The sequence below is a fragment of the Symphalangus syndactylus genome, chromosome 3 (assembly GCF_028878055.3).
Source record: "Symphalangus syndactylus isolate Jambi chromosome 3, NHGRI_mSymSyn1-v2.1_pri, whole genome shotgun sequence".
Taxonomy (NCBI): Eukaryota; Metazoa; Chordata; class Mammalia; order Primates; family Hylobatidae; genus Symphalangus; species Symphalangus syndactylus.
The window spans coordinates 12,505,288-12,647,039 of NC_072425.2; the positions used below are offsets into that span (position 1 = coordinate 12,505,288).

General features: G+C 52.6%; 1 protein-coding gene across 5 annotated transcripts; it reads right to left on the bottom strand.

Moving 5' to 3' along the window:
- Window positions 1–5,179: 5,179 nt before the first annotated feature.
- NTNG2 (netrin G2) lies at window positions 5,180–84,930 on the bottom strand. 5 transcript variants are annotated; one of them, XM_063635739.1, is made up of 14 exons: window positions 84,363–84,930; window positions 84,149–84,284; window positions 81,051–81,140; window positions 80,558–80,688; window positions 79,627–80,322; window positions 49,298–49,941; window positions 20,906–21,078; window positions 17,380–17,403; window positions 16,177–16,323; window positions 12,243–12,311; window positions 10,434–10,535; window positions 8,690–8,857; window positions 6,943–7,077; window positions 5,180–6,140 (listed from the first exon to the last, which is right to left on the bottom strand). In XM_063635739.1, the coding sequence occupies exons 5-14, from the start codon at window positions 79,837–79,839 to the stop codon at window positions 5,905–5,907; spliced, it is 1,911 nt and encodes a 636-aa protein (XP_063491809.1). In that variant the 5' UTR covers window positions 79,840–80,322; window positions 80,558–80,688; window positions 81,051–81,140; window positions 84,149–84,284; window positions 84,363–84,930; the 3' UTR covers window positions 5,180–5,904. The 5 variants fall into 5 exon arrangements, with proteins under 5 accessions (XP_063491809.1, XP_055126590.1, XP_055126588.1 ...); XM_055270615.2 differs by lacking the exons at window positions 80,558–80,688; window positions 84,149–84,284; XM_055270613.2 differs by lacking the exons at window positions 80,558–80,688; window positions 81,051–81,140; window positions 84,149–84,284.
- Between the last annotated feature and the right edge of the window lie 56,822 nt (window positions 84,931–141,752).

Sequence of the window (141,752 nt, forward strand, 5' to 3'; positions counted from 1 at the left end):
GTTGGTCAGGCTGGTCTCGAACTCCTAACCTCAGGTGATCTGCCCACCTCAGCCTCTCAAAGTGCTGGGATTAGAGGCATGAGCCACCGAGCTCAGCTGTTTGTTTTTTTGAGACGGAGTCTTGCTCTGTTGCCCAGGCTGGAGTATATTGCATGATCTTGGCTCACTGCAACCTCCATCTCCTGGGTTCAAGGGATTCTCCTGCCTCAGCCTCCCGAGTGGGGGGGACTATAGGCGTCTGCCACCACACCCAGCTAGTTTTTATTTTTTTATTTTTTTTATTTTTTTTTATTTTTTTTTTTTTGAGACGGAGTCTCGCTCTGTCCCCCAGGCTGGAGTGCAGTGGCGCGATCTCGGCTCACTGCAAGCTCCGCCTCCCGGGTTCACGCCATTCTCCTGCCTCAGCCTCTCCGAGTAGCTGGGACTACAGGCGCCCGCCACCACGGCCGGCTAATTTTTTGTATTTTTAGTAGAGACGGGGTTTCACCGTGGTCTCGATCTCCTGACCTCGCGATCCGCCCGCCTCGGCCTCCCAAAGTGCTGGGATTACTTTATTTTTATTTTTATTATTTTTTTGAGACGGAATCTTGCTTTGTCGCCCAGATTGGAGTGCAGTGGCATGATCTTGGCTCACTGTAAACTCTGCCTCTCAGGTTCAAGGGATTCTCCTGCCTCAGCCGCCCAAGTATCTGGGATTACAGGTGCCCACCACCATGCCTGGCTAATTTTTGTATTTTTAGTGGAGACAAGTTTTTGCCATGTTGGCCAGGCTGGTCTCAAAGTCCTGACCTCAGGTAATCCGCCTGCCTTGGCCTCCCAAAGTGCTGGGATTACAGGTGTGAGCCACCGTGCGGCCCACTTTCCCTACTCTTACCTTGTTCTCCTGACATGTGTCTGAGGGGTCTGTGATCCTTCAAATAATCTCCTCTGCCTCTTAAATCACCTGGTGTTTTCTTTTGGTGCTTGCGGCTAAGGTCCCTGGCCAGGACGCTTTCAGAGCCCTGGTGTGTGGAGCCGTAAGACGACCATATTATATTAATCGATCCCACGCTCAGCATCACTGTAGGGACCCTTGAAATAAGGCATGTCCAGCCTCAGTGCTAGGGCTTAGGAAATGCAGGGGTGGGGGGCGATGTCTGATTGTGGGTTTTATTTTATGGAAAAACACTAGAAGTATCTATGAGAAAACATTTACAGGTGGTGGCTCACACCTGTAATCCTAGCACTTTGGAAGGCTGAGGAGTGAGGATGGCTTGAGCCCAGGGATTTCAGACTAGCCTGGAAAACATAGCAAAACTCCGTCTCTACCAAAAATACGAAAAATTAGCTGGACGTGGTGGTGCACAGCTGTAGTTCCCGCTACTCCGGAGGCTGAGGTGGGATGATGGTTTGAGCCCAGGAGGTGGAGGTTGCGGTGAACCGAGATCGTGCCACTGCACTCCAGCCAGGGCAACAGAGTGAGACTCCGTCTCAAAAAAAAAAAAAAAAAAAAAAAAGAAAGTATTAATAGTTATTAGCTCTGGATGAAGAATTGTGGGTGAGTTTAATACAAAAATTATTACGATTTTGCTTTTCTGTATCTTCGAACTTTCCTACAAGTTGTGACATGTGATTTAAACAGAAAAATAAATAAGTAATGTTTTTCTTCCTGGGGCCTTTCCCTTAACTCTTCTGGCTGGGATGTCTCCCCAGGGGAGACAGGGAGGCAGGCTCAGGTCTGCCAGGAGATGCTGCTGGCTGCTCCCCAGGCTCCCATAAATGCCTCGTAACCGTAAGGCATGATCTGGGCAGGAAATGCCGACGCAGCAATTCTGCTTATTTAGGGGAGTGGGTGGGGGCAGGGGACAGGCCACGCTGCCGCAGAGGGCCAGGGGAGGGGTTTCCCCGACAGCAGAGCGGTTCAGATGAAGCTGGGCCCCCCAGGGTTCCTTGCTCAGCCTGACCTGGCTGTGGGAGCCAAAGGAGGCAGGCAGCTGGAGGCACGGAGGTGGGGGGCAGCTGCGGCCGCCTGCCGGGGATTGGATGCCCGATGCCTGCCCAGGGCTGCCTGGCCTGGGGGTGAAACACTGGGCTCTGGAGTCAGGCAGCCCTGGGTTCAATTCTCCCCTCTGCTCCTTATAAACTGTGACCCCAGGCAAGTGACTTTGCCTCTCCCAGCCTCCACTTACCCTCTATAAAATGGGCATGACGATCCTTGCCTCCTGAGGCAGTGCGTCTCAATCTAGGACGATTTTGCTCCCAATTTGGCAATTACTGGAGGCACTTTGAGTTGCAACAACTGGGGATGGGGCACACTGAAGTGCCACACGGAAGCCAGTGATACTGCCACACATCCCACGTGCACAGGGCAGCCCCCACCCCCTGCCATGGAGAATTACCCAGCCCCCAAGGTCAATGGTGCCAAGGTTGAAAACCTTGCCCTAGGGTGCAGGTGAGGGTTAATGCAATACCCCAGGGGATGCGGTGATGATGATCCAAGCTGCACAATGGGAGCCTTTTCCTCCTCACCTCCCAGAACCAGATGTCAAAATATGAGCTCTGGGGACAAGGGTGTGCCATTTGAAGGGGATGGTCTAGGACTTTGGGCTCCGCTGACCTTGTTTTCTCCTTCTCCTGCTGCCTGGAAGATGTCAGAGTTTTTCCAAATGGCCACTGGCAACATTCCCTCCACCCTCCGGGGAGGTCAGGGCCTGAGTGTCCCCGGGGACTGGGGCTGCCACTCTGATTTACAACAAGCTCCACCTCCCCGGCCCTGGATGCACAGGCTGGTGCCAGAAAAGCTGACACAGCGTGGACCCAGCTGACGGAGGTCAAGGAGGACACAGTGAGTGCCCACAGAGGCCCCCCACCTCCCAGACCCCTCGAGGGTGTTCGGGGACACACCCAGGGTGACATAAAGAGGCATGCCCTCTGCACCACCGTGTGGGCCTCTTCACAGCCCTCAGCCGCCCACCTTCTGCACCAGGGGCTTCTACTGCAGCCCCCATGCCAGCCTGGCACTGGTGCCTGACAGAGGGTAGCCCACTTGCCTCCAGACAAGAACAGTGCTGGGATGTCATTGACGCTCCAGGGCCCCCAGCCTCATGGATCTGGCCAGGGCTGGCCATTGGGGCTGGGCCCTGCTGTCCCTGTCTCAAGTTCTGCTTCTAGGTGATATTTTTATCATCTTGATGACTAGGAGGAAGCACCTGCTGTTTACTGACTTCGGCCAGCGCTGCTGTTTCTCTGGGGTGAGTCCTGCTCGGCTGCCCTGTGCTCACTGGAAGGCAGGGGCAGTCCTGTTCTGGACAGAGGTGGACTTCTCGGCCTGAGTCAGGGACAGTCCTCTTCCTGGTGACTTGAGGGTCACCACAGGGGGCTGTGGCCAAGGAAGGGTGGGTTTCAGTCTCTCTCTGGCCTTAGAGGACTCAGGGGGCCTGGATGCCAATCAGGGAGGGCCAAGAACTTGGAAAGTGTGCATGGAACAGAAAACCCAAATTCTAGTGTTTTAATCACATCAACGTTTATTTTTTTTCTCACACAGTAAGACAGGCAGGCGGTGCGGTGACTCACGCCTGTAATCTCAGCACTTTGGGAGGCCGAGGCCGGAGGATCACTTGAGCCTAGGAGTTTGAGACCAGCCTGGGCAACACAGTGAGACCTCAACTCTATAAAAATAAGTAGATAAATAAAAGCAGTGCAGAGGTTGCAGCCAAGGCAGGTGTCCCAGGCTCTGCAACTTCCACCCCCAGCTCCACCCTTCACTGTCCTGAGGGTGACACTCTTATGCTCAGTGTCTCAGGAAGGCTCCTTCCCCATCCTGCTGACTGAAGAGCAGAGGGAGGGATGAGAGAGAAAAACCAGAGCCACAAACTTGGACAGCCGAGGCTTTGTGGGGCGTGGAGGAAGGGATGACTTTTAAGAACTTTCTGGAAGCCCACCCATCACTCCTGCTTACATCTCACTGCCCAGAGCTGCGTCCCCTGGCCACTCCTATCCACAAGAAGCCCCACAGAGGTGTTTTATTTTATCTGGGCGCTTTGGGTCCCAGGCAGTGGGGTTCTGTGCATAAGGAAGAACGTGAGGGTAGAGATGGGCCAGCTGCAGGAGGATGCAGGGCCTGGCAGAAGGCACTTCCGGGTCAGCAGGGTGCTGGGGGTGGGAGCAGAGAGAGGAGGCCAGGAGGGGCTGGTGTGTGGGCTCGGGACGCTGTGAGTCCTATGCAGTGTCCCGTTGTACCTCTCCCTCCTTTTCTGTGTTGTAATCTCCTGCTGTCCCCAAAGCCAAGTTTGTTCCACTTGGTCTTAGCTTAGCTTTGGTGACTCAAGGGAAGGACCCAGGTCTAAACCTCGCAGCCAGGAAAGAACAGGTGTGGTGGCAGAAGCCAGTGCTGGGAGCACCTGCAGGTGGAGCAGTGGGAGCAGTTAGCAACCAGGACCGGACCCCCGGGACTGCTCTGAAATAAACATAGGTGGACAGTAGGCTGGACCGAGGGGGAAGTGTGGCCCCAGGGCTGGAGACACCAATCGGGGCTGGGAGAACTGCTGGATCCTCCGAAGCAGAGGCCCCAGTGGATGAGCCCCGAATCTAGGAGCTTCCTCTCATCACTCCCAAGCTGCCCCGTCCCCTCCAGCATCCCTCCCTAATCTTGAGAAGGTAGGGAGGACAGGGCCGGCACGCCTGGGGTCTCTGCACTTCCCGCCTCTGCCCACCTGGCCATCTGAAACTCTGGAGGGAGGTGGTGGCCGAATTGTGGGTTCACCTTCATCTGATACTGGACTTGAGGCTCCGGCTGCAACAGGTCTGAGATGACACATCCATCGGAGGTGGCCACCGAGACAGAGTATAAATCAGAGCATTGGATTCAATCTCTACTAGGATTCTCCCTGAGTCATTTCCCTTGGACTTCTGTAGAAAACGGCCAATACACTCCGGATTTCTTTTTTGGGAAAGGAGAAAGACAGCCTCTCAGTGTGGGGAGGCTCCTAACAGGTGGGGCACCTGCAGCCTGGCCGCGGGGTGGAGAACTCTGCCAGCCAAGCCTGCAGGGAGGGGGGACTGCCTGTTGGAATCCACAGAAAGGCCCAGGGAAATGGTGGCCCCAATGGGGAAACCGTTTCTTTAAGGCTCTGTTGTGGATTCCTCTCTACGCCCCAAACCTGCCCAGCGTCCCCAACACAGAAAGAAAACAGGCCGTGGAGGCAGCAGTGAGCAAACTCTTTACTCCTCAGATTCTCCACCATCGGCCCCCGCGGTGACCAGCGCTCCCGCCCCGTCCCCCCTACAGGGGACAGTGAATACAAACAAAAATAGTTCTCTACAGAACGAAGTTTCCAGGACCCCCACCCTTCCTTCTCTCCTCCTCCCCCAGACGGTGAGTTCCGCGGTCACCGGGCCTCTGGTGAGGCCTGAGGTCTGGTGGGTTGCAGGAAAAATAAACGATAGAAAAAAGGACCAAGTCAGCGACTGGAACTGTAGGCAACTGGAGGTCGGGGTCCGCCGCCGCCCGTGAGCCTGGCACAGGCCAGGGGCCGTCGACCACAGTCCCGTGTGTGCAAGTGTGGTGGGAGGCAGGACGGGGTGTGGGGCGAGCAGCGTTTCTCCCGACCCTCTGGCTCACCGCCAGAAAAAAAAAAAAAAAAGAGACAGAAAGACAAAAAAGGGACTGGGCGGCGGATAATACAAAAGAAAAACGAAACCAAATCGCAGGCGCCGGGACCGGAGTCCCAAGGCGCCCCTGCTGCGGGGGGAGGGCAGTGCGGGCAGGAGCGCGGGCCGGGCGGGGGGGCCCTGCTAAGTAGCACCTGGGAGCAGCTCGGGCCGCACCCTTCTCGCCGCCCGGCCTCGGACGCCGGCCCCGCCCCGGGATCCCGGGACCCCGGGACCTCCGGCCTCCGGGTGCAGGCAGCGTCCCCCGGGCGGGGCTCAGCGGTCCAGGCAGGCGGCCAGCCCCAGCAGCAGCAGGCAGCCGAGCAGGGTGGCGGGGCGCGGGGCGGCCCCGGGTGCGCGGTCGCAGTCCAGACCGCCGTCATCGTCGGCGGGGTCGCAGCGGGGCTGCTCGCAGCGCACGCCGGTGTAGCCGCGCGGGCAGGCGCAGCGCTGGTTCTGCAGGCAGGTGCCTCCGTTCTGGCACAGCAGCTGGTCGTCGTCGCACACGTTGGCTGCGGGCGGAGGGGGCGGTCAGCACGGGGCGTAGCCTGGTCACCTCCCCCAACCTCTGAGCTCCTGCGAAGCGGGGTGTGCGAGCTCCCGGGGGCGCCGTCTGGGCCGGGGGTGTAGGAGGCTCCGGGCGCGCTGGGTGCGAAACGTCCCCGCTCTGAGGGTGACGGCGCCCGGGCGAGATCTGGCCCCCAGCTGCCTCCCACCGCTGCCCCTCTCTCCCCGCCCCACTGGCCTCGGTGCGGTTCTTCAGACGCGCCTGCAGTCTCCAGAGCTGTGTACGTGCTGTTCCATGCGCCTGGCGCCTCCTTTCACCCTGTGCCCCCGGCTAACGCCGATTCGGGCAGCCTCCCTCCCTCTGCTCGGTCTTTCTCGTAGTTCCCACCAGGCACCACCGTGCCCCAGGTCGCATCAGGCCCCGCCCCGAGCTCTTGGACCCGCCCCTCGGCCCGACCCCGGGCCCCAGCGGCATCCTGTCCCCGCCCACCTGCCAGCTCCGTCTCGCTAGGCCCCGTCCACCGCCCCCGGCTCTGCCCCATCTCACCAGGCCCCCGCCAACTTTCCCAACCCTGCCCTGCTCTCACTAGGCCCCACCCACTGCCCCGGCCCTGCCCCGTCTCGCGAGGCCCCGCCCACCGCCACTTCCCCGTCCCACTAGGCCCCGCCCACTTCCCCGGCCCTGCCCCGTCTTGCTAGGCCCAGTCCACAGCTCCTGCCCGGTCCCACTAGGCCCCGCCCACTGCCTCGGGCCGGCCCCGCCCCCTTTCTGCAGGCCCCGCCCACGGGGGACCGGCGCGCACTCACGGTAGCAGCCTTGGCGCCAGTAGTGCGTGGGGAGGCAGTCGTCGCACTTGGGGCCCGCCGCGCCCTCGCGGCACTCGCAGAAGCCGGTCTCGTTGCACCGGTCGTGCACGGAGCCTATCTGGTTGCAGTTACACTCTGGACGGACACGGGCACGGGCACGCGGTCAGGGCTACCTGTGGGCGCCGTCTGCTCTGACCCCCACTCTTCCGGCCTCGCAGGGAGCATCTCCACACTCCCCAGGGGATGCTCCCCACACTGGGTCCACGTGAGCCCGCGGCTGGACGGCGGGTGGGGACTGCCCAGGGTGTCCAGGCCTGGAGAGAAGACTCCGGCTTCCTTCCTTGGGATCAAACATGTCCCAGCCCCACCTTCCCCGCCCTGGCACTGGTGTGGCCTGGGTCAGCCCCTTCCCCTCTCTGGGCAACTAGAGAGGTCGCTGACCCTTCCCATCTCCAAAGAACTATGACTCCGACACTGAGCATGTCTGGGGCTGCTGTGTTGTGGGGGTGGCCCCCCTCCACAGCTCCTTTCCAGGGGAGTGGAGGAACAGCCTATTCCTGCTCCCGGGGTGGGCCCAGTTGGTTGCCTTGGGGCTCTGTGGGAGAGGGTGAATATCCTCCACCCTGAGAAACCTTGCAGCTCAGTGCTGGGTCTGGGGGTGGAGGCAGGGAGAGCCAGGGAGAGGAGGAGGGTGCCAGGGTGGGAGAACCTCTAATTGGATCCAAAGGCCCTGCCCTGTCCCTGCAGCTGGCCCCCTGTGACGTCAGCGGCTTTGATCGCTTAGAGTTGATGGAATTATCTGAAAGCTGCCGCCATAATTCAGACCGACAGCTCCAGCTCTGCAGGAGCCCCTCCTCTGTGCAGCCAGAGCCTCCTGCTGGGTGGGGGATGGGTGATGGTGTCCCAGGGGGCCTGGCTGGGCAGGGTTGGGGGACAGCCCCTGGGGCCAAGACCTGGCCTCTACTGATGACAGGGGCAACCATTCCAGGCTGGTGCGTTTTGGTTGGCGGTCATGGCTTTGGTCTTTGCCCAGGCCCAGGGCCCTGATGGACTTCCTTCTCTACCCCAAAGCCAGTCCTTGAGTAGAACTTGGAAGAAAGCAGACCGCGTGCCCACCAGGGGTGAAGAGCAGCTTTATAGCTGGACCTGGTCTAGTAAAGCGTTTGAAGAAAAGTTTCAGCCACAAAAAAGAGCTGAAAACCTTTGATCTGATCCGCCTCCCGATTTGATGAATGAGGAAGCTGAGGCCCAGGGAGGGGAAGGGACTTGCCCAAATGCACACAGCAAGGCCATCTTTTGGCGCCCAACTGGGCCCCCCCCAGGAGGAGGGATAGGCTGCTCCTCCACCTTTCTGGAAAGGAGCTGTGGAGGGGGACCGCCACCCCCGCCCCAGCAGCCCCAGCAGCCCCAGACAGATGCTCAGTGGCCTCTGCCACCTGCCAGAGTCACAGCTCTTTGGAACCAGGAAGGGTCAGTGTCCCCTCCAGTTGCCCAGAGAGGGAAAGGCCACTGGTAAGTTTTGCAACTCCAGTGCCTGCCGGAGAACCGCAAGGGGAGGTTCCTAATAGAGCAGCTTCTGGAGCTTTCTGTCCTTAGAGATGCTTAGCTGGAGTGGGCCCTGGAGTGAGAATTCCCACAGCCTCCCCAGGTGATTCTGATGCAGGGGGGCCCCAGAGGCCACCTCGCAGTGCAGTGCACCCTGCACGCATTCCAGCAAGTTCCCTGTACCATGTCCGCTCCCTCTCACCAATGCAGACGTTCTCATCGTCCAGCTCTGCCGAGCCGTTGCGGTAGTAGCCCAGCCGGCAGTGTTGGCAGTGCTGACCTCGCGTGTTGTGCTTGCAGCTGACACAGGTCACCACATTCAGGAAGTCAATGTAGCTGCAGCGGTTGGAGTGACCGTAGCATTCGCAGTCTGGGCCGGCCAAGTGGGAGAAATACCAATGGTCAGCGAGCATTCAGGGAAACTGAGGCACAGGGCGAGGAAGGACTCACCCCAGGTCATGCATGGAGGGAGGAAGGCATCTTTGGAAAAGGTACCGGAAGGTGCCCTAGGCCTCCGACCCTCTTCAGGAAGAGACAGGCCTCCCTGCTTTGAGCCCGGAGGAGAACCTGGGTAGGCTGAGCCCAGGGATTCCCACCTGGCCCTGTGGGCAGGGAACCAGGGAAGGCCAGTGGGCAGCACCTGCTAACGCCTGGCTGGGCACCAGGGCCAAGCGCTCGCTGAAGGATGCCCACGTGCCAGGGTGATTAGAAAGTGATTCATGCAAGGAGGGCAGGGTCATGCCACCTGGCTGTGCACTGGGGGAGGGCGGCGCCTGGGTTCACGGCGCTCACCGTGGTATCCTCTGATGGATGAATGCATGGATGGACGCTGGACAAGATGCAATGGGCCAGGAGCTCCTGCCCATGCTGCTTTGGAAGATGGTTGGGAGGAAAACGCCCATCTGCCAGACCCTTTCTTATTAGCCTGAGCTTTCTGCAAGTTTGGTTGTTTTGCAGGATGCTAAGAGTGAGTGCCACTTTAAAGCAGGAGCCCTGGGAACCTGCAAGCCTCCCCCTGGTCCTGGCCCAGCTTCTGACTTGCTGCTCCTGGAAGCACATGGTTTCATACCAAGGACCACCACCACCATGTCCTGCCGCCTCCTGCACCCCACCCCTACGTGGTTCTCAGGCTGACCCCTGCCTAATCAGCTGCGCTCCGAGGACCAGACAAGCACGTGACTGCCTGGTTCAAGGCTCTCAGGGATTGGAGGTGAACCCCACATTGTCAGTGGAGGATTTGGTGAGGAAGGTCACCATCCCTAAGAATGGGGGGGCATCCCTTGATGTTCCTACGAAGGGACACAGTACTCACCCACCCACCCACCCTCCAGCAAGAAAGCCAACGTGGCTGCCCCCGAACAAGGAAGGACACCAGCCACCCTCTTGAAACACCATCTGTGTGTCTCTAGAGGACCCAGCTTCTCTTTTGTGATGGGATAAGGAGGGACTGACCCAGTGGTCAAGGGCATGGGAGACCCTGGAGAAGCTGCCTGTGCCCAGGAGAGACGGTGGGCATTCCCACCTGTGGGCCACCTGGTCCTGCCCCCTTCACTTTGTCCCTCCAGAGACAATGAAGAGGTGAGGCATCCTCTAAGTGTCCCAAAGAGCAGCATCGGTGACCCACGTGTCCCAGATTCTGCTTCACCAAGGCGAGGCCCTGGGTCACACCTCCCAGGGGAGCCAGGACAGGCTATTTCTGGCATCTGCTCTGCCTGCTGTGTGGCCTGCCCACTGTGCCCAGGTTGGCTTCTGACTCATACCTGCTCCTAGCTCCCTTGGGGAGGGAGGCCTGTAGGGAAGAGAGACTCAGTTTAACCTTGACCCAGCTACTCCAGGAGGGTTTTCTGAGTCAAGCGTCGGTCCTCTGTCCTGCACCGTCTTTTTCCAGTGGCGGTTGGGGAACAGGTGTCAGGGGGGCTGATGGAGTCCCAGGTCCATCCTCTTACCTTGGAATTCTTCAATAGGCATCACTTGAGGAGATTTGGGCTTGAGCTGGAAAAGTCTGTAGCCCTTGGCAGGGGCAGGGGCAGCGGCAGGGGTGCCCACAGCTTGGAGAGATGAGAAACAGGTTCTTTCGTCTGTCATGGTCCCGCTGCCCAGGGAAGAGCCCAGCAAAGGCTTCCAAGCCGCCCTGGGCCAGCTCTAGGGCAGGCAGCCTTGTCGCCTGCTCAGATGTGAGGGAGGGAGAGGCCCCTCTGGCCTCAAATCACACAGCCCCTCTCCTCGAAGAGCCCAGGGAGGTGGGGCCCCTTCCTGAAGGAAACAGCACGTCCCGAGCTCGCAAATCAGCCCTGCCCTTGGTCCCCTCTCTGAGACCATGGACACATCTGGCTGGATTAATCCTCCAAATGACTTCTGTAACCCCTGACACCCCCCGCGCCCTGCTAAGGCCTTCTTGGAAGCCAAACTGTTTTTAGATGGATTGACATCGCGTTGCACACCACACCAGTCTCTTGCTCTCCCCACCTCCTCTCCAAACTTCCTGGAGCATCAAACCCAGAGACTAAACCTGGCACTTAAGGACTTTGGCATCTCCCTTCCTTTCTGAAACAGTCTTCCTGCTCCAGCCAAAGTGAATCCTTCGCTGTCCCTGGAGTCCCACTCGCAAGTGCTGTCAAGCCAGGAACACGGACGTCACCTGCCTTCCACTGCCCAGAATCCCACCGGGACCCCGGCGCCCTATCTGTGGGTGAGCAGGCAGGCCACTGTCCCGGGAGGGTCACTGCCTTGGCTTCCCTCTGGGGGTCTGTGGTGCCCTGGTTGGCCCAGGGTAGGGAAGCGTTGGCTCCCGCCAGCTCTGTCTCCATCACCACAGAGGACACCAGGCCCAGGTCCTCCAGGTTTCTAGGAACCGAACCTCGGACCCTCTCTAAACATGCTTCCGGCGCCAGAGCTTCCTGCCAGTAGAGGGCGCTCAAAGCCCTGCTCACTGCTCAGAGCTGGGGCTGGAGGAAATTTGAACACGTACGTGAGCTGGAAGGAACAGCTCACCTGTTCCCTAGACCTCAGGCCCTAATTCCCCACCCAGGCTTGGTGAGCTGGGGCCAGGGACAATTTCCCTTCTGGAGAGTCGGGCAGGCCTGCGCGTTTTCTTGGCAGGTCTGCCTATGGCTACAGATGAGCCCTGTGTCTCCACCCATGTAGCAGGAGGATGTCAGTGTCTCCCAGGACCCCGCCCTCCCTCCTTTAACCCACACATTTTCCACTTTGTCAGGCTCCCTGCCATCCCACTGCCCCTTTGCCCCGGCTAGCCCTGCGGCCTGGAATGTGCCGCCTTCCCCCTTCACCCGCCACAGTCCACCCTCCGAGGTCTCCTGGCCCCCGCTCCTGCAGGAAGCCGCCTCTGACTCTCTGTGATCCAGCAACTGCCCAGGTGTCCTGTGAGCAAGGGCGGCTGGAGAGGGGGGTTCCTGTCGTGGGAGGCAGGGCCTCTACCAGACTCCGAAGCCCTCGGAGGGAGTGCTGGTGGAAGGGCTTGGTGTGGGGGTGCCACATGAAACTTCTCGAAGCAGGTGAGGTTTGGGGGCAGAGCTGGTAGACCTGCTCTACCAGGCCACTCCCTCACCACTGTACCCTAGAGCTCCCCAGGCACCGACATTCTACACCCGTGCCCTCGGTTGGTTCCTGCGGCCCCCCTCCAACCTCAGGTCCCCACCATGCACACCTCCTACTTCCACTACAGAGGGAGGGGCCTATGAGTCTAAGAGGGCACTTCCCCGGGGTCTCAGGCCCATCACAGGCCTTGCCCCCCATACCTTCTGCACGGGCGGCCACCTGGGACCACCTGCTCGAGAGAGGGGCAGCCGTAGATGGCCTGGTCCACTCTTGGGGGGGAAGAAGAGAAGAAACCAAGTTATGCGAGGGGGTGGTGCTGAGGGAAGCTGGGTACATACTGAGGCATCACAGCCCCGCACCCCACAGGCCCCTTAGAAGCAGCAGCACTATAAGGAGAGGCTCTGTCTACACTGGCCAAAGGAACTGGGTCCAAATCTACTACAGAGGCAGCATCTACACTATTGCAGCCTGTGGAGGGCACATGCAGACTTAAAGCCAGACAGATGAGAGGTGGCCCCATGCCTGAGAATCTGCATATTCTTCAGTGAGACCCTTCTACACTCCCTGTGTGGTCCCCGTTCTGACTGAAGGACAGAGCTAGACCACGTTCCGCCTCTGGGCCCAGACCTCTCTGAGCTGATGTCTCTGGCTAATGGCTGCAAAGTGGGACAGGGGTTCGGGCCGAGATCTTAGATGTGTCCAGAAGTGTCCTGGAAGGCCTCCTTCCTGTCCAGCCCCAGTCCAGGGACCGGAACCTCCCCCAGCATCTGACCTGCTTCCCTGATCACTGCCCTTCTACCTTCCTGACCCCTGGCCTGGGCCCGTTTTCACCAGGGACCCCAGCATGAACCAATGCCACAATGCTCAGCCCCTAGACTAACGGGACACACAGCCAGGAAGGCAGGCAGGGCTGACAAAGAACGGCCCTGTGCCCAAATTTCAAAGGAGAAACCCAGAGGGACAGGGGAGTGCTGCTGTTTTCGGCTTCTTGAAGGGATTATACACAACGGTGGCTGCGGGGAAAGAAAACGAAAAGCTACCAGTTAACAAGTGTGGAAGACTTTCCAGCTGGGGGCGGGGAGCTTCGGACATCAATTGACTTTAATAGGATGTTCAGTGGGAAGATGAGGCCGCCAGGCCCAAATTGGCAAGGGCTTAATTAGAGCCACGAGAAAGCCAGCCCTGAAGGCATTTGCTTCAGAGCCTGTCTCCCTCCACCCTCCATGGCCCAGCCCAGGAAAGGATTAGTGTCTCCAGCAGCATTTTCCGCCCGCAGCGCTGTCCTCCAGGCAGCTTGACACTGGCAGGCGGGAGAAACATCTGGCCCAGGAGTTCAGAGGCCCAGCTGGACTCTGGTAAAAGAACCCGAAGCACCTGTTGGGAGGCACTCGGGGATATTCAGGATCTTTCAGGGACTAGGGTCTTGGGGAGGGAGAGAGTCCTGGTTGGGCTGCCCAGGGACGCACTCAGGTGTGTGGGAAGCAAGTTCTTGCCATGGCCTGTGTGCTGTGCCAAGGCCCCATGGAAGCCCGGTCTGCTCCTTGGGAACTGGGAAGCCCTGCAAACCAGGCTTTAGAGATAGCAGTACCTGGTCGGGTGCGGCGGCTCATGCCTGGAATCCCAGCACTTTGGGAGGCTGAGGCGGGTGGATCACTTGAGGTCAGGAGTTCGACACCAGCCTGACCAACATGGTGAAACCCCGTCTCTATTAAAAAGACAAAAATCAGCTGGACATGGTGACGGATGCCTGTAATCCTAGCTACTCAGGAGGCTGAGGCAGGAGAATTGCTTGAACCTGGGGGGCGGAGGTTGCAGTGAGCTGAGATCGCTCCATTGCACTCCAGCCTTGGTGACAAGAGCGGAACTCCATCTCAAAAAAAAAAAAAAAAAAAAAAAAGATAGCTCTACCTCATAGCCCCTGGAGGCCTCAGGACAATAGCTTTGGGTGGCTGAGTTGGCGCACCCTGAGTTCAAATCCTGCCCGTGCCTCTCCATAATCCTGGGACCTTGAGCAGCTGCCTCCCTTTTTCTTCTGAAACAGCTTGATTGAGGTGTAATTTACATATCATAAAATCCAGCTGCTTCTTCCTAAGCCTTGATCCCTTCACCTGTGGGACTAGGAAGATAACAGCCTCCATCTCACAGAGCTGTGAGCCCAGAATACAATGATATGATGATACGAGCACAGCCCAGGAGAACTCACCCTCAGCTACTGCAATGGTCGTTTTTATTAATAGGGGCTACTGGAGAGGGGTTTCAGTTGCTGAAGAGGAGGGAGGAGCTCCTAGATGTGGGCTGTGGGGGCCACTGGCTGTCACATTGGAGCCACCTCCTCCCCTAATGTCCCGCTTCTTGACACAGGGCTGAGGGTGCAGAGCAACACTGTCTTGCCGAGAGGGAGGGTGTGCCTTCTGCTCACTGAGGGGGTCCTGGGGACCCTCACCTCCCCCACGTTTACCACTCCGGCCTCTGACTTTTCCTCTTTAATTCCCAACTTTGCACAATGTGCCCAGCCTCCCACAGCTGCCCTGGCACCAAGTCAGAAGCAGCTCCGCAAATGGATTCAAAGTTCCTCTGTGTGTGTGTGTGTGTATACACGTGTGCATGTGCATGCGTGTGTGTGCATGCATGTGTGTGTGCACATGTGCACTTGCACATGTGATATGGAGAGTATCTTGCCTCCCAGCCAGACCACTGTTTGGAGGCAGGCACAGCACCCACCACCACTGTTTTTGCTTCTGTCTGCCCACCACAGGCTCAGCAGCAAAGCACAGGTCCCTTGTGGCTGGGCCAACCTATGTCTGAAGTCCAGAATTCTCAGAGTGACCCATGTCTTCCACCCCAAGGAGGATTCCTGGGCCAGGAGGCTTCCCTGAAATCCTCCAATCTTTTGGCTAGCCCCTGCCTCCTGTAAATGCCTCCCGCGGAAAAAGAAGGATGTAGAAAGAGGTGGGGTGTGCTGCCCCCAGGGAAGCCGCTCTGGATGGCCTAGAAGGAGGAGGTCTTTCTCTCAGTGTTTGCCCCTGTCTGGGGAGCCTGAGTGTCCACCCAGCAACAGGCGGAGGCAGGAGCTGATGGAGGGGACTCTGCCCTTTAGAAATGCCACCCCTCCAGGGGGAAGGATCAGTGGGGCAGGTCTCCTTGGATCAGAGAGATGGAGGGCCAGGGCATTACCCAAGGGGCCAGGAGTCCCCACCAGGTCCTCCCTGCAGGGTGGTGGGGGACAGGGTGTGGCAGGCTATTGGAGTACCCCTGCCTGGCTGGGACCAGGAAGAATTCTCCTTGGTCATCGTCTTCCTGGTGCCCTCTGGGAAGGATAAATCCTTTCAGACCCCTGGCACCTGCAGTGCACAGAGTCCCGGGACACTCCCCAGGTGAGTCCAGGTGAGAGCAGAGACCCACCCCAGCACCCCCAGCCTTGAATACACACGAATCCTCCTTTGAAAGGAAGTGAGAATCAGGTTTCCATGCTTGTCTGTGGCAGACCCCTGAGGGGGCAGGACGTCTGGCCGTGGCCTGGCCTCGCGCTACACACACAGCCCCCACATTCCCAGCAGCCCACGGTGTCCAGACCCAGCTCCAGAGGCTCCCTCTGCCCTGCTGATCAGAGACATTTGCTTTCTGGGCTAACCCTGCTCCATCCATCCCACCGGTGCGCTGCTGAGGGGTTAAGGACAGAGAGGCCCTGGGGGCCAGGTGGGGACAGGGTGTGGGCGGGGCTCCAGGGACCATGGAGGCAGAAGCACCATTGGGAGAAAAGGCCGGTCTTTGGCTGCATGTCAGGATGGCCTCGCTGCCCCCAGCACCTTTCCTCCCAGTTCCTGCAGCTGTCTGGCCACACTGGTCTGGGAGCCCTTCCAAGCAATGGCTTGAAGGGCAGGAGGAAGACGATTTTGGAAGCTGAACTGACCCTTGAATCCCCTGGCTGGGCTCAGGAACAGGTTGACCCAGGTGACCTGGAAGCCCCTTTGGCCTGTGGCCTCCCAGCTCTAGGGTTCTAGCGTCTCTATTCTAAGAGCCAAGCCCCTGCTCTCCGCCCAGGGCTGCTGACCCTCCCACCCCAAGAGAGGCAGGAACCCAGGCTAGAAGCAGGAGAGGGTGGGATGACAGGGGTCACTGTACCCTGGCACCCACCTGTGGGCTGTGGGGTGCTGGGAGCCGTGGGGGCCCAGGCAGTGGACGTGGAGGGGACAGGAGTAGTAGGGGCCCCTGTCATGGCTGTGGTGGCCGCAGTGGCCACAGGGCCTTTGGGGTTGGGGTCTTTCTGGGACCTGCTGATGCCTGGTGAGAGATGGGAAAAGCAAGAGAGGGTTGGGGGGTTGCCGGGGTGGGGACACCACAGAGAAGCAACTTACGACGGCTGTGCAGACCAGCATCCCTGCAGGGTCCGGCTTCCTTCTGGCGCCCTCTCGGCTCACTGGCTTCCCAGCCAGGGGCCCTCTGGGTCCAGGAGGGACAACTTGGGTGGGATGTGGGGCCCCACAGAGCCCTGGTGGAGGGTGACGGTGCACCCCAGAAGCATTTCTGAGATTTGGGGTCTGCTCCCGGCTGGCTCTTTGACATTGGCCAGTTCTTTCCTGCTGCCTCTCAGAGCAGACGGTGACCTCCCAGGGGAAGGGGTTTGCAAGGCTGAAATGAGAGACTGTGCCTGGCACCTTGTGAGTGGGGACAGTCTCGATGACATTTACTGATAATCTGTGGGCACCGTGTCGCCCTTGCCCTCCTGGGGAACTCTCAGGACCCCCACCTCCTGCAGATGCCCCTCCCTGGTCCGACTCCCCTGGGACCTGAGCTGACTTGAACGAGCAGAGCCCTGGGCCAAGCTGGCTGCAGAGGCTGCCCAGAGGGAGGCTGCCCCCACGGTTAGGCTAGGGGGTGGATTCTGCCCCTGGTGGGGGAAGGTCACCCCACTCTTGCCTGGCAGGAGAGACTGCTCTCCCAGAGCCAGGTGAGAGAAGAGGTTTGGGTGGCAGGAGGAGCAGGGAACCCACCCAGGGGCCAAGGGACCTGCAAAAAGTCCTGTCCCGTTTTCCAAAGCAGCACCGATGGAGCTCCTGGGAGAGCCTGAGAGTTGCTGGGCCGCGGGCCACAGCAAAATGACACATGACACGTGGCATATGATGTGAAGTGGGGACGGGTGGGGGGGGGAGATGGAGGGGGGACAGGTGGAGGGGGAGAGGTGGAGAAGCAGATGGGGCATAATTAGAGGAGTGAGTGAACAGGCCCAAGTCCCAGAGGAGACACTGAAGCCCCTTTTTTCTCTCCTGCTTTTTCCAGGACATGCAAAGAGGCTCGTGCAGTGGGGGCCCTGGCCGCCCTCCCCGGGCGTGTACTTACTGCCAAAGGAACCTGCAGCGGCACCTGCGGGAGAGAGAGGGGCGTGAGCTGGCTGCCCCAGGGGAAGGGGCCAGCAGGGCAGGGGAGCACCTGGAGGTGTCCCTCCCTCAAGAGCACCTGCTCCACCACACAACTGCTAGCAATGATGATGACCTGCAGGGTGTGGGGACGGGGGTGGATTATCCCGTTTCATCCTCACTGCAGCCCTGGGAGGGAGGAACCACTATTGGCCCATTTTGCAGATGGAGACACTGAATCTCAGAGCCATGACTTGCCCTTGGGGACATGCTGACAGGTGCCAAACGCTCCACTGGGAGCTTCACACGCGCTCCTCCTCTTATTTTAGATTTTTGGGCCCTCCAGTTCAGGACAAGGACATTGTATGGAGTGTTCCTAAAAAGTGCGGCATGGCTGGAAAACTCGCTGAGAAGCCACGGGAGCGGCTGCCACAGGTGGAGTGTGTCCCACGTGTCAGGCATGGTGTCAGCATCCCCTACACGAACCGTGCCGTCCTCATAAGAACCCTATTAGGGAATTTCCTTACGGTCCTGATTCTACAGCTGAGGACACACGGCCTGGGGAGAAACACAGCTGGGAGTGGGCGAGGCCTGACCTGAATCCAGGTGTGTCTCTGTGTGTCCAGGGGATGGGGGAGGCCTATGATCCTGGTGTGACCAGGGGCCTTGAAATCCCTGGGTGAGATTCATCACAGTTGCAAAAGGAAGGAGCTGGTGCCACCGCTTTCCCCACGGTGTTCCCGAGAAAGGACGCTGTGGGATTGGCAGTGGAATGTGTGGCCCATGGGCTTCTCCTGGGCAAGCCAAGGCTGTGGCCAGCAGCACGGGCGGGGAGGCCTGGGAGGACCAGCCCATCCCCACCCACTCCTTCCTCCACCTCCGTGTCTGGGCAGGCACCTCAGGGTGCAGCCACAGTAAGCAAGGGCCAGGACTGGGCGGTGACCAAGTGAGGCTCTGTGGGGACAGGTGGGACATCAGGCAGGGCACAGGGAGGTCCTGGGGGCTCCAAGTTGGGCCCTGGAGGGTGATGGGCCGGCCAGGTGGGGGCAGAGGGGTGAGGAGGTGGGAAGACATTGGGAGTGAGGGCTGCTGCAGGGCTGAGGGTGGCATTGGGAGAGACTTGGGGGGATGGAGGGAAGTTCGAAGAACATGGCGGGAGGAGGGTCTCCAGTCAAGGTGACCCCAGGCCTTGCAGCTTGGCCCCATGGGTGTCGGTGCCACTTACTGCGGAGGGGTCACGGCAGGGGCAGGGTGAGGGCAAAATTAGCCTCTGTATGTCCTTGAGCTGTTTCTTGCTGGCGCCCCAGAGAAAGCAGGAGACTCGGGTGCTGAGGACAGCGGCGCCTCCAGCCTCACTGCTGACCCTGCAAATGCCAGAAGAAACTTCTCCTTCCTGGGGCTTGGGGGCCTCAAAGGCAATTCCTGGGGACTCCCAGGGAAGCAGGAGGTGGGGCCAGCTCAGGAATCTCCCCTAAATAAGGAAGACCCAGCTGCCCAGCCCCTACAAGCCTGTCTATCCATTGCTGGCTAGACTGGAGGTGGTGACTGGGGGGTGAGGGTGGGGACAGTGGATCCTCCTAGGTGTGACTTGCAGGTAAGAGTCTCAGGTGGCCAGAGACGGGCAGAACCCTCCAGGCGCAGGGGGCAAGTGGAAGAAAAAAGGCAGACCTGGCCAGATGTGGTGGCTCATGCCTGTAATCCCAGCACTTTGGGAGGCCAAGGCAGGAGGGTTACTAGAGCTCGGGAGCTCGAGACCAGGCTAGGCAACATGGCAAAACCTTTTCCCTGCAAAAAAACATAAAAATTAGCTGGGCCTGGTGGCATGCACCTGTGGTCCCAGCTACTTGGGAGGCTGAAGTGGGAGGATCGCTTAAGCCCAGGAGGTTGAGGTTACAGTGAGCCATGACTGCGCCACTGCACTCCAGCCCGGGCGACAGAGTGAGAGACCTATCTCTAAGAAAAAAGAAAAAAAAAAAAAAGGGCGTGATGATGGAGAGAATGGAGGCAGATAGGAGGGAAGAGAGAGAGGCCTTCAGGACAGATGAAGGGGCAGCAAATTTGTGAGTCAGGGAGAGGGTGATGGCCACTAAAGAGAGACCTCAGGAAAGGGTTTAGACCACAAAGAGATGGGGACAGGAAGCTGGGAGGAGGCAGCGGCTGGAGTGGGCTGTCAGCCCCTGGAGTGCTCTTTGTGCCTTTGAAGACCTGAGAGTGCTGTTTGGTGCCTGCCAAGTCACTCCTTCAAAGGCCTGTCTCACTGCCTGCTGCAGCACACGTGTGCCATGCCTGTCATGGCCTCTGCACATGGCTCTCAGCTTTGATCAGCCTAAAGTACATAAATCTTTCACCCATCCAGGGAGGATGCTCAGATGGGGTGCAGGAGCCCACTGCCCAGGCCTGGTCTGGGCATCAGATCCAGTAGCTGCCCTAAGCCCTGGCGTTGGCATGCAACTCAGTGTGAAACCTGGGAGGGCCCTGAGGTTCGCTGGGCTTCGGTCTGCTCGTCTGGAAAATGGACAGTAATAAGGACTCCACCCTGCGGGGCTGTGTGAGGGCAAAGCGAGATGCACAAAGTGCCTAGAGGGCCTCGGGCACCAAGCACACACTTGAGAACGGCCGGCATCCGTAAAGTGGCAATGGTGGGGATCAGGGAGAGCCCGCCCCAGGGGCAGTCTGGGGCCTTCTCCACTTGCAGCCCAGGGGCTTCCTGGCATTGAGATTTCATGGAGACAGTGTGGACTACGCTGGGGCCCCCCCGAGTGGGTGGTCCTCAGAAGGGGGTCTATGATGCAGATGTGAGTGGGCAGGCCCTGAGGATGGCTCCCTGGCATGGCTGGGCAGGGGTGGGCAGAGAGCATGTGTGGGAGACTCTGGTGCAGGCCATAGAGGACACATCTGTAAAATGGGATAACAGAAGCTCAGCTCCCAGGGGTTGCTCTGAGGATGGAGGTGAGTGCTGAACACACAGAACTTGGCCTTGGTGGCTCGCTTCAAACACCCCAGAGATGCTCCTGATCAGGGATGATGCTACTGATCCCCTCACCTGAAGTGGGGGTCCCACCCCATCACTCCCTGCCATCCCATGGGGGCCGCCTGCCAGCCTTCAGGGTCAAGAAGGGGAAGGGTTGCAGAAGTGCGGCTGAGCAGCTCATCTCGGGTTTCCCTGCGGACCAGGGCTGGAAGGGCAGCTTAGCATTCAGCAGGATGCAGGTGTGCTGGAGGGACTTGTTACAAGACCTGGCGTTTGGGAGCTGTAGAACAAGGTGTGTGTGTAGGGGGGGCATGCATGCACGTGTGTTTCTGTGCATGCACGTGTTTGTGCATTTATATGTGTGCCCATGCCTGTGCATGCATGCTCATATGTTTCTGTGTGCATGTTTGCATGCATGTGCACACGTATGTGCCTGTGTGCAGGTATGTGTGCGTGTGTATGATCCACAGCTCCTGGGATTGACGGGCGGGGAAGATTATAGCCATGTGGGCTCGTGGCCCCGGGGCATGGCACGTACAGGCGTTGGGAGAGCCATGGGGCAGTGGCAGGTAGGAGCCGGCCCGCCAGGACCGGGTGCGGAAATTCTTCTTGCACTTGCCGCAGTCGGGGCCGGTGGTGTTGTGCTCACACTCGCACTGCAGGCTGCCCTCGCGCATGGAGCACAGGTTGGCATGCAGGTTGCACTTGCACCTGGGGAGACACCGAGAGGGCAGAGATGTCAGAGAGCTTATGGGCAGCCTGGCCTGGCCTCTGGGGAAAAGAGCGCCTCCCAGGAGGGGCCCAGGAGGGTGTTGGGCTGCCCAGGAAGAAACCCTGGAGGCCACCAGCCCAACCTTTAGGCCAGAAACTCCTTGATTTCCCTTCCTGCAGAGAGATCAACGCCGTGTTCCGAAGGCCACACCTGCACTCACCGCGCGGCTCTCCTCTCTGTTCTGATGCTGGTTTCAAGGATTCCTCACATCTCACTTGGGGAGAGTGATGATACTGCCTTGTCCCAGATGCTAGATTCTTAGTAATACAGCTTCTGATCACCCTAGCATTTGACTGATGTGGGTTGATGGGTGACAGAGGCTGCTGCCAGCACCTGGTGTAGACAGGGACCTGGCCATGGGCTGCACCTCATTGTGTAGAAAGGCACTTGGCTTTAGGCTGGACCTCTGCTGTCAGCTTGTGGCCCACGGCCATGCCCTTGAAGGCAACAGATAGAACCCCCAACTCCCACACCCCCGTCAGTTCATTCACACGTGTATTATTCATCCATTCATTCAAATATTTATAGGCGACTCATTATTCTGAAAACTGGTAAATAAAGGGAAAGAATCAAGCATTTATCCTGCCTGTCCTATATAAACTGTACCTCGGGGTAACCGAAAGTTGATGAGGGGAAGCTTCTTTTTATAGAAGCATTTCACGAGAGAATTCGCAGTCCCTGATGAATGAATGGCTCCAGGCACTGAGCCGCACCAGCCCAGAACTTCCCACTGAGAGGCCAGCAGACAGTGAGTGTCGCTAGAAGAACACACCCCCACCCGAAGCCAAAGCAACTGAACCTGAATCAGATCAAGCCTCTAGACCCAGCTGTGAGCGCACAGGAGAGGCAGAGGACAGAGCATCACCCTGAACGACACCAGGGGATGCCATTCGCAAGATCCGGACTGGAGGAAACTCCAACAGTAATGACCCAGTTTTTCCAATGGATGAGTTGCGTGGAGAAAAAATTGATACGGAAAAAGGATGGACCTAGAGCAAGAGAAACCTCAAAAGCATACCAATTAATGGCAGACGTGCAGCTCCTCTGGCCCTTGGTTCAAACATCCTGTAAAATCAAACATGCAAACAAATGGAACGTATATTTATGAGATAACTGGAAATTTGGACATTGCCTATGTTAGATGATATTAAATTAATGTTTAGTAGGTGTGATGATGATATTGTGGTTACGTTTTTTAAAGTCCTTATCTTTTAGAGAACCACACAGGCCAGGCGTGGTGGTGCACACCTAGAATCCCAGCACTTTAGGAGGCTGAGGCAGGAGGATCAATTGAGCCCAGGAATTTGAGGCCAGCCTGGGTAACATCGTGAGATCCTATTTCTACAAAAAATAAAAAAATTAGCCAGTGTGGTGGCACATGCCTGCAGTCCTAGCTACTCAAGAGGCTAGAGCAGGAGGATCCCTTGAACCCAGGAGTTCGAGGCTGTAGCAAGCCATGTTTGCACCACTGTACTCCAGCCTGGGAGACAGAGCAAGACTCTGTCTCAAAAAACAAACAAACAAAAAAGGGCCGGGCGTGGTGGTTTATGCCTGTAATCCTTGCACTTTGGGAGGCCAAGGCAGGCAGATCACTTGAGGTCAGGAGTTCAAGACCAGCCTGGCCAACATGGTGAAACCCCGTCTCTACTAAAAATACAAAATTAGCCAAGTGTGGTGGTGCATCTGGTAATCCCAGCTACTGGGGAGGCTGAGGCAGGAGAATCGCTTGAACGCAGGAGGCAGAGGTTGCAGTGAGCCATTGCACCACTGCACTCCAGCCTGGGAGACAGAGCGAGACTACATCTCAAAAGAAAAAAAAAAAGCAGAGAGAGATACACAGAAATATTTACAGATGAAATTATCTGATGGGCAGAGGTACAGATGAAACAAGAAGGTTCACTAGTTGGTAACTGCAGTCGGGTGAGAGGTACACAGAGGTTCATCATAGCAGACTCTGTCTTCCTTTGTGTTGGAAATTCTCCATAATAAAAAGTGAAAGAGAGAGAGAGTGTGCTCTATATTCTGATATGAGAAGACTTCCAAGTTATATTGTCAATATTTGGAAAAAGCAAATTGCAGAACAATGGGTTTAGTAGAATCCTATTTTTATTAAAATATGCAAAGAAAAATATTTATCAGGCACCTGTTATGTGGCAGGGGCTCTGAGCTGGGAACAGTGAGTATAATGTCAACAAAGCAGATGGCTCCCTGCCCTGATGGTGCTTCGGGTCTAGCAGGGAGACAATGAACAAAGTCAGTGATTGGAGGGGACAGGGAGGGAGGATAAATAGGTGGCACACAGGGATTTTTAGGGCGGTGAAACCATTCTTTATGATGCCACAATGGTAGATACGTGGCATTATGCATATGGCAAAACTCACCGAAGTGTCTAACACAGAGTGAGTCCTAATGTAAACAACAGGCTCTAGTGAATGACACTGTATCAGTGTTAGCTCATCACTGTAACAAATATACTCCAAAATAGGGGGAACTGTGCAGGGCTGGTGGGGAAATGGGAACTTTCTGTACTATCTGCTCAATTTTCTGTAAACTTAAAACTGCTCTAAAAATAAAGTCTATTAATTATAAAAATAAGAATCACACACCTCTTCCAGTGTTCATTTCAACTGTTAAACGAGCCCACGGGTTGTGCAAAGAAGAAGGCATCACGGGAGTCCAGGGTTTCCAGGAAGAACAGTTTTAAACTAAGACCTGAAGGAGGATCAAGAGTTGCCGGGCCAGAAGGGGAGAACCTTCTAGAAAGAGGCAAGAGCAGGAGGAAAGCCCTGGGGCTGAAAGGAGTTCCACCCGTGAGGTCTGCAATGAGGCTGAGGGGTGGAGGAGGCCAGACCAGGAGACGGAGGTGGGATTTTACTCTGCAAGCCTTTGCCTGGTTAGGCGTGTCCTGCTCTGGGCCATATTTTATATCGCTGTAGCTGCTTCATGGAGACTGGTTTGTCTGGGAGACAAAAGCCTGGGCAGGGAGAGACCAGTGAGACCCTGCGAATAGAGGCCTGGACCAGGGCAGGGCACCTGGGCCCACCCGTCCCGCCTGGGGTGTGTGACACCTTTTGTATTTTGAGACAGAGTCTCACTCTGTCACCCAGGCTGGAGTGCCGTGGCACAGTCTTGGCTCACTGCAACTTCCGTTTCCCCCTGACTGGCTCTCGTCCATTCAGAGATTGTTTGGAGGATGTGTAACTGGCATTTGCTTCTCTCTTCATGCTCCCCTTCCACTGGGCGGGGTGAGGCTTTTTGTTTTCTCACCTCACACTCCCCAAATCCTGCCGGACACCACAGGCTGCAGAGCTCCCTCCTCGCGTCCGGCCTCCCTCATATATCAGTCCTGCCAGGCGCTTCATCTGAGCCCTCCTCCCTCGGCTCTGCCCCGCCTCTGTCCCCGTCTGACTGGGAATGAAGGGTCCCCTGGGGGCCGCCTTCCAGAGCAAGGATCTGGGTGGGGAAACAGTGGCCCCTGCGTCCACCAGCCCTGGGGCTTCCAGCTAACCCCTATCTGCCAGCTCTGGTAACCAGGGCTGCCTTCCTCCTTGGGGTCTTCTCTCTGTCCTCGAATTATCCTGCAGAATGGCTAGGGAAATTATGGTAAATCCAGGCAATGGAGTCTTTTTGTTTTTTGAGACAGAGTCTCACTCTGTCATCCAGGCTGGAGTGCCGTGGCACGATCTTGGCTCACTGCAACTTCCGCCTCTCGGGCTCAAGCAATCCTCCCTCCTCAGCCTCCTGAGTAGCTGGGGCCTCAGTCACGTGCCACCACGCCTGGCTAGTTTCATTTTTATTTTTTGTGGAGATAGAGTCTCCCTGTGTTGCCCAGGATGGTCTCAAACTCCGGGTTGAAGTTCAAGCAATCTGCCCACCTCAGCCTCCCAAAGTGCTGGGATTACAGGTGTGGGCCACTGTGCCCGGCCTAAAGTCCATGTTTTAGAAATGTTACTTAGAAACATGAGGTCAGGCCAGGGTGGAGAAGGCAGTGGGTTTCTGAGCTGACGCCTTTCCTCCCAGGAGGAGGAGAGAATCCTGCAGGCCCTGGGTGGGCCGTGGGAGGGCGGGTACTCAGGAACCCACCGCTTTGGGTTACATGTATCCACTGTGCTGTGATGCTCAGTTCCCAGAACAAAGGACGTCTCTGGAATTCTCTGGAACAGAATTCCGAGGCAGAGCGAGAGCCCTGGCCAGCAGCGCTAGTCACTGCTGAAGTCTGTGTTATTTTAACTCCATCTTCCCCTGACAGCCTGGACACTAACCCTGCTGAGGTCTTACTGTAACACCAAGCTGAAATAAATAGAGCATTAAAAAGCCTGTTCACTCTTTCCCTGGCATTCCCATCCCTCCATTGCCACATGCGTGCTGCAGGACTGCTATGTGCTTAGCTCTGGGAAAGGCACAGAGGAGGACAGCAGACACCTATTGGTACGGGTGGCCCTTCTTTCTGGAGATGCCAGATCCCAGAGATGGTCCTTGGCACAGAAAGTTCCTGTGCTTAAACCTTTTGGTCAAGCATATGATGCTCTCCAAATCCCCTGACATCTGCTCCTTGATCCTACCTCACTCCACTGAGGGTCATAATACATCTCAGCAGATTAAAGGCTCTGACAAGACCTGCAGGGAAGAAACGTGTCTGACTTTGTCTAACAAGAGTTTGTCTGCAAAATCTGACCTGGGGAGGTTTTAATTCGCAACTTCTGAATTCCCATCTAATCCCCCCCGAGCTGGCTGGAGAGGAACACCTCAGCTGTACGGAACCAGGGATGTGCTCTGCACTGCTGGCCTGAGGAAGGGATATTTTTAGATATCAGCTTAGATATCAAAAAGAAACGATTGCCATCAACTTTGGAGGATAACATTGACCTTGGCTTAGTAAAGATGCACAGAAGACCGGCTGAGTCCAAGAAGCATATTGTAACAGTGATAATAGGTAGCCATTGGGTGTCAGAGCTGGACAGGCTGGGTGGTGCAGGTGGGGAGAAGCCGCCCAAGGTCACACAGTTGGTTTCTCCCGACCCAAATCCAGACGTCCCTCCCCAGCTGGCTCTGCCCAGGCTCCATCCTGGCCAGCCCCTCCTATCAGTCCTGTCTTCCTCGGGAACAGGAGAAGATGTCCTGGCCTCTTCAACTCCCTGGCTGAGCCCCAGAACGAGCACAGTGCCTCTTCTTTCAAAGGAGAGAATTGCTCTGTCTAGCGGAGCTGCAGGGAGGAGCTGGCACAGTGTGGGGAAAGGCTGGCAAGGCCAGCACAGACATGGCACCTGGTCAGTGTGGGTGCTTCTGGTCTCTCTGACTTTTGCAGGTCACCGTGGTGGCACTGCCTGTGTGTGTGTGTGTGTGTGTGTGTGTGGACATGGTGTTTGTGTATGACCTCTTGGCCTCTCTGATTCTCTCGGTGCCCCTCTATCCATGTCTCCGTCTTCTCCTGTCTCTTTGTCTCTCTCTCCATGTCTCTGTCCAGCAGATGTTCTGATCTTGCTTTCCTCTGGGCCTTTGCACATGCCGTTCCCTCTGCCTGGAATGTACTACAGGCTCTGCCCCTCCTCCTAGAGCTAATATTTAGAGGTGGTGTCAGATTCTAGGCCAAATGCCACTTCTTCGGGGAGGTCTTTCACAACCCCTACCTCAAATCGGCCCCTGCTACACTCTCCCTCCCTATAAACTCATCATGATCAGCACTGGCTCCCAAAGTGGGATGTGCCAGATGACTGGGGGAGACGGGCGCACGGACTGTAAGACAGCTCCACAGGCTATTATTTGTTTTTGAATACACAGTATGTTTTTTTTAAATGTCAAACTCATAAGACCCGGGATCACAAAAATACTGCCTAAGTGAGGCCAAATTTTTGAAGTATATTAATTCAAAGAAATTATTAGATAAACAAATAAATAATATGGGAGACCCACATAAAAAGAATGAAGTTGGACCCTTCACATCACATATAAAAATTAACTCAAAATGGATCAAAGACCTGCAAACTAGAAAACTCTTAGATGGAAACATAGGGAGCCAGGTGCGGTGGCTCACGCCTGTAATCTGAGCACTTTGGGAGGCTGAGGCAGGCAGGTTACCTGAGGTCAAGAGTTGAAGTTGGTCAACATAGTGAAACCCCGTCTCTACTAAAAACACAAAAATTAGCCAGGTGTGGTGGTGGGTGCCTGTAATCCCAACTACTTGGGAGGTCTTGAGGCATGAGAATCACTTGAACCCAGGAGGCAGAGGTTGCAGTGAGCTGAGATTGCACTCTGGCCTGAGCACGGAGTGAGACTCTGTCTCAAAAAAAAAAAAAAAAAAAGAAGGAAACATAGCAGCAAATCTTCATGACCTTGAATTAAGCAATGGTTTCTTAGACAGGATGCCAAAAGCAAAAGCAGCAGAAGAAAAAAAATAGATAAATTAGACTTCATCAAAACTAAATATTTTTGTACTTCAGAGGACACTGTCAGCAAAGCGAAAAGACAACCCACATAATGGGAGAAAAATTTGCAAGTCATGACATAGCTAAAAAGGAACTTATATCCAGAACATCTAATGAACACTTAAAACTCAATAATAAAATGACAAATAATCCAGTTTTTAAAATGAGGAAAGGATCTGCACAGACATTTCTCCGAAGAAGGCACACAAATGGCCAAGCAGCAGATGAAAAGATGTTCAATGTCACAGCCATCAGGGAAATGCACACCAAAGCCATAATAAGATACCACTTCACACTCGCCGGGATAGGCAGAGTCAAAAAGACAGATAATCACCTGCCGGTGAGGATGCAGAGAAATCAGAACCCTCATAGGCTGCTGGTGGGAATGTAAAATTGTGCAGCTGCTTTGGAAAGTGGTCTGGAAGTTCTGCAAAAGGTGAACTTAGAGTTACCCAGTAAATCTACCTAGGTATATAACCAAGAGAAACGAAAACATGTCCACACAAAATGTGTACCTGAATGTTGATAGCAACATTGCTACTAATAGTCAAAAGGTGGGCACAACCCAAAGTCCATCAACAGAAAAACAAAATATGGTGTAAGCAGGCAATGGAATACTCTACAGCCAGAAAAAGAAATGAAATACTGATCCACACTATGACATGGATGAGCCTTGAAAACATTATGCCAAGTGAAAGTGGTCAGCGATGAAAGACTACATATTGTATAATTTGTTTCTTTCTTTCTTTTCTTTTCTTTTTTTTTGAGATGGAGTCTTGCTCTGTCACCCAGGCTGGAGTACAGTGGTATGATCTTGGCTCACTGCAACCTCCGCCTCCTGGGTTCAAGTGATTCTCCTGCCTCAGCCTCCTAAGTAGCTGGGATTACAGGTGCCCACCACCACATCTAGCTAATTTTTATATTTTTAGTAGAGATAGGGTTTTGCCATGTTGGCCAGGCTAGTCTTGAACTCCTGACCTCAAGTGATCCTCCCAGTTGGGCCTCCCAAAGTGCTGGGATTATAGGCATGAAGCACTGTGCCTAGCCATATCGTATAATTTCATTTACACAAAATATCTAGGATAGGTAGATGACTTTTGTTTTTTTTTTTGTGACAGTCTTGCTCTGTCACCTACGCTGAGTGCAGTGTCACGATCACAGCTCACAGCAAACTCTGCCTCTTGGGTTCAAGTGATTCTCCTGCCTCAGCCTCCCAAGTAGTTGGGATTACAGGTGTGTGCCACCACACCTGGCCAGAGTGTCTTTTTAGGTTGATGGAAATGTTCTAAAATCTGCTATGGTGATGGTCGCACAACTCTGTGAATAACCTAAAAGCAACTGAATTGTAAGCTTTAAATGTGTGGATTGAACAACGTGTGAATCACATCTGGGTAAAGCTGTGAGTGAATGAATGAATGGGGTGTGTGGAAACAGTGAAGGGCTTATAGCTTCCAGGCTTTTCTTGCAGTATCTCTTCTAAAAATCTTCAGAGATTTGTTTTCCTATTTGTATAAACCTATCACATTGTGGCCGGGCACGGTGACTCACGCCTGTAATCCCAGCACTTTGGGAAGCCGAGGCGGGTGGATCACCTGAGGTCAGGAGTTCGAGACCAGCCTGGCCAACGTGGTGAAATCCAGTCTCTACTAAAAATACAAAAATTAGCCGGGTGTGGTGGCATGCGCCTGTAATCCCAGCTACTTGGGAGGCTGAGGCAGGAGGATCGCTTGAACCCAAGAGGTAGAGGTTGCAGTAGGCTGAGATCATGCCATTGCTCTCCAGCCTGGGTGACAAGAGCAACACTTGGTCTCAAAAAATCAAAAAAACCCCAAAAAAACCAAAACGCTATCACATTGTGCCTCAAAGGAAGGCTCCTGGGTAGACAGCTGATGCGTGAGTGCTCACTTTGCATGGGGAACTGTTCTGAGAGTGCCACCCGAATTAGCACATTAGCCCTTCACAGCAATCCTCTGAATGATATGTCATTTTTATCTCCGTGGTGCAGATGGGGAAACTGAGACCTGGGGTGGTGAAGTGAGCTGCCTGAGGTTCCACAGCTGGTAAGGGGCAGACGCAGGACTTGAATCCAGGCAGCTCGATTCAGAGCCACGCTTAGTGTCTGCACTCCCGGGTGGCCCATGTGGCAGGAGCCGGGAGCCCCCGTGGTGCTGATGGGCAGGGCTTCTGCCCAGCTCATGGTGCACACAGCTGTGTGGCCTGTGCAAATTCTTAGCCAACTTGAGCCTCGCTTTTCTCACCTGAAGAGCGGGAAACAATATCTTGCGTACGCCACAGGCTGCCACGCACACCAGTGACATTGGCCTTGAGGAGAAATATGGACCGCACCGGCCACATCACCCGCACTCATCATGGTTGGGGTGAAACAAAAGCCCTGGCACAGAGCGGTGACCACTGGGGTTTGTGTGCCTTCCTTTTGTCTTTCTGGGTGACTAAGAGATGGTAGCCCCATCCCCTGGGCCCCACTGGCCTGGGATGTTCTGCCAACGACTGTGCGACCTCAGGAAAGTTGCTGAATTTCTCTTGGCCTGTTTTCTAATCTGTAAAGTAAGGATGGCAGTAACGCCTGCCTCATGGAGTTGTTGGAAGGATCAACTGTGAGACAGTCTATGAAGCTCTTGCATGAGACAAGCAGGTGCCTAGGACATGACAGTTTTCCATTTCTTATACTCAGGAGCTCCTAGAGCCAGGGATCCTCAGGGATTTCAATGAGTGAAGTTATCACCTCTTCACAGGAAACTTATGCAGAGTATACTACGACTATCTCTATTTCACAGACAAGGAAATGAGGCAAGAGAAGTTAAGCAACTTGCCTAAGGCCACACAGCTGGTGAACGCCACTTTAGGAAGTGGGCAGGCAGTGGGCAGAGCCTGAAGAGTCTCAGTGTGCTGGCTCCTGGATATACTCAGGCTCCTGGAACTGCAGCCACCCCACAGCTCCCCCAGACACAGGCACACCCTTCCCCTCCCTGCCTCAGGCTGCTGGCCTTCTGTGATTTCTCTGCCCTATTCTGGAAGGCCCTCGGGAGATGAAGTAAATGAAATAAATAAGCAAGCACATAGAAATAATTTGCTGAGTGCTCCTACGTGGACAGACGCCATGCGTTATTAAACAAATCCTCGTGAAAACCCAGAAAGCACTGTCCTTCCCACTTGACAAGTGAGAATGTGAGGCTCAGATGGGTCAAGGGCCAGGGCTCTGGGTGGAAGAAGCAGGCCTGGCACCCGGGGCTGCATGGCACTAGAGCTGGATCTCACAGCCACCTGCCCCCTGCATCTCTCTCAGTGCTGGCTTCGCGTCCATTCCATGGGGACAAAGAAGGCCAGGAAAGGGGCCACTAAGCCAGATGCCCCCATGCCTGCCGCCCGTGGCCCTGCTTACCAATTCTGTGGCCCAGCCACGGCCAAGGAAATACAGCTACAGAAGAAGAAAGAAGCCCCCTTTGCCACATGCTCTCCCGGCACCAGCCTCTGCCTGGATCTGGACCTGGGTGGGCAGTCTGGGCTCCTGCTATACTCCAGCCCAGATTTTCCCCTTCTTCTGTGGGATCAATTTTCCCAAGGGATTGCTCTCTGAATTTGACCCTCAGGAACCATCAATCTCACCAGAAAACCATCACCTGGGCCACCTGATCCCCCGACACAGCACTTTTCAGCTCATCCATCAGAAAGGATGATTTAATAACGAACACAGAGATAGGGCAAGATGGCCGGCCTGTGAGGCCAGCAGACCCCTCCCAGGTCACCAGGGCTGTTCCCTCTCCACCCCTGCCCCATTGCAGAATCCCACGGCTTTAGCTCTTCAGACGGCAGCAGGAAGGCTCCATGGGACACACACACACACACACACACACACACACACACACACACACACACACACAGAGAGAGAGACAGACAGAGAGAGAGAGAGAGAGAGAGAGAGACAGAGAGAGGCTGAGTCAGCAGCCAGATTCTTACCCAGGTTTTGCTACTGATTTGCTAGGTGACCTTGAGCAAGTCACTTCTCTGGGTTTAATTTTTGGTAAATGTCTAACACACTGCCTGGCACACAGTAGGTGCTCAATGTTTGCAGAAAGAAGCAAGGGAGGAAGGCGGTAATGTGTGGCAGCTCTGTGTGCAGCATCCGGCACGGAGCACCTGCTGGGTTAAAGGCTGGTGAGTGTCACGGCTGGGCTGTAGCACCAGGTTGTGCGGTGGCCAGACAGTTGGGTTCAAACCTCTGACCCCTAAAGCTGGACAAAGGTAGGAAGGTGACCAGCCTTGGGGAATCAGTCGGTGTCCTGTAACCCTAGGAAGTGGCTGTTTCCATGTGGCAGGACTGTCAGGGGTCAGGGAAGGGCAAGCTGAGCTGGTACCCTTGAGGGCTCAGCACTGGGTCTGGCACAGAGCATGCCCTCCGGAAATGTCAGCTCTTATTATTGTTGCTATTGTCAACAGCCAACAGGTGACAGAGGGAGGGATGGAGACGAGAGTACAGGGGCTCCCAGGTGCCAAGATCGGCCTTACCTGGCAGCCCTGAGGTGCCTGGCCCCAAGGGCGGGGCCCCTTATTCATGCTGTCCCGTCCAACACCCACCCCAGAGCCTCTTTCAGAGCCTGCAGCTCCCCAAAATAGAGAAAATCAACCTATTCTCCAGGCCCCTGGGGCCGCCCACAGGGGGTGACACACCCCCTGGCCTCTTGGAGGATTCGGTAATATATTGCCAGATATTTATAGTTTATTTATTTACTTACTTTGAGATGGAATCTCGCTTTGTCATCTAGACCGGAGTGCAGCGGTTCGATCTTGGCTCACTTCAACCTCCACCTCCTGGGTTCAAGCAATTATCCTGCCTCAGCCTTCTGAATAGCTGGGATTACAGGCGACCACCACCACACCGGGCTAATTTTAGTATTTTAGTAGAGATGGGGTTTCATCACATTGGCCAGGCTGGTCTCAAACTCCTGACCTCAAATGATCCGCTCACCTTGGCCTCTGAAAGTGCTGGGATTACAGGTATAAGCCACCACGCCTGGCCCCCACTGGCCTCTTGGAGTCATTTCCCCACAGAGCCCCATGCCACAATGGTTGCCAGATTTCCCAAATAGAAATACACGACACTAAGTTACATTTGAATTTTAGGCCTGGTGCAGTGGCTCATGCTTGTAATCTGAGCACTCTGGGAGGCCAGGCAGGAGGATTACCTGAGAACAGGAGTTCGAGACCAGCCTGGGAAACATAGTGAGCCATCCCCCATCTCTACAAAAAATAAAAAAAACACAAAATTTATGAGGGCATGGTGGTGAGCACCTGTCATCTTAGCTACTTAGGAGGCTGAGGCAGGAGGATCGCTTGAGTCCAGGAGGTTGAGGCTGCAGTGAGCCGTGATTGTGCCACTGCACTGCCCTTCAGCCTGGGTGACAGAGCAAGACCCTGTCTCTAAAAAAAAACAAAACAAAACTTTTTTTGAATTTTAGATAAATAACTAATGATTTTGTTGGTACAAGTATATTCCATGAAATATTTGGGACATACTTACCCTAAAAACGATGATTCCCTTGTTTATCTGAAATTCAGGTTTAACTGGGTATCCCATATTTCATCTGGCAGGTCCACCTGTTACCCTGCTCACCCATGTGGCTGTCTGGCCCCTCTGCTCAGACCCTGACTTCTCTCACGGCCTGACATGGGGTGCACTCACTCGCTTGCTGGAAGCTGGCCCTGCTGCCAGCAAGGACAGAGCCACAGCCACCTTCTCAGCTAAGTTTCCCTTTTTCTTGAATTGATGAGTCCCTAGTAAGCCCCCGGAGATCACACTGTTAGTAGGCAGCACTGGGCCTCACCTCCAGGGGAAAGCCCAGCCCAGATAACACCAGTTCTCTGGGAAACGTGGCAGGCCCAGCTGGGGGCCCGACAGCCACACGAAGGATGACAGGGGCCCTGGCCCGTGCCAGGCAGGAGCGTGCCCTGCCCTGCAGGGAGGGGCAGGCAGTGCCTGGGAGCTGCTGCGGGGGCACCATCTGGACCTGGGCCTGGCACCGTCACTCCACAAAAATCGTGAGCGGGGCCCTTCCCTCCTCCTAGGGAGAGAGGAGCGGGGGATTTGGAGAGTCTCCCAGACAGGAGGGCGGGTGGAATGTAGGTCAACTCCTGGCTGCCGGAAAGAGTGATGTCATCCACTCCTTGGGGGGAACGACAGAGGAAGCGGTGAGTTTGGGTGAGCGAGCCGGGGATGGTGCCGGGGCTGGGCAGGGAGGAGGAGTCCCCAGGGCTGGCTCCCTGCACGGGCAAAGCCCCACGGGGATTTCAGAGTGTTCACAGCAATGGCTCTGAACTGGGGTGGGCAGGTGCTGGGCTGGGAGAGGTAGTCCCCAACTTCTCTCAAAGCACCTCCTTGCAGGACCATGGGGGTTCCTGGCCATTAATCACATAGCCTGGTCCTTCTTTCCTGGTATGTTACCACCCATCCCCACATTATTACATGTTGTGTATACTGAGACCGGCCTCACAGAGCTCTGGTACCTTGGAGGCTAAAGTTAGACTACTATTTTAAAGCAGCCAGCAACGTTTTCCAATTTCTCTTGCCAGGTAGCGCATTTATCTTTGAGTGAAGAGTATTCTTTTGTTTTGGGAAAAACATTTTTCATGAGCCTCTGGGTTACGGGCAAAATAACCTAAAGCAAATCCCAGGTCTTACACTGGCCTGGAGATGCTCGCACGGGAGGCTGGCATGTTCTGCAGGATGAAGGGGGAGGCTGAAGCAACAAGGGCGCTCCCTTCCTGAGGACTCACAGAGCTGGGGTTGGGGGCTGGACCGCAGTGAGGGAGGATGCCGCCCTGGGAGGGGGCTGGGGGCTTACATGGCCAAGGGGTTTCTCCTCCCCAGCCAGTGGGTGGCCGTGGCCAGCGGATGGGCGGCCTCAAGGTTGGTGATGGCTAATGGAAATCCTCTCAGGTCCTTCTTTTTTTTTTTGAGATGGAGTCTCACTCTGTCATCGACCAGGCTGGAGGCTGGAGTGCAGTGGCACGATCTCAGCTCACTGCAACCTCCGCCTCCCAAGTTCAAGTGATTCTCCTGCCTCAGCCTCTTGAGTTTCCAGGATTATAGGCATGCACCACTATGCTTGGCTAATTTTTATTTTTATTTTTTTATTTTTGTATTTTTAGTAGAGACGAGGGTTTCACCATGTTGGCCAGGCTGGTCTCGAGCTCCCGCCCTCAGGTGATCTGCCCTCCCAAAGTGTTGAGGTTACAGGCATGAGCCACCGTACCTGGCCTCAAGTCCTTCTTTTCTACATGGTAATTCCCATCTGCTATGCCCAGGCCTGAGTCAAGATGTCATGAAACACTGTGGCCTGGGGATCTTGGTCTTCTCTGGGGGGTCGGGAGAGATGTGTCCTTGGCTCGGGCAAGCAGTGTGGGGAGACGGGCAGCAGCCGGAGAAGAAACAAATGGTCAGGAGGGAAGCCTGCAGAGGCCAGCTTGATTAATAGGTGACAAGTGACCAGAGGACACACGGATTTGAGGATCATGGTGAAAGGAACATGGTAGCAAACTGGACTTCTAGCTAATTCATGGAATGGGGAAGCCTTGGGCACTAGAGGGAAGGAGGCTGTTGGATGCTGGAGAACTTGGGACTGTTTGGGTCAAAGGACTGCCATTCAAACCTGAGACCCTGAGAAAGCGGGGAACCAACAACAGAGCCGTGGGGACAGAGGGGAGGTCTGGGTGGTCTGGGTTGGTCGCCTGGCGCAGCCTGGCTTTTCCAGGGTAGCGTGGACAAATGCTGGCTGCTGCGCCTCCTGGAACACAATCAGGCTGGCAATTGAGTTCATTGGCTAAATCAAATTTGGGCTTCTGTGCGAAGCCCTTTTCTATTAAGTGCTTTAACATACCTCACCTCCTCAGTCTATTGATAAATCCTATTACCCGTTACAAAGCCAGAGGCAGCTTCCTTGCATACAACACAGAGGCTGACAGGCGGGTGCTGGGAGGCTTGGGTGTGCGGCTTAGGGGTGACACGGTGGGTATGGTCAGGGCCTGCGGAGGCACCCCAGCCTGAGAAGCCTAGCTGACTTCAGTGAGGTTGCTTCTTCCCCCGTAGGAAGGCCCAACACCCCTGAGGGAAGGACCAGGCCCAGGTGGTAGCCCAGAGAGGCCCATTTCTCACACAAGGAAAACAGGAGAAGGAGCAGGGTGTGATGGTGGAAGGGTGGGAGGCGACAAGGTGGGAGGCGACAACCACCCCCAAGGGTGGGTGCTAGCAAGCCCAGCTGGTCCTGCCTCTCTGCCTCCTAGCGCCTATATTCCAGTCTCTTTCTTCTCTGGACAGAGTTCCAGATAGTAAGACTTCTTTGTTCATGTAAGTTCATTTGTTCATGAATGAATAAATGAATGACTGACTGACTGACTGAATGAATGAATGAATGAATTCCACACATTTACAGCACGCCTACCTGGTTCTGGGTGCTGGTGCTAAGGTGAGAACAAGCCAGACCCCATCCCTGCTCCCTTGGAGCTCAGTGCCTATGGGGGCGGGTGTCAGACGTGTACGTGCATAGCTGTGGTAGCTATGGCAAGGCTGTGGGATTGCTGCAAGCCGCCAAGGCTGGAGAAGGGGACCGAGGGGCCGGTTGCACAGGTCTCCAGCCTTCAGGAGCTCCAGAGAGGTGCTCTCTGAGCCAAGTCCTGAGGGGTGAGGAGTTTGCCAGACAAGAAGGCTGGGGAGGGCCAGGTCATGTTCCAGGCAGAAGGACTAGCCCCTAGGCCAGCCCGAGAGACCCAACCTTTGGGGTGGCTGATCTTGGGTGTCTCGAGCCCAGGCTGCAGGAGGTGAGAGGGAAAGTCTGTGGTCACAGAGCACGGACTTGAGTCTACGGTCAGTAGAAGACCACTAGAGATATTGTGCAGAGAAGTGACTGGGTTTGTGTTTAGGGACAAAAAACTACAGAAAGGGCAAGACTGAAGGGAGGGAGGGAGGCCAGTCATGTCCCGAAACCAAATCCTGACGCCAGCCTGCACCTCTCTTCTAGGGGGCAGGGCTGCTGATAGGGGGTCCACCTTGGGACCTAGTTCAGGCTGAGAGTGGGATGGAGGGATGGTTAGAAGCCCAGAGGGGGCTTTGCCCCACAGAGTGGGAACAGGCCTCCAGGAACCCAAGCATGAAGTGGGTGCCTCAACATGGGGGAGAAGCACAGAGAAGCCCCGAGCCCAGGGCAGTCAAGCCAAGGCCTCTGGTGAACCCCGGGCTCCTGCGGAGGCCTCCGCTCACCTTGTGGGTCCGCGTCTGTGAGCAGGGGTGCAAGGCAGCCGTGTGGAGTGTGATGTGTCTATGACTGGGTGCTTCTGGAAGCAGATTCACGTGTGTGGGTGGGGCAGGTGTGTGTTTATGTGTGAGTCAGGGGCACGTTACAGATGAGTGAATGGCTGCATGTGTGTGTGACTTGGCGGGTACATCTAAGGGAGCATCTGTGAGTCTAAAACAGGCTTCACATGGGATGAAGGGCCAGGGATCCTCTACAATGACCCACCCCATGCTCCCTCTGCTGAGATGTGGAGGGAGGCAGCCCAGCCCTGGGGCAGAACAAGGCCTGAGGATGAGCCTGGATGTGGCCTGTCCTCTCCCCACCCAACTTCCCCTCTCCAGCCCCGTCTGTCCTGCCTCGTCGCAGCTGGTGAGGCCCAGCAAGCCACAGAGCTGGGGTTGGGGGGACAGGAGCCTGCCAGTTGTCATGGCCACAGACCCAGAGGGAGTGGCCCAGGCGGAACTGGGTGGGGCTCAGTCCCCCGTCTGCTGTTGGTGGCAGCACTCTCCTCCGAAGTCCCTTTGGCTACACCTACTATGAACTGAGCTTCTTATTCCTGCATGACTGTTGACTGATGAAGGGACAGAGGACAGAGCTGGAGATGAAGCCAAGGAATTCCACTCGGCCCCCAGGCGAGTGACGGAGGAATATGGTCTGTGTGTTCAGGTGACAAAATACTGACTTCTTCAAGGGATCAACGGCTCCCCTTCCTCAGGCACCTCCTGAGTGTTGGGACTTGAGCCGGCAAGTCTCAGACAATCTTTACAAGAGCGAGATCCCATTTTACAGGTGGGGAAACTGAGGCCTGGAGCAATGGAAGAGACTTGCCAGAAGAGAGCAAATGGAAAGAGCTGGAATCTCAGGCAGGCTGCTCGCTGGCACCGTGATGTGCCACTCTTTACTCAGGACAAAGGAACTTCTGTGAGCCACCAGGGTGGGCCACCCTGGGTTGTCAGGATGGAGATGGAGTCTCTAGAAGGTGTTAGAAGCAGGGTTTCTGACCCAAATATGAAATCAGTCAGCCTTTCCTCCTTACGCATGCTGGTGGGCCCTCTGTCCTGTCAGCTCTCCGCCCACCCCGATCACTTCCTCGGCTCCTGTCCCCAGCGTCCCTCCCGCCCTCCCCACAGCTATCTTCAGTCCTGGTGGATTCTTCCCATCCCAACGCCAACGCTGAGGCGCCTTTCAGGAAGAGCCCTCTCCCCTCCCTATCCCCCCAGCAGCTCACACCCCATCTCCCTGCTCCCCTTCCGAGCAAAACGTTTTCAAAAGCTTGCCTACACCCCCTCTTTTTCACCCCTATTTCACTCTTTTAAAAGTGTTGGCATTCACCCCTGAAACCACCCCACAACGGCCTTCATCCCGGACTCCCGGGCTCTGCTCTGGGTGCATCTGCTGTGACCTCCATCTTCCCAGGTCCATGGGCCCAAGCTGGCCTCCTCCACTTGGATCCTCGGCAGCACGGACACAGGTGGCCGCTTCCCTGGAAGCACCGCTCCCGCGTGGCTTTGGGGCACCGCCCTGCCAGATTCCCCCTCTCTCTGATCTCAGGGCTGCAGCCCGCCCGGCTCCCCGGCTCTCCTCTCGGAAGTCTCGCACGCCCCCACGGCGGGCGTCATCGTCAACGCGGAGCTCAGGACTCCCCGCGCCCAGTCTCGCCTGCGCTTCACACTCAGAGGCCCAAATGCTCCGGATGCCTCCAAAACGCTCACAACCAACAGGTCCAAAATAGAAGTCAGGCTTCCTCCAGTGCACAGCCGTGCTGGAAGACGGCCTGGCAGTTTCTCCTGGAGTTAAACACGCTCACCAGACGACCCAGCCGTCCACACCTGGGTGTTTACCCAAGAGAAGCGAAAACTTATGTTCACCCAAAAACCTTTCCACGAATGTTTATGGCAGCTCTACTCATAATCGCCCCAGACTGGGAGCCACCGAAACGTCCTTCCACGGAGAATGGGTAAACAGACCGCGGTGTGCCGGGCACACGGTGCAGTCCTACTCAGGAGTGAGGAGCCTGAGCCACACAGGCGGGCACGCCATAAGCCTCAGAGGCACGGCGAGGACGAAGGAGACCCCTTGAAAAAGCCACCTGCCGCACGATTCCACTTACAGCAGATTTTCAGGGAGCAGATTGGGGGCTTCCAGGGGTCTGGGGACGGGGGCAGTGGTTGGCTCCAAAGATTAGCACAGGGGGTTTTTGGAGAGATGGGCTGTTGTGGACCCAGGCTGTGGTGGCGGTTGCATGACTCTATCCAAGTGCTAAAATTCCTAGAACTGTACCCCCAAAAGGTCCATTTTGCTGTATGAAAATATAAAAATAAAAAATTAAGAAATTAAAAAAAAAATTCCCCTCCAGAAAATGCCCTCACCTCTGTCCCCATTTGACAAGGCAAAATTTCCATCCACCCAGTGTCTCAAAGCCAGACGCCTGGGAGTCCTCCATGATGCCTCCCACCGCCTGCTCCCACTAGCCACTCAGCAACACTGCCACCAAAGGCCACCTCCAGGCAGCCCACGTCACAGCCCCTGTCCCCGCCAGAACCCGGCCAGGCTGCTGTCAGTCTTGGTAGGACCCGCCTGGTCTCCTGCGGGCCTCCAGCACCACCACCCCCAACTCAGATTTCCAAACACCGGAAATCAGATCACACCTCTCCCCTGCCTGTAGCCCTCCCACCAAACTTCAACCAAAACCAACTTCCTCCCGCGGCTGCAGGGCTGGCGTGATCTGGCCCTGCCTGCTCTTCTTTGGAATCTTACTCACCCACCACAGCCGCATCACATTGAGTCCTTAGAAGGCACCGCGCCTGTCCCGCCTGCTGTCCCCCTGCCACAAACACTGTGCCCCCGTTCCCCCTTCAGGTTTCTCCTTCAAAGCCCCCTCCCTGGAGGGCCTTCCCTGACTGACCCCTGGGTCCAGGTCTCAGGTTGGTTCCCAGCTCCACTCCCATATTGCCCTGGGTTTTGAGATAGGGTCTCGCTCTGTTTCCCAGGCTGGAGTGCAGTAGCACAGTCATAACTCACTGCGGGCTTGACCTCCTGGCCTCAAGCAATCCTCCCACCTCAGCCTCCCAAGTAGCTGGGACCACAGGCACACACCACCGTGCCTGGCTAATTGTTGTATTTTTTGTAGAGAAGGGGTTTCACCATGTGGCCCAGGCTGGTCTTGAACTCCTGCGCTCAAGCAATCCGCCAGCCTCAGCCTCCCAAAGTGCTGGCGTTACAGGCGTGAGCCACCATGCCTGGCCTTGCCCTGGTTTCTTTCTCATCGTGCGCCTGTGGGCACTTGGGGGTACTGGGTTTGTTGATTCCTGCTCTCCCACTACGGGAGTGTCAGCCCTTCCATGCTCTTGGACCCTGGCACCCTGCTGTGTCCAGCATGTCATAGGTGCCTGCTGTGGGCCAAATCGTGTCTCCTGAAAAGATATGTCGACATCCTGACCCCCGGTGCCTATGAATGTGACCTTACATGGAAATGGGGTTTTGTGGATGTGATGAGGATGTAAGTTAAACTGAGGTCATGTTGGAGGAGGGCGGGCCCTTATCCGACGTGATTGGTGTCCCTGTAGGAAGAGACACGGGGAGACAGCGTGTAAGACAGACGCTCAGGGAGTGGACAGCTGCAAGACAAGGCAGAGACTGGAGTGACGGAGCTGCAAGCCCAGGAATGCCAGAGGCTGCCGGCCCCGCCAGGAGCGAGTGGAGGGCGGAGGGTGTGGGACAGGTTCCCCCTGCAGGTTCCACAGCGAGCCCAGCTGCACCCTGATTTCAGACTCCTGACCCCCACTTGGTTTGTGGTACTTTGTTATGGAGGCTCCAAGAAACCAAAGCAGTGCCCATTAGAAATATGTGTTAATTCATCTCTGCAAGGTCTGAGAAAAAACATCTGTTGAGTGAATTAATATGATGGCAAGAAAGCTCGCAGAGGAAATGCCTTCTCAGGTAAGAGAAGAGGGAACCAACCCCGATTCTGCCCAGGGCCGCTGGGAAGGCGTTGCTGTGCGTGACTCTCTCCCGAGCACCTGCAGGGCTCCCCGCGCCTCCTGTGACCCTGGCCAAGGCCGAGATGCCCCTCCTGCCCTCTCCGCCCCACCCAGCAGTGGAGCAGAGCCAAAGACCAGAGGAGACCCCAGGCCCAGGGGCCAACTACCTGCCTTGGCAGAGGACCCCCCCAACTCTTTAGCACAGTCTGGCCCCTTCCCAACACCGGCACTTCTCGGTGGAGGCTGACATGGTCTTGAATCATGCATGACTGCTTTTTGGTGGGAAGCAGTAGCTCAGGGGGCCTGCGAGGTGCAGCTGAAGGTGTGTGAACTGTACCTAACAAAATGTCTATCCCCAAAGAGCTAGGTGTCCCCAGAGAGTTGGGTTTATTTTTTAAATTTTTATTTATTTATTTATTTATTTATTTATTTATTTATTTATTTATTGAGATGGAGTCTCGCTCTGTCGCCCAGGCTGGAGTGCAGTAGCACGATCTCGGCTCACTGCAACCTCCGCCTTCTGGGTTCAAGTGATTCTCCTGCCTCAGCCTCCTGAGTAGCTAGGATTACTGGCGCGCGCCACCACGCCTGGATAATTTTGTATTTTTAGTAGAAACGGGGTTTCACCGTGTTGGTCAGGCTGGTCTTGAACTCCTGACCTCAGGTGAATCCGCCCACCTCGGCCTCCCAAAGTGTTGGGATTACAGGCGTGAGCCACCACACCTGGCCAAGAGTTGGGTTTAAAAAATGAAAAGCAGAACACAAAGTTGCCTTTCCAGGGACTCCCCAAATATTTTGGGATCATGGACCCCCTTTGAGAATGGAACAAAAACTAGGGGCTCTCACCAACTGACTGCACACACACGACACTTAGCATATATTTCAGGGAGTCCATGGATCATTGAGGCCCACCCTTTACCCTCCTAAGAGCCCATAAGCCCCAGTAGAAGAACCCCCAGGCCCTCTGTGATCTGCTGTTCTTTCTCCGTAACCCTGACAGTCACGGCTCCTCTCCCTGGATGGTCTTACTTAAACCCCAGGGTGATTGTCTCCATTTTGTGGAGGTGAGAAGGAGGCAAAGACAGGTTAGACAACTTGCCCAGGGTCACACCTAATCCAGAATTTGTACTTGGACAGTCTGACATGGAGACCACTCACCCATCTATTTCCTTTATTTTAGTGTGCTAAAATATACATATATATTTCTCACCTTATCATTCTTTTTTCTTTTGAGATGGAGTCTCTCTCTGTTGCCCAGGCTGGAGTGCAGTGGTGTGATCTCAGCTCACTGCAACCTCCACTTCCCTGGTTCAAGTGATTCTCCTGCCTCAGCCTCCTGAGTAGCTGGGATTACAGGTGCCCGCTACCACACCTGGTTAATTTTTATATTTTTAGTAGAGACAGGGTTTCGCCATGTTGGCCAGGCTGGGTCGAGCTTCTGACCTCAAGTGATCCACCCGCCTCGGCCTCCCAAAGTGCTGAGATTACAGGCATGAGCCACCGCACCCGGCCACCCTACCATTGTTAAGTGTATGGTCTGGTGACATTAGCACATCCACAGTGCTGTGCAAGCACTGTTACCATCCCTCTCCAGAACTTTAAATCACCCCAAACTGAAGCTGTCTCCCATTCCACCTTCCCCCAGCCCCTGGCAGCCACCATTCTACTTTCTGTCTCTATGAATTTGATGACTCTGGGGACATCAGGTAAGCAGAATCATATGGTACTTGTCCTTTTGTGTCTGGCTTATTTCACTTAGTATCATGTCCTCAGGGTTCATTTGTGTTGCAGCGTGTGTCAGGTTCTCCCTCCTTTTTAAGGATGAATCATATTCCATTGTATGGATGGGCCACATTTTGTGTCTTCATTTGTTGTTGAACAGTTGTGTTGTTTCTACCTTTTGACTGCTCTGAATAAAGCTGCTATAAACATGGATGTACAAGTATCTGTTCAAGTCCCTTCTTTCAATTCTGTTGGGTCTATACCTAGGAGCGGAATTGCTAAATCTATGTTTAACTTGTTCAGGAGCCACCATACTGTTCTCCACTGTGGTTGCACTGTTTTTGTTCCCACCAGCAATGCATGAAGGTTCCGATTTTTCCACATCCTTGCCAACACTTGTTATTTTTTGCTTTTCCAATAATAGCCATCCTCATGGGTACCTCCATCTATTTTGTTTTCATTGAGATGGGGGTCTCACTATATTGCTCAGGCTGGTCTTGAACTCCTGGACTCAAGTGATCCTCTTGCTTCAGCCTCCCAAAGTGCTAGGATTACAGGCACGAGCCACCCCACCCAGCCCTTCCATCTATATCTCAACCTCCTGGCCTCAGTTTCCTCATCTGTGTCATGAGGACAATGATCCTCACAGGATAGGACTTAATGAGGAAACGCACATAAAGGACTCAGGATGCTACCTGGGCTATGGGAATTCTCAGTGAATGACAGTTAATATTGCTGAGGGAGGAGTCTCTGCCTTCCCAGAGTTTCAAGGAGTCAGTGCAGGCAGAATAACATCACAGAATTCCCTTCTTGCCCCTGTTTTTCCTATAGAGCAGCTGAGAAAGAGATGCAGGGAGGGTGGGTACGGGAATAGGGTGGCTGAAATCGCCTGTCTCTGCACTCCCCTCCCTGCGCCTACCTGCCCACCCTCCATGGTTTTCTTCCCTCTGCTGTTTCTATTCTAGTCCAGTGTCCATCCATCTCCAGTTACGGGGCAATCAATAGGGACAGGACATTTATGGAAGAAAACAAGAAGGCAAGAAAGAGGGGAGGGTGTCAAGGGGGGAAGAACCAGGTTGGGGGAGGCCCAGGGGCATAGAGCAGCTAGACCCCCACAGGGTCTGGGGAAGCTGGGTCTGCAGGAGCCGGGCTTGGCCAATCTGGAGCTCAGATCTGCCCATCCAGGCCCAGCTCAGCCTCTTGGAACCCAGGGGTTTCCTCTCGCTCAAGGACTTCAGCCTCCTCCTGGGCAGAAAGGAGGCGAGGATGCAATGCCTGGCACGTAACCCATAGGTTCCCAATAAATGGTACCTGCCTTTCCTGTTCCCTTAATCCACATTTATTCCTGTTGAACAGAATGGGCACACAAGAACTTAATTTGGTGCAAAGGACCTCCCTTCATCATCTCCCACAAACACCACCCACTGGGCTTGAATACCTCCAGGAATGGGGAACTCTTTCCTCCTTTCCTGTTCCTGCTGGCAAAGGACCCGCTGGGCTGCCTCCCTGGAGCTTCCTGGGTTTTCTGGGCAGAGGAACTTGTGTGGGATGATGCCCGCTTCCCTCTGACTCCCAGGTCTGGAGTGGGCAGGGCTGGCTGGGCTGTTTTGCTGTCTTGCCCCTGCCCTGGCTTCAGTGTGTTGGCCCTGCCTTGGGCCCGTCGAATGCCGCTGCTACCACAGCTGCAAGAGGACACAGTATTTCAGAGCAGGGGTGCTCCCTGGCAGCTCGTGAGCTGCCCTGGGCTGCAGGGGTATTTTGTTTTCCTTGCACAGAGTTTAAACAACTTTTTGAAGTAGGTGCCGATATTTTTGAAAGCAAGAGACTTTACATAGATACTTCTGTGCACCTTCCTTTGTAACCGCAGAAGATCTGGAATGTTTGGTCCACTGTCTGGTGAGGAGCCTGCTGTCTCCATTTCTCCCCAGGCCACACCCTTCCCTATCGCTTCTGCTGGTACCATAGGTACCCATATACATTATCTTCTTCTCATTATTTTTATTATTCATTTGAATTTATTATTATTATTTTTTTAGAGACAGGATCTCTCTCTGTCACCCAGGCTGGAGTGCTGTGGCACCATCCTAGCTCACTGCAGCCTCAACCTCCCAGGCTCAAGTAATCCTTCTGCCTCAGCCTCCCAAGTAGCTAGGGCTACAGGCGCACACCACCATGCCTGGCTTCCACGTAAGTTGTGTTCCCAGGCTCTACAGACATTTGGGATTGCAACCCCTGTGAACCCAGAGGCATACTTCCACACTCCTTCTAGTACCTGGGGTGGGTGCAGGAATGGCCTCGTATCTAGGCAGCCCTGACCCCAAGCCTCCCCCACTTCCCTCTCCCACCATCTAACCAGAGGAATGAGACACTGGGATAAGCTCTTTGAATATAGCATTTCATCGACTCCTCACAACAGGCAGTTGAAGTCATTACTATTTCTCCATTTTGCAGATGAGAAAACTGAGGTTCCAACAGGTTACGGTCATCCATCTCCACGGATGCAGCAGCTTCCACCTCTCCAGCTCGCTTGAGGAGCTTTGCAAAGACACAGCCTTGTGGATCTCACCCCAAGCCTCCCGGTCCCAAAGCTCTCAGTGGTGGGGCTGGGGAACCCTGTCTTAAATGGCTCTCCTGTGAGATGCTGGGTCAGGTTTGGGCCCCACTTCTCTTAATGGTTGTGTGGAGGGTGGGGGTGGAGGCCTCTCCCGCTCCAAGCACCATAAAGGGATGATCTCATTCCTCCTCAAATCCAGAGTCTGCCCCAGATTTGCTGCACAGTCTGAAGCCAGCCACTCTCCAGGCTCCGCACCTGAGTTTCCCCATGTGTGGAAGGAGAAAATAGCTCCCACCCCCTGCCTGCCTTCCAGGAATGGGCACGTGGAGCAGGCTCCGCGGGAGGCAGGGAGGGGGCGTGGCTGGGACTTGAGGGTGCCTGTGCTTCTCTCAGAGCCACCGGCACCCCACCTGCCCCCCGTGGGGCTGCAGCTCAGTCTGTCCCCACCTCTTGTCCCCCTCACCATTTGTACCAGTCCCTCCTTCCCAGGGCCCTGGGCTGGCTGCAGCTGCTCCAGCTCCTCCTCCGCAGCCAGGTGCTTCTGTCCTCCCCCTCCTGCCTACATCGCTGCCTGCCATTGGGGCCCCCCTTGGAGGTGGAAATTGCTGACTTGAGTGGCAGAGCAGGGAGCCACCACCCATCAAAGAACCGTCAATTCAAAGGGGAGTCCCCTGGGGTCACCCCATCATACAGGCTACCTGAGTTCCAGGTGGGCTCAAGACAGAGCTGGGACCAGAAATGAGGCAGCCACCGGGCCAGGGCTAGGGACAGCTTGGCGGCTGAGTCTGTCTTGAGTCCGGACATGCTTGTGTCTCTGGATGTTAGCTGTCTGCCATGTAGTGGCGCTGTGCAATCTCCTTCTATTCCCTGACCTCACAGTCCTCGGCTTCTTCATCTGAAAACATGAGGTTAAGCGAGCGCTGCCCCCACAGGGAGAGCTCCAGGGGGCAGGGATCAGGTCTGGCATGCTCAGTGCCATGTCCTTGGCTTGTGGGATCTGAGCCATTCAATAACCATCGGGGAATTAAACGGCTATTGATTAAACAAGAAAATACACATGAAGCCGCTAATAACTGCGCTCAACAGCAAATGAGCCCATAGCAAATGCTCAATAAACGTTTGCTGTTCTTGTTAGTGGGCCACAGCGGAGCCACTGCGCAACATGGCGGTCATGAAATTCTGAGGGAATCCCCAGAACAGGTTCAGTGTAAAATCCCAGAGCCTGGGAACCCCCAGGGGTCCCTGGTGCCCACTCAGGAACTTCGGGTCCCACATCCCCCTTTGCCACCGGTCCTGCATCTCTGGCTTCTCAGCACGGCTGGACTTTCCCAGGGGAACTGAAGAGGGAAAAGGAGAGGTAACCTCAGTCCTTCGCTGAATCGTCTAACCCGACCCAATTCAACAAGAAGCCAAGCTGCCACCTGAAGAGTGTTTACTCCGCCTCTGAATTGATTGCACACTCTCGCCACCACCTCGGCTCCTCCCCACCGCCCGCAGAGGCTGGGGCCAAGGGGAACCACCTCCAGGGAGACATGGGATCCAGGCAACCTCAGGCCTCTTGTCACAGATGGGAAATCGAGGCAGGATGCAGAGGGTCAGGGTTTGAACCGCAGGTCACCCTGCTGGGGTTGAAGGGGCACTACCAGGCCCTGACCATCACAGTCCCAGTGTGGACCCTACAGCTGGCCCAGACATGAGGGCCCCACATGAGCTGCCTTATGAAAGGTAAGGCAGGGTCCTTGAACAGTTGCCTGAAGATGAGGGTTTCCCTGAGCAGTCCAAGGTCAGAAGACAAGCCAGGAGCCTGCAGGGCCTGGGGAGCTGGTTCCCAGCCCTGAGCTGCTAAGCCCAGTGGGACTGCGGGGATTGGCGGGTGTCTAGTAACAACCAGACAATTGCATCCCGAGGGCAGAGGTCACAGAGATGCCCGGAGGCTGAAAGTCTGGACACCAGTTCCACAACAGTGCCTATACATGCAGTGGTTTCCAGAACATTCCTGATTTTGAATATCCTGTCCCAATTGGAGGTGGGTTAGAGATCACGGGTGTCAGAACCACAGGCCCCTGTCTGCACCTGCTTCACTCCCATCTGCCAGACTCGAAGCTGACTCCAGCTTCATGAACGACCTGCCTTTGCCCACCTGGAATCCACACACACCGTCAAAGTGAAACAAAATGCAAATACAAGCTGGAAACAGCAGCACCACAGCGGCCTGCCGAGCCTCATGGCGCAGGCATCACCACAGCACATTGCTGGCAAACGGGCTTCCAGCCTTTCTCCCCAACCCATGATGTTTCTCCCGGTCCTGTTCACACAGCCAGTGTCTGTTCAAGACACAGAAATGATACGCAAGGCATATTATATATTTTACAAAAACAGGATTATGCTCTACATGCCATATGGCAAATCACTTTTTCCACTTGTCAGGAATTACAGATTTGGGTGGGCATTGAGAGCCTGCAGTGGAGAGATGCCCACAGTGATCATCCCAGCTGGGCACCCCAGGTGCAGCCCCTGCCTGCACCTGCCTAAGCCAGGCTCCTGGCCCGGACTGCCCCAGTATGCTTGGGTCTCAACTCTCTCCTCCCTCAGCCCGCCCCAGCCCTCTCACTTCATTATTTTGTCCAATTTTTTTATTAAACACTTTTTTTAGTGCATATTATGTGCCAGGCACTGTTCTGAGTGCTTCATCAACTTTAACTCATTTAACCCTCACTACAGTCCAGCAAGAGAAGTATGCTTGTTACCATCCCCATTCTATAGATGGCCCAGGGAAGATGGCATTGCCCCCACAGACTGGCATATTATCTGCCAAAAGAACAAATCACCCAGGACAGCACAGAACCATTTAATCATCCACAGTCTAAACAGTTTTTGGGAGGTAAAGGCTGCTTTCATCTCCTATGACAGTCTTTTGCCTTCCTCAAAGTTTCCTCAAAACACATTCCTCTCCAGAGCTGGGCAAGAAAGAGCTGCCTCAGCAGGCCTGGGTTGTCCACACCCTGCACATTCCAAAGAAAGATCTGACTCCGGCCTGGTTTCTGCGAGGTGACCTCTAATCCACAAGCCATTGGAGTGTCCTGTCTAGGAAGAATGTCCATGTTTGCCTGCCAGTCTTGGGCCACATCAGGGAGCCTATGCTAATGATGAGAATTATTGGGGGGCCTTGGGCCATGTAGTATCAGCTCGAGCTCTGGAGGGACTGGAACCAAAGGGCAGCCAGATCATCAGCAATGCCTATACCGTCAACTCCCAGTAAAAACTCTGGACACTGAGGCTTCAGTAAGCATCCCTGCCTGGCAATAGTTCACAAGTGTTGTCCCATGTCACTGCCGGGAGAATCAAGTGCTGCCTGCACAACCCCACTGGGAGAGGACAACGAGAAGCTCGCACCTGGTATCTCCTGGACCCAGCCCTGTGCACCTTTTCCTGTTGCTGATTTTAATCTCTATCCTTCATTGTAATAAACCATAATTGTGAATACAGCAGCTTTGCTGAGTTCTGTGAGATTTTCTAGTGAATCATGGAGACTGAGGGCGGTCTCAGAAACCCCTGAAAGTGAGAGCCCATTCACTGAGTCAGTGGACAGCCTCAGAGCACTTCTCACAGTCAGCACCAGGACTTAGCCCAGCTCTGCCCAGACAGGCTCCACGCCTGCCCTCCACACCTCCAACACATGCACTTCCTTCCTCCAACACGTGCACCTTCTTCCGTGGAAAAGCTCAGGCATTGGGTCTGTGCAGCCCCAGCCATCCTAGGCAGTCCCTATGATGTAATATCAGGTAATGTCCTGGGAACCAGGTAATGTCCCAGGTGCTAGGTAACCTCCTGGAAACCAAGTAACATCTCAAGAACTAGATAATGACCCAGGTACCAGTTAACATCCCAAGAACCAGGTCATGTCCCAGGTACCAGGTAACATCCCAAGAACCAGGGGATGTGTCACATACCAGGTAACCCCCAGGGAACCAGGTAATGATGTATCACATACCAGGTAACCCCCGGGGAACCAGGTAACGATGTATCACATACCAGGTAACGCCCAGGGAACCAGGTAACATCCCAAGAACCCGGTCATGTTCCACATACCAGGTAACATCCCAGGTATCCAATAACGTCCCAGGTAACAGATAGCATCCCAGGTTGCAGGTGACATCCAGGGCTTCCCCTGGCCTTACCTGCCAATGACCTCGATGTTGGAGATGGCGTAGAAGTACTTGTAGAGGTTCTCCCGCTGCACATAGGTGCCGCCCAGTGCCGGGCGCAGCAGCCGCATGCGCAGATCGGTGAGGGTGAAGAACTCCTTGAGGCCCTTGGCGCTCTCCAGCCGCGTGTAGAGGTTGTCCATGTTGCGCAGGTCGGGGCCGGCAAAGATGGCGAAGCGGTCCCGCACCTCGAAGCGCACGTGCTTCTCCTTCTTGGAGCCCGCCCAGCGCGAGTACTCCTCGGTGCAGAGCACGCGGTGCGCGCTGGAGGATGACATGTCACGCGCCCGGCGGGCGGACATGCCGAAGGCCTCCATGCAGTCCTCGGCGTAGAACTGGTAGGGCTGCCACGTGCGCCCGTTGTCCAGGGACTTCTCCAGGACCATGACCGTGGGCCGGCCGTACTCGAAGGTCATCACCACGTCGTCGGTCAGCTCCACGGTCTTGTTCCACGAAAGGGTGATGTTGGCTTCCAGCGGGCTGGGGTAGCGGCTCCAGGTGATGCTCTGCCAGTAGGTGGCCAGGCCCTCCTCCTCCTTGTCGAACATGAGCCTGGGCGGGTGGGCCAGGTCCGGGTTGGAGGCGTCGCACTCGTTGCTGCATAGGTAGGGATTCTCCTGCAGCGGGGAGAGGAGAAGGGAAGGGTGGGTGCTGGATGCTCGGGGCGGCCTGGGAAGCCTCTGCCTGGCCTGGCCCCTGCCTGCGAGCCGAGACACCTGCTCTGTGGCTACAGGGCCTGTGCTCCGGTGCCCAGACACAGCTGGGGGATTTGTGCCCATTTCCTCAATGCGTGCAGAGGTGTGCAATCCCACAGCTTCCCAAGAAAATGCATACTTGTTCCTGCTCTAAATACAGACAACCAAGAAGGCTAGGTGTTAGTCCCCTGCTCTGAAGCCCGCCATGGCTCCCCGTTGCCTGGAATACACTGTCCTGACTCTGTAATATACCGACCCCGACCTGCCCTCCCACACCTGGCGACACTGTGCCTGGGCCTCCCCAGGACAGCTGTCCTCCTGCCCCTGCCTGGTTGTACCTCTGAGCCTTTGCAGATGGCATTCTTTCTCCTTCATGTGCCCTTCCACTCTCTGTCTGCCTCAAAAATTCCCATTCACATTCTCGACTCCCTAAACATCTCCTTAGCTGAGTCACCTTCCTGAGCCTTTTATTTTTTTAATTTTAATTTTATTTTTTTATTGAGATGGAGTCTTGCTATGTTGCCCAGGATGGAGTGCAGTGGGGCGATCTTGGCTCACTGCAACCTCCACCTCCCAGGTTCCAGCGATTCTCCTGCCTCAATCTCCCAAGTAGCTGGGATTGCAGGCATGCACCACCACGCCTGGCTAATTTTTGTATTTTTAGTAGAGACAGGGTTTCTCCATGTTGGTCAGGCTGGTCTCGAACTCCTGACCTCAGTTGATCCACCCGGCTTGCCCTCCCAAAGTGCTGGGATTACAGACGTGAGCCACTGCGCCTGGTCCCTGAGCCTTTTTACCTGTACCCTTAGGATTGGTGAACACATTGAGGTGCTCAGAGGGCTTGGAAGCTCTGGGTCCCTCCCCGATCCCTGATCCCTTACTCTGTGAGTCTCTTCTATCTGGCTGTTCCTGAATTTGATAAATGGGTAAAGGTAGGGAAAATGCCTTTCTGAGTTCCGTGAGCCGTTCTAGCAAACTATCAAATCTGAGGGAGAGGTCGTGGGAACCCCCAATTTACAGCCAATCGGGCAGAAGTACAGGAGGCAGGAACTTGCAATTGCATCAGAGGTGGGGGCAGTGTGGTGCGACTGAGCCCTTCACCTGAGGGTTCTGACACCAGCTCTGGGCAGTGTCAGAATTGAATGGAATCATCGGACACCCAGTGGTGTCCAGAGAGCTAGAGAATAGGGTGCTGGTGTGGAAAACGCACACATTTGGTGTGAGAAGTGTCATTGATGGAAACAGGCCAGAGGGAGCTGAAAATGTCACTAATGTAGTGGTTCCCAGGGTCAGAGAGATAACTAGGCCGAGCACAGGGCATTTTTAGGACAGTGAGGCTATGCCGTGTAATACTATAGTGGTGGGTGCATGCTATTATGCATGAGTCAAAACCCGTAGACCAGGGCCGGGTGCGGTGGCTCACACCTATAATCCAACACTTTGGGAGGCCAAGGTAGGCAGATCACCTGAGGTCAGGAGTTCGAGACCAGCCTGACCAACATGGAGAAACCCTGTCTCTACTAAAAATACAAAAAAATTACCTGGGTGTGGTGGCACATGCCTGTAATCCCAGTTACTGGGGAGGCTGAGGCAAGAGAATCACTTGAACCTGGGAGGCGGAGGTTGCAGTGAGCCGACATCATGCCATTGCACACCAGCCTGGGCAACAGGAGTGAAACTCCGTATCAAACAAAAACAAAAACAAAACAAACAAAAAAACCCATAGACCTGTACAACACAGTAAGTGAACTTTCATGTAAATTATGGACTTTAGTTAATAATAATGTATCAACAATGGTTCATCAGACATGACTAATATGGTGGCTCACACCTGGAATCCCAACACTCCGGGAGGCTGAGGCAGGAGGCCACTTAAGCTCAGGAGTTTGAGACCAGCCCAGGCAACATAGAGAGACCCTGTCTCTACAAACAATAAAAAATAAACTGGGTGCGGTGTGGTGGCATGCGCCTCTAGTTCCAGCTACTCAGGGGGCAGAAGTGGGAGGATCACTTGAGGCCAGGAGTTCAAGATCATCCTGGGCAACACAGCAAGACCCTGTATCTACAAAAAAAATTTAAAAATTAGCTGGGCATAGTGATGCACACCTGTGGTCCTAGCTACTTGGGAGGCTGGGGCTGGAGGATTGCTTCAGCCCAGGAGTTTGAGGCTGCAGTGAGCTTTGCAGCACCACTGCACTGTAGCCTGGATGACAGAGAGAGACCCTGTCTCTAAAGAAATCCCCCAAAACAAAGGCCAGGCGCAGTGGCTCACGCCTGTAATCCCAGCACTTTGGGAGGCTGAGGCAGGTGGATCACGAGGTCAGGAGATTGAGACCATCCTGGCTAACATGGTGAAACCCCATCTCTACTAAAAATACAAAAAAAAAAAAAAAAAAAAATAGCTGGGCGTGGTGGCGGGCACCTGTAGTCCCAGCTACTCGGGAGGCTGAGGCGGGAGAATGGCGTGAACCTGGGAGGTGGAGCTTGCAGTGAGCCGAGATTGCACCACTGCACTCCAGCCTGGGCGACAGAGCAAGACTTCACCTCAAAAAAAAAAAAAAAAGAAATCCCCCAAAACCCCAAATATCCCCCACTAATGCAAGATGTGGATAACAGGCAGGGAAAGATGGTGGGTGGGGGAGGGTGGCATGGGGTTTTAGGTACTTTCTGTACTATCTGCTCAATTTTCTGTAAATCTAAAACTGCTTTAAAATATAAAGTCTATTAATTAAAGAAAGAAACGAAAAAAGGAACACTGTCAGTAACAACCACCCAGTGCTCCGGACCACTTGTGGCCCTTTTTGATGAATATTTCAGACGTCTGGTTTGCTCAGAGACAAAATGGCTTGGATCTAAGTTAAAACCTCTCACTCTCAAATGAGCTGTTTGGCCCCCATGGGGGAAATGGGGCCCACTGCCTTCTGAGGGGCTGAGCCACACCCCCGTGGCCCCCACCAGGCGCCACTGCAGCAGCCTTAGCCTGTGGGCTTCGATCCTCCAGGGTGGAGGAGAGATCCCCCGGCTGCCTGGGGCTCCTCGGGGGCAGGGCTGACCCTCGGTTCATTGAGGCAGGTTCCACAAATCCCTCTTTGACCCGAATAGCTCTGTCCTCAGGCCCCCATGCAACCTCAGAGTGGCAGGAGCGCACCATAGAGTCCAATATCTCCTTAAGCGGATGGGGGGACTGAGGCCCGGGCCAGGGCAGGGCTGGCCCCAGCCTTCTCCAGAGCGGACGGCACCTCTGAGGAGGAGTCTGCTGTTGCCATCAGAGATACCCACACCACCGGCAAGCCCACTGAGCCAGGATAGCAGAGGGACATGGGGCGGGGGCGTTCCCAGCTTCCTCACTCACTGGCCAGGTGACTCGGGGCAAGACACACCCTGTCCTGTGCTGTTGCCTGGAATGGTGAGGGGCTGAGAGGCTGTGGGGATGGCCCTACCCAGGGAGCAGGTGCTGGACTGGAAAAGGCAGGCTTGACCCGTGAGGGAGCCGGCAGCCGGGAAGGGTGCTGTGAGCCTGGACGCAGAATGGGCTCTGTCTGTGCCGCTAGGGAGGAGGAGTGATGGGCAGGAGGAGTGGTGGGCAGGAGGAGTGATGGGCAGGAGGAGTGGTGGGCAGGCGCTCCAAGAACTTGCACCTGGGCTCTGGCACCCAGGCACATCCCCCCCTTCCCCCAGCCCAGCCATTACCCCCTTCCCAAAGTCCCAGTGCTGCTTCTGCTGCCCCTGGGGCCTTCCTTGGGGCTGAATGGTATCCCCCAGATTTCTATGTTGAAGCCCTAACCCTAGTATCTGAGAATGGGACTGTATTTGGAGATAGATTCTCTTTCAAGAGGTGATTGAGGTTAAATGGGACCCTCAGGTTGGCCCTAGTGCAATCTGACTGGTGGCCTTGGAAGAAGAAGTTTGGCTGCCGGATGAGACCCTGGGGCCCATGTGCACAGAGAAAAGGCCGTTCGAAGGCACAGTGAGAAGGCGGCGGCCGGCTCCAAGCCAGGGAGAGAGGCCTCTGCAGAAACCAAACCTGCCAACAACTTCGTCTTGGACTTTCAGCCTCCAGAACAAGGAAAGACATTTTTATTGTTTAAGCTACCGGGGTCTCGTGTGGTACTTTGTTATGGTGGCGGGAGCTGGCTAAGACAAGCCTCATGCCAGGTGAGCAAAGAGGGAACAGGCCGGGAGGAACGGCTCAGAGGGGTAGAGACGAATTGGAAGTTTTTGATGATTTCCCCAGAGGCTGTCTCTGGGGTCTCCTCCACCAGCCTGGTTTCTCAGTACGCTGGCACCAAGTGGCGTCACACTGCGTCACCTACCCAGAAAGTGCTTATCAACCCAGCACTGAAGCTGTGCCATTTCCCAGGCCACTTCATCCCCTCCCACCTCAGAGTTTGTGCTCCTTTGGCCCCTCTCTGTCCTCCTGGTTTTCAGAGCCCTCCCGCATGTGCCTCCTCCAGGAGGCCCTCCTGACTTGAATCAATCTTTGAACCCAGTTCTCTCATCATCCATCATAGAGTTGTTAATGTGCTATTGGGGACAGTGTAGTGAGGCCTGCATATTGGGCCTGGACCTCAGTAACCACTCACTCAATTATACTTATTATTATTATCATCATATTAATAAGCTATTAATAAAATGACAGTGATATCGACATATCTCCTATTGAGTGTTGGTAGTATTCCTGTCAACCCCAACTGCTGAGCCACCCACATTTCACCTTTTACCTGGTCTCTCTTCGTCTTCCTGCCTTACTTAGCCCTACCCTGCCCAGGCCCCTGATGGGTTCTGTGGGGTGGGGGCTTTGGAGGGGGGACAGGGTAGCCCTCAGAGCCCCCAGTTGCACCCGGCTTGTCTGTCACTGGGAAGACTGACACAGCTGGCTCTGGCTGGAGATGAGGGCTCCAAGCTGGCTGCTCCAACCTATGGGGCCCTCCGGCCCCCGCCCCGGCCCGGGAAGCAGATGGTCAGAAACTAATGAATCAGCTTGTGTGTTTACAGGCCCCTCGCCTGCTGCGGAGTGGGCTCAGTCAACAGCAAGTACAATAAATAAATCCCTAGCCGCGGCCAACACAATTCTCTCTCTCCCTCTTTCTCTTTCTGTCTCTCTCCTTTTCCCCCTCTGATTTCTCTCCCCAAGGTCTCAGAATTCCACTGAGCTGGTCAGGAGTGTGGAGCATCCCAGCAAAGGCACTGCTGGCGCTGACCTGACCTTCCTTTTCCTCTACACACACAGTATTGCTTCCTCTCACTTTCCTTCTATTCTTGTTTTGTTTTGTTTTGAGACAGAATCTTGCTCCATGGCCCAGGCTGGAATGCAGCGGCACAATCTCGGCTCACTGCAACCTCCGCTTCCTGGGTTCAAGCGATACTCCTGCCTCAGTCTCCCAGGTAGCTGGGACTACAGGCGTGTGCCACCACGCCTGGCTAATTTTTGTATTTTTAGTAGAGACAGGGTTTCGCCATGTTGGCCAGGCTGGTCTCGAACTCCTGACCTCAGGTGATCTGCCTGCCTCGACCTCCCAAAGTGCTGAGATTACAGGCATGAGCCACTGCACCTGGACCTTCTATTCTTCACTGGGGGAATTCTGGGGACCCACCGGGGTATTAGAAGCCCAGTTTACCCCAGTTCCCCCTACCCCAGTCCTCAGTCAGCATCTGACAGCTGATAATGTCGTGGGGGTGGGGCCGAGACTGGGAGTGTCTCCTCTGAGCCGGGGTGAAGGTTTACCAGCCTCCTCCGGGTCTGTGCGTTTCCACCCATCTCCAGGACAGCAGATCAACTAATCACAAAAACAGCAGTCAGAACAAAGTGGCCTCATACAGGGAGAGACTGTTAGGCACACCTCTAGCCTTTCAGGATGGCTCCAAAGCCGCCCTTTGATAGTATCAAAAGTAGTAGCTGCCTCTTTAAATATTTCATGAAAATTAAAACAACAACAAAAATCATACCCCTGATTTTTAAAAACAGCCTTGGGATTTTCTCTAGAAAGATGCAGTAACATACCCATTTTCCATACAGTTTTGGACCCTGGGGTCTGAAAGCCCTGAGTTCCCTCTCAGCTCTCTCCTTTGAGGCTATGTGATCTTGACAAAGTCACTTGACTTCTCTGAGTCTCTATTTTCTCATTGATTGCCATGCGAGATGGTCTGTGTCTCATACTACCTAGAATCCCTAGGAAATGTCTCCAAATGGGAGCGATTCTTTTGAAACAGCAGCTTTGTATTAACTCAGGGACACTCCACTCCCAGCAACCTTCCACAGGAGGAAGGGGTGAGGCTGAGACCACCAGCCTTGTGCATGAGAAACCCCAGAACTTCATGGCATGGACCGTCCCGGGAACAGCTGACTCAGAAGAGTGTGATGATTGTAACATTCACTGAGTGCCAGCCCTGTGCCCGGGCTGGGTTGGGCACTTCACAGCCGCTCCTCCCTGCATCCTCTCAGCAACCCCCAGGGAGGTAGGTGCTACAGTCAGCTCCGCGTCTCAGAGAAGACACCAAGTACCCATGACCGCACATCACTTACCCATCCCCTGGACTCCCCTTGAGGAATCTTGGGGAAACCAAGCCCGTCACGTCTACAGCTTTCCTATCTCTCTGGACACACACAGGCAACTCACCTGAAAGTTCAGGCAGTGTGGCTAGACGTCAAAGGAGGGTGGCAGAGGGAAGGGAAGGCAGCCAGCCAGGCCCATAGCACCAGAGAACCGGGTGAGGAAGAGCCTCCTACACAGATGCCAAGCCTGAGCTCCTGGCATGAAATATTCTATGGAGAAACCATTTCATGCCATGCTTTTCAAGCCTCGTGATGGGCGCTTAAATGCTTTTCCTTTTATGTTATTTTCTGTGCAAAGGGTATAGTCAAAGTCAGAGGCCAGGTTGTAAACATCATAGACAAGCTGCAGGCAAAAAACATAATTGAATGGGAAAGTGAACTGTTAGCAAGAATGGAGGTAAATGTGCCCGTGGGAAGCCCAGCCATTTGAACCTCCAGGCCCCTGACTAAGGACCCGTGGAGGGGCGGTCCCTGGAACGGTCACCAAGTCTCAGGAAGAAGAACAGACAACGTCGTGCAGCTGGCCTTGCGCTGGGACAAAATCTCACCGTTGGGACGAAGTCACCAGGGTGTCCCGGGCAGGGCTCTGTGGTTTGTGGTGGGATGCACTGGCTCACTCCCTCAGCTGCTCACCAGCTCCACAGGCTTGGGCGAGTCCCCCAGTTTCCTTGAGCCTGATGAGGCCCAGGACATGCTACCCTAAAACCTTCTTAAAATATTTTAGGCTGGGCGCAGTCGCTCACGCCTGTAATCCCAGCACTTTGGGAGGCCGGGGCGGGCCGACCACCTGAGGTCAGGAGTTCGAGACCAGTCTGGCCAACATGGTGCAACCCTGTCTCTACTAAAAAGAAAACAAAATAAAAAATTAGTTGGGCATAGCGTTTCGTGCCTGTAGTCCCAGCTACTCAGGAGGCTGAGGCACGAGAATCACTTGAACCTGGGAGGCAGAGGTTGCAGTGAGCTGAGATCACACCACTGCACTCCAGCCTGGGTGACAGAGTGAGACTCCGTCTCAAAAAAAAAATTTTTTTTTAAGCTGAAGGGATTTGAGAAAACCACAGAAGCGGAAGGTCACTCTTTGACCTTCCCCCGCGCTTCTTCCCTGAAGCAGGACATGAGGCTCATTTGAGAGGTTCCCTCCCAATGCCCGGACAAAGGAACATTCTCATCTCCAAAGATGCAAAGTCACAAACAGGGACCTGGACACACAGGCCTTGCAAAGTTCCCGCCAGTTTATCACCAGAAGATGATTTTTGTAAGCCAATCATACTTCTCCATGACTATTTCTCCATTAAACCTAGCATAAAACATAGATGTTCACCAATTTTTTGGGTCTTCATTCCTTATGAAAGCTCCCATGAGGCCAGGCAACACAAGGAGATACCATCTCTACAGAAAAAACCCTCAAAAAACAAAAAATAAAACTAGCCGGGCATGGTGGCACATACTAGTGGTCCCACAGCTACTTGGGTGGCTGAGATAGGAGGATCCCTTGGGCCCAGGAGGCCGAGGCTGTAGTGAGCCATAACTGTGCCACTGCACTCCAGCCTGAGTGACAGAGCGAGACCCTGTCTAAAAAAAAAAAAAAAAAGAAAGCCTGAAAGCCTTTTTCACATAAAACTTATATTAAATCCACTCGTATACTTTGGTTGTGTTAATCTGTCTGTTATGATGGGCCCTCAGCCACTAACATAGAATGGGTGAGGAAAAGATCTTTCTCCTCGCCGAGAGCCTCAGCCTCTCAGTTGGAGGGGAGGCTTCATGCGGGCAGCGACCACATCTGATCCTGTCCCCACTCCAGCCCCAGCCCCCAGCCCCCTCAGAGACTCGGGAAATCTTCGGAGAATGAATGAACACTCAATGAGGTTACTAGCACTGGCTCCACAGGGTTGTCATAGGAATGACGCTAGATGCACAATGGCAAATGCCTCGGTGGTGCCGGCTCACGGCTGATGGATGCTGGGAGAACATTCATGGCCACTGTCTGGCCTGGTGCTTCAGCAAACAGAAGGCCTCGCCATTAGGGGGCATGTCTTCCACCTCCGCCCTGTGCTGGGTGTCCTGTGTGTGTCAACCCCATCTCCCACGCTCCCAGGGATCCTGGAGAGTGCGATCCTTAGGAAACCGAGACCCGGAGAGGCTGAACAATGTCCCAGGGTCTAGTGGCTCGGCAGCAGCTGAGGTGGGACAAGAAGCCAGGGGATGGCCCGCTGAGCCGGGCCCTGAGACAAATTGGGAAATGGTGCCCTTCACCCAAAAGGGAAAGGACGTTGCTGCCTGGGCCGCACTGTGCTCCCGCAGACTCGGGTTCCACAGGGAGGCAGGCAGCATGTCTCTTGACACCAAGGTGCATGGGCAGGCCCGGGGAACAGTTTAGCAGCTGACAGATTGTTTTGAACCTGTCTGCTGATTTGCCAGCGAAATCCTTCTCATCCTCAGCCCCTCAGCCTCACCGGATGGGAGGCTGCTGCCGCATCCAAGGTGGAAGGCTGGAGGCTGCCCAGGAGAGGCCCTGGGTGTGGGTGCCCAGGTAGAGGGCCAGGACTCGAGCACGGGGGAAGCAGTCGTGGGGGAAGGCAAGGAAAGGCAGCCGAGCTAGCCCCACCCTCCTCCTTGGACGTGGCCTCTGCCATTTCAGGGGAAACCCTATGGCTTGGGCAGGTGCTTAAATCAATAGGTGCCCTGACCCGTGGGGCCATGGAAATAGGACTCAGAGGACTGCCCCTAACACCATGTGTGAACTTGGTCAGGGCCTTGCCCTATCTGTGCCTTGGTTTTCCCATTCACAAAATGACCGGGCAGGAGTGGGCTGTCCCCCTCTGACCCTGACATCCTAAAGTCTCAAGTTCTGCGTGTTCCTCAGGCCCCCGTGCTGCTAGGGAGGAAGGGCACAGAGACGCCTCCTCCTTCCCTGACTCCAGGGAGAAAGCCGGGGTGCTGGGGGAATTCTCCTTAACAGATTACTTCCTATTTATTGGTAAGAAAAGTTGCAGAGGGGATAAATTATTAACAAAGCGGAAACAGAGATTCTGTTCAGAGCTGATTCTAATTCTAGCGGCCCTGACGGCCTCTAACTCTCTGAGCTCTCCCTCCCTCCCTCCTTCCCTCTCTCTTTCTGTCCGTCTGTCTCTCTCTCTTGCTCCCTCTCGCTCTGTGTGTGTGTGTTTCTCATTCTCCTTCTGTGGTTTCATTGATCGCTGTCCCTCTTGCTGTCTGTGCTGCTAACTCCTTCCCCAGTGTGCAGGCTTCTCTCTCCTTCTCTTTCCGGATTCTCTTCGTGCACAGGCCCTGGACGACAGACAACAAGGTCACCCTCCCCGCTCGTGAATCAGCGTAAACCCACCTGGCATTTTAGGGCTGGAGCTGCAGCTGGCCAAGGTGGCTTTTCTGTTTTGTTTTCTGGTTGGAGCAATTTTCCTCCCAGCTCCAAGCAATTACTCAGGCAGGGGCAGGCAAGCGAGCCTCCGAGCCTCCGTGCGCTGCCTCCCCAGGGACTCGCTCGTCCCAGCAATGAGCCTCCTGAAGCCACGGCGACCGCCCCCACTCCTCCCCCAGGCGGGCCACAGTGGGCATCGCCTGGGCACAGGTCCCCCTTGAACCCAGTCTTTGGCCGACTCTCGAACCTGCCTTGGCTCAAAAGCAGACCCAGAAAATGCATCTCAGTTCCTTGGTTGCTCAGAGCGGCTCTCCTCGCCGCCCCTCTCCCCGCATTATTTAGGAGGAAAGGGAGCACTTTAGGCCTTTCAACCCTGCCCACAGTGTTCCTCCTTCCAGAACCTTCTGTGAGTGTGAACTCTGGGAGAGCAAGGGCCTCGCCCACCTTTGTGCCACACTCCCAACAGCTGTTTGCACGCAGTGGTATTTGACAAACATTCCCTAACCCAGCGAGGACCCTCTGCAGTGGCTCCAGGCAGTTCCACCCAGGGAGGGTGCTGCCTGGGGGAGAGGCGGTGGGCACCCTCGGGCCTCACTCCGCTTTGGGGATGCTGTTCCAGCAGAACGACTGCTTAGTCTTCTTACCCCAATTCGGGTTGCTCCTCACAGAACACCCTGAAATCCTTTCGGAGGACCTGAGGGCATTGGGCTGCCCTGATGGACGAGCTGCCGGGGAGAGGGTTCTACTGGGAAGCCAATATCAGAAAGCAAGGATGAAATGCCAGGCCTGGCATGGGCACCCACTGCTCATCAGGACCGCAGACCCCTGAATGACTGATCTCCTCCGTCAGCTGAACCGCCAGAGTGTGGCGGGCGGGGAGGCATTGCCATGGCTCTGGCTAGACAAGGGTTAATCTCTCCAGGAACTTAAAAATGTATTATTGTTTTTTTAAAGGACACATTCTGCTTTGCCCTGGGCATATGTGGATTCTTCCCACAGCCAGATTTCCAGGAATGTTTGGGGCAGGAAATTCTATCCCAGCTGAAGACTGCCCGTGCATCCCTGGGGCGCCCCACAGGCGACTGACAAAACGGACCAGACACATGGGCATCTGTCTCAGACAGGGCAAGGCTCCCCTTCTCTTGCATACCTCTAGCTGCAGGGGTTTCATTACTGCAGAAGGCAGATAGATCAAACCCTACTGCTCCCTCCTTCGAGTGTGGGGCTGTAATTTGGCGGGTGCTTTGCATCTTTTCTTCGTCCCAGGTTCCCTATTTTTCTCTGGCTATGCTGTAAACATTTTCTAATTGATTAGAAAAAGGAGAGAGGGAGGCTGGGTGAGGCTAAGCCCACCTCCTTCCCCACACCAGGAGCTTAGTGATCCTCAAACACTTCCCCGCCAGGGCCAGCGGGAGTGCTCAGCCGCTGCTGCTCCTCCTCCGTTCCCTCCTCCCCCTCCTCCCGCTCCTCCTCCTCCTCCCTGCATACACAGGGGCTCAATCTGGCGCCTCCCTTTCTGCCCACTCCCTACTCAGGGCTTCACTGGCCACCCAAACAGCCCGACACTTTCATACTTTTTTAAAAAAGTAAATAAAAGGAAAGGAGAGATGGAAGGACAAAAGAACGGGAGAGAAGAAAAGGGAAAGAAAGATAAGGGGGCTGGTGGGGGAAGGGCACCGAGAGGAAGAGGGCTACATCCGGAGAAGCCCAGGAAAGTGCATTATTGATTCAGGACTTAGAAAATGCTTAGAGAGTAGGAACAGCGCCCTGCTCTTTAAAAGCTTGTGCAAAGCATAAGCTAGACCCAGGCAGCCTTCCCAAAGAGGGCCCACTCTGCCGCCATGAATATTTTATCACGGAGGGAGGAAAAAAGTGGCTGTGAGGGTTTCAGTGCCGGGGTGGGGTGAGGGGCAGGCCCCCCTGGCTGGGGCGCTTGGTAGCTGCCTCTCCTCGGATCCCCTCCCCGGATCCTGGGGGCCTTTTCTGGGCCCCCTCTCCTCTCCTCTGAGAGCTGTCCTGGGCTTTCTTGCTGATCAACAGGGCCTCAGCCAGGTTCCAACAGAGGCCCAGGCTGGGGAAGGGGGTGTTGGAGAAGCATCAGCTGAAAGAGGTTTCCAGATGGGCTGAGAGTGAAGCCTGCTCCCCAGCAGTGGTTTCTCCTAAAGGCTCACTCTGTTCTCCCCTGCCCTGCCTTGGTTGGGGCCTCTACCTACCCCTCCAGCCTCCCCACCCCCAGCCCATTCTCAGCCTGCAGCCAGACGCCCTTCCCTTTGTAAAACACCCACGTTGTCTCCAGCTCCCCCTCAGAGCCCCAGCGCCTTCCCCTTCTTAAGTCCAAACCCTGGGCCTGGCTCTGCCACCAGCTCTGCCTCTCTCTCGTGTCTTTCCAGCCTTGTTTTCGTTGAGACAGAGTTTCGCTCTTGTCCAGGCTGGAGTGCACTGGTACGATCCTGGCTCACTGCAACCTGTCTCCCGGGTTCAAGTGATTCTCCTGCCTCAGCCTCCCAAGTAGGGATTACCGTATGTGCCTCCATGCCTGGTTAATTTTATATTTTTAGTAGAGACAGGGTTTCACCATGTTGGCTAGGCTGGTCTCAAACGCCTGACCTCAGGTGATCCACCCGCCTCGGCCTCCCAAAGTGCTGGGATTACAGGCGTGAGCCACCATGCCTGGCTTCTGGCCTCATTTTCTACTGGCCAGTCTCTCCCGCCTTTTGGACGCCCCCCTCCACCCCCCTGAGCTTTCAGGCTGAGCCACCTTCTGTCTGCAGCTCTCCCTTCAGCCTTTTGCAGGTGTCTGCTTAAATTTCTCTTCCTCAGGGAAAACACCCCTGGCCACTGCCCCCTAGTCCCAGGGGAGCACTGGGTCACAGTTTTCCCCAGTGGCTTCTTCGGTTAATGACGGGTGTGTCCCCTCCCCACTGTGCACTCCAGGAAGGCAGGGGCAGAGCCTGACACAGCCGAGTGACTACCCCTCCTCGGCCCCTTCCCTCTCCAGGTGTTCCATACTCAGGACGAGGTCTTAGGAGTAGACACAGCACCCGATGGACGGGGCCTGCCCCTGAGAACAGCCAGAAGCTGCGACCTCCGAGGGTTTCTTCCTGCTGGTTTCTGAGGAATTAAGAGGCGGCGGGGCCGAGGAAAGAGTAAAGTTACTGGGTCTGCCCACACCTGGGGACACCTGGACAGGTACACCCCTCTGTGAATGAACCCTGGCCAGCGGTGGGGGGGGTGGGTGCGAGTAGTGAGGCTGGGCTGGTAAGTTTCATTGATTCATTCATTCACTTATTCATCAACTATTTGTGAACATCCTTCATGCACCAAGTAGCCCCAGAGAAGCAGCTCTTAGATTTGGCCACCCATGAAAACATGACAATACTTGGGGACGGGAGGGGTGTGGCAACATTCCTGGGCCCTAAGGTCAGAAATTCTCCTCCAAATTGAAAGCTAACAAACAAACCAACAAACTAACCAATCGAGTAATTAACCAACCAACTAACCAAAACCCTCAGCAGGTGACTCAGATGTGCGGCCAGGTTTGAGAGGCTGGTCCAGGTGGCCCAGGGAAGGGCACCCACATGATGACACTGTTCCTGTTATTTCACCTACAGGTGGGGAAGCCAAGGGCCCCCGAGCCAGGCGCTTGCTCAAGGTCACATTTCTGGTGACTCGGGCACTTTTCTCCCTTTTGGGAATGTCGACCGTTCTGCTGTGTCCACCAGAGAAGTCACCTGTGCTCTGGTCCCCATGAGTGGCACAGATGACAAGCCCTGGAGGTGATGGGCTGGGGCAGTCAGAAGGCTTCCTGGGGGAGGTGGTATTTCATCCGGACTCAGGACAGGTGGAGGGAGACTCCACTAGTCTGGGAGGATGGTGCTCTAGGTCGACTGAGCAAAGGGCCAGGCCGGACGCACAAAACGCTGAGGGGAGCAATGGGTTAACATGTGCACGCTGCTGAGCCAGGAGCGTGGTGGGGAGCACAGGACAGAAGGCCAAAGGGAGGCCAGGAGCCAGATGGGCAGCTTGACATTAAGCAGCGCCAGGGAGAGCCCTGATGCTGGCTGCCCCGCCTCCTTCCAGAAGACAGGTGAAGAGCCTGGGAACAAAGTGTGAGGGCTCAGGTGGCCCTCTCCCAAGCCTGGAGAGCCGGCACCCCTTGGCACCCAGGAAGCCAGAAGGAAGATGGAGCACCTGCAGCTCAGATGGGAGAGAGGCTCCGAGAGAGCCGAGGCAGGCCATGGAATTCTCTCCTCCTGGTCTTTCAGTTTTAAGACGACAAGATGCTTCAGGCTGGAAGGGCTCCAGGGCAGGCCTGGGAGAGGTTTCAGTCGGTGCTTCTCAAACTTGGCTGTGCACTGGGACCACCTGGGGAGGTTTAATGCCTCCTCCTGCTGGGCCACCCAGAGAGGCTGCTGAAGCTGGTCTGGGGGGTAGCTGAGGCAGGGGGGGAATGAAAGCTCCCAGGCAAGTCCAGTGTGCACCCGGGCCGGCTGAGAGCCATCCAAGTGGCTCGGAGGGCAGCCTGGTACCTGCCCAGTCTGCTGCTGGTGGGGTCATAGCTGCCCGCTGGGCTTGAGGCCTTCGAGAAGACTGCCCCAAGTGTTGGGAGATGGAAAAGAGCCACAAAACCCAAAACCTCCCTTTCCTGCTGGGAGACAACCCGTACCCTGTACCCAAGGCTGCAGTTCTCAGCTGATGCCTGAGACCCTTGGGGGAAGGTCCTGGGCATCACGGCTAGTCAGGGCTGATGAGGCGCAGCGTCCACCCGAGGTCGTGGCTGCTGCCTCCAGGACCCCCTGGGTGGGACAATTTTCCATTTTGGAGCGGGCATAGACAGCAAGGAAGGCCACCCAACCCTCCACCCGCTTGGGCCTCCTCCTTTCCGTGCCACTCCTCTAGGCTGAGAGGCAGCCAACCCAGCGCAGGGGAGGGGAACTGGGCAGGAGGGTAGGGCTGCCCCGTTCCAAGCAGACAGGCCTGGAGTCCTCCCTTGGCAGACACCACACTCCTCCACCCCCTGCACCCTCCACCCTCTATTTTTAGGCCCATTATTGTCCATTGTTGGGTGCAATTTTTTCCCCCACTCCTTCCCCAGAAAAACAGATCAGGTTCCTCCAGGCAAAGCCATCTCGCCTTCCCCAGAGCTGGTGCGTGGGAGCACGCTCGCTGCCAAATAGACATGAAATAAGTGAATTATCAAGTAACTGGATTAGCAGACTCCATTGTGTCTCAAAGGGCAGGGGGTGGGGAACACCACCGTCACTCCTCTGGGCCCTCCCTTCTCTGGACTGCCAGGGTGTGCTGGGGGAGGAGAGGCTGACAGGGACAGTATGCTCACCAGCACACATGGCTGCACGCGCACACACACACAGATGACAGCCGCCTCCGGCTATCAGGCGCTTTCTGAGATCCAGAGGGACTCGTGTCAGCTGAGCACCCTGTTTAGGAACCCGGACGCCGGACCGGGCGGCCCAGGCTGGAGGTGCCAGGCTCCTCTACTTAGAAGCTGTGTGGCCTTGGGCAAGTGGCTTAAATTCTCTGAACCTGAGATTCCTCATATTCAAAACAGGTCCAAATACAAGCTCTACCTTAAGTCTTCTGTGAGAGTTCAGTGAGCTATAGCTTAGGTTAAGGGCTTGGTATACATGAAGCACTCAACAAATGTTCGATGCTTCTGCTCTGAGGAGGAGAAGGATATAGAATCAAGAAAGTCTGGCTATGGCGGGGCACGGTGCTCACACCTGTAATCCCGACACTTCGGGAGGCTGAAGTAGGCAGATCACTTAAGGTCAGGAGATCAGCCTGGCCAACACGGTGAAACTTTGTCTCTACTAAAAATATAAAAACTAGCCAGGCATGGTGGCAGGGGCCTGTAATCCCAGCTACTTGGGAGGCTGAGGAAGGAGGATTGCTTGAACTTGGGAAGTGGAGGTTGCAGTGAGCCAAAATCATGCCGCTGCACCCCAGCCTGGGTGACAGAGCAAGACCCCGTCTCAAAAAAAAAAAAAAAAAGAAAGTGAGCCCAGGAGTTTAAGACCAGGCTGGGCAACATGGCAAAACCCCATCTCTACAAAAATACAAAAATTAGCCAGGCATGGTGGTGCATGCCTGTGATCCCAGGTGCTCAGGAGGCTGAGGTGGGAGGATCGCTGGAGCCCAGGAGATCAAGGCTGCAGTGAGCCAAGACTGCCTCACTACACTCCAGCCTGGGTGCCAGAGTGAGACCCTGTCTCAAAAAAAAGAGAAAGTCCTCAGACAATTGGACCAGACAATTACAGGAAACCAAACCCTGATTTCCCTGAGGGTAAAAGAGCCCCCAGAGGGCAGAACCTGCTCAGGCCAGGTAGTGGACCGAAAGTGACCATGGATGGACTCAGAGTAATCTGGGAAGTCCCTGAAAGTGTTTGCAACCTTATGTGTGTGTGTGTGTGTGTGTGTGTGTGTGTGCACCTGTGCATGAGCCCAGTGTTTGCACACACGTGTGCACATGCGTGATTCTAGGAAGAGCACCATGGATTCTCAAGTGGGGTCATGACCATTAAAACTGAGAAGCTCCCGCTCCAGGGTTTTCTGGGTTGGTTCCCTGCATTTCTCCCCTCTGGGTCTTCCTGGATGCTGGGAGGTTATTGCATCTCTCTCTCTCTTTCTTCCTCTCTCTCTCTCTCTCAATCTCCCTCCTGAAGCAGAATCTGGGGGTACAGTGGGACTCTGAGGTTGACCTGCAGACTCCCTCATTTTACAGGCAGGAAGTCTATACCCCGAAATGGGAAGAGACTTGCCTGGGGCCACCCAGCTCCTGGCAGCCAGTGCCCGGGGGAGCCCCGCCCCTAGGAGCTGAGCCCCAGGACAGTGCCAGCCCCAGAACTGTGGGCAAAGGTTTTGGATGGTGCCTGGGTGGGGACAGGGGCAGAGACAAGGTGCGCTCTGGATAACAGGCTTCTCCACGTGCTGCCACCTGCTTTTGGCCGTCTCTTGATCCCCTAGAGGGAGGGACACCTCCCAGAAGGACACAGTCCCTGCTGCAGGCTGGCAGCAGAGGACGGCCTGCCTTGGCGGAGGGCAGGAGCACTGTGGGCTCATCTCTCATTGGTCTCTTCTTCACCTTTTGCCCGACAGCAGACTTCTGCTCCAGCCAAGGGAAAATGCCTGGTCGTCTTTCATTTCCTTTTATTTCCCCAGCCGACTCTTGGAGTCAAGTGGACGAATGACTTGGGCAGCAGAAGGGAGGTGGAATGAGGGGCTGAGGAGGCCCAAACGGTCCCTGAGGGACCCAAGACAAACTGCACTGGGAGAGAAGGATGCCAGGTCCTTGAAGACAGGCCTGAGTCCCTTTCCACAGGGTGAGCAGTTCTGGAACACTCCAGGGTTAGATTCATAGGGATCCATACACCTGGATATTCCAATACAATTCCCTCCTGCCAACGAGACCCCAAGAGGTCAGGGGACCCCTCTGTGGCCGCCCAGTGAGATCCTAGCCCCGCTAGCTCTCAATTTCAGAACGACCATTCAGACTCCTGTGTGACAGAAGGCAGGACCGAACCGTGACAGAGGCCCTGGAGACCGATCCTAGTTTTGGCTGTGCAAACTTGGGTCAGCGTCTCCACCTCTCTGCACCTCCCTCTCCTCATCTACACTCTGACCTGGCTCTGTCCTGTTGAGAGCAGGCAAAAAGCCGCACACATGGGGCTGCGCTTTGCACAGTGCCTTTCTCTGAATTGCCACCGGTGCGTGGCACTACGGAAGCACGTGTGCCCCAGAGTCTCACTCATGAGGCTCTCAGGCGTCCAGCACACCACCGAAACCCAGCGCCATGATAGCTGGCATTGCTGCGATCGCCAGCGTTCCCGCCACCATCCTACCCGGCCTTGCCCTCCTGGCACAGAGCACTCTTTCTGTCCACTTTCTGTGATGCTGCCACCACAGAGAGGACCATGGCTGGCAGGTGGGCTTGGGGGGGCGCTCTCGATCCCCTCAGGGCCCCCAAGATCTGGCTCTGAGCCATGCCAGAGTCACCAGTAGTGATGCATAGGTGGGAGCTCGCCTAAGCAGGCTGGGAAGTGGATGTATCACCCTCACTGACCCTGAAGAGGCAGCTCTGGCCCTCGCTGGCTGCAGGTGGCATACGGGCAGGCATCCCATGTCCCCCATCAGACGCCATCACGTGAAGTCAGATCCAGGGCATGTGTAGATGGACAGAGACCTGGTTGGGGAGGGCCCCTGCCCTCATGGCTCCAGTCTACCTCTAGGAGAGCCCTTGGCCTGGGGTGGAGCCTCCAGGGTCTGAAGTTCCTCATGGGGGGCTCAAGGAAGTCACTCCAACCCTCTGGGCCTCAGTTTCCCCTTCAAAGGAAATGAGAGGGGATGGGCCTCATCAGTGGTTTTCTTTTGGAGATGGAGTCTCGCTCTGTCACCCAGGCTGGAGTGCAGTGGCACAATCTCAGCTCACCGCAACCTCTGCCTCCTGGGTTCAAGCAATTCTTCTGCCTCAGCCTCCCGAGCTGCATACCACCACACCCAGCTAATTTTTTTTTTTTTTTTTGTATTTTTAGTAGAGACGGGGTTTTACTGTGTCGCCCAGGCTGGTTTCGGACTCCTGAGCTCAGACAATCCACCCACCTTGGCCTCCCAGAGTGCTAGGATTTACAGGCGTGAGCCACCACACTTGGCCTCATTGGTGGTTTTATATTGTCTTCACAGAAGCCCAGGACTTCCTAGTGGTGGACTGGGGAGCTCAGGGGCCTGGGCCGGGCAGGGGGACACCAGCCACCTGCTTCTGGGGTCCCCTGTCCCGGGAGCAGTCAGTTTCACTGTAACATGCTTATCGATGTTGGGGTTTTTCTGGCCTTAGACAATCTCCAGCATGCCTTCTAAGTTGTGTGTCTCTATTTGAAATGATGGATAATTATCTTCAGCATTTATTAAGTACCTGCTACATGCAAGCACTGACTGTGGGACAAAGAAGAGGACAGAACAGTGCCTGGCTGCGTGGGAGAGGGACAGAGGTGGAGTGGAGGCTGAGGAGGTATTTGGAGGCCAGAGAGAAGTCACAGCATCTCCTTCCAAGGACCCTGCTCTGAGAATCCAAGCCCACATCCCAGCCTGAAAGAGGGAGAAGAAAATGGGGGAGGGGAGGGTAACTGGGTTTTTCCCCTCCTCCGGCCTCACTGTGGCCTAGTCATTAAATGACTGGGATCTGCGTTTGAGCCTTGACTTCACTCAGTCTTGGAGTCTCAGTTTCCTCATCTATAAAATGGGCACAACAGGAGAGTAATCGTTTCTACTGTGCAGAATATCCAGGAGGGTTTCATGAAGTAGTGCACATGGAATGCTCGATGCTTCAGAGGAACAGATTTGAGGCCGGGTGCGGTGGCTCACGCCTGTAATCCCAGCACTTTGGGAGGCCGAAGTGGGCAGATCACTTGAGTCCAGGAGTTCAAGATCAGCCTGGCCAAATAGTGAAACCCCGTCTCTATTAAAAATACAAAAATTAGCTGGGCATGGTGGCTGGTGCATGTAATCCCAGCTGCTTGGGAGGCTGAGGCAGGAGAATTGCTTGAACCCGGGAGGGAGAGGTTGCAGTGAGCTGAGATCGCACCACTGCACTCCAGCCTGGGTGACAGAACAAGATTCTGACTCAAAAAAAAAAAAAAAAAAACCCCAAAAAAACAAACAACAAAAAAAACCAGAAGTAAGTGCATAGATTATGCTCAATTGATTTTCAACGAGGTTGCCAAGAACATTTAATGGGGGAAGAATAGGCTCTTCAACAAATAGTGTTGGGGAAACTGGATCTCCACATGTAAAAGAATAAAGATAGACCTTTTCTCTTATACCAGATACAAAAATTAACTCAAAATGGATCAAAGACCTAGATATAAGAGCTAAAATTATAAAAGTCTTAGAAGAAAATATGGGGGTAAACACTGCTTACCTTGGATTTAGCAATGGTTTCTTAGATAGGACACCAAAAGCGTAAGCAACAAAAGGAAAAAATACATACATTGGAGTTTATTAAACTTGAAATAGGCTGGGCGTGGTGGCTCACGCCTGTGGTCCCAGCACTTCGGGAGGCCCAGGCGGGCAGATCGTTTGAGGCCAGGAGTTCAAGACCAGCCTGGTCAACATGGTGAAACCCTGTCTCTACTAAAAACACAAAAACTAGGTGGGTGTGGTGGTGTGTACCTGTAATCCCAGCTACTTGGGAGCTGAGGCAGGAGAATTATTTGAACCCGGGAGGTGAAGTTTGCAGTGAGCCAAGATCACAACACTGCACTCCAGCCTGGGTGACAGAATGAGACTCTGTCTCAAAACAACACAAAACAAAAACAAAAACAAGACTAATAAGCACATGATGGCTTAACATCATTAGCCATCAGGGAAATGCGAATCAAGACCATAATGAGATACTGCCCCACACCCACTAGGCTCATCCTAATAATACAAAACAAAACCAGAAAATAACGAGTGTTGACAAGGATTTGGAGAAACTGGAACTCTTGTACATTGCTGGTGGGAATGTAAGAGGTGCAGCACCTGTAGAAAACAGTTTGGTGGCTCCCCAAAAAGTTAAACACAGAATTACCTTGTGACCCAGAAACTCCACTTTTAGGTAGACACCCAAGAGAAATGAAAACATACACACATGCAAAAATTGGGACCCAAATGTCCACAGCAGTATGACTCCTAATAGCCAGAAAGTGGAAGCAGCTCAAATGTCCATCAGTTAGGAAACGGATACACCAAATATGGTGTGTCCACACGATGGCATATTATGCAGCCATAAACAGGAATGAAGCACTGATTCATGCAACAATGTGGACAAACCTTGGAAACATTATGCCAGTGAAGGAAGGCCGTCACAAAGAGCCTCATATTGTCTGATTCCATTTGTATGAAATGTCTAGCATAGGTGAATTCATGGAGACAAAAAGTAGACTCGTGGTTTTCAGGGGCAGGGGAAGGAGATGGGGAGTAATTAACAGGTGCAGGATTTTCTATTGGGGCGATGGAAACATGTTGGGACTAGGTAGAGATGCTGGTTGCACAACATTGTGAATGTACTGAATTGTATATTGTAAAATAGTTTAAAAGGCAAGTTTTATGTTAGACACAATAAGACTTTTTTTTAAGAGATAGGGTCTCACTACATTGCCCAGGCTGGTCTCAAACTCTTGGCCTCAAGTGATCCTCCTCCCTCAGCCTCCCAAATTGCTGGGGTTATAGGTGTGAGCCACTGCACCCGCCAAAACGTTGTTTAACTGGTTAATTTTATGTTATGTGAATTTTACCTGAGTTTAAAACATGTTTTAAAATCTTTTTTAAAATGCTTATTGCTATGCTGAGCCTGGGGTATACATCTAGGACACCTCTGTCTGCACTGGAGTCCACCGTTATGTGTGGTTTTGTCTCTGACCAATCTGGATTTCCCTAAACTCCCAGAATGTACCTGGCAATCAGCAGGGAACACTGAATGAACTGGTTAATCTAGCCAAACCCCCTGCTGCTCAGTTGGGAAAACTGAGGCTAGGGGCGTATCCTTGGTCTCTCAGCAGCCAGGGCCTAGAACTCTGGCTCCCGGTGGCATTCACTCTGCTCCTATGCACTACTCCCTCCCCTGCCAGCAGTTGGTGTGTGCTCGGGGAATTAGAAACACATTTTCATATATTTAAGCAAATCTGCTGCTGATGAAAAACAAATCGGATCCTGCAAACCAAAGCCGAACAGAACCGGTTCCCGCATCATCTGCTGTTTCTCCCGTTCCTCATCGCCCAGCCCCTCTAGGAAGGAGCACTGCATCAGTGCTGGCCACAGGGACTCTGGCCAGGTCAGCCCCGGTCAGGGGCCACGGCTCAGCATCCATGTGGTCCAGCCTGGTGAGCTCTGGACCAGCCCCATGGCACAGGGCTTCCATGTTCTGGGTTCCTCTCAATTGCCCCTCAATTGCCCTCCTGCCCCTCTTGCTCCTTCAGAGCCTGTGGCCTAATCCTTCCTAACCCTAGCGAGCGGTCAGGAGCCAGACACAGGAAGGCTGAACTCCAGCTCCTACACTCAGTGGACTCTGAGAAGTCTCAGAATATTCACCGGTCAGATGCACAGTAACAGACTTACAGGGGCTTGGATGAGGTGGGCAGGGGGAGTGGACTATCTCCTCTCTGTCACCCACGCACTTTCCCCTCGAATCACCCGGCCCCCTTCCCTGTGTCTCTGCACAAACCATTCCTTCTGTCTACATCCTCACTCTCCTGACCTTTCCCATCCTGCAAGGCCCACCTCTGAGCCCACGGCCTGTGCCTCTGGCTGTGGGTTTGGCCTATGGGGTCCTCTTCTGTCCCTCAAGCTAAATTCTAGAATTAAAAAGGATAAAAATAAAACTACACTTTTTTTTTTTTGTTTTTGAGACGGAGTCTTGCTCTGTCGCCCAGGCTGGAGTGCAATGGCACGATCTCGGTTCACTACAACCCCCACCTCCCAAGTTCAAGTGATTCTCTTGCCTCAGCCTCCCAAGTAGCTAGGATTACAGGCGTGCACCACCACGCCCGGCTAATTTTTGTATTTTTAGTAGAGACAGGGTTTCACCGTGTTGGCCAGGCTGTTCTTGAACTCCTGACCTCAGGTGATCCACCCACCTCGGCCTCCCACAGTGCTGGGATTACAGGCTTGAGCCACTGCACGCCCGGCCCTTTTTTTGAGCATTCCTTTTGTGCTGGCACCCAGCTGAGGGCATCACAAGCCTGGTCTCATCTTATTTGTACACACTTTCTTCGAGGTTGTGTCCAGCGCCATGCCCAGTTTCAGATGAGAAAACCACGGCTCAGGGTGACCAGGCACTTATCCCAAGTCCCACATCCCAGAAGTGCGGGATGCGCCCGGGCCCCATCTGCTCCCTCCAGAAGCCGAAGTTCTCATTCGCAGCATGGTGCGGCCTGCTTTTCTGTCCGTCCGTCCATCTGTCCGTTCCATTCGCAGCATGGTTCGACCTGCCTGCCTGTCCGTCCATCCGTCCGTTTGTCTCATCTGCAGCATGGTTCGACCTGCCTGCCTGTCCGTTCATCCGTCCATCCATCTCATCCGCAGCATGGTGCGGCCTGCCTGTCTGTCCGTTCGTCCGTCTGTCCATTCACTGCCTGCCCCATCGCAGGTGGGATTGGAGGCAGCTTGTCATCATACCCACAGTAAATGAGAAAAAGGGAAATGGATTAAACATCAGGATTAGGAAGCATAGAGGAAGACAGCCTGGGAAGGTGGGGATGCACAAACCGGAAAGGTCTGGGGTCTCTAAGTCTCTGACATTCTTTGGAAAGATGTCCCATCTGGGTCCTTTCACACAGCTGCCTGCCTTCCATGGGGTGTCTAGACACAACCCCATTCCCTCAAGGGAAGTCAGAAGCAAGGATCTCACTCCGCGGGCCCCGGGCCTCCGTCTTCTCATTGTCTGCTGCCCAGGAGGGAGACTTCACTGTGCAACAAGATGTCATTTCACGGAACTATTCTTGTCCTAGGCTGGGCCCTGCCTTGGGCATTTCAAGAGACTGACTGGCTTTAATGGCGGGTGCAGCTCAGGCGCCAAAGTCACTCGCAACTGACTTAAGGACAGAGTTGCGCAAACCTCCCGGCTTCATCCAATCGCAAATCCCACAGAACAGAGACTGCAGTGGAGCGGAGCAGGGGCTTTCAGGGTCTCCTCTGCCTGACCCAAACCCCAGTTTTTCCTTCAAGACTCAGCTCTGGCCGAGTGCGGTGGCTCACGCCTGTAATCCCAGCACTTTGGGAGGCTGAGGCAGGTGGATCACGAGGTCAGGAGATCGAGACCATCCTGGCTAACACGGTGAAACCCCATCTCTACTAAAAATACAAAAAATTAGCCTGGCGTGGTGGTGGGCGCCTGTAGTCCCAGCTACTCAGGAGGCTGAGGCAGGAGAATGGTGTGAACCCGGGAGGCGGAGCTTGTAGTGAGCCAAGATTGCGCCACTGCACTCCAGCCTGGGCGACAGAGCGAGACTCTGACTCCAAAAAAAAAAAAAAAAAAAAATACAGCCCTGATCCTGCCTCCTCTGAGAAGCGTTCCTGGATCACACTATGCTTCCTCCCATGCATCCATTCATTCAGGAAATGCTTACTGGGCACTGATCAAGCCCAGAGGGAGGTGCTGGGGATGCAAAGATAGCGAGACAGCCCTGCCTTTGAGGAGCTCACAGTCCAAGGGGAAAGCAGACATCTAAAGTTACAGAATTGGTCCCAACAGCCAGCACGCAGTGAGCACCTACTATGTGCCAAGCGCCGTGCTCATGACAGTCTCCTATGCATGTTCTATTAATAGCTCCCATTGAGAAACTAAGGTTCAGAGAGGTTAGGTCTACATCAGAGATCACACAGCACGGGATTCTAAACTCTCCATTCCTAAGGCCAGAGCTCTTCACTGATAGGCCAGTCAGTAATCAGAATGATGACCAAATGAGGGCCTCCTCACCCCACTGGGCAAAAGAGTCAGAGAAGGCCTCCTGGAGGAGGAGGTAGGGTCCAACCTGAACCTTGAAAAAGGAGCCGGGGTTATCCAGGTAGAAGCGGAAGCCTTGAAAACAAAGGAAGGAGGGGGCAGGCATTCGGGTGGAGGAGACAGCACAGGCCAAGGCTGGAGCGCCGGGAGAGTTCATGGGGAGGGGCACGCCCTCCTCCTTCCCCAGCTCCTATCATATCAGGCCCCAGTGTCACCATTTGTTGTTAGCTGCGTATTGTCTTCAATGTCTGTTGTGTTTTTCTCTTGTTTTTCACTTAATTTCTCTCTAGTCATCTCACTTTCCCATCACAACTGTGCCTGGCATGAGGTCAGACCTGGAAACATCTGCCGACTGGAGGGGTGTGATGGCGAGAGGAGGGAGGCTGGGGCCAGAAACACAGAGGGGGAAGGAGGCCAGAGCCATCGGGCTGGTCAGCTCTGCATTGTTGGATGGAAACATTTCATGATCCTCGAGGTCTGGCAGGAGGCAGAGCATCTGTGACCTTGATTCTGCATGTGGTGTTCAATGTCACAGTGGGGAGTGGCTCGAGGACTCCAGGACCTGCCTGCCCTCTGCATTCAATAGCCCAGCAGACCCCCTGGGGGAAGAATAGAACCATTTGCTCTGTAGCTGGGTAAACTGAGGCACAGAGAAGCTAAAGCAGGTTCTAACTGAGTAAAATGTGTGTTCAAAGATGCACGTTCACAGCCCGCCCTTGGCTTTCCTGTCTACCAAAGCCAAGGTGCCTCTGTATGCTGGAGACTCCAACATGGCTGAAATTTGAATGTTCACCCATGTCAATGTAGAAACGTCAAGCTTATCAAGATTGGATAAACAATAATATTCAAGCCTCACACTAGAACAGAACTTACAGTCTCTGCCAAGCACCTTCCATTATGTTGTGAGAGGCATTTCCTCTCCCAGGAAGTCGGTGAGATGGGCAAGGCAGTCACGATCATACCCCTTTTACAGATAGGGAAACTGAGGCTTGGAGAATTTGAATGACTCACCTCAGACCACCCAGCCCCCAAGTGACAACACTGGGATGTGAGCTCAGGGCTTCAGATTCCAGGCCTGTAGCTCTTGTCAGGAGGTAGTGCTGCCTCTCTCTGGAACCTTCCACCGGCTCCTGCTCAGAAGCACAGACCCCCCGCCTTGGCAAGCAAGGCCCGCATCTGGGAATCTCGGCTCCCAGCTCCATCCCCCCATTCCCAGGACCCCCTGCTGCTCTCCTGTTGGCTCCTGTCTCCCCTCAGCAATGTCTCTCCCCTTAACCTGCACAGACCCCATGGGACCCACAGACCTCTGGCCCCTTCGTCAACGACAGGCTTCATCCACCACCCTGGACCAACCCTACCCCAGCGCTCCAGAGACTTCCTGTTAAAAGGCAGAGTCTGGCTCAGCAGGTGTGGGGCAGGGTCTGGGATTCTGCACCTCTATCAAGGTGAGGCTAGTGCTCCTGCACTGAGGCGATTGCTCTGAGTGGGAGTGGCAGGATTCCCTTGGCACCCCGCTGCCTGGGCAGTAGTTCTCTCCGTCTCTCTCTCCTGCTCGTCAGCTCACCCCTGAGTCTCGGGTGGCTAGCTTTTGTCTCCAAGGCACAAAGGAAGGGTTTCCCCCTTCCTCTCACGGGGAGCACAGGTGGCCGGCGGGAGACCTGTCTTGCAGAGCACTAAGGGGCACCTCCCAATGCCAGTCAAGCCCTCCCCATCTCCAAGGGTCCCGCAAGCACCAGTTGCCCTCTGAGGGGCTGAGACGTCTTTGCTCGCTCGCCGCCCTTCCTGCCTCCTCCCTGGCCCGCAGCCTTGCCGGGCTGACCTCAGGGGCAGGCCCTGGGAATTTGGGTGGGGGCCGCCTCTCTTCTCCCACAGCCCTCATTGCAGTTTTGTCCTTGCCCAAGAATCCTCGGTTGAGAGCTCATCCCTATTAATTCTCATTGTGCATTTAGAGCCAATAGGTTTTTATTTATTCATTTATCTTGTCTTTCAGCCTCCTCCCCTTCCTCGCAAGGCTGGAATTTACAATTCAGTTCTCAGGTGGCCTTGCTGAAGGACAGGAAGCCTGGGAAAGAGAGAGGGTCTGTACTCCGCATCTGAAAAGGCCGTCCACCCCTGGGTCCCTCTTGTACCCTCGGAGTGCAGCCGGGCTTGCGCTCCCGTGGGCTGGATGTTGGGACACACCTAGCACCTGCCACAGAAGGGGCGAAGGGAAGCAAGGACCCATGGGCGATGGCAAGGCTAAGGGGGCAGTGGGCATCTGGCCGCCATTAGGGCGCCCCCTGGTGGCTGGTTAACAACAGCTGCTGGGGCTGCAGGCGAGGAAGCTCCCCCAGCCTGCATCTTCCACCTGCTGCCAGAGACTAGCAATACGAGGCGTGGCGTCCCCAAGGCTGGGGAGAGGCAAAGGACCCCAGGGAAGAACAGAAGCCAGGAAAATCACCGAGGCCATAATCACAACAGTAATAAACCGGTGACTAGTATTGCACACTGAGTACCTACTATGTGTCCGTATGCACCCCGGCAGCATGGCCGGGCTGTGCCGTCCTGCCAGCACCGTGACACTCCTACATTATGGTTTCTACTGGGCAGAGGAAGACAGTGAAACTCAGAGAGGTCAGAAGTTGAGAGAGGGGAGGCTGTGCCACCTGGTGGGTGGGCATGGGCCTTGGCTACAGGCAGTTCCCAGGCTGCCTTCTCAACGGAGTGACGCTGCCAGGATTTAGGCAGCACTTCCTAATCCCTAAAATGAGATCAGAATAGGACCCAACTCAGAGCATCCTACTGCCCGGACCCTCCCAGGGGAAGCCGCAATAAACTGTGGCATCAGGGTTTGAACCCAGATCTATCTAGAAGTAACCACCCCCTCCAAAAACCACCCCTCCAAAAGCCAGCCCTGCAAAAGGCTGTTGTCCACCTGCCACGGCGGCCCCCCCATCCTCATCGGACACACATTTGTAATCACAGCAGAGCCGGATGGCAGCCCATGATGAAATATTTAAGTCCATCAAACAGGTGGCGAGACGCCGAGGACTCGCCCATGTGGGAGATTGTGGAGGGACTGTTCTTTCTCCCCTGCCTTCCCCACCTGTCTGCCCAGGAGAGGAGCAGGGGATGGGGATGGGAGAGAGCACTCTTCTAGACCCAAAAGCTTGAGGATGGCTGCCTGGGATGAGGCTCTGCCAGCATTGGGACTGGGAGGGGTGACCACCTCCCCAGGGCAGCCACCCACTGCACCGGGTTCTCTGTCTGATGGTGGGGGCAGGGCAGAGGTCCAGGGCCAATGACATCCTAGACAGCTTTGGCCAGGAGAGGGCCTCGGACTTGCCTCTGAGGGTCATCTCCCCACCTCAAGCCCTCGATCCAAAGCTGGTCCTAGAATTATGATTTAGCTGCTCCCCCAAGCACGTTAAGGCAGTGATTAATATTTAAGAGAAAAAATACAGTCGAGACTCTAATATGAGAGACAGAGGTTGACCGTTCCCGGGAGTGTGTGGAGAACCCTCCCACTGGCTCTGAGATGTGGACTGAGCACTGGCCCCCATCCTGGCCTTCCTCCTGGCTTCCAGAGCCCAGTCCCCTTGCTCGGCCCTGTGGTCCCTAGGGCAGTTATGGCCACAGACTATCCAGCCCCAGCTCCTGGCTTCGTGCTGCCTTCTCCTTCCCTCCCTTCCTCCCTCTCTCCCCAGCTGGCCCTGGCCCAGCCACCACCCACAGTGACAGCCTCATCACCACTGACAAGCCTGAGTAAGAAGCTCCCTTCTCGGGCTGACTGCCCTGTGATGTGAGCAAAGCCGGCCCATGAGATCAAGTCCTCAGGACTCTGAGGTGGGGGCACCGGGTCAGCCCCACCATAAACCCAGAGACCTGGAGGCTCCTCCAAGGACACGCAGAGGTAGCAGCTGCCTGGGGGATGGCATCAATCCCCTCCTGTGCGCTCCTGCCTCCTGGCTGCCCTACCCGGCTCTGCCCTGCCCCGCCAGGGACGGCCTCCAGAGCACTGCCCAGTGGGAAGCAGCTTAGCTCAGAGACATCAGAGCCACTCTAAGCTGGAATCACAGCTTCGCCACCTCCTGGAGTGTGACCTTGGCCAGACGCCTTTACCCGTCACCCCTGGGCTGCCTCAGTTACCCCACCTGTATGACCGGAATGACAACGGCTAACATCTGCGTGCACTTACTCTGTGCCGGGTCCTATTCCGAACACTTTACCTACATTAATTAAACCACAAACTCCTCACAATGACCCTAGGAGTGTGTGCTCTTAGTGTGCCCATTTTGCAGATGACAGAATAGAAGCCCACAGACGTCACTGGGCCAGAGCCCTCCCCTGACACTCCTGCTTTATACAACATAGAATCCACCTGGCTAGCTGAGGGGAGGACTCCTCGCAATGGCATCAGCCTTGGCCCACACACTCAGGCAGCTCGCATGCAACCATCTCTGCTGTTGTTGTTGCCGTTAACATTACTTGAGTACTGAAGCACTCCGTGCCCCTAGGACCCTTCCTTCTCTAACTAGGGAGGCAAGGGACAATGCCTGAATGTCTGCCTTCCCCTGACTTACCCAGGGGCTGCCATCACTGCGTGTAGGAATGGAACTGGAAGGGGACCCAAGCTGCACTGTCTGTCCCAGCCTGACCCCCAACTTCATCCTGCGTGAATCCCCTCTGAGCCTCCGTCAAACCTCCCCATGCAAAGGGCCAGCTCAGTGCTTGGCATGCTCTAGCTTCACAGTACTGTCTGCTGGATTGGATTGAGTGGGCTAAGAGGTTGCACCGCAGAAAAGATGAACAGAGGGAGCTTAGAGTATCATGTTGCAGGTAGCATCTTGCGCACTCGCCCAGGATGCTGACTTCCTACGCAGGAGGTGGGGCTTAGCCTCCAGGCTGCGGAGCTGAATACTATGGGCTTACCCGAGGGAACTGATCTAGTGGCCAGCTGGCCGAGAATGCCGCTACCCCAGAAAACAATGTCACATGACCCCAGTGTCCTCAGGGTGGCCTCTGTTTTGACACATTTCCAAGGTGGGACAAAGACCTCGTCCAGGTCTGGTCCAGACCTGGTCAAGAGGCAGGAAAGTCAGCCTTGCATCTCGGTACCCCGGCTCTGCTCATCCACCCCAAGGATCTACTCCAGACCTCCTCCCACTTGGCCTGGGCAAACAAAACAGCAGTAAGCGGACTTACATGGGAGCAGAACCTCTCCGGGGGGTCTCCACACGTGATGCCTGAGGGCTCCACCTTCACCTTGACGTAGTCCTTCAGGCGCATCACCTTGGGCTGGCAGGCGTAGAACTCCCAGGTGGGGCCCTCATCTGTGGTCACCCAGGATTTGCAGATGTCGTAGTCCCCAGAGGCCAGAGGGAGGCAGTGCAGGAAGAGCGCCAGCAGGTGCAGCATGGCTGCGCAGTCTGCAGGGGCGCGGCCCAGAGAAGCCCTGGAGAGGCAGCGACGGGGTCAGGCGGGACTCGCGGCCTCAGCATGGAAATGCCACATCTACCAGGCGAGGGTGGCCGGGGTGTCCCAGGGACCCGAGCACTGAAGCTTTGCAAACAGCGAGGAACTTGTTGTTTCCAAAAGGCCGGCACGGAAAATTCAGAGCCAGCGTTTCTCAGACTGCTGATGGACAGCTCAGAAAGTTGCCCATAACTTCACGTCCTCCTAACCTTGACATCACACCTCCCCCGGAGGTGAAGCTGATCAAATCAGGCAGACTCTCAAATTGTGACAGTGGATGGAAATGGGATAAGGAGAAAATCCACAGGGATCCTGCATGAGGCCAGATCAGATTGCTTTTAATTTTTGTCCTTCCAATCAATCCAGGTCTTTAAAGGGCTCTTAATGGGTGACGTGTGCAACACCACTGCAAAACAACCCTCCAGCCTGCATTGTAAAGATAAAATAAAATCAGGAGGTGGACATGTTAGCTGGAAACATGTTCCCTCTTTGGGACTGGACTTGGGTTCTCAGACCAATAAAAGAGATTTCTTTCATATGAGCTTAAGGTGGCAACAGCTGTGTGACTGGACTAGCATAAAAAGCTACTGAGGTGTTAACTGGGGAGAAGGCTATTTGGTTCTGCTTTGCTGGGGGCCAGCACTAATGGGGCCCAGCTGACCTTGGCTGGTAGCCATCGTCAACTTATTATGAAGTTTCTGAGATCTCAGCTCTCAATCCATCCAGGTACCTGGGGTCTGACGTCTTTCATTGTAAGAGGGGAGGAGAGAGAGAGCTCATTAGCAACAACACCTGCAACAAATTAAAGAGGGGGAGAATAGAGACGTGTAAGAACAAAAGCTCTCCGGCAAAATGTGCAAAAAATGAGGCTGCATTAGCAAAGTCTCCCGAGAAAACTGGGTTATTTTTATTAATATCAGAGTTGCACATTTGGAGATCGGGCATGCTATTTAAAAGGTGATGCGTTTTTCTCTCATTTATGGGAGTGTTAGTTCAGCAGAAGTGCCCCTGCTTGGGGGTCAGAGACTTTTGAAAGCATGCCCAGGAGCCAAGATTTAATGGTTGCTTTAAAATACCATGACTGTCAAGTCAGAATGTCAAAGTTGTTAAAGGCAAAGATGAGAATGTAACTATAGGTGCAGATGAGCCCATACCTATATGTACAGATGAACAGAGTGCTCCACATGCTGGCCAGCCATGAAGAGCCAGGCACTGAGAAACGGCTCCCCAATCATAGGCACAATCTGAAATGGCAAATTTAATTTTTTTTTTAACTGTAAGAAACTAGGGATATTGAAGACTGCCAAAGAGGTGACAATGCTTTGTGAGTTCAGATTTTTCTGATCAAGTCCAGCATTTTGCAAATCCTTCTTAGAGGGTATGTCTATAAATGGGTTACTATTACGATTATTGCTGTGCTATTTTAAGCTTCTGTTAATTATTTAAAATCAAAATAGATATAATTAATATGTTACATCAAAATAGATACCAGTTACATGAATGTTACATTGGGAAATAACACAATTGCAGTACTGTGGTGTGTTCCAGACACTGGATACATCACCCGGAGAATCCAAGTCCAGCCAGCGTGGGATTCTGGCCAAAAATATTGGCCAATAGGGCAAAGGTTACTGCAATAAGTTACAGCAGAAGTGCCTGCATGATTAATTATTCTGGTTACTATGTCTCCGATGATTGCATTTGACTTCCCAAACCGCCCCAAATGTCCAGTCTAGGCCTGGCTCTCCCCTGACATCCTCTTTACCTCCTGTACGTGCAATGCCCCTGAAGAGTTAACTGTGTTTCCATGAAACTCTATTCTCCACCCAGACAGAAAAACGCTCCTGCCAAAAATGACAAACCGAAGTGGCAGACACTTGCTGCCCTGAGCACCTCAGGCTGGGAGCAGCCCCCAGCCAGGGCCCCAGGGCTCCGGGCATGGGACTCACTCATCTGCGTTAGGGCGACCCCTGCCCCTCTCTCTGGGTGAAGAGCTGCTGATGGAGATGAATGAGAACCCAGCCAGGACCATTTTTCCCTTCTCACCTCTGGCTGTTTAAAGGAGAACCTGTTATAGAGCCTGCCCGGCCTTGAAGGCGCTCCTTGATAGAAAACTCTAAGAAAGAACGTGCCCGGTGTCTATTTTTGCAACCTGAGAAAATGTAGTAAAAATAAAATAGCGCGGCCGGCAAAGGTTTGGATGCCTCTACCCGAGAGCTCGCGCTGCCCAGAGCACAGCACGTTCCTAATTAATTCTTCCAGCAGTCGACTCCCAACTGTTCACTAACAGGTAGGGAGCTCCTGGCTGCTGGGACAACCAGGACGCCGGGCTGCGGCTTGCAAGGAGGGCGCAGCTGCAACCTTCCTTCAGCGGCAGGACCCGCGGCTGCTCGGGGCTTGCAGGGCGCTGGAAGCCACCGGGCGCGGGGAGGCAGCGAGGCCCGGAGGCCGGGAGGCTGGGGCGAGCGGCTCGTGCGGCGCAACTCGCAAATCTATTAATTGCAGTCCTGTTGGTTTAAATGCCACGCATTCCCTGGAAAATAAATAAATTTTAAAAACCCTAACAACAACAAAATCTGCCAGGGGAAAAATGTGTTTACAACTAGTCAGTCAATTGGGCGTTGCTGGCATCGCAGGGGGAATCATGAGCTCAGCACACGAATATTACAGGCGGGTTCTGCCAAAAAGAAAAAAGAGAAGGGGGAAGAGAGGCAGGAGTCCCCGGATAACGAGGAGGAGCGCAGAGAGTGAGGAGTCGGCAGGGAAATTTTCAGAGTAAGAGGCTGCATCCCGGCGGATCGTTTTCTCCGTGGAAAATTTATCTTCACCTGATATTATTAAGAAACTGCAGCTCCCAGAAACAAATAGAATCACTGTGCTTTATTTTCTTTTAAGAGTCCTCAGGAACCGAGGGGGGCTGATAGCCAGGGTATTAAAACCCGAAAATTAGATTTTATCAGGATTTCTGAACTCAGATTTCTCTGTCTTATTGAATTAGCGCCTCCCGAGCTGGCTGGGCTAGCCAGCAGGTTCCTCTTGGAGTTGCCGGCTGCGCCCTCGCCGTGGGGGAAACTTGCCGCGGCGGGCGCGGGGCCCCCGGGGGCACGGGAGGGAGGGCGCTGGGGGCTCCTGGGGCTAGGGGGGACTCAGCCCACCCCGGGGTCCCCTCTCCCTCCTCAGCAGGGGCGGCGGAGGGGGGTGAAATCTGCCTTCAGGGGAGGGTGGGGGTTGCCGGGAGGGAAAGGGAGCTTGGCCGGCGGGGTCACCTTCCCGTCCTCTGCCCCGGGCGGGGTCCAGCGGGCGCCCCGCGCTCACTGCAGCCTCGGCGGGCGTCCTAATTCCGGCGGCCCCGGTGTCCCCCTGCTCCGGAGCGGGCCCTTTATCCGGCCCCTGGGTCCCCGCCCGCGGGAGCCCTGGAAAGTTGGGCGCGGGAGGCGGGGCGCGAGCAGCAGGCCCCGGGTGGGTCCCGGCGGGCGGCGGGCGGGGTCGAGGCAGGGGCCAGGGTCGAGCCAGTGCTTCGGGCCGGCTGCGAGCCCTGTGCCTGGGACACCGACGACCCGGCAGCCCCACAGCTGCTTTTCGTCTTCCCAAAGTTGTGTGCAAGCCACGGGAGCAATTAATAATTAAGCCTGTAATAAAGGCCCGGCCGGGACTGAGGTGCCCCTTTTTTCGCCACTGCCTCCCTTAATTAAAAGACACAGAGCAGGGCGCCCAGGAACTTGTTGGATCCTTTGCCCCGGCGCTGCCGCCCCCAGCCCAAACGGCCAACTTACTCCGGAGCCGGCGGACCCCGCGAGCCCGCGGTCCTCTCTTCCCGCCTTCCCGCCGCCTCTGCTCCCCCCACCTGCTCGCCTCTCAGTTCCAGGTTCGACTCCACGCCGGCCCCAAACCAGTGCCTGCGCCCCCTCACCTCCCGACCCCCTCCCGGCGCCAGGAGAAGTTTCCAGCCGCGGCCGGGCTGGCCGGGAGTTTCTCTGTGCAACTCACAGGCTCCCAGTTTGCAGAGAGATGGGAGGGCACGGGATGGGGGTGGCTCTAAGCGGTGGCGGTGGAATTGGGGGGTGGGGGAGAGGCGCGGGAGCAGGGTTAGTTTCCTTTTCCGAGACACATTCGAGCATCCTTGCAACGTCCCTCCCCGACACACACACACACACACACACACACACACACACACACACACACGACGGAAAGGACCCGGGGGAAGCCGGCCAGAAAGACAAGCTACCCCTTTAAGATGCTGCTAAGAACGCACCCTCACACACCCCTCTGGGGCGACTCCAGTCCTCAGCTCGTAGCAGCCGCCACCAAACAACTTTTGCATCCGAGCCTTTGCCGGGCCGCTGTAAGTGGCTCCCGGGCCCGGGCAAGGCTGCATGGTCACCGAAGCCCTTTAAAAATGAAACCAGCCTGGCCAAGCTGCAGCCTCTCCCCCCGCCCGCCTCCCGGGCTCTCCCCGCCCGCCTTACCCCGGCTCGGAGCGGCTTCCCGGCGCGGAGACCCGGGAGGGCCGAGGACCGCCACCCTCCGGCGCTGCGCCTCCCCCCTCGGGCTGGCGCTGGGTGGGGGCGCGGGCCGAGGGCTGCGAGCCGCTGCTCCTTCCCCGCGCCGCTCCCGCCGCTGTGGCCGCCGCCGCCGCCGCCGTCAGATCGGGGCCGGGGAGCCCTCCGGCCGCCGGGGGGGCCGCCCGCAGCCGTCCCGGAGACGCGGGCCGGGGGAGGGGGCCGCCCGCGCCGCCCGCATCGCCCGCCCGGGCCGAGCGGGAGGTCGCCGCTAACAAGTGCAAACTTTTTGGCCCCCCTGGGCGGCCCGGGGAGGACCCGCGCTCGGGCGCCGGGTAGCCCCCGGCCCGGGTGGGCTTCGCGGCGTCTCGTCGGGGAGCCGGGGCATCCCCCCGGCGCGGCGCGGGCCAGATGGCGGGCGCTTCACTGCCCCCCTGCACTCCGCTCCAAGTTAATGCCGAGGCTAAATCCTCTTGCCATCACTCACGATCACCATCGGGGCTTTTATCTCTCGGTCTGATCCGGGCTGCGTAACTTCCTCTGTGTGGCTTTAACACACCATCCCACCACGGAGCAACGGTCTTCTTAAAGGTGCAGGAAGGAAATACTGCGCGGCTCGGGGGACGCGCCACGGCCCGGGGAGGGGCGCGGCGAGCAGGGGCGTCCCGGCGGGCCCGCGGCCAGGGTGGCCCCGGCAGCCTCTGGGGGGTCGCTGCCTAAACATCGCCTCCTGGCTCGGGGGCCAGCGGGTCCCTGCGCCCAGAGCGCATCCTCAGCCGGCTCCGGTCAGGCGCAGCCAGGCTGCAGCTTCCTTTTCCAAAACCCGGGGGCTTGCCGGGGTGCCAGCGCCCATGGGTGTGGGGGCTGCCCCATCGGCACGAGGGAGGGGGGCCAAGTGAGTCAGTTTCCCCACCCCCCACAGCCAAGGGCTCAGGGCTGCTCCTCGGTCTCTCTCTGTGAAGTGCTGCCACCCAGAAGGCCCCAAGCAGTGGGTACCGGGGTGGGTGGGTGGATTTGGGGAGATGGGGAGGGGGAGCGATCTGAGCGCACAACCAGAGCCTGAATACCAGCTGACACATCGCCGCCTCCACCCTGATGGGCCCTGCTTTTGACGAAGCCAAGCCAGCTCTGCAGAGAGTGCAGAGTAGTGGGGCAGGAGGGGCCTGGCTGAGGGGTTCTCTGTCTCCCTCCCCTGTAAGCACGGGAGGCAGGTGTGGGAGGGCTCCCATAGCAGCAGCCCCGGGCAGAGGCCACCGAATTGGCAATATCACATTGGGCAGTCCTGGGATCTCCGACCCCCGGGAGGTTTCCTGCCAGCCTGCCTCCCGGGGCTTCTGGGAGAGTTTCCACACCTTCCAGAAGCACATGTGGTTTTCGGACACTCCTGGCCTCCTGGGGTGGGCTCACTGCAGCCTTGAGCAGCCAGCACTGTCATTTGGATGCATCAAGAACAAAGGGCCTGAGGACAGACAGAGAGAGAAGCAGAGAGAGAGAGACCAGCCCAAGGTCACAGAGGGTGTTGGGAATGGAGCAAGACATGGCACCTCAGTGCCCCGCCCTGCTGCCACCCTTCACCTCCACCTTAACCCTTCCCTGTTCTCAGCTGCCCTGAAAACTGGAGAGGGAGTTATACTGCTGAATAATATTTGGAATCTTGTGACAAATCGGGAAGAGGATGCGGAATTAAAGACTGTCATCTGCTGTAATAATAATAATATTTATTGAACACCTGTTTTATGCCAGACTCTATGCAAACCAGTTTGTGTGCATTATTCACTGAATCTTCGCCAAAGCCCTGTGACTTCACTGCTAGTAGCAAAGCCTCAAGTTAAAGGTGTTAAGTAACTTGCCCAAGGTCACATAGCTAAGGACTGTGGCCGGGGAGGCAGGGCTCTTGGGTTCCTGGGTGATGCTCTGTCACTGGCCTGGCTGGCTGGTGAACTTGGAACACAGCCCAGATTGCTTTGGGGCTCAGTTTCCCCATATGTGAGATATGAACGGTAAATCCTTCTTTTTTCAAAGAGGGGTCAAAACAAGGCCATCCTGTGCCTCTACCTGCACATGCTGTCAGATGCCTACCACTGGAGATGGGCCTGTCTCACCAAGCAGCCCAGCAAGGCAGACATGGGCCCGCCCCTGGTTACCTGTTCTATGCAGGAGGAAGCTCCTTGGGAGAAGAGAACAGATCTTAGCGGTTTGATTTTTAAGCATTCAGCCTGCAGGCAGCAGAGAAGGGCAGGGTGTGGGGCTCCTGCACAGGGTGAGTGATGACCAGGGTCAGCCCTCAGCCTGCTGTCACCCCGGGGCAGGGTCATCAATCCCTGGGAACCGCCCTGCTCCTCCATCATCACTGTGGACTGGATGCTGTTAGGAATGGCCAAAGAGATGAAGGGGCTGCTTCTTACTTGTAGTTCATCTAAACACAGTGGAGGGACCACGGGTGCCTCCTCCCTAGCACTGCCAGGATGGTTTTGGTGACCCATATGCAAAGATATGTGCCACTAGAAACAATTTTTAACATGCCTCCCCGCCAGCCCCCACCTCCCCAATACTCCCTGCCTCTGCAAAAAGCTGATGCCAACAGGCTTTTTTCGGGGACCTATGCCAGAAGCTGTCTTCTGGTCTCCTCATTTCCAGACCCCAGGATAATGCAAAGAGCACCGCACTGAGAGTTGGGATAATGGGTCTTTCTTGGCTCAGCCCTTCCCACACTGTGTGGCTGAGGGAGATCCCTTCCCTGCTCTTGGCTTCAGTTTCCCCATCTGCACGATGAGGAGATTTGTCCAGGAGGGTGGTCCCTCTGCTATGATCCTGAGTTGACAGCACTCCACAGCAGCCTCCAGGAGACGATGTTCCTTTCAAGTGAACGATAAAGCACTTATTTTCCAAGATAGGGAACAAATAGGATTTCAGCCATGCGGGGACCAGGTGGTTGAGGGACGTTCATTTTTAAACTTCATTAAGGTACCTTCTGACAAATGACCTTTTTCTGACAATCAAAAGAAGCTGAGCACCAGGGGCAGGAAAGTGTTAATGAATCTCCCCGAAAATAACCGCTGGCTCCCCTCTCACCAGCAGCCTAATCATCCTCTTCACTGGTGGGATTTTGGCTCCAATGCACAGTTTTAATTTGAATTGTGTATGTGGAATTTGCTATCAAAAAGCATCTGCAGAACAATGCATTTAATTTTATTCCATCTATATTTTTAAAAAGGATTTGTATATAACCATACATATATATGATTATATACATAGGATTCTATACAAGTCCACCATATATATGGACACATCCATTGTATATGTGGACAATGAAGATATACACCAAAGTATGAACAGGGGAGATGAGGGGGGACCGATGTGCTTTATTATAGATATCCTCTCTGGGTTGCTTGACTCCTTTACAATGAGGAAATTTGCATGGTATAGATGAGTAACAGGAAATTATAAAGTCACAAGCAAAAATAATCTACTAGCTTGGTAATGAGAGGTAACAGATGAGGTCCAGGCCCTCTGGGGACTTCCAAGAGAAGGCAAGTCCTGATGCAGACAGACAGACAGACAGAAGAAATGAGCTCACATTGCTGATTTAAGTCAAGTGCAAGCTCAAAGGACACCCCCTACCAAGTTCTCACCCCTCTCCTCGCTCATTCTGTTCACTTATGCCAGGCCAAGATTTTGATTCGTCGACAAGCTCTTTGTCCCCTTGACCTTGAGCCGTTGAGATGCAGCTGTTAAGGAGGTGGTAAGATCCTGTGCCCAGGACCATCTAGGTGTATTCAAGACATCCTGGGGCCCCTTCTACTGCCAAGGTAGGGGCAGGGGGAACCCGCCTTCCCCAAGGTGACACCTCCAGGCAGTGGCAGAGGCTACTAGAAGCACCCTGACCCCTCCCTGTCAGTCCTCAGCTCTAATCTCTAGACCATACTCCCATTAATTATTATTACTGGATTAATCATACATGTGATTAATTCAGTAATGGTGATTCATAATTCATTGCATTTTATATGACGCCTTTCATCCACACATCTCCCAAGATGTGCACTGCCTACAACAAGAGACACATAAAGCAGAACGTGTTCTTTGCTTGCCTGCATTTTGTTGGATAAACTTCTCTTCGGAGACGCAGGGGGCTAATGGCCTTCGAGCACACTGAGCTTGCCAGTCCCAGCTCCGTGCCCATCTCCCTGAGTACTGCAGCTCAGTGGCACCCTGCCTTGCCCAGTGGTGGCCATACCACAGGAGTCGTGCAGACCCCACCCCCTTGGCAGGCAAGTCGGCCTAGGCCCCAGGCTGCCGGGCAAGGCCAGCCTGCCCTGGCTGGGAGGCAGTGCCACGAAGCGGCTTGGATGAGGGCTCTAGAGCCTGACTCTCTGGGTATGAGTCGTGCCTCTCCTGCTAATTAGCTGTGCGACCTTGAGTAAGCTACTTCCCTCTCTGCCTCACTTTACCCAAATGAAAAATGGGATTATAATAGTCTCCATCTTCCTAGAGTTATGGTAAAGATCAAATACAATGATGGACAGAAAGCAATTCGAACCTGGCACACAATAAGTGCTCGATAATTGTGAGCAGCAATTGTGGAACCTTAGGCCTGGTTCCAGCACCAGCAGCTCTGTGACTCGACTGGTCTCTTCCCTGCTCTGGGTCTCAATTTTCTCAGCTGTGAAATGGGATGGTGGCTGAAACTTGTTGGTCCTTCCAGATCTTAAATGAGCACTTAATACAGTCACAGTTGAAATTTGGGACTTCTGAGTCAAGCAGCCCTGGGGTCCCATTCCCGGCTGTGTGACTCACCTTGCCAAGCCTCAGTTGTTTCATCTGGAAAATGGAGGTTAGAATGGTCTCCAATACCTAGGCTTGGTCTAAGGATTTAGTGAACTAATGCTTGAAATCGATTTGGCTTCTAGAAAGTGCTTAACACAAGGTGGCTCTGGTATTACACACTCAGACACCAAGCACAGCAGTTTACTGATGATCTCCAATTTCTGCTTTAACCACCACTCTGTGAAAGAGACTCTTTTTTTTTTTTTTTTTTTTTTTTTTTTTTTTCTTTTTTTTTATTATACTTTAGGGTTTTAGGGTACATGTGCACAATGTGCAGTTTTGTTACATATGTATCCATGTGCCATGTTGATTTCCTGCACCCATTAACTCGTCATTTAGCATTAGGTGTATCTCCTAATGCTGTCCCTCCCCCCTCCCCCCACCCCACAACAGTCCCCGGAGTGTGATGTTCCCCTTCCTGTGTCCATGAGTTCTCATTGTTCAATTCCCACCTATGAGTGAGAACATGCGGTGTTTGGTTTTTTGTCCTTGCGATAGTTTACTGAGAATGATGTTTTCCAGTTTCATCCATGTCCCTACAAAGGACACGAACTCATCATTTTTTATGGCTGCATAGTATTCCATGGTGTATATGTGCCACATTTTCTTAATCCAGTCTATCGTTGTTGGACATTTGGGTTGGTTCCAACTCTTTGCTATTGTGAATAGTGCCGCAATAAACATACGTGTGCATGTGTCTTTATAGCAGCATGATTTATAGTCCTTTGGGTATATACCCAGTAATGGGATGGCTGGGTCAAATGGTATTTCTAGTTCGAGATCCCTGAGGAATCGCCACACTGACTTCCACAATGGTTGAACTAGTTTACAGTCCCACCAACAGTGTAAAAGTGTTCCTATTTCTCCACATCCTCTCCAGCACCTGTTGTTTCCTGATTTTTTAATGATGGCCATTCTAACTGGTGTGAGATGGTATCTCACTGTGGTTTTGATTTGCATTTCTCTGATGGCCAGTGATGAGGAGCATTTCTTCATGTGTTTTTTGGCTGCATAAATGTCTTCTTTTGAGAAGTGTCTGTTCATGTCCTCTGCCCACTTTTTGATGGGGTTGTTTGTTTTTTTCTTGTAAATTTGTTTGAGTTCATTGTAGATTCTGGATATTAGCCCTTTGTCAGACGAGTAGGTTGCAAAAATTTTCTCCCATTGTGTAGGTTGCCTGTTCACTCTGATGATAGTTTCTTTTGCTGTGCAGAAGCTCTTTAGTTTAATGAGATCCCATTTGTCGATTTTGGCTTTTGTTGCCATTGCTTTTGGTGTTTTAGACATGAAGTCCTTGCCCACGCCTATGTCCTGAATGGTATTGCCTAGGTTTTCTTGTAGGATTTTAATGGTTTTAGGTCTAACATATAAGTCTTTAATCCATCTTGAATTAATTTTTGTATAAGGTGTAAGGAAGGGATCCAGTTGCAGCTTTCTACATATGGCTAGCCAGTTTTCCCTGCACCATTTATTAAATAGGGAATCCTTTCCCCATTTCTTGTTTTTGTCAGGTTTGTCAAAGATCAGATAGTTGTAGCTATGCGGCATCATTTCTGAGGGCTCTGTTCTGTTCCATTGATCTATGTCTCTGTTGTGGTACCAGTACCATGCTGTTTTGGTTACTGTAGCCTTGTAGTATAGTTTAAAGTCAGGTAGCGTGATGCCTCCAGCTTTGTTCTTTTGGCTTAGGATTGACTTGGCGATGCGGGCTCTTTTTTGGTTCCATATGAACTTTAAAGTAGTTTTTTCCAATTCTGTGAAGAAAGTCATTGGTAGCTTGATGGGGATGGCATTGAATCTATAAATTACCTTGGGCAGTATGGCCATTTTCACGATATTGATTCTTCCAACCCATGAGCATGGAATGTTCTTCCATTTGTTTGTATCCTCTTTTATTTCATTGAGCAGTGGTTTGTAGTTCTCCTTGAAGAGGTCCTTCACATCCCTTGTAAGTTGGATTCCTAGGTATTTTATTCTCTTTGAAGCAATTGTGAATGGGAGTTCACTCATGATTTGGCTCTCTGTTTGTCTGTTATTGGTGTACAAGAATGCTTGTGATTTTTGTACATTAATTTTGTATCCTGAGACTTTGCTGAAGTTGCTAATCAGCTTAAGGAGATTTTGGGCTGAGACAATGGGGTTTTCTAGATATACAATCATGTCATCTGCAAACAGGGACAATTTGACTTCCTCTTTTCCTAATTGAATACCCTTTATTTCCTTCTCCTGCCTGATTGCTCTGGCCAGAACTTCCAGCACTATGTTGAATAGGAGCGGTGAGAGAGGGCATCCCTGTCTTGTGCCAGTTTTCAGAGGGAATGCTTCCAGTTTTTGCCCATTCAGTATGATATTGGCTGTGGGTTTGTCGTAGATAGCTCTTATTATTTTGAGATACGTCCCATCAATACCTAATTTATTGAGAGTTTTTAGCATGAAGGGTTGTTGAATTTTGTCAAAGGCCTTTTCTGCATCTATTGAGATAATCATGTGGTTTTTGTCTTTGGTTCTGTTTATATGCTGGATTACATTTATTGATTTGCGTATGTTGAACCAGCCTTGCAACCCAGGGATGAAGCCCACTTGATCATGGTGGATAAGCTTTTTGATGTGCTGCTGGATTCGGTTTGCCAGTATTTTATTGAGGATTTTTGCATCAATGTTCATCAAGGATATTGGTCTGAAATTCTCTTTTTTGGTTAAGTCTCTGCCAGGTTTTGGTATCAGGACGATGCTGGCTTCGTAAAATGTGTTAGGGAGGATTCCCTCTTTTTCTATCGATTGGAATAGTTTCAGAAGGAATGGTACCAGTTCCTCCTTGTACCTCTGGTAGAATTCAGCTGTGAATCCATCAGGTCCTGGACTCTTTTTGGTTGGTAAGCTATTGATTATTGCCACAATTTCAGAACCTGTTATTGGTCTATTCAGAGATTCAACTTCTTCCTGGTTTAGTCTTGGGAGGGTGTATTTGTCGAGGAATTTATCCATTTCTTCTAGATTTTCTAGTTTATTTGCATAGAGGTGTTTGTAGTATTCTCTGATGGTAGATTGTATTTCTGTGGGATCGGTGGTGATATCCCCTTTTTCGTTTTTTATTGCATCTATTTGATTCTTCTCTCTTTTCTTCTTTATTAGTCTTGCTAGCGGTCCATCAATTTTGTTGATCTTTTCAAAAAACCAGCTCCTGGATTCATTAATTTTTTGAAGGGTTTTTTGTGTCTCTATTTCCTTCAGTTCTGCTCTGATTTTAGTTATTTCTAGCCTTCTGCTAGCTTTTGAATGTGTTTGCTCTTGCTTTTCTAGTTCTTTTAATTGTGATGTTAGGGTGTCAATTTTGGATCTTTCCTGCTTTCTCTTGTGGGCATTTAGTGCTATAAATTTCCCTCTACACACTGCTTTGAACGTGTCCCAGAGATTCTGGTATGTTGTGTCTTTGTTCTCGTTGGTTTCAAAGAACATCTTTATTTCTTCCTTCATTTCATTATGTACCCAATAGTCATTCAGGAGCAGGTTGTTCAGTTTCCATGTAGTTGAGCGGTTTTGACTGAGTTTCTTAATCCTGAGTTCTAGTTTGATTGCACTGTGGTCTGAGAGACAGTTTGTTATAATCTCTGTTCTTTTACATTTGCTGAGAAGAGCTTTACTTCCAACTATGTGGTCAATTTTGGAATAGGTGTGGTGTGGTGCTGAAAAAAATGTATATTCTGTTGATTTGGGGTGGAGAGTTCTGTAGATGTCTATTAGGTCCACTTTATGTAGAGCTGAGTTCAATTCCTGGATATCCTTGTTAACTTTCTGTCTCGTTGATCTGTCTAATGCTGACAGTGGGGTGTTAAAATCTCCCATTATTATTGTGTGGGAGTTTAAGTCCCTTTGTAGGTCACTCAGGACTTGCTTTATGAATCTGGGTGCTCCTGTGTTGGGTGCATATATATTTAGGATAGTTAGCTCTTCTTGTTGAATTGATCCCTTTACCATTATGTAATGGCCTTCTTTGTCTCTTTTGATCTTTGTTGGTTTAAAGTCTATTTTATCAGAGACTAGGATTGCAACCCCTGCCTTTTTTTGTTTTCCAGTTGCTTGATAGATCTTCCTCCATCCCTTTATTTTGAGTCTATGTGTGTCTCTGCACGTGAGATGGGTTTCCTGAATACAGCACACTGATGGGTCCTGACTCCTTATCCAGTTTGCCAGTCTGTGTCTTTTGATTGGAGCATTTAGCCCATTTACATTTAACGTGAATATTGTTATGTGTGAATCTGATCCTGTCATTATGATGTTAGTTGGTTATTTTGCTCGTTAGTTGCTATAGTTTCTTCCTAGCCTCGATGGTTTTTACAATTTGGCATGTTTTTGCAGGGGCTGGTACCGGTTGTTCCTTTCCATGTTTAGTGCTTCCTTCAGGAGCTCTTTTAGGGCAGGCCTGGTGGTGACAAAATCACTCAGCGTTTGCTTGTCTGTAAAGTATTTTATTTCTCCTTCACTTATGAAGCTTAGTTTGGCGGGATAGGAAATTCTGGGCTGAAAATTCTTTTCTTTAAGAATGTTGAATATCGGCCCCCACTCTCTTCTGGCTTGTAGAGTTTCTGCTGAGAGATCAGCTGTTAGTCTGATGGGCTTCCCTTTGTGGGTAACCCGACCTTTCTCTCTGGCTGCCCTTAACATTTTTTCCTTCATTTCAACTTTGGTGAATCTGACAATTATGTGTCTTGGAGTTGCCCTTCTTGAGGAGTATCTTTGTGGCGTTCTCTGTATTTCCTGAATCTGAATGCTGGCCTGCCTTGCTAGATTGGGGAAGTTCTCCTGGATAATATCTTGCAGAGTGTTTTCCAACTTGGTTCCATTCTCCCCATCATTTTCAGGTACACCAATCAGACGTAGGTTTGGTCTTTTCACATAGTCCCAAATTTCTTGGAGGCTTTGTTCATTTCTTTTTATTCTTTTTTCTCTAAACTTCCCTTCTCTCTTCATTTCATTCATTTCATCTTCTATCAGCGATACCCTTTCTTCCAGTTGATCGCATCTGCTACTGAGGCTTCTGCATTCTTCGCGTAGTTCTCGAAACTTGGCTTTCAGCTCCATCATCTCCTTGAAGCCCTTCTCTCCATTGGTTATTCTAGTTATCCATTCTTCTAATTTTTTTTCAAAGTTTTTAACTTCTTTGCTATTGTTTTGAATTTCCTCTCGTAGCTCAGAGTAGTTTGATCGTCTGAAGCCTTCTTCTCTCAACTCATCAAAGTCATCCTCCATCCAGCTTTGTTCCGTTGCTGGTGAGGAACTGCGTTCCTTTGGAGGAGGAGAGGTGCTCTGTTTTTTAGAGTTTCCAGTTTTTTTGGTCTGTTTTTTCCCCATCTTTGTGGTTTTGTCTACTTTTTGTCTTCGATGATGGTGATGTACAGATGGGTTTTTGGCGTGGATGTCCTTTCTCTTTGTTAATTTTCCTTCTACCAAACAAGACCCTCAGCTGCAGGTCTGTTGGAGTTTACTAGAGGTCCACTCCAGACCCTGTTTGGCTGGGTGTCAGCAGCGGTGGCTGCAGAACAGTGGATTTTCGTGAGACCACAAATTCAGCTGTCTGATAGTTCCTCTGGAAGTTTTGTCTCAGAGGAGTACCCGGTTGAATGAGGTGTCAGTCTGTCCCTACTGGGGGGGTGCCTCCCAGTTAGGCTGCTCAGGGGTGAGGGACCCACTTTAGGAGGCAGTCTGTCCGTTCTCAGATCTCCAGCTGCGTGCTGGGAGAACCACTACTCTCTTCAAAGCTGTCAGTCAGACAGGGACATTTAAGGCTGTGGAGGTTCTCACTGAGTTTTTGGTTGTCTGTGCCCTGCCCCCAGAGGTGGAGCCTACAGAGGCAGACAGGCCTCTTTGAGCTGTGGTGGGCTCCACCCAGTTCGAGCTTCCTGGCTGCTTTGTTTACCTAAGCAAGCCTGGGCAATGGCGGGCGCCCCTCCCCCAGCCTCGTTGCCGCCTTGCAGCGTGATCTCAGACTGCTGTGCTAGCAATCAGCAAGACTCTGTGGGCATAGGACCCTCCGAGCCAGGTGCGGGACACAATCTCCTAGTGTGCCGTTTTCCAGGCCCGTTGGAAAAGCGCAGTATTAGGACGGGACTGACCCGATATTCCAGGTGCCGTCTGTTTCCCCTTTCTTTGACTAGGAAAGGGAACTCCCTGACCCCTTGCGCTTCCCGAGTGAGGCAATGCCTCGCCCTGCTTCGGCTCGCGCACAGTGCGCTTCACCGACTGTCCTGCACCCACTGTTAGGCACTCCCTAGTGAGATGAAACCGGTACCTCAAGCAGAAATGCAGAAATCACCCGTCTTCTGTGTCGCTGGGGCTGGGAGCTGGAGACCGGAGCTGTTCCTATTCGGCCATCTTGGCTCCACCCCACTCTGTGAAAGAGACTCTTATCCTGGCCATTCTTCAGACGAGAATACCGAGGTTGAAGGATGTGTCCTGGGTTATTTCGGGAAGGCAGGGCTCCTATTTGAATCCAGGCCTCGTGGCTGGGCTCGCTGATATATGGTCTCAGTCCCAAGCTTATCATTCCAAGATTGTTTCTTCCCAACAGCCCTGGGAGGGAACCGGCATTGCAGTCTCCACTTGCCAGCAAAAGATACAGGGACTAGCTGGGCGCGGTGGCTCACGCCTGTAATCCCAGCACTTTGGGAGGCTGATGCGGGCAGATCGCTTGAGGTCAGGAGTTTGAGACCAGCCTGGCCAACATGGTGAAAACCTGTCTCTACTAAAAATACAAAAATTAGCCAGGCGTGGTGGTGCGTGCCTATAGTCCCAGCTACTTGGGGGGCTGAGGCATGAGAATCGCTTGAACCTGGGAGGTGGAGGTTGCAGTGAGCTGACATTGAATCGCATCACTGCACTCCAGCCTGGGTGACAGAGCCAAAAAAATAAAAATAAAAATAAACAAACAACAACAACAACAACAAAAAGATACAGGGACTGGGAGCTGGGAGTGAGTTGGTGCCTTCTCTAGGGCTCATGGCATGTGAGCCCTGGGCAGGTGAGCACAGCCCCTGTGGACTGGGTGGAAATAGTACTGCACCACCGTGCCTTTGTCAGCAAAGTTTCTTCTACCAGAAGCCTGGCTGGGATCCCTCCAATCCGTGAATTCCCATGGAAATGTCTCTTTCCCGAGTTCCAGCAGCATGACAGGGAGAGGAAAGCAGCCAAGCTCAGCCTAGAAGAGCCTAGGCCCCTCCAGGCAAAGCTGCTCAGCTCCCTGGTGAGGGGTGGCTGCTGTGAGAAGGAAGCCCACCCCCTCCACACTCCGTGGTTCGCAGGCAGCCAGTCTCTTGTCTGGAAGCCCCAGAGGCAGGACCCATCACTGCTCACTGCCATAAATTCCGGAGTCCCTGAGGATTCCTCAGGCTCAGGACACAAGATGCAAAGGAGCATTGGCACTCCTGTCTCAGTGAGAGCAGGTAACTGCCCAGCCCTGCTAGCTTTGAGCTCAGGGGGCATCTTCTGGGCAATTGTGGCCTGCCCACTGAGTACCTACTGTGTGCCAGCATCCTCCAGCCCTGGGGATGCCCAAGGTGACAGAGCCACTGGGTCCTGCCTTTGGGGTGCAGCGAGTCTAGTGGGATTATTCACATCGCATGGACCAGGCTGCCTGTGCACCTCACAAAGGTTGTCTAAGCACCTACTATGTGCCAGACACAGGCCAAACCGGGGAGGCGGTGCAGTCTGAGGAAGTGTGAGTGGGCATGTGTATGCCTATGCACACACAGGTGCATGCAGGCAGAGTGTGAGCGTGCTGGCCTGGCAGTGCTGCCAAAACACTAGACAACACAAAGTCAATGGTGGAGGCGAGTCCTACCCTCAGGACAGGAGACAAGGAAAGCTCAAACTAGGAGCGCCGAGAGCAATCCTCAGGCTTGGTGGGAACCCAGACCTCCACTCCCACCTCTCTGGGCCTCAGTTTCCTCACCTGTCAGGTGGTGATAGTCACGGCACCTACCTCCTGGGATTGTTGGATGGATTCGCTGAGAAAATGTGTAGGAATTATTTCAGGTAGTAGAAGCTCAAGAACTGTCGGCTCTGATTAGCCATCGTTGGCCGAGTCTATCCTCTGGCCACAAGGCTCTCTGTTCCACGATGATGGGGAGTCCGGGGGAACACGGCTCCGTGTCAGAAGAGCAATGGGTTTAGACCAACCAGTGTCACCTGGCCATCAAGCCTGGGAAATAAATGGGAACACCAGCTCCAGCTCTCCTCCCAGCCACAGTGTCTCTTTTCACACATAAACAATTCAGAATCTGCTCTTGGATCTGAATCTGAATTTCTATCCTCACCCCACCCATTCCTCTCCTGCTTTTGGGACAGTTTCTCCCGACTACCAATGCGGGGAGTAGGAGAAGTTGTGGAAGGAGCCGCAGCTGGCCGAACCATGGAATCTTTCTCCTGGGTCCACCTCATCCTCTCGCCAGGTGCGCAGGCTTCTCACAGCCTCCCGCTCGGGCAGCAGGGGTGTGTGGAGGTGATTGGGAAGACGTTTGCACCAGCAAGGAGAGCAGGAGCTGGGTAAAGGCTGCAATCAGAAGGGAAAATGCGTTATCAGCAGGAGGAAGCTGCCTCCCCCTCCCACCCGGCGACTCCTCCCCTAGAGGAAAACATCTTTCTTCCTTACTGGGCAGGGGATCTGGGCCTCCAGGACAGCAAAGCAGATGTGGCCTTCCTCTCAGACATGTGCTGATCACTAAATGATTGACCCACTTATAGAACTACCTGCTCTGCCCCTCAGCCCTCTGCCTCCCACTGCCCCAGGGAGCTCACGAACCCTGCAGCGGCCTTCAGAGCACTGCACCCCATCCCCAGCTCCCCTGATCATTGTCGTCGTTCAAAAAGAGCCCCATGTAGGCCCCACCCCAAAAGCACCCATTGGCCACCATGCAAAGTCCTGCACAGATGAACGACAGCTGTAGGCAAGCTGGGTGCAGCAATCTTTGTAACAAAAGGCAGCTGAAAATTCTGAAAGACGGCCCATGGCAAGAGAAACTGATCAACAGAAGGGTATTCCCTGGCTGCCTCCTTCCTGATCTCACGTGCACATTCACACACGCTGTGTTGTGTGCAACCATTTCCTCATTAAGTTGTCACCATTGGCATACAAACTCTTGGTCCATCAAAGCACTGAATTCTGAGTCCTATGACCTTGGCCCTGGCCCTTGTTCTGAATTCTGCCAAAAGGGAACAGAGTGATGTTTCCCCAAACATCCCCACTTCTGTGCTTTCCGGCAGACCAGGCTGTAAGACACAGTGAGACAGGGTCCCTCTCTCTTCCTCGTCCTGCCTCGCTCTTGGTCGATCTTTTCTATTCAAAGGAAGGCCTTGGGATGGTGGCAGGTACCATCGCTCACAAAGTCAACTCCTGATCTTGGGAACCAGCTTGGATTTCTTGTTTCATGACACTCAACCTCATGGATGGAGACAGCTCCAGCTGCCACTGGTCTCTCTCTCTGTGGACTTGGCTGGCCGTTGCCCACGACCTCTAGGATGTCCACACTTAGCCCATGCTGCCCCCATTTCTGGGGGTGGGACTCCTTCTCCTCCTAGAGGTCCTGGTGAGTTCTCCCCTGTGGCGATTCCTCACAGGCTCTTCTGCCTCCCATTCCTACCCTTCACTCTTTTTCACTGGGTTAATTTTTTTTTTTTTTTTTTACTGGTGGAATAAACACAGATGTGCAGGCTGGGAGGGAGAAGCAGCCAGAGTCACTTGGCCACATGCTTTGCTTTTTGCATCACCTGGGAGTTGGAGGGACATGGCTTCTCACATTCAGAAGGACTCCCAGGAGAGTTTTCTGTTGAATCTGGGAAAACAAAAGTTCTGGGCCCGACTTCCTCTCTTCTTGGTCCTGCTGGTTCTGGAGTCCAACGTGGCTGCACGATGCAGTTCTGTGGTTATCTGGCCCACTCCCTGCCCTGCCCGGGGGCTCCTCCGGGACCCCTCTCTGTAGCCCCGATGACCCCAGCTTCCTTCACTGCTTTTGGAGATCACCTTGAGGCCTGTGGGGCTCTGACCCACGCATGTGTGGCATGATCACCTGGGGACGCTGAGATGGCCCCAGGATGGTCCTCCAGTGGCCTATATGATGGTCTTCGGCCACATTTGTGGTAAGCCTGACATTTATGAGCCTGGCCTCAGAACCTGACAGCCCAGGCTGAGAGTCCCTGTGCTGCCACTTATGTCCTTGGGCACACCTTCTCACCTCAATTTTCCATCTGTACAATGGGCACAACAGCACCACCTCTCAGGGTTGTCGTGAGAAATTAAGAATGCAGTCATGACTGCAGAGTGCTCAGAGGGGTGTAGGAGCCCCGCAGGTGATCAGCCTGCCGGCAGCAGGTGAACCCTTGACCCTGGAATGTGTCCCCAGCCTGAGCAGAAGGGCCTCCCCTTACCTAGCACAGCCCGTGGGCCTCTAGCAACAGGGAGTGCTCCCCCCACCTCAAAGGGGGAAAGGCCACCTTTGGCTTTGAATTCATAAGGCAGTGAACTAGGGCGACATTGGAAGGCAAAGAAAATATACTTTCCTGTCAAATAGAGGGACATATCCCTGAACTCCTATTCAAATGAACTCATTCTCTGAGGTCAGCTTACATCACCCATCCACCGTGAAGCCAAAAGCACCACCTCTCTCTTCCAAACCCCTACTCACGCCCCACATAACAGAACATGTGCCCGACCTGGAAGCGGGGGGCTCTTCCTTGTCCCCACCTTACAGATAGGGAAACTGAGGCTCTGAAAGATGAAACAATTTGATCTGAGTCCTACACCAGGATCCAAACACACGCCTGTGACCCCACGGCCAGTGCCTTGACCCTTCCCCTCCCACATTTCTCAGAATTTCTTGCCCCAATTCTGTCCCCTGAAAGCTTTGGGACCGTAGCTGAGTCCCTGACTCCATTTCTGGGCTTCAGGATCTTCATCCATCAAGGGAGGAGTTTGAGTTGGTGACACCTGAGGGGGTCCTTCCAGTGCTAACATTTTCAGACAAGCTGCTGGCCTCCCAGGTCCTCTTCTGACACAGGAGTCTCAGCTTACCCAGTACAAATGTTTCCCTAAACGATCAACACAATGACAACTCCCTAAGGAGACGAGAGACATGCGTCAAGAACAGGATTGTTAGAAGCCTGACATTAACACACCACGCACACAGCACAGGTGACGCCCTGGGCAGCCAGCGGTGCGGCCACTGGGGAACACAGAGGCGGCGGGCCGGGTAGACAGGCCTGAGCTTCTGGTCTGCGCTTTGATTTTTAATTTTTGCCAATGTGAGCTGCAGAAATGCCTTACGGTACACTGGAAAAAACTCTCCTTTTGCAGCTAAATGGCCAAACATGTACTGAGCAACTGCTGTGTGTCTGGAGGGCCTTGGGAGCTCAAGGGTGAGGCTGGAACCTCTTAACCAGGTATGACCAGGCAGTTTCCAGAAAGAACCTCTTGGCATGAGGCATCCACACGTGGGGCTGCTGCTATCTGGCTGGTCTGCATGAGGGCCACCACTCCCATTTGTTGAAACATTGAAATGCTTCATGCATTTACTGTTGGCAAAGAGCCACTATTCTGGGCCCCTGGAGGGTCTCCCCATCCCACTTCCCAGGCCACTCAGCACCCTTCCTTGGAAACCTCTAGATAGCTAGACCTCCCCCAGACCCAGCAGCTACCTGGGCTAGTGCCTAGCACAGCAGCAGGACCTCTAGGTCTCACTCCTGCGCTCACCTGGCACCTGCCTGTCCCCTTGGGCAGCACCCATGGCCTGCTGGTTGTTCAGTACACTGACAATCACTGCTGACCTCAAACACACATGTGCACATGCCCTGCAGCCCAGATTTTGGGGTGATGTGATTCTCTGCTGTCCTATGGGATTCCCTAGGGTGTTTTCAGGAAGACCCCGCTCCCAAGCATCCCCCTTAGGGCCCAGGTCACTGGGGTAGGGCCACCTTGGGGTCCTCCCACAGCAGAGCAGGAAGGCAACTTCTGGTCCTATAGAGCCTATGCTTTGTCCCCAGTAACCTTACCCCAGCTAAGCCCACCCACCACTCTTCATTTTATAACCAGAGAGGAGAGTAGCTTCTGCTTCTGGAAGAGGGGGCTCTTCTCTGGCTGCCCTCGTCTGTGGTCTCTCAGACTCAGATGGAGAAGTGCAGCAGGCAGAGAGGGTGAAGAGGGGGAAAATTCCAAGTATCAGCGTTGACCAGGCGGCTGTGTTGAGCTGGATCCCAGGTTATCAGGACAGAGTGCTGTGATTGACTAGTCATGGCTGCCTGGCGATGGATTCGTCATGTCTGTCTGGATGGGGGAGAGGCACATTGGACTCCATGTTCTCCCTGTTCTAGAGGATGAGGATGAGTCTCTGCTCACCCTGTAGACAGCCCAGGGCCACACCAGACACACACAGTGCTTGAGAAATGCGTTCAATTGAGGGCAATGTTAAACATGAACCAAGCAACCTGTGTGTATTATTATTATTATTATTAATATTATTATTATTACTACTACTATTTGAGACAGGATCTCACTCTGTTGCCCAGGCCAGAGTGCAGTGGTGAGGACATGCCTCTACCTCCCAGGTTCGGGCAATTCTCCCACCTCAGCCTTCCACGTAGCTGGGACTACAAGTGTGCGCCACTATGCCTGGCTAATTTTTTTTATTTTTTGTAGAGACAGGGGTCTCACTGTGTTGCCCAGGCTGGTCTCAAACTCCTGGGCTCAAGTGATCCTCCCACCTCAGCCTCCCAAAGTGCTGGAATTACAGGTATAAGCCACTGTGCCTGGCCAACCTGTGTTCATTGAGCACATATTTTTATGTGCAACTAGATGATAAAGTAGGGAGAGGAACTGGGAGGGATGTTTCTGGGAAATTTAAAGCTTCGTTTATGTATCCGTCCATCCACCCATTCATTCTCTCCACAGTTATTTATTGAGTGCCTTCAGTGCACCAAGCTCTGTGTTAGGGACTGGAGATACAGACCAGCATCTGCTCCAAGGAGCTTCCAGGGAGCTCCCTGTGTGGAGAGCCAGACAAGGTGAGCACAGTGGAGTGTGAGCTGCCACTGGCGGCAGGGAGGGCGCACAGCCATGCTGTTCTCCTCCCTGACAGAAGTGCCCTCCCAGGACCCGCCAGGGTTATTAATATCCTGCTGAGTCAGGGGGCTCTTGAGTTTCAGCATCACAAGACGCCGAGACTGGGCGCCGCGGATATTCCTGACTCCAGACTGCCCTCTCCTTCCACCCTCCTTCCCACCTGCCCTTCCTTCCCTCACGTCTACCTGGCGCAGGCTGTTGAGAAGGTGGCAGGTGCTGATGGAAGCAGGTCTGGCTTTGGGAGAAGCGGGAATGGGGGGAATGAGATCTTGGGAAAGAAGTAGTTCCAATCCCCACTCTACCACTCTCTCACCATATAACCTGAATGCGAGCAATCTCACCTCTCCAAGTCCCCTTATCTACAAAAAGGAAATAGAGACAGCAATTATGCAGCATGAAACAGGCCGGTCATGCCAAGGGCTGTGCCTGAGTAGGTGTTAAAAAGTGATGTCTATTCATCTAATAAGTACCCACCAGGGCCATTCCATGTGCCTTATCCAGAAGAATGACAGAGAACAAGACTGATATAGTTCTACCCTCCTGAAACCCAGATGGGTCGGGAGGCAGACAGTCAGAGGGTCAGAGGGAGCATATGCTGGGGGCGCCCAGGACTCTGCAGCTTCCACCTGATCCGATGTTTGCCCTGATACAGAGCCCTGCCCACACCATGCTGTGACTTCCTGGTTACTGGGGCCTCCTCCTCACCCCTCCACCAGACTATAAGCTGCACATGGGAAGGCTTTGCCTGGCTGGCTCAGTGAAGACCTCCTGTGCCTTGCCCACAGTAGACACTCAATACATGTGTGCTAGCTGAAGGACCCGACAAGCCATGAGTAAGAAGAGGGGTATGTGCAGTTTATATTAAATGACTCCTGTGTGCTCAGGTAAAGCTAAGTAATTAGTGGATTAATAGGATCAGCATAGATGCTAATTGGCATATTAAAAATCAAATTTGGCCAGACAAAGCGGCTTGCACCTGTAATCCCAGAACTTTGGGAGGCCAAGGTGGGAGGATGGCTTGAGGCCAGGAGTTTGCAGCCAGCCTTGGGCAATGTAGCAAAACCTCATCTCTACAAAAAATAAAAATAAAAAAAATTAGCTGGGCATGGTGGCATGCACCTGTGGTTCCAGCTACCCAAGAGGCTGAGGTGGGAGGATCACTTGAGCCCAGGAGTTTGAGACCAGCCTGGGCGGCATGGTGAGACCCCGTCTCTATAAAAAAATACAAAAATTAGTGGGGCATGCTGGTGCCAGTTACTCAGGAGGCTGAGGTGGAAGGATCACCTGAGCCCAGGGAGATAGAGGCCACAGTGAAATGTGATTGCGCCACTTAACTCCAGCCTGGGCAACAGAGTGAGACTCTGCCTCAAAAAAAAAAAAAAAAAAAAAGAAAGAAAAGAGAAAGAAAGAAAAAGAAGGAAAGAAAAGAAAGATCATGTGCAAAGTGCACTTAAAACCGTATGTACCAGTAGTGCCTGGTCTTGAAACTGGGAGGCGGAGGTTGCACTTAAAACCACATGTACCAGAAGCACTTGGTTTTGAACTTGGGAGGTGGAGGTTGCGCTCGGTGACCACGGGCCGTGAGTACAGTCTCACAGGCATTGCAGCTATTTGGAAATATGTATTGTGCCCTCTACTAGGCTAAAAGCACCCATTTAGCCTTTTACCCACCCCTTCACCACTTCCCCAACCTCATGCCCTGTCCCTTTTTCCAGGAAGGAGGGAGAGGGGAAGGAAGGAAGGAAGTAGGGAGTGGTCATGGGAAGAAAAGGCGACAGCATTGCTAACTCCCGTCACCGCGCGGTTAGTTTGTGCCGGGCACTGGGCTTTACAGCCCTTTTCTTTATCTCCCAGCCCTGAGCTGTAACCAGTTGTTTCCCTTGTTTACAAATGAGGAAATTGGCTGGGCGCAGTGCTCAACGCCTTTAATCCCAGCACTTTGGGAGGCCAAGGCAGGTGGATCACGTGAGGTCAGGAGTTCAAGACCAGCCTGACCAACATGGGGAAATCCTGTCTCTACTAAAAATACAAAAAATTAGCCAGGTGAGGTGGTGGGTGCCTGTAATCCCAGCTACTTGGGAAGCTGAGGCAGGAGAATCACTTGAACCCAGGAGGCGGAGGCTGCCGTGAGCTGAGATCAAGCCATCGCACTCCAGCCTGGGCAACAAGAGCGAAACTTCGTCTCGAACTAAAAAAACAAAAAACAAATGAGGCAATTGAGGAGGGCCAGAGTAGTTAAGTCACTGGCCCAAGGTCACCCTGCTTGTTGGAAGCTAAGTCCAGGTCTGCTGACGTGGCAGCCAGGGCTCACACAACCTCCACACACCGCACGGCCGAGAGGGCCGCTGGTTTGTGTACATGCCCAGCCAAAGACTCCTGGGAGTCCCAAGCCCCTCTTTTCAAAAAGAGACTTTTTAAGCCAAGTTTTAACAGGAGTGAAGGGTGTCTGAGGAGCAGTTTGGGGACAGCTGTCCTACTGAGAAGGAAGAGCTGCTGTTTGGCATGTTGGACCAATCCTGCCCCACGCTCTACTCGGATGCTATTTTCACACATGGTGGGAAAATAACAATTTCATATGCCTCCCTTCTCAGAAGTGGTGGCTTGTAAACACATGGGGACTGGGGACGATAAAGCACAGAGCGCCTTGACTCAAATTGTCCTCCGTGTGCCAGTTTTCTGTGCAGACTAAAAAGATAATCAGTGGTGGAACACGCCGAGGGAAATGAAATTTGGATAGAGGGAAAAACACAGCCCAGAGCAGCTTCTCCTCTTGGTAATTCCTGCACCCTGGGTATAAGGCTGCATTCCATGGCAACAGCATTCACACGTCGCTAAAATAAAAGCTGGCACCAGCTGGACCCGTTATTAAAGTGGAGCCCTTGGATCAGCCTCGTCCCTATGAGTGACGGGGTGGCACCGGCTGCCTGAGGCACAGGAGTCCCCGGGAATCATGAGCGGCGTCAGGCCTACCCCAGAGCCTCTGCAGCCATTCTGTCCCGCCTTCTCCACTGCCACTGCACTAAGACGCACAAGGACAGTGGGAACCCTTTCATCTGGGAGTGAGTTGAACCTGGTGGTTAAGGACGAGGCACTGGGGACAAAGGGAACTGAGTTCCAATCCCCACTCGGCTGGTGACTGGCCGTTCCACCTAGAATGAGTCAGTTCTCATGTCTGTGACTCCATTTTCATATCTCTAAAATGGGTGTGACAGCACATCCCATCAACAGTTGTGTACTGATCAAATGAAGAAATATATGCAAAGCATTGAGCCCATAGCACACAAGGGATACATGGTTACTTTTTTTTCTGATGGAGTCTCCGTCTAGCACCCAGGCTGGAGTGCAGTGGTGTGATCTTGGCTCACTGCAACCTTCGCCTCCTGGGTTCAAGAGATTCTCCTGCCTCTGCCTCTGGAGTAGCTGGGACTACAGGCATGAGCCACCACGCCCGGTTAATTTTTGTGTTTCTAGTAGAGATGGGGTTTCACCATGTTGGCCAGGCTGGTCTTGAATTCCTGACCTCAGGTAATCTGCCTGCCTCAGCCTCCCAAAGTGCTGGGATTACAGGCGTGAGCTACCACGCCCGGCCGATACATGGCTACTTTCTAGCGAGCTCTTGAGCTCTTCTACAGAACTACGGTCAACTTTTTGGGAATATACCTGTTGGATAAAGTGAGGGATTCTTTTAATATTTGACACATTGTTAAAATTATTTATGTTAGCCAATTGCTAAATATGGGTAAAACGCCGTGTGTGCGCCTCTGTGTGAGTGTGATGTATGCATGAGAGCGAGAGACAGAGAGAGAGAGATTCAAGATGCAGATGAAGTTAGAGCTAGCTTTGGAGCCAGGCTGAGGGCTTGAGTCAGCCTTTTCCACTTACTAGCCGTGTGACCTTGGGTGAGTCATTTCACCTCCTCTCATCTCAGTTTCCTTGATAACACACCGTCTTTGCAGGGTTGTTGAGGAAATTAAAATGACAGAAGTTTGGAAAGAACCTAACGTCCATCAGTCTCTTGAAAGATCAACAGCTGCTGCTGAGTGCAAAGTGAGATTCTGGAACAGAAAAAGGACATTTGTGGAAAAACAGATGAAATCCAAAGTCTGGAGTTTGGTCTGTAGTGCAGTAACAATGCTCTTTTCTCACTTTTGACAGGTGTACTGTGGTTACATCAGATGATAACATTAGGGGGAACTGGATGAAGGGTTATGGAGAACTCTCTGTTCTATCTTTGGAAATTTTCTGTAAATCTAAAATTTTTTCAAAATTAAATATATATATATATACACACACACGTATATATAAGGTACACATATATGTGTATACGTATATACATATATGTATATACATGTATGTGTGTGTGTGTGTGTGTGTGTGTGTGTGTATATATATATATATGGGCTGAGGAGCTGGTCTAGACTACAGGGGCCGGAGAGGCACAACCCAATGTAATGTGGGGTCTTGGACTGGACGCTGGGTCAAGGGAAAAGATAAAATTACTGAAAAGAGGAGTATTGGGAAAATTAGCAAAACGTGCACAGGGACCATCTCTCACATAGGGCAGTAGTATGCTGTCAGTATTAAGTTTCCTGAATCTGATAATTGTCCTGAGGCTGTGAGTGTACCGTTCTTAGATGACACAAGCAGCAAGTAATTCGTGGTGAAGGGGCATGATGTCTGCAACTAACTCTAGAAGGAGTCAACAAAACAAAAACAGTATAGACTATGTGTGGAGAGAGACAGCAATGTGGCAAGATGCTCACAAACTGGGAATCGAGGGAAAGGTACACAGGAATTAATTCTGCTATACTTGCATAGGTTTGACATTTTTTCAAATTACAAAGTAAGGCCAGGCATGGTGGCTCACACCTGTAATCCCAGCACTTTGGGAAGCTGAGGTGGGAAAATCACCTGAGGTCATGAGTTTGAGACCAGCCTGGCCAACATGGTGAAACACCATCTCTACTAAAAATGCAAAAATTAGCTGGGCATGGTGGTGGGCACCTGTAATCCCAGCTATTCAGGAGGCTGAGGCAGCAGAATCACTTGAACCCGGAAGGCGGAGGTTGCAATGAGCCAAGATCATGCCATTGCACTCCAGCCTGGGCAACAAGAGCGAAACTCCATCTCAAAAAAAGTAAGAATTACGTTTAAATTAAAAGAACCTGGTGCTTGCTACATAGGAAGCACGTTAAATATTATGCACACAATATTAGAATTTTATCTTAATAGTTATTATTCAAATACGCCTTGAATCCTTCTCCAAGAGGGGCTCTGAGCTGGGGGCCCCAGAAAAGGCAGGCGTGAGTCAGCCAGCCCCAGCTTCAGTCAGGGTGAAGGCCATGTCCTGGGACTATAGCCAGGTGACGATAAGACTTCGTCTCTAATGCCCAGCCTCACACAGGAGATGCCTGCTTGGATGCTGCAGGATGATTACACAAACCAAACCAGTGGATATGGAGCCAGATGCTATGGATGCCACAGAGCGGTCCAGGGGCCCAGCCAGGGCAGGAGGAGGTCTCTCGGACGGATGTTCTACCCTCCCTGTCCTTTGCAGCCACTCAGGAGCATTTAAGGGCAGCTGAAGCTCCTGCCAGCAGCTGAGGTCCCGGCCAGCACAGCCACCAGGTTCTGGGCTGTTCATTATTTAGGACAAAGTCTGGGGTTGGGTGGGGTGGGAGAGAGGAGCGGCTTGGGGGTCACTGCTGGTTCCCATTGAGCCCCATAGACACCTGCTTCTCCAAGTCACTGGTGTTAACGACAGCAATCGGGTTAGGAGGGCATAATTAGATAATTCAATTGCTTTCCACGGAGAGTTGCTGTTTAATTAAAGGGCACTGAAGACAGAGCTGGGGGCTGGGGAAGACCAGCCTGATTGTCTAGAGGGACTGGGACAATCTGGCAAGATGGGGAGTGCCGAGCCAGGCCGAGCTGTAGCTGCCCCAGGCAAGGGCGGTGCAGGGAGCACCAGCTCGCTCCCACAAGAGGGGTCGAAGCCAGTCACAGTCACGTAAGAGCAAAGCGGGAGATCCCGTTTATGTGCAGCAGAAGATAGTGGGATCCTCATGAATGAACTTCTAGCCTCAGAATCAAAAGGTTTCAAACACATTTGCATTTACACAAACACCATATCCTATAGTCTGCCAGTCTCTAGCTGTGTGAACCTAGGAAATCGCTTCACTTCGCTAAGCCTCAGTTTCCCCATCAAGATCACAAGGCAAGTAATGTACCTGCTGGGTAAAGTCAGCTTTGTACAAACTTTTTTATATTAGCTAATCACTAAATATGGCCATGAAGCTCTGTGTATGTGGTATGTGTGTGGTGTGTGGTGTGTGTGTGGTGTGTGGTGTGTGTGGTGTGTGCGGTGTGTGGTGTGTGGTGTGTGTGGTGTGTGTGGTGTGTGTGTGGTGTGTATGTGGTATGTGTGTGTGTGTGTGGTGTGTGGTGTGTGTGTGGTGTGTGGTGTGTGGTGTGTGTATGTGGTATGTGTGTGTGTGTGTGGTGTGTGGTGTGTGTGTGGTGTGTGGTGTGTGTGGTGTGTGTGGTGTGTGGTGTGTGTGGTGTGTGTGTGTGGTGTGTGTGTGGTGTGTGTGTGTGGTGTGTGTGGTGTGTGTGTGGTGTGTGTGTGGTGTGTGGTGTGTGTGGTGTGTGTGTGTGGTGTGTGTGGTGTGTGTGTGGTGTGTGTGGTGTGTGTGTGCGGTGTGTGCGGTGTGTGTGGTGTGTGGTGTGTGGTGTGTGTGTGGTGTGTGTGTGTGGTGTGTGTGTGGTGTGTGTGTGTGGTGTGTGTGGTGTGTGTGTGGTGTGTGTGGTGTGTGGTGTGTGGTGTGTGGTGTGTGTGGTGTGTGGTGTGTGTGTGCGGTGTGTGCGGTGTGTGTGTGTGTGGTGTGTGTGGTGTGTGTGTGCGGTGTGTGTGGTGTGTGCGGTGTGTGTGTGTGGTGTGTGTGGTGTGTGTGTGGTGTGTGTGGTGTGTGTGGTGTGTGTGCGGTGTGTGTGGTGTGTGTGGTGTGTGTGGTGTGTGTGGTGTGTGGTGTGTGTGTGTGGTGTGTGTGTGTGGTGTGTGTGTGTGGTGTGTGTGTGGTGTGTGTGGTGTGTGTGGTGTGTGTGGTGTGTGTATGTGGTGTGTGTGGTGTGTGTGTGGTGTGTGTGGTGTGTGTGGTGTGTGTGTGGTGTGTGGTGTGTGTGTGGTGTGTGTGTGGTGTGTGTGGTGTGTGTGGTGTGTGTGGTGTGTGTGTGTGGTGTGTGTGATGTGTGTGTGATGTGTGGTGTGTGTGTGGTGTGTGGTGTGTGTGTGTGGTGTGTGTGTGTGGTGTGTGTGTGTGGTGTGTGTGTGGTGTGTGTGTGTGGTGTGTGTGGTGTGTGTGGTGTGTGTGGTGTGTGTGGTGTGTGTGTGGTGTGTGGTGTGTGGTGTGTGTGGTGTGTGGTGTGTGGTGTGTGTGTGTGTGTGGTGTGTGGTGTGTGTGTGGTGTGTGTGTGTGGGGTGTGTGTGTGTGTGGTGTGTGTGTGGTGTGTGTGTGGTGTGTGTGGTGTGTGTGGTGTGTGTGGTGTGTGGTGTGTGTGATGTGTGTGTGGTGTGTGTGTGTGGTGTGTGTGTGGTGTGTGTGGTGTGTGTGTGGTGCGTGTGTGGTGTGTGTGGTGTGTGTGTGGTGTGTGTGGTGTGTGTGTGGTGTGTGCGGTGTGTGTGTGTGTGGTGTGTGTGGTGTGTGTGGTGTGTGTGTGTGGTGTGTGGTGTGTGTGTGGTGTGTGTGTGGTGTGTGGTGTGTGTGTGTGGTGTGTGTGGTGTGTGTGTGTGGTGTGTGTGTGGTGTGTGTGTGTGGTGTGTGTGTGGTGTGTGTGGTGTGTGTGGTGTGTGTGTGGTGTGTGGTGTGTGTGGTGTGTGGTGTGTGGTGTGTGGTGTGTGTGGGGTGTGTGTGTGGGGTGTGTGTGTGGTGTGTGTGTGTGGTGTGTGTGTGTGGTGTGTGTGGTGTGTGTGTGGTGTGTGGTGTGTGTGTGGTGTGTGTGTGGTGTGTGGTGTGTGTGTGTGGTGTGTGTGTGTGGTGTGTGTGTGGTGTGTGTGTGGTGTGTGTGGTGTGTGTGTGGTGTGTGGTGTGTGTGGTGTGTGGTGTGTGGTGTGTGGTGTGTGTGTGTGGTGTGTGTGTGGTGTGTGTGTGTGGTGTGTGTGTGTGGTGTGTGTGGTGTGTGTCTGTGGTGTGCGTGTGTGGTGTGTATGGTGTGTGTGGTGTGTGTGTGGTATATGTGTGTGGTGTGTGTGTGGTGTGTGTGGTGTGTGTGTGTGGTGTGTGTGTGTGGTGTGTGGTGTGTGTGGTGTGTGTGGTGTGTGTGTGTGGTGTGTGGTGTGTGGTGTGTGTGGTGTGTGTGGTGTGTGTGTGGTGTGTGGTGTGTGTGGTGTGTGTGTGGGGGTGTGTGTGTGTGGTGTGTGTGGCTGGCTGATTAAGTCATGTCTGATTAAGTCATGCTCCTAGTGCTGGGAAGCGCAGCTACTATGACATTTCCATCCCGGGGCATGTGAGGATGAAGCCCTCAGACCAGGCCCAGTGCCTGTGCAGCACCCGGTGAATGTCAATTACATTTAAAGAAAAGTTACTTAACACATCTCAGACCTGGAGAAGAAAATTCCTGCAAAATACCTGATGTAATCACATGTGTTAGGGAAATACCAGCCCAACAACCCCACTCCCAAGACAAATAGACATGTTTGAATGTTCTCTTCCCCTCCTGATCATTTTTAAAGACAATTGAGAGTTGCTTACAATTAAATAGGGCTAAATAACCGAATTATCCTTCATCGAGCATTTATTGAGCGCCTGCTGTGTGCCGGGCCCCAGCAAGCAAAGTGGATGCGGTCTTTATCTTCACGGAGCCCTCACAAGGCACTGCAGACAGGAGGCCTTTCCTAAGAGGCAGATGGAGAGCAAAGATGCCACAGGGGCAAGAAACAGGCAAAAAGTGCTAGGGAGTGATTTTTGCTCCCACCGGGACAGGCAAGACAATGAGCCCGACTGGGTTCTCTGCACTTCTTTCTCCTACACGTCTTCCTCAAAGCACAGAGCGGCTGCTCCGCCATGACCAACGCCCGCGTCCGGAGCCCTGCACAGGGGTTAATATTTTTAATTGGCGCTTTCCCAGGTTGCGGTTGGCGTGTTCCCCAGCTGGAGCTGCCGTGGAGCTGACGGGCTCCTGGGGCGCCTGCCCCTGCGGGCTTCTCACTCTGCCTTCCCTCGTGAATGGTTTCCTTTCAGCTGCCCTGTTGAAGCGGTCCCTTCATTCTCTCTGTGTCATCTCTCTGCTGCCATCTTATTAGGGAAAGCTAAGACCTCTCCCGTGGGGTCAGGCATTGTCCCCTTCTTCCAAGAAACCATCGTGGCGTTCAGCTACAAAATAAAGCCGTAAAAAAGGCTCATTCTGCCTGCTACCTGGCTGGGGTGGGAGGGGAAGCACTTTCTGAGCTAGCCAGCGCAGGTGTCTGGGGAGCGGGTAAACAATGGCGACAGTCCTTAGGCAAGTGAGTGGCAGAAACTCTGGCCCAGTTCCCTCCAGAGGGAATCATTCTGGGGAAGAATTCAAGCTTCGGAGAGCTTCAGGGTAAGGGGTGAGCCCACGCAGTAGCAAGTACAGAAATAAAGAGTAAGTGGCTGCGCCTGGAGAATGTTTAAGGGTCATGAATATTAATAGTGTTGATCCTCATAGACCGATGAGCAGGGCTCTAATTAATCATTTTAATGGCAGCTTTGTTCCCATTTTCTTTTATTTTCTTTCTTTCTTATTTTATTTTATTTTTTTTGAGACAGAGTTTTGCTCTTGTCACCCAGGCTGGAGTGCAGTGGCGCAATCTCTGCTCACTGCAACCTCCGCCTCCCGGGTTCAAGCGATTCTCCTGCCTCAGCCTCCCGAGTAGCTGGGATTACAGGCATGCACCACCACACCTGGCTAATTTTTGTAGATTTAGTAGAGACAGGATTTCACCATGTTGGTCAGGCTGGTCTCAAACTCCTGACCTCAGGTGATCCATCCACCTTGGTCTCCCAAAGTGCTGGGATTACAGGCGTGAGCCACTGCTCCCTGGCCTGCTCCCATATTCATACTGCATTTTTGTTTTATCAACAAGTCCCCCAAGGGCCTTTCACCACTGGGAATAATCACCGGAGGCGGCTTCTCCCGTCTATTAAACGAACCTCGCTCCAACCTGCAATCTGATGATCGCTCCCGGGTCAGAAAACCTATGAAGCTGCCGCAAAGTCCCAGTAATTGCAGAGGCGATGGCCACCTAGGTAATCAACACGCACCTTAAAGTGCCTCTTATGCACCCAGGATTGTGCTGAGCTCTGAGGATACAGCTGTGGCTGGCGCAGGCACAGCCACATCCTCATCAGGGAAGACATTCACAAGCAGTGATCAGCACGTGCAGAGGGCTTGCTTGGCGATGTCCAGAGTGTCACGGAGCCCCTCAGGACAAGGAGCATCAGCCTCGTCCAGGCACAGCAAGGAGGCTTCCTGGAGGAAGTGGCATGAAGCTGAGCCCTAAGGAGTGAGTAGGAGTCAACCAGGGGAATGGGGGCATCAGGGCAGAACCAGGAGAGTGGATGGTTTTGAGAGCTGCAAGTCCAGCTGTGATGCAAATCAAGAGTATTTGAGTTGCACACCCGTGTCCTCAGCAGCTTATTCTCAAGAGACAAAAGGTAGAAGCAATCCAAGTGCCCTCCGACAGGTGATGGGTAGACAAAATGTGGTCTATCCAGGCAACGGAATATTATTCTGCCTTAAAGAGGAATGAAGTATTGATCCGTGCTGCAACCAGGATGAACCTTGAAGACATTATGCTAAGTAAAAGCAGCCAGTCACGAAAGGTCACGTATTATATGATCCCATTTATATGAAATATCCAGAATAGGTAAATCCATAGACAGCAGATTGGTGGTTGCAGGAAGGAGAAGGGAAGTAGGGAGTAACTGCTAATGAATGGATAGAGTTTTACCTTGGGGTGATGAAGATATTTTGGAACTAGTTAGAGGTTGTGGTGGCGCAACTTTGTGAATGTACTAAATGCCATGGTCACTTTCAAGTGGCTGATTCTTTGTTATGTAAATTTCACCTTAATGAAAAAAAAAAGACAAAAAAGAGTGAGCAAGAAGCCAGGCAAGAAGACACAAGCTGCACGCGGTCTTTAGGCACCCCCAGCAAGGAGTCCTTCGACACCCTCATGGTCTGGTCACTTGCCCCAGCTTTGCTTTTCACCTCCCCCACCCTCCCCTCCCCTTCCTTCCCTTGTTTTTTTTAGTTTTAAGATGGAGTTTCGCTCTTGTTCCCCAGGCTAGAGTGCAATGGCGCGATCTTGGCTCACCGCAACCTCCACCTCCCGGATTCAAGTGATTCTCCTGCCTCAGCCTCTTGAGTAGCTGGGATTACAGGCATGCGCCACCATGCCAGGCTAATTTTGTATTTTTAGTAGAGATGGGGTTTCTCCATGTTGATCAGGCTGGACTCGAACTCCCGACCTCAGGTGATCCACCCGCCTCAGCCTTCCAAAGTGCTGTGATTACAGGCGTGAGCCACTGCACCCAGGCCTTCCCTTCTTTCCTCCCCCCCCTTCTCTTCCTTCTCTTCTTCCCTCTCCTCCTCTCCCCTCCCCTCCCCTCCCCTTCCCTTCCCTTCCTCTATGATACAGGGTCTCCCTCTGTCACCCAGGCTGGAGTGCAGTGGTGCAATCATGGCTCACTGCAGCCTTTATCTCCTTGGGCTCAGGTGATCCTCTCACCTCAGCCTCCCGAGTAGCTAGGACTACAGGTGCATGCCACCACACCTGGCTCATTTTTTTTGTGTGTGCAGATAGGGTTTCACCATGTTGCCCAGGCTGGTCTCCAATTCCTGGCCTCAAAGCAACCTGCCTGCCTCAGCCTCCCAAAGTGCTGGGATTACAGGTGTGAGCCACCACGACTGGCCTGCCCCACCATTTCTAATTAGACTCCCAACATCACCCACCAAGAGAAATGCCGTCAAACTCCACAATGACACCAGCCACATTCTCACATCTGCAGGGAATTTTCTAGAAACTGTTGTGATGAATGGCTAGCCATCATATTATTGAGGATCTAATGAGCTAGTGCCCAGAAAATTACCTAAAACAGAGCCTGGTGACGAGTGAAACAAAGTACTGGGCTCTGAGGATACAGGGGTGGCCGGAGCAGACACAGCCCCTCCTTGACAGAGAAGGCGTGCACAAGCACGTGTAGAGGCCTTGCTTGGAGATGGCCAGCGTGCCACGGGGTGCAGTGTCTGATTGAAGGTCAGGCATTTTGCACAGTAACAATAACATGAGTTAGTAATAAGAAGGAGGGAGTGCTTTCTTTTGCCAGCTGCCTGGACCAGACTCATTGCCTGTGTTATCCCATTTAAGCTCCTAGCAGGCTGCCCCAACCAATCAGGCACTGTTATCATCCCCAGTTTATGCATAAGGAATCATGGCTCAGATATGTTAAGTCATTTGCCGAAAATCACACAGCTATGAAGCAGAGCAGCTGGGTGTGAAAATTCAAAGCCCCTCGTCATGCCACTCCATTACTTCCTAAATTACAAACGATTAAAAACGACGGACTCCTTCCCTGGCCCAGCTCTGTCCCCTCTTGCTGTGCTTTGAGATGCTTTCCCTCTGCTTCAAAAGCCTGCACGAGGCCAGGCGTGGTGGCTCACGCCTGTAATCCCAACACTTTGGGAGGCCAAGGCAGGGGGCATCGCTTGAGGTCAAGACTTTGAGACCAGCCTAGCCAACATGGAGAAACCCCATCTCTGCTAAAAAAAAAAAAAAAAATACAAAAATTAGCCGGGCTTGGTGGCACGTGCCTGTAATCCCAGCTACTTGGGAGGCTTAGGCAGGAGAATCACTTGAACCCAAAGGCAGAGGTTGCAGTGAGCCAAGATCACGCCACTGCACTCCAGCCTAAGCGACAGAGTGAGACTCTGTCTCAAAACAAAACAAAACAAGACAAAAAAGCCTGCATGGGCCTCTTTTTCACCCTCATTGCTACATCATCAAGCTGTGAGTTGGGGACGAAATGGGTAGGGGCAGCCACGGGGCTCGCGGTCTCTGCCATGTGTGTTTCTGGCCTGTTTCCGCGTCCTCTTTGTGGATGCATAAGCCCAGCTCCGCAGTGGTTGTGTTCCTTTCCAGGCTACAAGGGGCTGTGCTGGCCACCTTGGAAGCAGCCCTGGGGCCAGTATGAAGTTGAAGATGACATCTTTGCCACTGTATTGACGACTGGAGGAGGCGCCTATTGGAAAACCTAAACCGTGGGCAGCAGATACCGTGACTTGGGTATCGATTGACAATTAAGTGTGTTCCATGTCCCCAGCACAAGCCTGTTCTCCCAGACCAGCCAGGAACAGGCGCATTTGGCTTCCTTTAAGTGCCACAAGTGTGTCTCTTTTTTGAAGCTGCCCCTCGGGCCTGTCGCGGAAGGTGTAACGCAGGGTCCCTGCTCTTCAGGACTAGTTTCCCAGCACAGGCTGGAGGCCACTGTGGGGTGCTTGCGACAACCGGGTAACTTGTCGGGGCGTGGAACTGCAGCCCCCGGTGTCACGGGAAAGGCAGGAACAGCTACAACAGAGGTACACATTGCAATCGTATAAATAAAAGATGTCGCTGTATGTGAAAAAGACTTGACTCATATGACCAGCAGCTTCCCTGGCTCCATCTCAGAACTGGCCCTTTTTAATACTGCACTTTTTTGCAACTCATCAGAGGGTAATCGACAGGCTTCAGGCCTCACATTGATCTGAAATATAAATACTAAAAAGACGAGGGCGAGGTGACACTTTTATTGACTTGATTGTAAAGGAAGTCAGAAGAGCTAAGGCAGGCAGCCAACACAATGGCACAAAGTTGCCATGAATTTGAATTCCACAGCAACAGACCAGTCTGAAAACCGCCATTTCCCGAAGTCGAGGAAATCCAGAACTTTCACAGGTGACATTTTTGGGGGTTCTTTGGCAACAACAGGGAGAGGGAGGCTGGGGCACGGCCACCCACACCTGAGGGCCACACCTGCCTGGACCCATGAGGGAGGAAGGAGGGGCTCCGCTGGGCTCAGGAGAGGGCTCCAGGGCTTGACCCCAGCGTGGGAGTCACCAAGTAGCCCGCAGCTCCTAGGACAGGTGCTGGACAGTCGGCCATCCTTTGTGACAGGCAGTGGCTCAGCCCTCAGCCCCCAGCGAGCACTGTGGCTTGCTTGTCCCCTTGCTCCAACTTAGAGGAGCGCCGCTCTCAGCTTTTCCACTCTTTGGTGTTGTTCAGCTGAGGGAAGGATGCCTGAAGCAGCGATGGCCCAGAATAATGGGGGCTGGAGGAGGGGTGGCCGGCAGCGAGCACACAAGAATCCCATTAAGGAACAAAGCTGATCAATACTCACAGCAGCCAGGCAGGTTTAAAAGCCTCTCCACGCAGCCTGCTCCCTGTCAAGGCAGGAGGAGCGGCAGGAGGGCTATTTGGACCCTTCCCTAAGAAGCACCCCCTTGGGCAGGGGAGGGAGTCGCAGCCCACAAGGTATGCTGCCAGGGCAGGGTTGGTGGACCCCAGGGGATCTGAGGACTCCAGCCGGTCCATGGGAGCCCATCCTAGGCACTTCACAGTCCTGGGCTGGAGGGGCCTTGGACATCAGGGTCCTCCCTCCTGCTTTACAGTTGGGGATACTGAGACGTAACAAGGGAAAGGACTTTTCCAAGGTCATGTGGCTGGAAGGTTCCAGGCCTCTGCCTCCCGGTGTAGGTGACTTTCCACTTTAAGGTCTGTGAACATGACCATACCTCTCTCTTTTTACTATGGATGATACCAGTGTTCTTAAAACCTACAATGGGCTGGGCACGGTGGCTCACGCCTGTAATCCCAGCACTTTGGGAGGCCAAGGTGGGCGGATCACTTGAGCTCAGGAGTTCAAGACCAGCCTGGCCAACATGGTGAAACCCAGCCTGTACTAAAAATACAAAAACTAGCTGGGTGTGATGGGGGGTGCCTGTAACCCCAGCTACTCGGGATGCTGAGGTGGGGGAATTGCTGGAACCTGGGAGGTGGAGGTTGCAGTCAGCTGAGATTGTGCCACTGCACTCCAGCCTGGGCAACAGAACAAGAGGGTCTCAGAAAAAATAAAAAATAAATAAATGAAAAATCTACAACGAACTGATGAAGACCTGCATGAACTGGGCGTGTGCTCAGGCTGGGCCGAGATCGTGCCACTGGACCACTGGACTCCAGCATGGGCAACAGACAAAGACAGGCTCTGTCTCAAAAAAAAAAAAAAAAAAATCAGCTTTGTTGGTGACAAACAGATACCACCAGCCTTGGTGAGAACAGTATGATGTCATAAGCTCCAAGCAAAAGTCTACAAGGATCTGGCTAAGGGGGCCATTCTGGCTCCCTCTCAAACCTGTCCCAAAGTCGAAGTGGCATGTTGGTGAAAGTTTTTTGTTGTTGTTGTTGTTTTCTGAGACAGGGTCTCGCTCCATCACCCAGGCTGGAATGCAGTGGCATGATCTCAGCTCACTGCAACCTCTGCATCCCGGGTTCAAGCAATTCTTGTGCCTCAGCCTCCCAAGTAGCTGGGATTATAGGTGTGCGCCACCACACCCAGTGAATTTTTTGTAGAGACGGGGTTTCGCCAAATTACCCATGCTGATTTTGAACTCTTGGGCTTAGGTGATCTGCCCCTGCCTCAGCCTCCTAAAGTGCTGGGATTATAGGCATGAACCACGATGCCCGGCCGTAATTAAATTTTTAATAATGGTTCTGTTTAATGATTATATTAGTCTAGGTTCTCTAAAGAGACAGAACCGATAGGGTATATACAGAGATGTGAGAGGGGGTTATTCAGGGAAACTGGTGCACGTGATTATGGAGGCTGAGAAGTCCCATGATACGCCATCTGCAAGCTGGAGATCCAGGAAGCTGGGCTCAGTCCAAGTCTGAAAGCCTCAGAACCAGAGAAGCCAATGGTGTAACTCTCAGTTCAAGGACAAAGTCTTGAGAATCCAGGAGGGCTGCTGGTGCAAGTCTTAGAGTCCAAAGGTGAGAGAACCTGGAGTTTGATGTCCAAGGACAAGAGAAGAAGGGTGTCCCAGCTCCAGAAGAGAGAATGAATTCAGCTTTATTCTGCCTTTTTGTTCTACCTCGGCATTCGGCCGATTGGATGAAGATGGGTCTCCCTTACTCAGTTCATGGCTTCAAATGCCAGTCTCTTCTGGAAACATCCTTACAGGCATGCCCAGCAACAGTGCTTTACCAGCTATCTGGGTGTCCCTTAATCCAGTCAAAACACCTAAACACCTAAAATTAGCCATCACAATAATCATCTCACCAAATTCTTTAAAATTTAATGATTGTCTCTCTCAAGCCACTGTGACCTAGCTTCAGTACGGTGCCGACCCAACCCTTAGCCGTGACCTAGCTTCGGTACGGTGCCGACCCAACCCTTAGCCGTGACCTAGCTTCGGTACGGTGCCGACCCAACCCTTAGCCGTGACCTAGCTTCAGTACGGTGCCGACCCAACCCTTAGCCGTGACCTAGCTTCAGTACGGTGCCGACCCAACCCTTAGCTGTGACCTAGCTTCAGTACAGTGCCAACTCAACCCTTAGCTATGACCTAGCTTCAGTATAGTGCCGACCCGACCCTTAGCCACTGAAACTGGGGAGTCAAGTCTTTCCTTTCAGAGGAAGAGTTCAGGTTAAAGGCATCAATGGCCCTGGAAAGAAAAACACACTGATTCCCCCAAAGTAGACTTGAATGATGCGGGTACAAGAGCAGAATGCCTTGGGAAAGGAGGGGCTGGTGTGTTAGTGGGAGGGAAGAGGCAGCTCTGGAGATAAAAATTCTCTTCTTCCCAATCCCATCTCCAATTAGAGTACCCGTGGACAATTTGGAACGAAAATATCTGCCAACAGACCTCCGATTTTCATGCTAAATATCCACCCGAAACTACCAATGTTATCCTTGACCCATGCTATTAAGGCTGCATAACAAACTGCCCTGTGGCCTAGCGCCTTAAACAGCATCGGAGTCGTATTGCCATCTCTCACAGTGTGGGGCTAACGGGGATCAGCCGGGAGGTTCTTGCTTTGGTTGAGAAGGATCTTTCTGGAGCTTAAGCATCTCACAAATGTCTTGCAGTCTTTACAGCCAGCCTAGCCTGGACAGCACCAAACACAGCCCTTCTCAAGACCACCTACGAGCTGGTGATGGTGGGAACCCCTGCATTTTTGCTACGAGACACTTCCAAGTTGCTGAACCCAAGAGCTTCTCTTGGCATTTGACCATCTTTCTGTTCACTCCCTTCGGTGTCTGACACTACATTCCTAGACACTACCAGCCTTGCTGGCCACTCCCTCCCTCTCTACTCCTTAGGACACCTTGGGAGCCTTTCCGCTGCATCCTGGCCCTGTTCCCTGCTCTGGTTCCATGCCCAACCCTTTTCTCCCTTAACCCCATCTCAGGGACTCCTCCGAGTCCATGCTTGACCTTCGGAACTGTTCCCAGCCCAACCCCTCCCTTGGTGTAAGCTTCCAGCTGGGCCCTTCCATCTGGCCCCAAATGCAGCCACTAGCCTTTCCCCTATCCTCAACCTCATTTCCTCACTTCTTTTGTCAGCTCTGTTAATTCTCCATCACTGAGGGCCCCAAGCTTAAACCTGATTCAGTCTGATTTGGTGGCTCCTGACTTTCCTCTAGCACCTCCAGAAGGAACTTAGCTTTGCTGACACCTTAATTTTAGTTCACAGAGACTGATCTTGGACTTGTGACCTTCAGAACTGTAAGACAATAAATGTGTGTTGATTTTTTTGTTTTGTTTTGTTTTGTTTTGTTTTGTTTTGAGATGGAGTCTTGCTCTATCACCCAGGCTGGAGTGCAGTGGTACAATCACGGCTCACTGCAACCTCCGCCTCCTGGGTTCAAGTGATTCTCGTGCCTCAGTTTCCCAAGTAGCTGGGATTACAGGCATGCCTCACCACACTCGGCTAATTTTTGTATTTTTAGTAGAGACGGGGTTTTACCATGTTGGCCAGGCTGGTCTCGAACTGCTGACCTCAGGTGATCCACCCGCCTCAGCCCCCAAAGTGCTGGGATTACAAGCGTGAGCCACCGCACGTGGGCAATGTGTGTTGTTTCAAGCCACTAAGTGTATGGGGTAGTTTGCTACCCCATAACAAACTACAGTGGCAACAGGAAACAAATACACAGGCTCAGAATAGACGCTTCGTAGGAGCTGGTTTCCATCTCTTGCTCCTGGAATGATCTACTTGAAGCACCCCCTGATTCTTGTCACTTCCAGTCTGGGCTCACCTATCCTCATCCCTCACCCCTCCATTGGCTTCAGATTCAAAAGAAAACCCCGCAGCCTGGGGCCCTCATCTGACCCTCCACCTCGTCTCATGGGCGGAGGCTTTGCTTAAGCACATAGCCTTGTGGCGCCCACCCTGCTGCCTGCACACTTGCCTCTGCTGTTCCCTGTGCTGTTCCCTTCACTCCACATCCCCCTACCTCCCCTCCACGTGCCCCCATTCTACCTGGGGTCACGTGCCATGGCCTCCAGAAAGCCCTCCCTGCCCCTCCTGAAACTGGGACTCTGAAGGGCTCTATATGTCTCTTTCTTATGACTTATCGCCGCCAGCCCAGGTGGAGCTGTTTCCATCCCTGCCTCGCCTGCCAGGTGCAAGCCCCTCCGTGGCGGGACCACCTTTTGTTAATGTCTGAATTTCTCATGGAGCAAACTTGGAGTACAGAGGGAGTGTTCAGTAAACGCTGGTGGAATTGGACTGAAAGGGTGGAGGTGGCAGGAGTTACTCAAGGCAGTGTCCACAGTCGTGGCCAGTCACTATCCAGCCCAGTCACTCATCTTCCCAAGAAGAAACAGAGCCAGGAGGCTGGAGAGAGGCCACTGCCAGCACCGAGCCATATAAATACTTTATAATGCCAAATTTACACAAACCAGCGAGATCCAGTCTAAAGAGAGGAGATGGAGTCCATTTGTCAAGGGAAAGGAGATCTGCCAAGTGCAAGACAGAATATTCTAGAAGGGCCTCAGGAGCTCCGGATATGATATTGCCACGCAGAAATTAACCAGACATCTGAGCAAACAGAAAAACAAAAAGGATGTCAGCTGTCCAGGAAGACAGCTCTGGTTGCTCCATGTGGCCCAGCCTTGCTCAGGAACTTGGAGCCAGAAGGCACCTAGAGGAATCTCCTTAACGTTCATGCTACGTTTACCACCACTGCTGTTGCTACTATTACTGTTTCTACTATTACCAACAAAAACAACCACTAAGGAGAGAAACCAGGAATGTCATGTGAACCAATGAGACCTCCTTTCCTCAGCCATCACCTCACCGTCTGTAGGAGAGAAAGAAGCCAGTGTGAGCCTGGGGAGAGCCCCACCCTTCCCCCACCAATGCTCCCCACCACTGCCCACCATGAGACGGTCAACTCATCTTGTCCTGCCTTTATCCCTGTTCAAATCAGCTGTTTCAGCAGCTCAGGGAAGCAGGAAAGCACCCCTCGATCCTGGACCGTAACCCCAAATGGCTCTGCGGGTCAGGGAGTGGAGCAACTCAAACTCATCTCCTACCCTGCTCCCCATCCCTTCTCCTGCTGAACTTTCCTTCCACTGTGCTGAACGTCTAACGGACCTTACATTTCACTTATTGTATTTGTTGTCTGTCTCCTTCGATTAGGATGTTCCTGAGGGGTTTTTGCTTGTGTTCTTGCCGGCTGTGTCCCAGTGCCTGAGACTGTGCACATTGTAAGAGCTAGAAGGGTGAATGGCCATTTATTGAAGCATGTGCTGGACACTGCACTGCATCTCACATTCACCTTTTGCGTGATCCCCACAGTAACCCCGCATTTCCCCCACTTTCCAGACAAAGAAACGGAGACTCAGAGAGGCGAAGAAGCTCATCTGCGGCCACCAGCTGTGGAGGATTTAATCCTTCTGGCAGGATTAAAATCCAGGCCTGAGCAATTGCACTCTCCAGTGAGGTGGGGCTGGCCTCACTCTACAGCTGAGGCCATGGGTGCCAGAAATGTGCATCTTGATGTCCAAAGGCAGATTGAAAATACTCAGAGCACGGGAAGGATGGGTCTGGGGCTTCCCAGGCACCCTCTAGGAAGAAGGCGGGGTGAGGCACAGAGAGGGTGGCAGAGCAGGGAGCAAGGCTTCTCTCCCGTAGCTCACAGCATCACACAGCAGGCCAAACCAGTATTATTCTGCTGCAAGAAAGGACCAGGGACTGGGTGGCTTAAACAACAGAGATGTGTTGCCTCATGGTTCTGGAAGATGGAAGCCAGAGATGAAGGTGTTGGCAGGGCTGGTTTCTCCTGAGGCATCTCTCCTTGGCTGACAGACGGTATCTTCTCCCTGCGTCATCACAGGATCTGTGTGTCCCACTCTCTTCTATTTTTTTTTTTTTTTTTAATGGAGTCTCGCTCGTCACCCAGGCTGGAGTGCAGTGGTGTGATCTCAGCTCACTACAACCTCTGCCTCCCAGATTCAAGTGATTTTCCTGCCTCAGCCTCCTGAGTAGCTGGGATTACAGGTGCATGCCACCGCGCCCAGCTAATGTTTGTATTTTTAGTAGAGACAGGGTTTCACCACGGTGGTCAGGCTGGTCTCGAACTCCTGACCTCAGGTGATCCGCCCACCTCGGCCTCCCAAAGTGCTGGGATTACAGGCATGAGCCACTGCGCCCAGCCCCACTTTCCTCTACTTTTAAAGACACCAGTTATATTGGATTAGGGCCCACCCTAATGACCTCGTTTTAACTTAATTCCCCTGTTAACGTCCCTCTCCCCAGACACAGTCATATTTTGAGTACTGAGAGCTAGGACTCCAACAGATGAATTCAGCCCCTATCAGGACCAAGGGACTCCTTCTGCTCCTTGATGTCACTAGCAGGCTCTGAGGCCCCGAGGTAGGGGTGGCTGCAGAAGGGGAGTGTCCCTGCCCAGGTGCAGGACAGGGCTGTCTCACTGGGCAGGCTGTGTCAGACATCTCGGAAGTGACCGGTGCTTGCAGTACACCCTGTTCACGCCACGCCGAGTCAAAGGCTCCTGTCCTCATGCCCGTCTCCCCCATGTGATGGCCCCTAGCAGGCTGCTGAGCATGTTTGAACAGATACGCAGTCACGTCCTGACATCCACTTTACCTAGTGTGAGATTTCCAGGCGTGAATTGCATTTTGCACTGTCACGGTGCCTGTCACGTAGGCACCAGGCGGCACTCACTTCTTTCTGGTTAAGGCCCTTTGAGGAACTGGCCCCAGCCTGTGAAGTGTGCCTAGACACCTGGTCTACCGGGAGCACTACAGCAGACACCTTCAGTGAGCCTGCAGCCCACCCGCCTTCCTTCCCACCCACCTCTCTGACCTCCCTCCAGCTCCAGCCACAGCAGTGGACACTGTAACTTCCCAGAAAAGGGTCGACCACGGCTAAGTCACACTGAGGTCGCAAGCAGAGTAAGCCACGCTCTAATTAGCACCACTGCATCACACTTTGGATACTGATGTTACGCAGCCTTAAAAAGGAAGGATGTTCTGACAGGCTACAACATAAATGAACCCGGAGGACATTATGCTAAGTGAAATAAGCCAGCCACAAAAGGACAAAGACTGTATGATTCCACATATATGCGGTACCCAGAATAGTCAAATTCATAGAAAGAAAAAGTAGAACGGTGGTTGTCAGGGGCTGGAGGGAGAGGCGAATGTGGAGTTATTGTTTCAGGGGTACTGAGTTCCAGTTTTACAAGATGAAAAGAGTTCTGGGGGCCGGGCACAGTGGCTCACGCCTGTAATCCCAGCACTTTGGGAGGCCGAGGCGTGTGGATCACCCGAAGTCAGGAGTTTGAGATCAGCCTGGCCAACGTGGTGAAACCCGGTCTCCACTAAAAATACAAAAATTAGCTGAACATGGTGGTGGTTGCCTGTAATCCCAGATATTCGTGAGGCTGAGGCACAAGAATCACTTGAACCTGGGAGGTGGAGGTTGTGGTGAGCCAAGATCGCACCACTGCACTCCAGCCTGGGTGACAGAGTAAGACTCTGTCTCAAAAAAAAAAAAAAAAAAAAGAGTTCTGGAGATGTAACTCAACATTACAATATATTTAATATCACTTAACTGTACACTTAAAATGGTAAAAAAAAAAAAGATATATGTGATTTTATCACAGTAAAAAAGAGTTAAAAAGAAGGGTGGAATGAGGATATACATACATAAAACGCCGCATGCACCCCATTTGTTTGTGTTTATTTGTGTATGGAACTTGGAAGGCTAAATCAGAAGGTAATCACATACTTCCCGGTAGTGGAGGATGGAGGGTGGAAGCCGGCCTTTGCAGTGAGCACCTTCCTATCTAGTCTGATTTCTGAACCATGTAATTACTGCTGTTAAAAGATCAGGCAGGAGGGCAGAGGAGGGAGGAGGGCGGGTTTTGGTGTCAGACTCCTGGGCTGAGTGACATGGTGGCCATGATCTGTGGCGGAGGGACCTCCCCTTGCTAGGCCTCCACTCCTTCTGTGGCTGAGGCAGACCCCATCCGCTTTGGGGTTGCTGGAAGGTGAGTGAGTGTGTAAGGGCATTTTCCACAGTGGCACAAATGGGAACCCACTCTGCCTTCTGAGCCTGAAACTTTTGCTCTATTCAGGAGGGAGCTGGGTCTAGGGGACTCGAGGCCAGTCGGCAGTCGGAGATCCAGTATGTGACATTGTTAAACGTGTCCATTACGTACTTTTAGTAGTACTTTCCCCATTTACCAGAACTCGCCCCAGACTTTTCTCATTTGTTTTTGAAGTAACCTAAATATCCCCATGTGCAAGCAGAGGCCCCGAGAGGGAAACCGTGCTTCCCTCTGGCTCTCCAGCCTCGGCTTCCCCCGCCCCACCCGGCCTCGGCTCACATCAGCCCCTGAGAGATGCGTGGGCAGTGAGTGTCTCCTGAGGGCTATCATGAGATGAGCACCATGGGAGCTCGAATGAAAAGTGCTCCCTGCTTGTGGAGAGCTGCTCTCCCCGCCGAACATAGACCCTTCACCCCAAACTCACTTTCAGATGTACTGCTCTATCCACATACCACCCAGACTCTTATTTCTTTTTTCCTTTTTGAGTTGGAGTCTTGCTCTGTCACGCAGGCTGGAGTGCTGTGGCGAGATCTTGGCTCACTGCAACCTCCACCTCCTGGTTCAAGCGATTCTCCCATCTCAGCCTCCTGAGTAGCTGGGCTTACAGGCATGCACCACCATGCCTGGCTTACACTTTTTGTATTTTTAGTAGAGGCAGGGTTTCACCACGTTGGCCAGGCCTCGTGGCCAGGTCTCGAACTCCTGATCTCTGGTGATCCACCCGGCTCGGCCTCCCAAAGTGCTGGGATTATAGGTGTGAGCGACCGCACCCACCCTAACTCTTATTTCTTAATAGTTTTATTTGGAATTATCTAATGTTTAACTTAAACATTAACCTAAACATGTGTTTTAAAAGGAAATTTTATATCACCACATTAAATGGAAAATCGGTACAACTTGTTACAAGCATAAGGTAACTATAAAACTAAATATAATGAAAAACAAATGATGCTGTCAATTTCTGGAGCTGTGTTCCCACTAGAGGCTGGGAGCCTGAGGACAGCTCTCCTTGTTAAGGAAGAAGATTCATAAGTATTAGGGAGGCGTTAGAGACTCCGGAGCACCTGAAATTTCCCTTTAAGCAATGTGAAAGTTGAAAGAGAATTGGAAAAGGGAGTCATTCTCATGAGGTGATTTAACGTTATTCAACACCATGCCTGATTCCAGTAAAGCCCTTCCACTTACCACCAGGGCCACACGACCCACATGTTGGCAGACAGCAAAATGATCCATAAGGAGACTCCACTGGGAGTCCCTATGCCGGATTTCAAAAATCTAAATCACCAGGTTTGCTACACCGTCCATCCCCCTTTCGCCCTTGATCCCTGGAGGCTCTAACTGACTGCAAGGTCTGAGCCACAGTCTTCCCCTCAGGGTCCCAGGACAACCAGGGGCAGAGGACACGCCCGCCTCACTCAGAGATTCCCATTTGGCCAGTGTTGTCTCTGTTATTACAAGTCTGCCTCCCCTGCAACTACCAGAAGCTTCTGACGCTCCATCAGTGAGGGCTGACAAATCAGTAGCATTAATATTTTGATAACTTGAGGTCCTGAAGCCACTCACCAGCAGAGACAACCCCACCTGGGGCTAAATTGTTAAAATCACGATGTGATTGGAGCAGCTAGAATGAGTCCTCGGTGAGCCTTGCTTCGGGAGGCCGTGGGCCAGGTTGGCAGTCGCTGATTTTATTCTTCGTGAAGTCCGCAGCTCTACTGCTGCTTTCGATTTTACATTTCCTAAGAGGGGGTCGCAGGCAGGGGCTGAAGGAAATCCCTACGTTGAAAAAGAAACTCAAGTCAGCACTGGAAAAGATAAGAACAAGAACGGGGGAGGGGGCGTTAATGACTAGCGCAGTTTATTTTGGGGGCTCGTGCATAGGAGGGTGGAATAAGAGGCTTGCTTCCTGAAAATAAGTGATCGATTGCTGGAAATCGTAGTCATAAAGAGAGCTCTGTCTTTGAAGGACTCAGAGATCGTTTTCTTTCCCTCTTGCTTTCCCTGCCAGGACTTGGAGAGCTCTGTTGGCTGACAGGTGAGTTTGGAGTTGAGACAGGGCCTCGTGCAAGCAGTGACGTTGCCCTCCTGCATCCAAACAGGAAGGCCTTCCTTCTGAGGGTGGCACATGGAGTCATTTCTGATGTAGATGGGCTTTTTCCCCCTCAGAAAACCAAATACCGACTTTCCTGATAAGGGATCTTTGTGGTCAGTGGGGTGAGGGGTCTGGAAGGAAGTAAGGGTGACTGCCCTAAATAATGGGTTTCTAATGGACTTGGGAAAGCTCTGTTGTATCTCTGGAAACCAAACCATCAGCTGGAGATTAGCCGTGGAGAAGAGAAGACACGAGGGGCTGGGAGTCTGCTCATAACCAAGGGAGGCGGGAGATGGCAGCCCCTGATGCAGAAACAGCTGCTGCACTGACCTCATTTCAACACGAAGCCGAAATGCTCAAGCACTGAAGACAGTTGGGAGTTTGGGAAGACTTGATAAAAATGAAGAATTAAGCAGTTATGAGGCCTGATCAATACTGAGATGATGCCAATAACAGCTTGTGTTTATTTCGCCATTCTCTTGGGAGAGGCTCAGATCCTTATGTGAGCTTTAAACTTTCCCCTGGAAATCCCTTGTGGAGGGGCCAGAGGGGGCAGAAGGTGCAGGCTGAGGTCCTTCTGCTGTCGCGTGACAAAGGGAGCACCTGCTGACTGCGAAAGCAAGCGGTTCAGGTTTTCCAGGAGGTGCGGGGAGGCAGGAGGCGGGCTGAGAGGGGCTGAGACTCTCCCATCACCTGGATCCCTTCTGGATAAACAAATGCACCATCAGCACATCATGGCAGCGAGCATCCAAGAGCCCTGGAGGAATTGTATAACCTACTTAGTATTTGGGGAAAATTATAAAGGATAAAGCTGAGACCGGAAATGCAAAATGATCTGAATGTGGTACAAACACCCCAGAAAAAAACAGAAGAGCTGTTCTCAAATTCACTCACCTGCACTTGGAATGCCCATGGTGCGGCCACCTCCCCACAGGGCTCATGGATTCACCTAATCCTGTTTTTTCACTTATGTCGAATGTTTTATTTTACCCCAATCAACCTGTTAGGAGAGCCAATCAATGTGATAGATTTCCCCAGTGCAATGACCTGCCATCAGTCAGAATGAACAGGTTGTCTGTCTGGAGTGTTACAGGTGGAGCTTAGCCCCACCATGCACACAGCAGGCACACTCCCCCATTGAGCTCCGGCCACGTGCCAGACACTGGGTGGCCTGCCCCGTTCCTACGTTATTGGCTTCGTGCACGCAACCTGGAGGTAAGAATTACCATCCCAGGTCACCGAGACGGGGACTTGGGCTCAGAAAGTTAAAACCATTGCTCAAAACAGAGACAACATTCCCATCCAGAACTTGGCTTTGCCTCCCTCTCCACCTCAGTGAGCCATCAAGCCTTAGACAAACGAGTAGAAGGGGGTAGGGTCATGTTCTAGTCCAACAAACTTCCATCATCTTTTGCTCTTTATTTTTGAGACAGGGTCTCACCTTGTTGCCCAGGAGGGTGTACAGTGGTGTGTGATCATGGCTCACAGCAGTCTTGTCCTCCCAGGCTCAATCGATCCTCCCACTTCAGCCTCCCAAGTAGCTGGAACCACAGGTGCACACCATCACGACTGGTTAATTTTCATAGAGATGGAGTTTCGCCATGTTAGCCAGGCTGGTCTCAATCTCCTGGGCTCAAGGGATCAGCCCACCTTGGCCTCCTATGTGCTGGGATTACAGGCATGGGCCACTGTGCCTAGCCATCTTTTGCTCTTAACCATCATCTACCTTTAGCTTCCTAAACATCTCTAACTCTAGCTGGAATTTCTCGTATCTATGGCCCTTTATTTTGCTTTGTTTTGTTTTTGCCCTTCCTTCCTCCCTCCCTCCCTCCCTCCCTCCCTTCCTTCCTTCCTCCCTCCCTTCCGTCCTCCCTCCCTCCTTCCCTCCTTCCCTCCCTTCCTTCCTTCCTTCCTCCCTCCCTCCCTCCCTCACTCCCTTCCTTCCTCCCTCCCTCCCTCCCGTCCTTCCTTCCTTCCTTCCTTCCTTCCTTCCTTCCTTCCTTCTTCCTCCCTCCCTCCCTCCCTCCCTCCCTCCCTTCCTTCCTTCCTTCTTCCTCCCTCCCTCCCTTCCTTCCTTCCTCCCTCCCTTCCCTCCTTCCTTCCTTCCTTCCTTCCTTCCTTCCTTCCTTCCTTCCTTCCTTCCTTCTTTCCAGACAGGATCTCACTCTGTTACCCAGGCTGGAGTGCAGTGGCGCAATCATAGCTGACTTCAGTTTTGACCTCCCGGGCTCAAGCAATCCTTTCACCTCAGCCTCCCAAAGTGCTGGGATTACAGGCTTAATCCACTGTGCCCAGCCATTCTTTCTTTTTTTCTTTCCTTTTCTTTCTTTTCTCTTCCTTTCCTTCCTTTTTCTCTCTTTCTAATTTCAGGGCTCTTCCCAGGTGTAGCACGTTTAGGGCAATAGAGTTTTACTATAGATGGTTATGAATAGATTTTGTAATTGTTGCTAAGTTGAATAACATTTTTTTAATTTGCATGGGAAGGATTTGGTATAGAAAAGAATCCCAAAGTGAGTTCTTCTACAAAATGAAGAGAATGTACATCTATCACGTTATTGCTGATGAGGATTTTGTGTCTGGGGCAAAGATAGGGAAAGGAGTGGAGGCTGGGTTTGTGTGAAGAAATTCTAGGCTTCCTTCCAACTTGAAGGGTCCATGTTTCAAGTGTTTTGGCATGCATAGTTTATCTTACTTTATCTCCTGGTTTATCTTTCTATGTTTATGTTTCATAAAACAAATGTCTTTTAAGATGAACTACACTTAGAATTCTACAGGACAAATGACTTAGTGTCTTCAACAAATAAATGGCATTTTAGAAAGGATATTTTACAGGTTAAGAGACTTAACAGGCCGGGCGCGGTGGCTCAAGCCTGTAATCCCAGCACTTTGGGAGGCCGAGGCGGGTGGATCACGAGGTCAGGAGATCGAGACCATCCTGGCTAACACGGTGAAACCCCGTCTCTACTAAAAATACAAAAAATTAGCCGGGCGTGGTGGCGGGTGCCTGTAGTACCAGCTACGCCGGAGGCTGAGGCAGGAGAATGGCATGAATCCAGGAGGCGGAGCTTGCAGTGAGCCGAGATTGCGCCACTGCACCCCAGCCTGGGGGACAGAGCAAGACTCCGTCTCAAAAAAAAAAAAAAAAAAAAAAAGAGACTTAACGGGCAGGTCCACCAGATGCCTCAAATAAGGACTAGAATGTGTGGTCCTCATTTGGGTCCTGATTCAAATGAACCAACTGTAAAAAGACATTTTTTAGACAATCGGGGAAAAGCTGAACAAGAACCAGTTAATAGATTATATGTCATAGGAGTTATCCTTAATAATGTTAGATGTATTAGTTGCATTGTGGTTATGTTAGAAAAAAAGGCCTGTTAGAGTCGCTTTCTGAAGTATTACTGGTGCAATGATATGATGCCTGGGATTTTCTTTGAAGTGTTCCAACAAAAAAAAAAAAAAAAAAAAAAAAAAAAGAGAGAGAGAGAGAAAGGGGGGTGGGGAGATGAAATAAAAATGGCAAAATGTTGCAACTATTCGAACTGGATAATGGGTGCATAGGGACTCATTCCATTTCGTGTATGTTTGAAATGTTCCATAATAAAAAGTTAAAGTTTTAAAACCCATGCCATGCTTAAGCATTTTAAACTGTAGCCTGTACCTGATTAAACGTTGCTTTCCCCAGAATCCTGCTTTGCTCACTTCCTTGTGTGTGGAGGGTCTGTGTGTGGAAATGTTCTTTCTACTCAGTCAGACAGAAGATTCTTGAGGACAAGGGCCTCTTTTTCCATTTTGGCATCTCTTCCAGCACAGGTGGAAGCCTGAATCTAGTAGGTATTTAATACGTGTTCTTGGCCAGCCCAGCAAGGAATGCAGAGATATTCAAGGAAACTCAGAGGGCACCCAGAAGACTGCGGGCTCTCCAGCAATGTAAGTTTCTACTGAAAGCAAGCAGGTCACCTAAGCTCATTCATTCATCTGCTGGGACTACATATGCAGGGGATACTGTGGATAGCTATAAGATTTTTAATAAAACATTGGTTATAATATATTATGAAACTTTCCTCATGAAATAAATTCAAACTGGAATGGAAAAGAACTTACTCTGCAGATGAAATGGTGCACACACCCAAGCCCAAGAAAAATGACAGAGCACGGACTCCCTGAAGGTGCGTGGAAACCGGTGTTTGTTCTGCTCTTATTTAACATCCTTAATAATGATCTGGAAGATGAGTCAACAGCACGCTAATGAAATTTGCATAAGATCCTTAATTGGGAGGTGTTGCTATCACCAAGAAGGGCAGAGAGGTAATGCAGATGTCTCAAAGAGGGTTAAAGATATCAATGGAAAATAACAAAATAGGATTTGGCTCAGAGGGGAGAAAGACAAATTCAATTGGGAGGAAAGTCTAAAACAGGATATTCCCTGGAGAGAAGAACAATGCAAAAATAATGCTGAAAGAGGTTCAGGCAGAGAGCGATCTTAGCTGGAGGTGTGATATGGTGAAAATGGCTAAGATTATGGAGGACATGTGAAAAGGAGATATACGATCCAATGCTAGGATCCCTGCCCTGGCTCCTCACCCACTTCATAAACTCCGAAGGCTCCATCTTGGGTCATGTAGGTCACCAGGGCCCAGAGCCTCTGCCTGGAAAAGTGTCCTTAAAGGGAATTTCTTTGGTGAGGTCATCCTGGCTCCTCGGAGGCTAGATGTTCAATTCCCAGAAACTTTATCCTTGGGGAGGGCACTGCGGGCCAGGAAAGGATGGTCCCTGGAAGGCCACTAGACTCAGGCCAGTCAGGCTGACCCAATAAGCAGACGCTTTGCAGTTTTCTGGACCAGAGAAAGAGAAGTAGCAGCTTCTGGAAAGATTTCCCAGGGCCTATGAGATGAGGGAGATTTGATGCTCTGCAGGGTAGAAATCACCTTACCTTGCTTGGAGATGCCAATACCATTTCTGCTGAACAGAGATATGAAATCCATTCGCTCAAAAAGCGGTTTGTGAGCACCCACTACAGTGCCAGGCATCCAATCTGACAGGTGCCTGCCCTCTTGGAGTGTACATGCTAGGAACCATACTGGGCCTTGGTGGCCACCTGCCTCTCCAGGAACAGAAAGCAGAGTGGGAACGTGATTAAATTCCTTTCTAGGAAGATATTCTCCAGATGATTGTACGAATCCAAAATACTACACAGAAAAAATAAACAAACAGGTCAGCAGGTGACAGGCAATGATTAAAGAACTTGGGAGAGGATCTAGAATGATGAAGATAAATAATATGAACAAGAAAGTAACATGTGTATCACCACCATGTTCTAATACTCTGATGGTAGAACAATATTTTTAAGTGATGGCTTCCAGGCTGGTGGCTGTTTGGAGTCTCAAGTCCATGATTCAGTGATAAGGACAACTAGCTATTGACTTCAAGTTAACTGGTTAACTTTGAGTTAGTGGACCTTTGGTGTTAGCAGACTGAGCTTTGAGTTCAAGCTTCAATATTCACTAGCTGTGTGACCTTGGGCAAGTCATTTAACCTCTCTGTGACTCAGTTTTCTCCTCTGCAAAATGGGCACACCAATAACACCTACCTCTTGGGAGCTGGTATGAGGCTTAAATGAAATGATGCATTTAAAGCATTTAGTGTTATGTCTGACCTTTGATAAGTATTTAGTAAATGGTAACTCTTCTGACCTTACTACTATACACAAGACAATTGGCAACAAACTGGCATTTTCTGAATATCTTGGGGTAGAATCTCAGCTAGTTGTTAGTACTTCCTGCCTGGGGTGATGTCAACACTCCCATTTTCCCAGGTGTGTAATATTGGAGAAGCATAGACAATAATATTCTTTCTGTGCGCACTTTTTCCCTCCTGGCCTTCCCTTTGGTAAGGTCATTTTCCACACTCTTCAATTATTATTCACCAAACACTTATTGAGCACCTTCTCTGTGACAGGTGCTGTGAATACAGAGATAAATAAGCCCCCTATCTGCACTGGATGCTCCCAGTGCAGAAGAAACAACTCAATAAAACATCCTGCCCTTTATCCCTTAGGTCCCGGGCCAAGTGGCTTGGTTCCTTGAGGTAGCACTTTCCCTTTTCTTTCCCCATCTTTGGAATTTGAACCTCTTGATGCTTTATTGCCACTTTCTTGACTTCTGATCTCAAGTGTTATTGAGAGAGGTGATGGACGTTGAGTTGGGAAGGCCTGGAGTTGAAACTCAGCTCTGCCTCTAGCTTGCTGTGTTACCCATGCAGAAGTTACTTAACCTTTCTGAGCCTCAGTGTTCTCAGCTGGGAACTGGGGGTGATAGTACCCACCTCCAAGGACTGCTGCAAGGACTGAATGAGATAAATCACCTGCCTTGGGAAGCCCATTTCCTGACCGGCAGAGAAGTGCTCAGTAAACAGTATTAAGTTGTGACCAAGCTAATAGCTCTCGGCAAATGACCTTGCCCATGACAGTAATATGCATTCTTTTATCCAATAAAATCCAAGGACTTATTTCATTTTTGTTTAATATTATATTTATTTATTTTCAAAAGGCTACTATCTTGAAAGCATGGGCTTGTGACCTTGTCAAGGTTATTTCCTCTCTGGGCCTCAGTTTTCCTACCTGGACAGTAAGAGGGTAAATTCTTAATAATCTCTAAGGTCCTTCCCATCTCCAAAAGCCTGGTGTCCATGACTGGGGCAGAGCAGGGAATGGGAACCTTGTTTCCTGGTTCTATCCCTATTTTGATGTCTTTGAAGCATCAAAATAGGTATCAGGTGGCAAATGTAGACCAGTATTAAAAAGTGTACAGTCATGGGGAGGAGGGGAGGAATGATTTAGCTGGGTCTGAGGAGGCATGATTGATGAAATTTAGGAATAGTCAGTGTAGACTAAATATCAAGGAAAAGCTCCCTGACAGTGAGAGATTGGCCTTCTTAGAAATTCTTGGCATTTACAACCAGGATGACCAGCCATCCTGAAGTGGGGCTCAAATAGACCTTTGCTGGTTGGGGCTTGGGCTTCTATGGGACCCAATGTGTTTAAAGCCCATGATGGCTTTCAGTGTGGGGAGTTTGGGGAGGGGTGCTTGGGAACTCCCATTTCCACCAGCAAGTGGTAGGGATGGGTTAGAAGAGAGCTGAGACTTCAAACATGAACTGGAAGTGATTTGAGTAACTGGTGTCAGCTGTGCTTATAATGTACACCCTGCTGGGCCAGGCACCTCTGAGAATGTTTATATGAGTGCTCTCCTGTCCCCATAATTGCCCTGTGGGGCAGGAGTAACTGTCTGTATTCATCCATTCTCATGCTGCTGTAAAAACACACCTGATACTGGGTAATTTATAAAGAAAACAGGTTTAATCAGCTCGTGGTTCTGCAAGTTGCACAGGCTTCTGCTTCTGGGGAGGCCTCAGGAAAGTTACAATCATGGCAAAAGGTGAAGGGGAAGCCAGCACATCTTCACACGGCCAGCAGGCGCGGGAGAGAGAGAGAGAGAGAGAGAGAGAGAGACTGAAAGCGAGAAGAGGGAGGTGCTACACAGTTTTAAACAATCAGATTTCCTGAGCACTCTATCACAAGACAGCATTGGGGGGATGGTGCTAAACCATTAGAAACACCCCTGTAATCCAGTCACCTCCAACCAGGCCCCACCTCCAACATTTGGAATTACAATTCAATATGAGATTTGGGTGGGGACACAGAGCCAAACCATATCACCATCTCAATGCTACAGATGAGAAGACCGAGGGCCAGGGAGTTTGAATGACTTGCCTGGAATCATACAATGAGCAAGAGGCTGAAGCAGGATTCAAACCCAGGTCTCTGACCCTGAAGTCAAGAACTTTCCACTGCCTTAGAAGACATATCAATGCTATACAGAACAAAGCAGGTGCCCCAACCTGAATCCTGTCTCAACAAACATTCATTACATGAACTAAGGAATAGCTCTTGGTGCCTTTACCTCAATATGCTTTCATTTTAATCCATTTTACAGGTGAGGAAACTGAGGTCTCTGGAGGATAAGTAGCAAGGTCACCAAATAAGCTAGTGGCAGAGTCAGGCCCAGAATTCTACTTTCTTATTTTCTAACCCATTGCTTTTCTTTTTTTCTTTTTTTTTCTTGAATCATACTCTACTGTCATTTTTTAAAATGGGAACTTGAGATCTGGTGAGAACCACTCCCTAATAGGGAGACAGTGTAGGATTTGAAGCTGGCTTTGAAGGAAAATAACCCAGGAAGTGGCCACCAGTGGGGATAAGATGGAAGGAAATGACTGCGCGAAAGGCAGGTGGTTTGAGGGCAAGGTCTTTGACTCCTTAAAGTTCAGTTGTGTCCTCTATAATGAAGGATACTGATCACCACCACCCACCCTGACTTCAGCAGCCTCCCTCCCCTGCTCCCAGGGTTGCTCTTCACAAGGGAGTGTGGAAAATGGCCAGTGCAGTGGCTGTAAATCGTAGCCCTGTTGTTATGAAGAGAAGATGGTGTCATTCTAGGGCTTAGTTGTCTCCCAAACTGGGGAGCTGTTGACAGATGAGGAGACTGAGGACCAGGGAGTTTGAATGACTTGACTGGGATCACATCTCCCCAACTGGGGAGCTGTTGACCCATACACTTTTAGGGAGGAGACATAAATTTCAAAGAAGGCTGGAACTCCAGCTCTGCATGTTTATTGTAAGCCTCAGGACACAAATGACTCCCGACCATTTTGCTCCTAACACCTCAGGGACTTTGCATGATGACTAAAGAGTAGGTTCCTCCCCAGACATTTAATGATCAGCCTTCTCTGGGACTCCTGGTCCAGTTCTTTCTCAGCAGTGCCCATCCAGACTCTCCTGTAGTGCAAAAAGCTAGAGGCAGGATCCTCACCAAGCCCCTTCTCTTTGTCCAAGCCTCCCACCCCCAGTGCTTGCAGTGCCCCCTCATAGATGGAGCCAGGTATTTGCAAACAGCTTCAGCACACATGTACGCAATCAATATCACAAAAGATAAATCTGCTGCAATTGACTCCAGGCTGTACTGTCACTAAGTGACAATGAAAAATGATCAGCACTTGAATACATTGCATTTTTATCTTTAAATCTTTCTACAGAAGTGGTGTCAATATCAGAGTACTAAATAATCTCTAGATAGCAGGAAGATGCAAGAACATTTTTTTTCTTCATGGAAGATGGATGTAGCTTTTTTGAAGGCCTTAAATACTGAAGCAAGGAATTAGCTCTCTAAATGCCCTACAATGACTGGCTGCCTTGTCAGTCCTCTGAGGGCGATTTGAGTACCCAACTCCACTCTTCCATCAGTGTTCTTTAAATAACAGTGCTTGGCTCTGAGGACTAGGGACCCTTTCCAAGCCCTAATGAATCCATAAATCAAGGTTTACTGCATCTTCTTCCTCAGGCCAAGCTTAGTGAGTTGATGGGGGAAATCGAGGCAAGCGGAAGAGTCTTGTCTAACCAAAGTCACATAGGAACTCAATTTTCTACCAGAGTGAACACCTATCATCCTTCAGAAGGGGACAGGGCCAATTTCTCTTGGGGCTATAAGGTAAAAGTTACATAAGCAACCAGATAACTGGTTATCATCATCAAATACTTGCTGGGCTCTATTAAGTGTAAGACACTGATAGACGTTAGAAATGTAGAGAAATCAGCCTTACTCTTTTGAGCTTTTAAGGCATGGGGTGAAGGATATTTGCTTAGCCATGATAACCACTATACATTGATCGGTAACAGCACCAGACACTGTGCCAAGAACTCTACATGCACCCTCTCGGCTGAGTGAGCCTCACAGTAGTTCCGCAAGGTGGATATCATTAACCCCGTTTTACCAAGGAGACAATGTTACCAGTGGCAGAGCCAGGGAAGGCAGAAGGCCTGGGCTTGAGTCCCAGTTCTGTGTGTCTTGGGGCAAGCCAGAGCCATCTTTGGCCCCTCATAAGCAAAATAAGGGGAGTCAGACTCCATGATCTCCAAGGACCCCGAGCCTTTATCATCATTGGTTCTGTGAATATTCAAATAATGGGCGGACTGTAGCCCCCACGCCCAGTGTTCACTGAGTGTTGTCTGTGAGCCGGGGCAGGTGAGGACACGGAGGGCAGGTGCAGAGAGAAGGCATCCTCACCGACAAGTCCACTGGTTTGCAGAGCTCTACTGAGCAATACATTTTTTTGCTTGAAACAAGTGGAGAGAGAGATTACAGGTACTGTATTAGTCCATTCTCATGCTGCTCGTAAAGACATACCCAAGACTGGGTAATTTATAAAGGAAAGAGGTTTAATTGACCCACAGTTCAGCATGGCTAGAGAGGTCTCAGGAAACTTACAATCATTGTGGAAGAGGAAGCAAACACGTCCTTCTTTACATGGCAGCAGGAAGGAGAAGTGTAGGGCGAAGTGAGGGAAAGTCCCTTATAAAACCATTAGATCCCATGAGAACTCACTCACTATCATGAGAACAGCATGGAAGCAACCACCCCCATGATTCAATTACCCCTCACTGGGTCCCTCCCACGACACGTGGGGATTATGGGGTCTGCAGTTCAAAATGAGATTTGGGTGGAGACACAGCCAAACCATATCAGGTACCTATTTTTCCCATAAAGTTATTTCAAAAATAATGAGTTCTAGTGTGCCTGGCCCTGGGGGAGGGTGGGGAGGTTGATATGGAACACACTAAGAAGAAAACAAAGTTTCTGACTTAAAAATTTTTGCAATTCTGCTGGAGAAAGTGATTGGTGCCCAATATAATATCCTATACAACTGAGTATGGGAACAGGGGCTGAGAAGGCCATGGGATAGGAGAGAGACGCCTGGAGATGGAGCCCAAAGTCCTCTGGTCAATGGTCGGTCATTAGAGAGCTAGGGTAAGGTGCTCCAACTTTGGAGCAGAAGTCCCTTTTACAATGCAGACCTAGTCAGAATCAGCATAGGACACGTAAACACAGACGTTTGCTCTCTCTGAGAAGTAGCCTGTGGACACCTCGTTGACTTGGGAAACACTCAAATCTAATCAAGGTGACCAGGGTATATCTGGTCACTGACTAAGAAAGTGGTAACCTAATTGATTTTGCTCTAATCTGTCTGGAGAGGAATTATTAACAGAGAAGTACTGGTCAGCATCAAGCACAAAAGATAGATAGACAGCAGGAACTGGTCAGTCTTTATTGAGTACTGGACTAGGGAGAGAAACGCTGTCTGAAGCAGCGTTTTCCTACATCCCTTCTACGGCACAACATTTCCCTGAGATGCTCAGGGAAAAGGTTCCAGGAACAAATGCAGATGGGACAGGTTGCACACCATGTCCTCTCTGTGAGAACCAGTGTGAGGACTAGGACATTAAACCTACTGCAGTCCAGAGAAGTTCTGCAGAAAAGAGACACACTGAACCTTGTTTAACCTGGCACTTCCCAAACTTATTTGGGAGTGGAGTAGGGTGAGGAATGTCTGTGAATATAAAACACAGTTTAGAAAATAATACCCTAAAGATTGAGACCAAAGGCAAGAATTGGCCTCGCAGAAAAAGATAATGAGAAACAGCAGGAAACAATTTTGAGCAGATGAAATGCCTTAAATGCTAAACTAAGATATACAACTGATGTGGAAGATCCCCTCGGCATATTGCATTAGATGAAAAAAGCTAGGTGTGGAAGAGTGTGTAAAGCATGCATTCATTTCTTTTAGCAAAAGGGGTACAAAAATATATTAAAACATATTATTTTTGAAAACATTTGCTTATATAGCTGCAAGACATCCCTGGACACATAAATATGAAATTAATAACATTCGCTGATGACTCCAGGGAAAAATAGAGGGGACAGATAGACTTATCACTGAATCCTTTCAAATTCTGAATCATGTAAAAATATTACCTATTAAAAAGTAAAAGACAAATACACTGTAGTATATTGATATTATTAAATGTGGAGGAACTTAAAAAGCCGGGCGCGGTGGCTCACGCCTGTAATCCCAGCACGTTGGGAGGCCGAGGCGGGTGGATCACGAGGTCAAGGGATCTAGATCATCCTGGCCAACATGGTGAAACCGTCTCTACTACAAACACAAAAATTAGCTGGGCGTGGTGGCGTGCACCTGTGGCCCCAGCTGCTCAGGAGGCTGAGGCAGGAGAATGACTCGAACCCGGGAGGCAAATTTGCAGTGAGCCGAGGTCCTGGCCACTGCACTCCAGCCTGGCGGCAGAGCGAGACTCTGTCTCAAAAAAACAGCAACTAAGAGTCATCATTCCTCTTTATATACTTCAGTGGCTTTCCACCTCCCTTGGGATAAAGTCCAGGCCTCCAGAGTCCCTGCCTAGTCTGTCTCACCCCTCTTCACGTTTCCACTTTCCACTGTAGCCATGGTGGCATTGTGGCAGCTCTTCAGACAAGTCTTCATCTTTCTCTTTTCAGAGTTTGTACAGAAGCCTGGCATATTCTCTTCCCTGATGTTCATCTAGAAAACCCGCACTCATCCTTTAGGTCTCACAGTAGACATTCTGGCCTGCCCCATCAGCTGCTCACCAGGTGCTGACTGCACTGCCCAGCCTCCTCCACCCGCCTGCCCTCTACTGGGCGCTGTCCATGGTGCTGAGGGCACTGTGGCGGGCTGGGTTAAGTCTGCCCTCGTGGAGCTTGGATGCTGGGGTGATGGAAACTGAACATATGCAGGAAAGTAAATGCACATACAATATTTCTTAATATTCCCTTTTCTCTCATAGTCTCATTTGGATCATAAGTTACATCGTTACTTGAGTTATAAAAAAAATAAAGCACACCAAAATAAAAGGGTGCTGTCACTGCCTTGAGTGCCAAGTTTTTTATGATCCTTGGGTTGAACGTGTGTGAAAAACAAACAAGCAGAAAGAGAAAGACAAAGTAAACTAAAAAGAGTTGCCTTAAAACCCGCTAGAAAGCAAGAGAGCAGGGTCTTATCCCTCATGAGGGTCCCTTCTGCTTTGGGTAGCTTTTCATAGGAGACTTCTTTTGTCTGTAATCTTTCAACAGTCCTGGAAATACTGAACCGTAGTGAAGTTAAACCTTGATCCTAGCAAAGTGAAAGTGAGGTTTCCATTATATAATAAGTGAGTGGCTGGGCGCTGTGGCTCATGCCTGTAATTCCAGCACTTTGGGAGGCCAAGGCGGGCGGATCACGAGGTCAGAAGTTTGAGACCAGCCTGGCCAACATAGTGAAACCCCATTTCTACTAAAAAATACAAAAATTAGCTGGGCATGATGGCACGCACCTGTAGTCCCAGCTACTCAGGAGGCTGAGGCAGGAGAATCACTTGAACCCAGGAGGTGGAAGTTGCAGTGAGTGGAGATTACACCACGGCACTCCAGCCTGGGTGACAGAGTGAGACTCCGTCAAAATGAATAAATAAATAAATAAATAACCAAAACCAAAACAAAAACAAAAAATACATGAGTGTCTTTCTAATCAACCTATTGCAGAATGTTGCACTAGGAACCAGGACACAAAGATAAAGCTAGGGGCTAAAAGAGTATGCTCCCTGGCACCCTTTATCCTCCATTCAAAGTGTCTAGAGTGGAAGCAGTTTATTTATGAAGACGCTGTAAGGTTTTTGTTTGTTTATTTTTGTTTGTTTTTTGAGATGGAGTCTCACTCTGTCACCTAGACTGGAGTACAGTGGCAGGATCTCGGCTCACTGCAACCTCCGCCTCCCAGGTTCAAGCAATTCTCCTGCCTCAGCCTCCTGAGTAACTGGGATTACAGGCGCATGCTACCACACCTGGCTAATTTTTGTATTTTTAGTAGAGATAGGGTTTCACTACATTGGCCAGGCTGATCTCGAATTCCTGAGCTGAAGTGATCCACCTGCCTCAGGCTCCCAAAGTGCTGGGATTATAGGCATGAGCCACTGCACCTGGCTGATGCTGTAAATTTTAAAAATTGACATTGTATGCCAGGTGCAGTGGCTCATACCTGTAATCCCAGCACTTTGGGAGGTCGAGGCTGGAGGGTCACTTGAGACCAGGAGTTCAAGACTCACCTGGGCAACACAGTGAGAACCCCCATCTCTAAATATATATATATACATACATAAAATTAACATTGTAGACCTGGACAAATGTCTTTCCACAGCCAGTCATTAATTCATTTGTCCTTGTTGATTGCTACCGACTGAATCCTGATCTGGTTACCTTTTTTAAAGTTTGGGGGCATTACTTCCCCAGGATAGAAAACATGCATTTTGGGGAGTAAAAGTGGAAGATTCAGTCTTGATCAATGAAAATATTTTATTTGTGTAGCTGAAAGTCTTAATCAGAATTAGGATCCAATCCTCCAAGCATATCATTATCAACCGTGGTCTTTCAGGAGTGAGTGCCTTCTTTGTAAATACATGCAGTTCCTGAAGTGATGCCAGAGGAACATTTTAGGACAGTCTTTTCTCTTCCTCTCTGTACCCAGAATCTGAAATTGCCCAGCTCTATTTGAGATGGGAACTCAGATGCAGATTTCTAGGCCATATTCTGTTGTAGACGGCTGTCATTCTAACCCCCAAACACTACCTGCAGGAAACAAAATTAGGATGTTTGTATCAACCTGAGTGTTCCTAACCAATATCTTTAAAGATTTCATTTGTATTACCATTGTGATTATGTGTGGGGTTTCGTTTTCTGGTTTTGGCTTATTTTTTTTGTTGCTGCTCATGATTATTTATTAAACACAGTATACAGTGCATGAGTTTT

What these genes read in the sequence shown, in the direction of transcription:
- NTNG2 (XM_055270613.2), bottom strand. Translation starts at nt 79,839, where the DNA reads ATGCTGCACCTGCTGGCGCTCTTCCTGCACTGCCTCCCTCTGGCCTCT. An exon ending in CAGCACCCCACAGCCCACAG is followed by an intron (nt 12,312 to 16,176) that starts GTGGGTGCCAGG and finishes TTCCCCCCCAAG; the next exon opens with AGTGGACCAGGCCATCTACG. An exon ending in GGTGGCCGCCCGTGCAGAAG is followed by an intron (nt 10,536 to 12,242) that starts GTATGGGGGGCA and finishes CATCTCTCCAAG; the next exon opens with CTGTGGGCACCCCTGCCGCT.